This window comes from Melanotaenia boesemani, chromosome 4 (assembly GCF_017639745.1).
Source record: "Melanotaenia boesemani isolate fMelBoe1 chromosome 4, fMelBoe1.pri, whole genome shotgun sequence".
Lineage (NCBI taxonomy): Eukaryota > Metazoa > Chordata > Actinopteri > Atheriniformes > Melanotaeniidae > Melanotaenia > Melanotaenia boesemani.
Window position 1 is genome coordinate 18,021,218 of NC_055685.1, and position 119,455 is coordinate 18,140,672.

Here is a 119,455-nt window from a genome sequence, read left to right on the forward strand (position 1 = left end):
TCGTTAATCTCCAGTTTCAGCGTCAAATGAAGTTTCCTCATATTTTAAGCCACACAGCTGCTTATTGTGTATATTGAGATGGTTGGTATCCTTATATTACATGGCTGTATTTTTTGCCTTGTCGTTTTCTTTAAATACTATATCGTGTATGTAAATACACACCTACAGAAGGCATTGATTTCAAGATTACAGTAAAGAAACATCTCTCCATTACTTAAAAGAAAACTTACACACAAAACAACTTTGCCTATCAGCCAAGAATATGACACAGACTGCAACACAGTCACTTTCTGAGGACGTTATCAATAAATGACTTTGGTTTCACAGTAGATAATTTTTCCTTGTGTTTTCAGAAATTTGATTTCCGAAAGAAAGATAGATAGATAGGAGGAAAGAAAGAAAGAAAGAAAGAAAGAAAGAAAGAAAGAAAGAAAGAAAGAAAGAAAGAAAGAAAGAAAGAAAAAGAACAACTGCATATTTATTCTCGAAATAATTGATTTCCAAAAGACTTTGAAAGCATCTTTGTGAAGTCTCGCGATACACCTCGTTTGCCGGGTTGTGGTTCGGCGCGGGTGCGCGAGAAAAATCTTGCTAGCGCGAACGTGCTGCCTGTCTAACCGGTGTGGATACAGTATCCTTACTTAACTCGGTGAAGTCTGGAAAATTCCTAACCGCTTTAAAACGGGGTCAGTTTGGGTGTTTAATAAGATTTAACTGGATAGAAGAGGGGATTCGACGAAAATGTCTGAAAGCGCAAACTGCGAGGAACAGCGGGAAGAACCGACTGAACTTGAAGAAGCCGGAGGAGCGGAGGTAAGACCGTTTAAAATGGGCATTGTCTGTGTTCGTCCCCTAGGACGTGTTTCATCAACACCCCGCAAAAGACTACAACTTTGAACGTTCGTGTTCCTTGCCTCTGGATATCTGGAGTTTGGCTATGTGTAACTTTCACTGCATCAATGTCATTTTTAAAGCTAGTTAGCAGAAACGGCTAACTAGCTGCGGTAGTGCTATCAATAGCTAACAACAACAGCTCTGTCTCATTCACCAGGCACTGAAGCTAACGTTAAGCACAATAGCAGCGAGGCCAGCCCGTCTCATAAGCACCCACACACTACTAGCTTAGCGCCGCTAGCCACACATAGATCACTACGCTGAGTTTCCTTTTGCTTTGCATTTCCGCTCAGTCTGGTGTTTGTAATTTATATTGGCTATTAGAAATCCAGGTAGAAACAACCGAGGACCACCCCTCTCTCTCTCCCATCAGTCTCTTTGTTCCCAAAGGGTTAGCGCAGCCCTGGTTGTTGTGATCGAGGAACGATGCTGCTGTAGATTTACTGCAAGCTGACCACTGCTGGACTTTTTAAAATAAGAGTTTTGTTCAAAACCTTAAAAGGCGGATGGGGCATTTCTCCTTAGATGGGCTGCAAGATCATGAAACTTTATGATTATGCACCGAGAAAACAACCTACGTCACAGTTACATCTTGTATGCAAGCGATCGGCGAAGAAGTACATTATCTGTCTATTAGCAGTTTTAATGATACGTCTTCTATAATGTAAAGAAGTAAAATGTTAACTACTCGTTTGTTGTTGATTATAGTTAATTTGTAGTCCGCAGGTTGTTGCTCATCAGCAAAGACTGGAGACCTAAAAGCAGTTCAGCCATCAAGACTATATATCTATATATATATTTATATATATATATATATATATATATATATATATATATATATATATATATATATATATATATATGTATTTGTATATACACAATGTCACCTTGTAGTCACCAAAAGTAAATCATACTACAATATTTTCGCAATTACTACATATGAATGGATGCTTGAGCAACCAGAAATCTCAAACTTAATTTGTTAATCTTTTTTTTGTTTTATTCCTCATCCATTTCCAGCATTTGTTTCCCCTGTCTCTCTGCTGATTTGTAATAGCCAACCAATTGCATTTTGCTGTCTTTACATAGATCCTTACATGGTGGGTTTTGCAAAAAAGCCAAATACTTCACCATCTCCCAAGTACAGGTTGTTTTTAAGCTAAAGAAATTGCTCAGTCTCTTGTAGAAGGCAGGTTGTCAGCTTTCCAGCCAAAAGATGATGTAAGGCAGGAATACCTCATTCCTATGAATAACTGTAAATGAACAGGAAATAATTAATCCTGATGGTTTTGTATGTTTAATGAATTGTCAGCTAAAAATGAATGGAAGTCAAGTATTTTGTCATTATCATTCTTACCCCTCGAAGGTGTGTAATCTGCCAGTATCTGAGCTTGGTTGTCTTATAAATTTATGTGGTGTATTCCTGCTGCTGTAGGAAATTTAAAACTTACTGCTGCTGATATACTGATATGTTTTCACATTTCTCTTGGCACAGGAGAAGTCTGACTCTTCAGATGGTGGAAAAGAGTCCTCATCAGATGCTGGAGCTGATGGACAAGATGCATCATCATCTTCATCATCCCAAACTAAAGATTCTGCTCCAGGTTATGAAGAGAAAGTGGTAAGTAGATTTTTCTATAACTTACATGAGTTACCACTCTGCTCTTGGTTAGATAAGTTAACACCCTCGTCCCCCTGTATAACGCAGCAAACAGACCGGACCAACAGATTTGAATATCTGTTGAAGCAAACAGAGTTGTTTGCTCATTTCATTCAACCGGCTGCACAGAAGACCCCCACTTCTCCCCTGAAGATGAAACCAGGACGCCCTCGGATCAAGAAAGATGAGAAACAAAACCTGCTTTCTGCCGGAGAGTAAGTTAATTGTTCCCCGGAAAACTGCTTTGTTTTATTTGAGAAATTGTACTGCCATTTTGATCTTAAATCCTTTGCTATCTTCCTTTCTTCATTTGACAGCAACCGGCATAGACGTACAGAGCAAGAGGAAGATGAAGAACTTCTCAACGAGAGTACAAAAACCACAAATGTGTGCACTCGTTTTGACGAGTCTCCCTCTTGTAAGCAATTAACTGTTTTCTGTAAAATCAAAGGGCACATTAAGCTCAAGTATATAACAAATATACACAATGAACAGCCGTGTGGGCTAAATTTTTTTTTTCTTGTCTTTTATCCAGACGTGAAAACAGGAAAAATGAGGGACTATCAAGTCCGTGGTCTTAACTGGCTCATTTCTTTATATGAGAATGGAATCAACGGCATCCTCGCAGATGAGATGGTTGGTATTTTCTCACTATTCCCACCTTTACTTTTGGATTTGCAAACCAGAGTGAATTCCAGTGTTTTGTCTTTGTCTAATTCTTTACTTCACAACATGCACTTTGTCCACTTGTTAACAGGGGCTGGGAAAGACTCTCCAAACTATCGCCCTGCTGGGTTACATGAAGCACTACAGAAACATCCCTGGTCCCCACATGGTGCTGGTTCCCAAGTCCACTCTTTACAACTGGATGAACGAGTTCAAGCGATGGGTGCCCTCTCTTCGAGCAGTCTGTCTGATTGGAGACAGAGATGAGCGGGTAGGATTTATTACTTTAAAAATTAATTTTATTGTTTTTGTTTGTTTGTTTTGTGGATGGATTCTGTTGAGTATTACATTTTAAAAGATTTCTTTGTTAGTTTTTGCAAAGCCAAGTGCAAATGTAGATTCAAAGCTTAAGTATTGTGATGTTTTACTGTCCAGTCCCATTTGTCAGTTACATTACACTTGCTTGGTGGAAATGAACTTTAACTGGCATTAAATAAATCTTTATACAGGAACCTTAGTTTTGTGATGGTAGCATAGTAGAATAAAAATTTGTCTGATGACAGAAGCATTAATGAGGCTACTCTGATTTGGGTTTGATGTTGACCTAAATTAAATGACTAATCACAATACTTCTGTTCCAGGTTGTATTTTATTTTATTTTTTATCAATGTAAAGTGTTCATCAGTGAGTTTTAATAAGCTTGAGATTAACATGTAAGCAAAAGTCTGTGTTTGAAAGTTAATTTTGCAGGCTTTATTATATGTATGTAAACCGTATGTGTGTGAGGAATTTAAGCGAAATGTTTTTCTCGAACTGTAGACTGCTCTGATCCGAGACGTGCTGCTGCCAGGAGAATGGGATGTCTGTGTCACATCCTATGAAATGCTCATCATTGAAAAGGCCGTGTTCAAAAAGTTCAACTGGAGATATCTGGTCATTGACGAAGCTCACAGGATCAAGAATGAGAAGTCAAAGGTTACACATCTGCTGATATAGACTGGACAGTTACATTTACATATTTAATGCTGCAACTGAATCTGATAAAGAGAAAGTTGTCTTTCCTTTTCATAGCTTTCAGAAATTGTGCGTGAATTTAAAACCACCAATCGACTGCTTTTGACTGGTACACCCCTTCAAAACAACCTCCACGAGTTGTGGGCTCTGCTCAACTTCCTGCTGCCTGATGTCTTCAATTCAGCAGAGGTAAAACTCAAGAGTATCAAGAGAATGTTTATTTACTGTGTAGTTGGAGTTCAAATAATTACTTTCTTAATTATGCCCTCTTATTAAAACATGATCATTTACTCTGGAAGCTGTTTTCTGTTTGCTTTATAGGATTTCGATTCGTGGTTTGACACAAACAACTGCTTGGGTGATCAGAAGTTGGTTGAACGTCTTCACACGGTATGTGCTGAATGTTCTTTAAAATCAGGTTTAATACAAGCCCTTGACTTAAAGGCACATTATTAAGGTGAAACCCTTTTTGAAATGCCTTGTCATGTAGGTGCTGCGTCCTTTCCTGCTTCGTCGTATTAAAGCAGATGTAGAGAAGACTTTGCTGCCCAAAAAAGAGATCAAGATATACGTAGGCCTGAGTAAGATGCAGCGAGAGTGGTAAGCATTATTAGTTAAGTTTTCCTTGCTCCAAACATCTTGGAGCCACAACAGCTCGATATAACATGGATAAATTCTCTCATGTCACAACCCATCAGGTATACTAAGATTCTCATGAAGGACATTGATATTCTGAACTCGGCGGGTAAAATGGACAAGATGCGTCTGCTGAACGTTCTTATGCAGCTGAGAAAATGCTGTAACCACCCATACCTGTTCGACGGGGCAGAACCGGGCCCTCCTTACACGACCGACCTCCATCTGGTGGTGAACAGTGGCAAGATGGCGGTGCTGGACAAGTTGCTGCCCAAGATGAAGGAGCAAGGTACGTGGATTAATTAAGCCATAGTTTCTGTCAGTTGAAGATGAAATGTGTTTTAACTGATTGTGTTGTCTCTTTCTTGTAGGTTCACGTGTGCTCATCTTCAGTCAGATGACCAGGATGCTGGACATCTTGGAGGACTACTGCATGTGGAAGAACTATGAGTATTGTCGCTTGGATGGCCAGACACCACATGAGGAGAGACAGGTGAAATACTTGCATATCAACAGATGGGATTTCTCAAAGGGTAACCTGGAGAGAAGCTGATAATTAATTCTTATACTGTAATGAAATACACAATTTTATCCGTATCCTTGTGCATTCACAGATCTCCATCAATGCATACAATGAACCCAACAGCTCTAAATTCATCTTCATGCTGAGCACAAGGGCTGGTGGGCTGGGTATTAACCTGGCTACAGCTGATGTCGTCATCCTTTACGACTCTGACTGGAACCCTCAAGTTGACCTGCAGGCTATGGTGAGCGCTCTGGTGCCATACTCTGCCAGCTTTCCTTCACTTAACCAAAACTAAGACATCCTTCTGAGAATTCGTGCTGTGTAACTTTGATACACAAACATTGTTTCAAAGGCAAATCATTTCAAAGTTTGGCTTTTCATTTTAGGACCGAGCTCACAGGATTGGTCAGCAGAAGCAGGTACGCGTCTTCCGTTTTATCGTTGAAAACACGGTGGAGGAGAGGATCGTTGAGAGGGCTGAGATGAAACTGCGTTTAGACTCTATTGTCATTCAACAAGGTAATTCTTAACTACTCAACTTAAATATAAATCAGGAAAGCTGTAAAAGTGTTTTAACATCCTCCTGTTATGTTTGACCTTGTTGTAGATGGAAAAAGAAAAGTGAATAAAATTTGTAATAGTAATTAAGAATTGGGAGCCATGATGACACGGCAGCACAGAATGAAAACTGCTTATTGGTTAGAAATAATATCTGAAGTTTGGAACATAACGGCCATATTTTTCGGACGATTTGTTCAACAGGAAGACTGGTTGATCCAAGTGCAAGTAAGCTGGGCAAAGATGAAATGCTGTCCATCATCCGCCACGGTGCCACTCACGTGTTTGCCTCCAAAGAGAGCGAGATCACAGATGATGACATTGATGCAATCCTGGAGCGAGGTGAAAGGAAGGTGAGGATGGAAGCGAGATTTTAGTTTTTATTTTTTCACTTTCCTTTTCGAAACAGCTGATTGTATTGAGTGTTTGTTTGATATGAATTTGAAATATTCCATTTGCCGTGTGCTAGACTATGGAGATGAAGGAGAAGCTGTCTTCACTGGGTGAAAGTTCCCTGAGAAACTTCACCATGGACACGGAGAACAGCAGCGTGTACACATTTGAAGGAGAGGACTACAGAGAGAAGAAAAAGGTAAACTGGCCAACATCAGTGATCTGCCATACTCTGAGAACTTTGAGTCTTTACCTTGTTTTCATTGTCTGGTTTCACTCAGGTCATTACCAACTGGATTGAGCCACCTAAGAGAGAGCGGAAAGCCAATTATGCGGTGGATGCCTACTTCAGAGAAGCTCTGCGAGTCAGCGAGCCCAAAGCACCCAAGGTAGAGCTGGACCACTCCACAAATACTACAGTCTTAGAGCATTACTGCATCAAAAGATGCAATGACAGTATTCATATATTCATAAATGAGCTATATATTTTTTTTTCTTCCAGGCTCCTCGTCCTCCCAAGCAGCCAAATGTCCAGGACTTTCAGTTCTTCCCTCCACGTCTTTTTGAACTTTTAGAAAAGGAAATTCTGTTCTACAGAAAGACCATAGGTTACAAGGTACATAAAACAGCAGGTTTAGAGGGTATTCCCTGTTAGTCAGTGTCTTCTGAGTTTTCTCTAAGTTCATCTGTGGGTGTGTTTGTGTGTGTGTGTGTTCAGGTTCCTCGTAACCCGGACCTGCCCAGTTCCGCTCAGGTCCAGAAAGAGGAGCAGGCTAAGATTGATGAGGCTGAGGCTCTAACAGAGGAAGAACTGGAGGAGAAGGAGAACCTTCTGCAACAGGTACAGATGATTTTTACACAATACAGTCAACATATTGCTTAAGTTTTAGAAATTATTTCTGGCCTTTTATCCTAATTGTGAACACATTGATTAACTGTTTATTCACCACAGGGATTTACAATTTGGAACAAGCGTGACTTTAACCAGTTCATCAAAGCCAATGAGAAGTGGGGAAGAGACGATATTGAGAACATTGCCAGAGAAGTTGAGGGAAAAACTCCTGAAGAAGTCATGGAATATTCTGGTAATTTTCTTTGTACTGGCTACAGAAGGCAAACTCAGATTTTTGTAGAAATTTTGTAACTTTCTTCGTGTGTGTTCTTCCAGCTGTATTCTGGGAACGCTGCAATGAGTTGCAGGATATTGAAAAGATCATGGCCCAGATTGAGAGAGGAGAAGCCAGGATTCAGAGAAGGATCAGCATTAAGAAAGCGCTGGACTCCAAGGTAGAACACTTTTAATTTGACCGTTCTCTGATGTTTTAATCAAGCAGATTTGCTTCATCTCCTAAAGCTTTGCATTGACTTTAACTAATGATCATTCCATGTTTTACTTGTCCTCTTTAATAGATTGGTCGATACAAGGCTCCTTTCCATCAGCTCAGAATCTCCTATGGCACCAACAAAGGCAAGAACTACACAGAGGAGGAGGACCGTTTCCTCATTTGTATGCTTCACAAGCTGGGCTTCGACAAGGAGAGCGTGTACGACGAGCTTCGGCAGTGCATCCGAAACTCACCTCAGTTCCGCTTTGACTGGTTCCTCAAATCCAGGACTGCAATGGTGAATTCTCTCTTCTTTGCACCCTTTAACTTATTATTGTTAATCCACTATTTATATATTTTTTCACATGAAAATTTGTGATTTGGTTCTGTAGGAGCTCCAGAGGCGATGCAACACCCTGATCACACTAATTGAGAGAGAGAACATGGAGCTGGAGGAGAGAGAAAGGGCTGAGAAGAAGAAGCGGGGACCAAAGAGTGGCTCAGTGAGTTATAAATCCATCGCACATTAAAACAAACCAGTCTCTTTATTATTCATTAAAAGTTTTTTTTTTTTTTTTTTTTAAGGAAAAAAAAAACTTTTTTCTCAAAGTTGAACATTAACTGTCTACACCAGCAGACTTCTGGTAGACCTGAAGAGCCATCTGTGTGCACATTTCCACAAGTTCAGCTGGGCACAAATATATGAAGGCTTTTCTAACAACCTCCCCCTTGCTTTGTAGGCACAGAAACGAAAGGCAGAGGGAACTCCAGATGGTCGAGGACGCAGGAAAAAGCTGAAGTTGTGAAACTCCTCACAGCCTGCAGCATCAAAATTTGAAAGCGGCAGCCAGCTCCAGTATCATTAGTTCTAGTATCGGTATTTGTTTAGCAGGCTGTGATAATGTACTGTGTAAAATCCCTAACGGACTGATCTGGTTGTATTAGGTTTTAGGAGGTGCTCCTTTACGAGCCTGCCCTCTTCTTACTTACCTAAACACTGCAGCTGTGCTGATTTTTCTTTTTTTTTTTTAATGAGTAGTTAACTGAAATAAATCTATTTATGCCTGATGGTTGTACTGCATTCCATTGCTTGAAATATGTGCCCTTTGTATTCTTAAGAAAAACATCTGTTCTTTTATCTTCCTATGTGAAGTTGAAAATGTCCTTTTTTGAGCATAAAAAATAAAGTTACCTTTTTGTAAAAAAAAGAAAATGCTTCCTGCTTATTCAGAAAACGACACTTGTATTTGGCAATTTAAGAGTAGTGGGATCCAAACATTTGTCACAAAATTGAAAAGCCATAAGTCTACTCACCAAATATATTCACACCTACGGACAGGAAATTTCTCCTTTCAGGACTTAAAGAAGCAGAAAGACATGTATTTAATATTTTTCAAGTTTTAACCAGGGTATAGTGATACCTTTTTTTTTGTCATAGTCCTGCTTTGATATTTACACAGATACATTTGCATCAGTTTTCAGCCACATTTATCTGAAAAGCTTAGAAGAAAGTGAATCTGCATTCTCAAAAAGCCTAAAATAGCTATTACAACCCCTTTCAGTGGCACTACGGTGCTGTTAGTGGTGGGCATGTGTGCTGCAGGCTTTTGAAAGCACAACCGGACAAAACTGTCATTTACTCAGGTCAGTTTCACATAGCATTCAGTCCATTTTCTCTATTCTCCACAAAATAAAATAAGGAACACAATGAATTTATATAAAAAACTAAATAATTTTAAAGGATAAGCATAGAAAAATTTCTTCGACGAAACCTAAATAAAATTGACATTCACTTGTGAGCTAGTTGTATTTACTGCATGCACTTGCAAACGGGATGAATTGCAATAGTTTACAACTTGGCAACCAGTGAAAGAGGTGAATATCATTTTAGGGGTCTTCTACATACTACCACAACTCTGAATAGGCTGTAATAAGGAACCAACCCTTCAGTACATTCCTGTAAAAACTAACCATCTTCAGAAATCAGTAAGCCTCAAAACTGGCATATTCTCTCTTTGTAGGCCCCAAGCACTGACATTATTTTCTGTCCACAGGGCTCTTTTTAGTTTGGTTTCAAAGGCACAGTGGTGAAGAGACTATTGTAGTCTTAAATAGGGGACAGATGATCACATGAAACAGAGTCCACATTTAGACCTCAGAGCTGTCTGAGCTGCTCCACAAACCTGCAGGACCTTGACTGTAGCCAGTGTAGGCAGAAGAGGAGGAGGTGGTGTACAGAGGGTACTTAGTCTTCTTTTCCTTCCTCTTGCGCCGCACCAGCAAAATGACAATAATGGCGATGAGGCAGATGAAGAGGATCAGACCTGCGATGCCCACTAACACTGGTAGGTAGAAGGTGTCAGCTGACTCTCTGCTTGAACTCTCCAGCAGGGGGCGCTCCAGGAAGGGGTCACGGTTAGGGGTCCAGGGCTGCAGCTGGTTGACCACTATGCGGTCTGTTCGGTCCAGTGCAATGTGCTGGATGTTGGTGCCCCGGTTGTTTTCGATACCAATATCCTGGGCTAAAGCTGGACCTGAGAAAGCAGGGGCAGCTCGGCGGAGGCGAGAGGCCACATTGGAGGTGTGGGGTCGCTCAACAGAAGAGACGCTGTGATGGAGATATTCCACACTGCGCTTGCCAATGTTTCGGTTGGCATTTTCTCTGGAGCGGACAGTATAGATGGTGTGGATGAACCATTCCCGACCAGCAGCAACCTAAAAAAAAAAAAGGAGCCCAACATGTACTTAATCATCTTCCCTGTGGTGTTAATGCAATTCATGAACACACTTGTGTCTGAGAATTATACTGACTTGGAAGAGTGGGGAGGAAGATAGTGTGAAGCCATCTGTGCCTGGTTGTCTGACCAGAGGCATAGCTTCAGCTGTATCCTGAGCCAATGTGGCCTTAAAAGCAACATTACCAAATGCTGAAGCTTGAGTCTCTGGCTGGGCTTTATCCTACAGAAAAATACACACCAAAATCAGATATAATGATTTCTTTTTTTTATAACATCCCAAATTGTTGCGCTCTGGTCTCTTACCAGGATTTTGAATCTGTAAAGCAGAGAAGGAGCATCTGCCAGACAGCCATACTCCTTATTAGTGGGATTATATTTGGGGACATAGCCATCTGCTCCGGTGCACAGAAAAACTTTCTCAATGCTGCAAGAGAACGAGTCACCCAGGTTCTGGACAGGGTCAACCATCACGCGGCCATAAATCGTGGCACCTGAAGTGAAGGGCATAGGACGAGTGAAGTCATGTTGTAATCTTTCTTACAACCGCCAGGTGGCAGTGGTACACTACCTTCTGAAAAAGCAGCATCAGTCTCTTCTCCGAAACCCATGGAGCCATCAGACAACCACAGCTCTTTCTTAGAGAGCAGGAACATCTGAGTGTTCAGACTGAACTCAGCCGCCACTGGGTCGCTCACCTAGAGATAATAGTATATACAAGAGATGACGGTTCTGGGTGAAATTAAAGGTGAAAAATCAACATGAACCCAAATTGAAATGTATATCCGGATGTCAAGTCTAACCTGCTGGAAGCGAATGTCCATGTCAAAAGTAAGTGGTTCCCTGGGGTGGCAGACAGGAGGGATGCTGAACTCTCCATTAGGCGATGCAATGCAAGGAACCAACTTCACAGTGTAGGTCCCAGAGTAGTCCCGTACCTAGACATCAAACAAATGCATCAGTACTTTTTTAAAAAAAAAAAAAAAAAAGAAAGTTGTGCAGCTTTCCTGCCTAATGTTGTTTTCATAGCATAATAGCTCACTGCAAAATCTGAGACGAAATTCCACTGCTGCATGGGCTGGTTATACGTTGGCTCAGTCCTGACCAGGGTGAGAGTAAACGTCAGCCCAGGATGGTCAGCACATATCACCATGGATGACACACTGGTTCCTGAAGAAAAGCATACAGTCATAAACATTAACAGCTGCGTTTTGCCCAATCTAAGCTAGCAACCACGTCCATATTTATAGAGGTATCTCTCACATTGTTTTATGTCACTTGCTGCCAAACTGTGAATGCAGCAGGGTCATTTTGACATTTGCTTAAATGACCTCTAGCACTTTCACACAGGAAGACCCCTGAGGCGGAACTCCAGAAATAGATGAAGAGAGGATGTGGGCCACAGCGTAACCCAATATTTGGCTGCATGTATAGAATGACCCCACAGGATGGGTTTAGGGTATGTATATAAGCATGTCGGCGCCACCCTCATACCTGGATGAGACATAACAAACTGTCCCCTGAAGCGAGCCTCGGTCTTGAAGTTGACCACGAGCCGGCCCTCCCCATTTATACGCATGCTGGTGGGATACATGGCTCCTATGAGAGCAGAGGACAAAGTTTTATAAATTTTTACAATTAAGTATACATCTATTTACCTTTGTAAGAACAAGGAGGAAACAACTGAAACATACCCTGTAGTTCAGCTTCAGGTGGACTTCCAATGCCATCCTGCCACAGGATAGCTGTTTCATATACAAAGGTGAGTTTGAGCTCTGACTGCAGATCAAAGTGTTGCCAGCCTCCAACAGCCACGGGAGAGTGGAACACATAAGACACGAATAGAGGAACACGCAGGGTGACATAAGACTGGACCAAGTTCAGCACCTGAATAAGTAGGACAACAACAAGGATAAGGTTGAAAAGTGTGCAACGAATTTAATATATATTTGAAATATTTGGCTATGACAAGCTTTGTGATATAGCAGGAGTTTAGTTGAAAAAGGGCTATAGCTAAAGGCCTATATCTCTGATTTAAGGTTGGCGTCACAAAATCACCAAGGGTCACAGCTTAATGGTGAGGTTAGTGATTGGGTTAGAGGTTAAAGGGTTTAAGAGGAGAATGTAGTACCCTAAAAATATGGGTGTGCTCATAGAAAATGAATGCTACTGGCGAGCCATCTGTTAAGAGTCTAGTCAAGAAATACCTCTGCACAGAGTGATTTATTTTGTGACAGTACATAACTTTATTTCATATGAAGAAATTGGAGCGGGAAAGGCTTGCTGAGTTGGTAAACATGAAAAATAATATTTTCTGGTTAGGAGTTACTGTCCTCAGATTTTAGCAAGCTGGAAGCAAGAACACATTTAGCTAGTTTATTTAAAAGACTAATTTGATGGGCTGTTTTCGTGGTTTATCATGCCTATTTTGATTCAGAATTGGTTTCCTAGTAAGAGTGACATGTTAGATGTTTCTGAACCAATTTATTTTTGAAATGCCGCAAGTGTAAGATAAATAATTTTCTTTCAATTAAAAATGTAAGGACTGCATAGTCATAGTGGTAATTGCCTCTTTCATTTTCTTTTTTCAGAGAGAAGCAGCAAATTCGAGTGTAAATTAGACATCTGGTAATAACAAAAAATGAAGACAAAAAGAGTTTTAAAATATTAATTGTACTGGTAATAACTGAATAACACTCAAAGATTATTGAATGTGTAGTACAGGAGAGGATTTGTTTAAAACAGCAACATTTTAACAAAACACATATGTAAAAAATATGTCAATGTACTATGCAGCAAATAAAACTCAAGATACTTTGAGAATGGGAATCGTTTTCCTGCATTACCAATTTCTACCACTAGATGGTAGAATAGTCACTGTAGTGTCTAATCTCCCAAACAGCAAACAGAAAAAAGCAGAAATGAAACATTGTAAAAACAATAGAATCTCCTAACTAGCAAACACTATTTTTCCATCCAACCCCTCCCACAAGGAAAAGCAGCATAAAATAAGTCAAAACAAGAGTAAATACTGGTGTTACTTTTCTTCACTAGAGATACTGTAGCTTTGGGGTAGAAATGACTCAAATCTGACACAGAGCTTTAAATTTCCTCTAGACTGGTAAGTAGAAAGCTTGTAGGATGAACTTTTATTGTAATTGTTTAATATCTGCAATGTTTCTTATTTTGTGTAACCATAGAACATACAGCCTTTGTAAATCCACCCATCTATACTCTAACCTCTAATCCAGAGTCGAGTCATGCGCGCAGCAGCCTGAGCAGAGAGACCCAGACTTCCCTCTCCACGACCACTTCTTCAAGCTTCTCCTTGGGAATCCCAAGGTGTTTCCAGGCTAGCCGAGAGACATTTCCACTCCAACGTGACCTGGGTCTTCCCCGGGGCTTCCTTCTTGTGGAACATGTCTGGAAAACCTTTCCAGGGAGGTGTTCAGGAAGCATCCTGACCATTTGCCAAGCCACCTCATCTGGCTCCTCTTAATGCAGAGGAGCACCGGATTTACTCTGAGCCACTCCCGTGTGACTGAGCTTCTCACTCTATCTCTAAGGGTGAGCCCAGCCACTCTGCAGAGGAAACTCACTTTGGTTGCTTGCATTTTTATGATCTCATTCTTTCAGTCACTACCTACAGCTCATGACCATAGGCGAGGGTAGGAACACAGATTGATCCTTCTTCACCATGACAGATCTATGCTGCACCAAAGCATCTTTCCTTCTCCTTCTCCAGCTCCATCCTCCCCTCACTCTTAAAAAAGACCCCAAGAACTCCTCCACTTTCCCGACCCACAAAGGACACAGCACTGTTGTCCGGCTAAGGACTCTGGTCTCGGATTTGGAAATGCAGATCCTAATCCCAGCTGCTTTACACTCAGCAGCAAATCGCTCAGTTAGAGTTCAACCCTCACTGGAAACAGCCTTTGTTTAGTATGCGTGAATTACCAAAGAGAAACGGTGGCAAGTATAAATGGCCGTCATATTGAACCAAAAAGACAAAACCCATTTGAGAAAAGGGCTATAGTGCTAAATGATTGCTACCATGTTTGTACTAAAAACCGAGTGAACTGTATATGTAAACTGCATATGTGTAAGGGTATCGGTGTTGAGTAGCTGCACAGTAGTGGCTGTAATATCAAAGATAGGATATGATTGTCTTTTCGTTAGTTTTTTCTAATTAAAAGTTAAGGGGCCAGTAGTTGGTACATGTTATGAAATACACCTCTAAGAATATTTTATTCCCTGCAGTAATTACAATTCCACATGTTTTCTACCTGTCCATCAGTGCCAATGGAACCTCCACAGTCATTGAGCAGCTCTGACATGTCGTAGTAGCTGTTAAACTCCCAGAGACAGGCTTCTAAGTTGAGGTTTCTGTAGAAGCGAAGAGAATTGGTTGACCGCATGATGGTGCTGTACTGGTAGGGTGAAGTCTCTCCAATGATTTCAGGATTCTTTGTTGCATCCGTGATAAAGCCGTGACCAGTTTGGATCTCGTTGAAGTCCAGCAGGTTGGAACAGCGATGGTTGCCCACACGTGTGCCATCTGGACTGAGTGTAAGCTCAAAGTTGGACAAAGGTCTTGTGGAGATCACTGGCAACATTCCTGGTGAGGGAAAATTCATGTTCTTGTCACACAGAATAGGAACTATTAAAGTTACTAAGAGCTTATTTGAGAAGAATAAAAAATAATGGACATACACACATATGTCCATTATATATAATAACAGCAACAAAGATTGCTACCCACCATCCATGTGAGGCATGTTGATGTTCAATTTGATGAGGTTTGGGAAGTCTGGATCATCTGGACCTGTGTAGCGAATCTTTGCAGAGAAAGGTTCGGCTCCAACAGTGCCTGGGATGCGAGGCTGACACATACCTGTAAACATTTAAAGTCAGTTTAAACAAGTACTACTCCATTTAATCATACATTTGCACCAGTTCCTTAAGTCTCCTCTTCTTCCACTCACCTTCCTCTTTGCTGATCACAACAATGGGACTGGACAGTTCCAGACCAGCATCTCCATTGGCATTAAAGGCTCTTGCTGCACACTGAATCCTAGAACCAGCTTGGAAATAGATTGAATCCAAAATGATGGACTTAGTGTTTGTGAAGAAGGTGTTCGTGTCCACCTCCCTCATGGGGCTGGTCACTCCATCTGGTCCAGTAGGAGCGCTGATCAGCCAGCGGTACTGGGTGAGAGTGTCATTGATATTCTCCACAGAGCAGATGGAGCCTGTTTTATCAAAGTCATGGTACTTTGGGTTGCAGGCCTGGAAATAATGTAAACAAATTATTGAAGAATATTATTATCTTTGGAACTGTTTAATACATTTTAGTGATAGTCAGGTCATCTGGTTTGACTGATGAGCTTTAGAAAGTGAAGAAAGCAGGATGACACTCACCGTCACACACACAACAGGATATCCATTAGGTGGGTGGGGCCTGTCTTTGGTTTTAGCTGTATCATCATACATGAGCAGGGACACCACTTGGGGAACTGCAGGGAAGGTAACATCGGCTACACTATCCATCTCCTCAATGTACACAATGGCCTTGTTCATCTAGCAAGAAAAGGAAAGATATCATTAACTACCATTAGGTTCATAAACGTAAATATCCTTATCAAACCTTAAGGAGGGTGTAGAAGCAATCCAGTCAATGGATTGTATTCGGTCTTTATTAAATCATGGTATTAAGCATATTTCAAATAGGCAAATGGGAAAAAATCATTTTGACAGCATGCTTTACTATTTCATAAAATTTACCACCAATACATAGGATAAATATGAACAGATTATAAAACAATGGCTCCCTGAGCACAGAATTACCCAAATTTTGTGTCTCTTTGAGATCTATTTACATCTTGTTTTGGCTATTTTCTTTCTTAGTTTTGTCATTTTGTATATCTAATGGATCGTCTTGGCACGTCCTTTCAGTTCTTTAATCTCTCATGATGGTTATTTTGTTTGACATTTTCAAAACTGTCTATCTGTAAACGTGTACACTTCTTAATTTTGATATTCTCCCAAACATATTTATCTGTGATAGAGAAAGTTTTAATACATATATCCAAATAGGGGTTACAAACATTCACTGTAATTAGAAAAGCTGATGCAGAGCACAGAAGTCTCTTGGGGTTGCACAGTTTAATTACAGTATAATGAGGCACAAAACAACTTAGGAGAAGATAACCTATTTCAGTAACGTGAGTGGTATGTGGCTGATGTAGAGTGTATGGGTAGAATGTCGCAGTTCTGTTTATAGGTTTGTCTTCTCTTTGGCTCTGCAGGGACATTCCCCCCAGCATCACATTCCAGAGAGAAAAGCTTTTTATAAGACTGTGGTTCGGTTGTGCTGACAACATTGCCAGCTGCTGCCTGCCTATTTTAACACAGGCTGACATGATAGGACGCATGTTCACGTGTGCAGATCTGCAGCACTGTGCTGTGCACACGCTGAACTTGCTGCTGGTTTGTGTTTGTCTTTGTGTGAGCGTGTTTGCTGATATTTGCCATGTGGCCTTTAACTCACCTGTATTTCAGCCACCATGTTGTCGTCTGGCTTCATGTGCACAGTAAAGGCCTCTCTCATCTCTCTCTGACCGTCATACAGGATCTCAATCTCAACAAAGTGCTCTTTCTCCCCCTCCTTGAATTCCACATCTTAAAGACATACAGTGTAATAAGCTGTAATCACTTTTAAAGCCACCAAGAGAGGTTCAAAAGATGTTTTCTTACCTTCTGACAACGGGTTATAGTCTTCCCCAGAGGTTGCAGAGCCATCCTTTGTGTGCACTCTGACCACTGAGACTTTTGATGTGTCCCCAAAACGCAGAATAGGAATCTTCACTATTGCCACATCCCCTTTCACTTGGGGTTCACGAACACTGTACTTGATCTCAGAAAAACGGATGATGGGCTCTAAAACAAGAAGTAAACAGTACTTTCACTTTGAAATGCTATTTATCCTAAATTTTAAAGTCAGATTTAACAAATAAGTGAGACCAGCAGAAGACAGATCTGGGACTAGAAATGGAAATTTTTCAGTTTCATTTGTTCATTCTTTTTTGTTCTACAGTAACATAATTAATCTTTGTCAACTCCTTTGCATAGTGTTTTGTATTTGTTTTTTTTAAAAGATTTATCAGTTCACAATACATTTGATTTTAGCCAGCACATACTGTCTTTCTTATCCGTGATGGTGACCAATGCTTCCTTCTGTTCCCCGATTGAGGCTCCATAAGGAGACTTGCTTTTGGGACTTCCCAGCATCAAGCGGAACTCCTCGTCTTCCTCATGGATGAAGTCATCCATCAGACTCACCACACACGGCTTCTCAGACTCACCTGGAGAGTAAATATAGGGAGTACAGAGTATAACAAAAAAGATAACAAAAGAGCCGATAGGATATCGAGAATGAAAGAGGAGTTAAAGGAGGTCTGACCTGGTAGAAAAGTGATGATTGATGCGTCAGTATTTGGCCTCTCACTGTAGTCCATCATGACCTGAGCAGAACCCTGGCGGGTGTAACAGCGCACTGTGGATCTAAGGCTGATGTCTCCACTGCGGTACACCGTGACTCTCACCTCACCATCTGACTCATCCACTTTGTAGCTTCCTTCTTTAAATTGAACCTTTGGGACTAAAAAAAAGTTTACTTGTTACAAGAAAGACTTTTTAAAGTTTAAGATAGTGACTATAACGTTATTTGTTCTTTTTATCAGACAGATTTTTAGCTGCATACAGTAGATTATGATAACTTATTACAGACAGAACAATGTAATAGATTTAATTTCATTACATTTCTAATGATACATATTACTGACAGTTTATGTATAAACAGAAAACAAATGTGGTTAACGGAACAATTGAAATTTGTTGCATTAATTATGAACTTTTCTCAAAGAGGCATTTCACTTTAATACAGTTCACACTTACGATCAGTGACAGTATCATTGATGGTGATGGTTGTCTTGCTGGGTTCTCCTAACACAGCATTCATGGGCATCCTCAATACAAGGTCAAAGGTCTCAAGTCCCTCCAGCTCTGGCTGACCCAGGTCATCCAAGATGGTGACCCTAAATGTCTGCATTGTCACTCCAGGAGCAAAGTCCAGGTTGCGGCTAATGCCGACATAGTCAAGTCCAGCTGGTAAACAGAGAAGAAACCACTAACTGAACACAGTTTAATACAATGACTACATTTTAATGAGTCTAAGGAACTGCTGATTTTACCTTCTGCAGAAACAGGTTCACTTTTCCTGGAGCGGACGGTGACAGTAGCAGTCTTGGACAGGTCAGTACCAGTCCTCCAGACCTTTACCTCGACATAGCCCGAACTCTCATCAACAGTATACTCAGGCTCTCCAAAGTACAGTGAAGGCTCTGTAAATTATGGGGAAAAAAAGGAGCTACTGAGCAAAAAACACTTCTAACCAAGCCTGGACTTTAGGATATCTGTAGTTGCTGAGTGCATTTGGGCTGCACATTTGCAAAAGCTTTACAAAGGATAGACTGACATAGCTGAGAAAATGCCTAATTTTTGTTTCGGTACAGGAAGAGAGCTGTCATCCATCTCATCCTGCCCTCCTTCAACCTTCCTCCCTCACTTATCTACATCAGGATAGCTCTGTCTGAACTCAACGCCAGAGGGTTGAGGATACACCTGAAGAATGAGGTGTGTGCTTGAACGTGCGTGCAGAGTGATGCAAAAGTCAAGGGATGTTGCTGCTTTTTGATGATAGGGAGACTGATAAGAAGAAGCATGGTCAGGGAGCAGGGGGAGGGGTTGGTGGAGACAGAGAGGCAACTGGACCCTTTGCAAAATGCAGGGGAAGCACTCAGAGCCCTGGATCACAATGTCAGTTCATCTCTCGTCACTTTTGTATAAAGCTTGTTTTCACCACATTGTGTCCAGACTTTGCTCTTTGAGATCAGCTGACAGATATAGAGATTCAAGTACCTCTCATCAAAAATGGAGGGAAAAAACAGGATAAATAGAAGGAGATGTGGCTCATCTTTATGGTTCATAAAAAAGCAACATTTGGGTCATTGTGTTGTGAAAAATCCCTTTTTGATTTTATAATAATGTAGTCAGTAAAGTTGGTAAGATATTAAAACATTCTCATTGAATAAATGCTGTTTGCAGTAATTAGTTTAGTTAAATCCTCATACATTTTCCTGATGAATTCAAGAGATCAAAGATAAGGATTAGGAAACAGGGCTTTTCATGTCTTTACATTGAACCACTGTTCATATTTACGACCTCTAACGGATATGTTCATAAATGACTAAACACTGAAACAAAAAACAAAACAAGACAAAAAAAAAAAACCCTTTGCCACAGTGCCTCGCTTTGCATACACCTGTATCACCCCTGGCAAAGCTTCGTCCACTGCCACAGAAAACATCCCGACAATAAAATCTCCAGCTACTCTTGCACTTTGGAAGCAGCCTCTGTAGCACTTTCAGAAGATCCAGAAGCTCATCATCAACTTTACAAAAAAATAGTTTCAAGGGAGAACTGGAAGGATACATGGAGAACAAAAAGCTAAATTTTAGCCATAACTTTGTGCTTTTTATGTCATGCAATCAGATCAGAGAGCCCTTCGACACCTAACTTGACAACTAGCTTGAGGTGGCTAATGCTAGTAGCTACATACACTGATATGTGAGTTCTTTTGCTGATTGGATGACAAACATTTATGCTGTGAAGCATTTTACATTTAATATTTTAATATATATTACATATCCCTCCTCAGCATACAGTACTTATGGTACTCAAACGTTAATGCACAAATGTGACAAAAAATAAATTTGGTGCAAGGTTTGTAATTAAAATGTAATTTACTGACTGTCAAAGAAACCATTTATTATGAAACACACTGATTTCGCCACGGAGGTCTCTCCAGTATTGACACTTGAACAGAAATAGCAGATCTGGTCTCAAGTTAACTCAGAAGTTGATGTTTCACTAATGGTGGAGGATGGATTTCTGGCACACTTTCAGCACTTCTCAGCTTCTATTGTGCTGAAGAGAGGGGTGGGAAGGGGCAACGAGGGCCAACATGGCAACCTCAGGATCAGTGGGAGGAAGAGTCAGACAAATACAGTAACAATAGAGGCTCAGTGGTGGCATAAGTCCAAATCACAAGTTTACTCAAGCAGGCAGATGGCTTTACACACACACACACACACCCACCCACACACACACACACACACACACACACACACACACACACACACACACACACACACACACACACACACACACACACACACACACACACCTATAGTCTCTGCACCAAATTTATGGCATGGTGTTACTTCAAGACCCACCAAGAAGCAAAACCATAATAGAGGTTTAGACTGAGGTATCCAGTCTTGTCTTTTCAAATGTCTGGAAATGCAAACTGATTATTTATACAGGGAATTCAATCACATTTCAGGCTAATGTTGTAAATTAGCTTTGCTAAGAGTTGGGAGACACAGAAAAAAAAACAATCTGGAAATTCTAGTCACAGGAGTCTTATGCCTGGAAAGGAAACAGCAAACATATTCCTGAATACCACCGTCATGCACAAGGCCGTCACAACCATTAAGCAGAGGGGACAGAGGAAAAACATGCCAGTCATGTGGACAAAAGTCCCCCTTTCCCTACCACCTGCCTTTTGATCCCTGTAAACAAAAGGATGGCCTCTGTATCCCTTTTAGGCCCCTTTTACACGACAACGCTGAGACAGTAAACTGCAAAAGTTTTTTTTGAATCTCTCTTTTACAGAGTTTAGGATGGATAAAACCCCAAAAGGCGAATCCTGCCTGTGTAAATACGAACTGGAATCTTTTGGTGACGATGACGTCTGTCACGCACTCAGGCCCATAAACAACACAACAACAACAATACCAGACCTATGTGTTCTGTTTGTTCTGCTGGTAAAATATTTTAAAGTTATTTTGGTCTCTTAAAGCAAAAGCTGCTGGTAAAAGCTGCTTTGTGCAACACCAGTGAAAACACATTGATTACATGTGATAGATATCCAATACATTTCTATATTAGTGGTTGTTATGTCTTCAGGTTTGATAGGGATGTAGTGCACACATTGTGTATGCTATTGCAAAGTTTTACCACCCACTGCAGGCCTGGCATGCACACATCATTTCCAGTCTGTTTTGCATTTTCACTCTGCATGGAAGTAATTTTTTACTTTGCTGTTGTGTAAATCCAAATTTTTTAATACACAAAGAGAAAGATTTGTTTTTTTTTGTATGGTAACATTGTCACACAAACAGGACATTAGTTCCCCTGAGTGCCATTGACAGTCATTCTGAGCTCAGTGAGGGTCCAAAATAGAAACTTAGAGCATCGAAGGGATGCTAATGCAACAGGATCAACAACACCTGCAGTTATGAATCTATAGCACATGATGCCACTCTTCCTTAATTTGTACTTCTTTAAAGTCAAGGATCAGCTGTACATCTCATTTATGTTTGTGTTCAATGTGGATTATGCTCCAAGACAAGGAAAAGCATTTCCTTTTAAATGGCTGAAAACTTCACTGCAGCAATGAAATGGAAAATGTTCATTTTAGCAGCTTTCTCATCCTGTTTCATGAAATATGTACATGTAATTACTGTGACATGAAACTGATATTAGAAGGACAGAGGTAAGTTAAAGGATGTGCTTTGAAAAGACAAGAACCATTTGCATGTACTTCGTATGTTACCAATTCTTATAATTTCAATACCAATGTTGGCTCTATACCACTACAAAATTTTCCCTTAAATGAATTTGACTGTCAAGGCAGTGGTTTGTTAGCTTGCTTGCTACTCCATTTATCCAACTTATCATCAAACAGTGCGGTCTTGCTCTGAAATTCCCTACAGACCTTACATTTTTTCAAATGTATATAATTTAGCAGTAATCAAGATTCTCACTTGCAACCTATTTGGGAATTTCCAGAGGAATGAAATGGCCTCAGATTGATTTGAACACATGTACATATGACTAAATGGAGCATTGGACTGAGAGCTTCTTATCTACCTACATTAATATTCAAGGTTGCAGAAGCAAGTTAGCACAAGTATTACGTAGAAGTGCGGAAGATGAGAAAAAAAAAACATCCTTGTTCTTGAGTTAACAAGACAGTTAACTTATGTCAAAATATGTTCAACAATGGCCACTCTCAGCTTCTATACTCATCTATATGTACATCATTTGTACTGATTCCACTTAGAGGCTTGAAGTTTGCTGGAGAGAGAAAAGTGCTGCCACTTACCATCATCACTGTCTGCCAAAATAGTGACTTTGGCAGATGGGAAGTTGGCGCCAAGCTGGCCACCCATTGGCATACTGAGGCTGACGTTAAAGGTCTCCTCTTCCTCATACAGGGAGTCATCTATGATAATAATGCGGCAGACTTTTTCTCTCTCATCCTTATCGAAACGCAACACGCTGGTGTGGTCCTCAGGTCGGGTGATATAGTCAGAGTAGGACAAAACAGTGCTGGGTATTGTGCCAGTTGCTGTGCCTGGGAGTTATGGGAACAGAGAGAAGGCTTTAAATTGAGTCTTTTGGAAGGACTTTTGTCTGACATAATTTAGAAACAGATTAATCTCACCTTGCTGAGTATAACAAACTACCATAAGCTCCTGGCTGGCATCTCCCGAACGCCTCACTGGCACTAAGAGCTCTCCAATATCTTCCTCTATCTTGAATTCTGCTTGAGGAATGAAAACGGTCGATTCTGTTTTGGAAGAAGAACACAACAAAGTGACTGATTAAAGCATTCATTAAAAAAAAAAACAAAAACAAACAAACAAACAAACAAACAAAAAACAACGAAATTTCTTCAAATGACTCAAAAAAATTGATTACCATCTCCAGGGTCCACAATCTCTACAGTTGCAATGTCAGGAAACTCCAGAACTGCCATAACTGGGTCTGATAGCTGGATCTTAAAGTTCTCAGAGGTCTCAAACTCTTGGTCTGTGAAGATCTTCACCCTCCAGGTTGCTGTGGTCTGCCCAGGGTTGAACTGGACCTGCTTCTGGGCCTTACCACGGAAGTCCTTGTCTTTCTCGGCTGTGCCATCTTTAGTTGCAATACCTGCAAAAGAGAGATATGCATGGTTTAAGCTGTAAAGGGAGGTATAGCATCATAAAATAAAACTAAGCTAATTGTGTATGTGATGTAGGTTTTTTTCAGTAAATTCTGCATCACAGTATCTATCATCATACTTGCTCTTTTGTCTGCTTCTTGCGTCATACATTACCCTGAACCAAATACATTATCAGGCTGTAATTTCATTGTGTCATGGACTGAATATGGTTTTGTGTAGTTTTAATTGGACTAAAACTACATAAAGAGGAGAAACAAGGCAACTGTAAAAATAAGGAAAATAGGGACATATTAAGTTTATTTGATGTGCATGTTGGGGTAAGCTGAAAACATCCTGCGGTCTTAAATGGAATCTGGAAAAATCATTATTGAGGAAGTATGTTTACGTTGTCTTGTAAATGCAAAAGCTTGAGAGAGGCTCTAAATATGACAAGTATGTCAATAAATCTGAATACAATACATCACAATATTACATTGACTCAACACTTACTGACAAAAGAGGTTTCTCCAAGGTAGCCTCTACGTTTCAGTGTCACTTCCAAGAATTTGGCATCTTCATCCACCAAGTAGTATTCCCTTTCCAGAGAGATCCAGGCCCAGTTAAGCCTGAATGGCTGAGGTTTTAGTTTATTCCCACCTATAAAGAGAAAAAAAACAACCTCATTCAAAACTCCTGTCTACTGTGCTACAATCTGCTTTGTTCATATCAGGAGTCAGTGAAGCTTGTAGTCTGCAATTTGTGGTGGACCCATGAACGAACAAAAGAAACATTTTAGTTTTAGGAAGATGATAGCTTAATACCAGGCCTCTCTAAATGTAACTTCATTGTGCCTTAAGAAAAGTTTTAAAACTTTTCTTTCATACCTCTGATTCTTATCAACTTCTATATAATGTTTTATCTTATTCTTAACTCTCAATAAGGCTTGTAAATATAACCCCATCTAGAGGAAGCAGGATTGTTTCTCTTTGCATTAAACACTGACTTCATAGGGTTGCTTAAATACACATTATCACACCTCTTACCGCAGTGTTATCTGCATTATTCAAACTGCAAATGACAAGAAATATCTAAAGCTCGACTCATGTAGCTCTAATCCACAACTATAGATCCACTTCCTAATCCACAGTATCTCATGACTCATGTAATCCCTCTTGCTGTCAGCTCAGTTTACATCAACTCAACACTAACTACTTCAGAGATTGTTAAAATAATAGGTTCTCTTGCATAATCTGAATATTTTTTTAGTACCAGCTGCAAAACAGCCTGTTTTATCCCTTCAGTGAGATGAGGCTGGTGACCTGTGATGTGTGATGTGAAATGGGTCAGGCTCAGCGGATTCTCTTGAATCTGGATTACAGAGGTTACAGAGAGGTGTCTCTCTTTAGTTTTGAATGGTTGGACATGCCAACAGCAGCCTCGCTGACCTAACGTTACTGAAGTTAAACTGAGGAGTAATAGAACTTTGTAAGTCTTGGTAAGGAGTTCATTTTTAGGAAGAGGTGTCTTTCATGCAGCGTGATACAGGTGTCAGACTTTATAAATCACAAAATGAACTTTTGTCAAGGATGCATGAAAGATAAAAGCAATCATTGCCCGAAGAACAATAGAAAGGAGCCTGACAACAAACCAGCACTGAGCTTAGTTTTGCTTGAGTGATGAAGAAAGAGGCTGCGGTTTTTATGATGTGACAGGGAGGCTGAGTTTTGTGATGGAAAGGAGGACGCTTCCGTAAACCCACATATGGACACTGAAGCCAAACCAGTTACAACAGGGGCAACCTACACTCACTGAAAGGCAACAGCAAGCTTAGATGACAACAATCACTGGAGAAAATGATAATTTTGGATTATATACCCAAAGGAAATTTAATAACTTGAAAAAAAAATCTCATGTCTTTACACAGGAAAGTTCAAGGAATTGGACATCACTGTTCTAATTTTCTCTGCCATCTGCCACACAGCTGGACATGCTTTTGCTTTGGTAAAGCTAGCGACAGAGTGGCCTCAATCATGCTCCACTCTCAGGAAATAAAGGAAACGTGAATCATGTCCGTTTAGGCACAACCCATATTCTTCAGGTAGAGATGCAGGGCATGCACAAAGTGATAATAAAAATATATTCTTTGTTGTTTTCTATGATGATTCTGCCAAACAGGTTAACCTCTGGCTGAAAATAGTTGGAATCAGTTTGCATTGAAGAAATAATCAAACCCCTGTTCCACCAAAAAATGTTGTCATTCCAGCTTGATCTACTGTACCAACCAAAAGGGAAGGAAAGGGGGAAGAAACATTAAAGGCAGACGGAGAGTCTTAGACAAGCTTCAATTACCAGATTGTCTTAGTGCTTCAGAGAGGGGATTCCTGGCAACTGGCCCTATTTGGAGCTGATATGAGGAGAAGCTTAGTCAGTGGCTATCATCAAGGATTATCAAATGAACATGGCCAAGACAAAAAGCTGCTTCAGTTTTGGAATATTGCAGTCAGGTAGCTTTGGGTTTCTTTAATAAGAAAAAAAAGTAAAACAATGGAGTTTTTATGAATCCTACCAGAACTCAGTGATACCTCAGGGTTTCTAATCACTGCTAAATGCTGAATAAAACCTGTACAAGTTTACAAAAGCATTTTAATTGCATTCAAAAGTATTTGCCATCATATTAGTACATGTATATTTGTAAATCTTTTCAGGGTGAAAAATAACTAATACTGTAGAAACTTAAACTACATCCCTGTTCCATGACTTGAGAAATGTTTAACTTTGCAGCTACTGTTTGGAAATGTCTTAACTTTCACTGTCTGTCACAATGCGTCCACATGCCGTATGTATTTGTGAGCTCCAAGCACAGGTGTAACAGGAAGTGTGAGATGGCATGATGTGGATATGTCAACTTGTTCAAGGACTTTTTATTATAGCCTGTAACTTATTGGGAACTCCAGTCACATATTGTGGCATCAGCTAATAATTTGCTCTTCTTGTTTAAAAATTGTTAAAGCACCATTTGAAGGGTCAATAATGAACCTTCAGTCTACAGGAGGTTAACATTTCCCTTTTTGATCAGAGGCAATTAATTCTAAGAACTCAAGAAACTCAATACTGCTTCAAACAAAAGGACTAAGGAAAGGAACCAAATATAAGTTGCTGGAACACTTATAAAATTAGACTTAGACTAAGACTTAACTTTAGTGTCATTATACAAGTGCAGTACACAAGTACAACGAAATGTCTTCCAGTATAACCTGTCCAAGAGTAGACAGCAACAACATGTAAACACTAACAGGATCAGGCAGACTGAGGCAGCAGCAATTCTGGTTTGTTTTAGGGCACAAGAGGGCAGGGAGGATGTTTTTCTTTTATATACTTCTTCATCTGCATAATTTAACATTTTTGGGTTTAAAGAACAACTTAACAGTCCAGAGGTGGAGATACTAAGTACCAATAAGCAGCAAAGAAGTCTCCTTTTAACATGAGGTAAATGCTGCATTGTCAATGCTGACAAACTGATGAGCTTGGAGTCATTTGAAATATTTTACACTTTGTTCAGATCATTCTGTGACTGTAAAACATTTATTATTATATTACTGTTTAAAACTTATAGTTTCCTGCTATGGGGAGATGGGGGTCATTTTTCCATTACAGATTCTAATTAAAAAACAAATGGCTACAATCATTAGCAAAAACGTTTTCCATGTCCATGCTATAAGGTAACCTGGTGATTTTTGATTGTAGTGGTCTTGGATCAAAAACCCTACATGGCTGGAAAATAGTAAAATGCCACTCATCCACCAATCTTCTCAGTCATATTCACACACAAAGTCACATCATAGTATAATCACAGAATGATGAAACATCAAAGCAAAGGTCTCCTTCTGTCTCTGCCTCTCTGTCTGTCTCTCCCTGCTTTGCAAAACCTTCTTTCCCGCCATAGCAGCAGCTGTACCGCACAAACCTCCTCCCCCTCCATGTTGCCCTTCTTCCCTTTGTTCACTTGGGGGCCAAACAACTGAGTAGGACAGCAGGCCACAGTCTGGGTGGGCCAGATCTACCACCATGGCTTGCCTTCCTGCCTGCCTCCGCATTGTTCACAACAGCGTAGGAGTGGGGAATCTCCCTTCTCTTACTCCTTTTGTAAATCCTGTCAGACAGTGAGCTTCGAGCTGGCATGAGCCTTAACAAATCAAGAATTAATCAGGATGCCAGACTTCCCACGGTTACATGGACATAGCTCTTCAGAAAGAGAATAAATTGATTTTAATTAGCTATATACAGAAAATAAACATCCCATGGGAAACGTAGCAGCAAACATGGAAGTAAAAGCAGCACCTGTGATGTGATTTCAGATATGATGATGGTTTGATTTATTACAATCTTTATGACACTCATACTATATTAGACCGGCAATCAAATCCAATACTCACAGTAGCTTCTGCACTCAGCTCACATTTCCATTAGCTTTCAAACTGACAATCATCATAATTTCTGCTGGGATGAAAAGTTTTATTGGCTGCGTATGTTTCTAAATGTCACTGTTAGCAGCTATTCAATAAATTAGCTACAGTGTGATTCATCACTTGCGTAGAAAGCCAAAGCATTTGACTATTAGTTATAATGATAATATTTTTCTGAGCAATGCCAACTACAAACCTCCAGAACCAATCTAATTAAATTCAACTGAATTAATCAATTATTTTAGGGTGGTACAAAATTCAGGAAATTTCATCAGTATCAGAAAACACAAATTAGGTACAGCATGGTAAAGGGATTTAGCAAATCAGATAACCACAGAGCCAATAAAGCCCATCTAACCGAAGAGCCTCAGATTTGCCCTTTACAGGCATGTTCCACATGAGCTCATATTTACATGGCACTGCTAATGGTACCATACATAGATGCAGAAGGATTGTGGGTCAGGCCGGGAATAACACTGAAGAGGAAGCTCAATATGAGGCTTTGACGTCCACCAGTGTGATGCAAGAAAGAGCAACATACTAAGAATATCCTCATCAAATGACAAGCATTTCCTAATCGGTCCTACTGTACATATAAATACTGGGGAAGTTCCAGTCAGCTATGCTCAGTATTTAAGTGTCACAGGTTTTTTTTAAAGTGGTCTGTTTCACCAATGGAGATGTTAAATGTTGCAAACAGAAAGTTTTAACCTGTAAAAGGGAAAGATTAGCTTTCTCTCTGCTCCCCTGGGAATTTATAGCAGGAAGCATATCAAAATATCTGCATTGCTGCTTCTGTTTAGGACACTCAGATGGTTTATGTTGCAAACAATTCACTATGGCCTGACAGCCACATCGTCTGACCCCCGCTTGCTGCCGTAACACAGATGCTCACCATCTTTTTAGAAATCGAATAGCATAGCAGTTATGATACCGAGAATCCTTATCTTTAAACCAAAATATTATATGAGGATATAGATTTTAAATGAGGAAAAACTAGAAATAAACATGTTTATGCTAAATGTCAGTATGCAGTGCTTATAATGATTATGCTTGCAGTCTGAAATTTTACTGGTATAAGTAGTGTAATTCCACTACTTTGGTTTTGTGTGTCCCCTTGCAAACATTTACAAGTTTTTCTAAACACAAAAGGTAGCTAGGTGCAACTATTTGATCATAAACCAAAGAGTCAGGCCAGATGAAGGCACACATAGGACATAAATGTCAATCTTTGGGACAGTTTTGGGACCTTTTAGTTGAAACTACAAGTATCGGTTTCACAGTTATGTTAAGACATTTCACTCTGGAACAGAATGATAGATGCATGAAAAGACTGAGACCAAGAAACCAAGGTTTCCATGTCACTAGTGTGGCCCCAAAGGAAATCAGAAGAAACTCAGTGACAGCTTGACTAGGCACTGCAACAGCTTTGTCACATGAGAGCTGATAAGAATAACCGCTATAGCCATACATCATAACGCCCCACCCTTGTAGCCCTGCAAGCACCATAAATCAAGGCTGAAGGAAAAGGACAAAAAGAGACCCTAAAGAAGGAGGTGATTCTATAGTTTACTGAAAAAAAGGGGAATCCCCGACAGGATAGAAATGGAGAAATGGTAAAATGATGAACCAAAGAAATATAATGGTAATGCCCTTAAGGGTACTTAGAGGGTTGGATAGAGGGAAAGTGAGAACAGAGTGGGGTGTGGTGAAGGAGGACTGAGAGGACTCAGCTTCTCCAAGTCACGGGGGGCCCCGACTGTGGCACCATTAGCCAGTAAATCTCCTGTGACTGTTGACACAAGTGACATGTAAGATCCCCAAACACAGTTAGGAAGTTGGAGTATAACGCGGTCATGTTAGTCAGCATGTAGTCCTACAGCACAAGAGTGCACTTAGTGTACAAAGAAAACACTATGAAAGTCCACCTTTGAGCCTAATGTTTTTTGTATTTGTAGCTTCATCACTCCCTTCCTTTCTTGACTGGTATCATTCCACCACCTGGGGAGGTGCCCCTCCATGACATGCACCTCCACAGCGGCAGTCTAGGAGTTATCGGGGCTATCTGAAATTGGGTTGGATTTCTGAGGAGCTGGGAGTGGGGTGACCACAGACTTTGAAAGGGGATCCCTTGGAGTCTTTCTTCTCATGTATATGCCTGTCTGCTTAGGATACCACTTCACTTCAAGCTCATGCTCTGTCTGTGCCGCTGGAGTCTGGAGTCTCCGAGGAAGTGCATTCCTTTACTTGACTCTGAAAGATCACGTAACACTCGACCCACCAGGGTTTATGATCCCTCTGGAGTCTAGATTGTTACTACTGGAAAAAGTGAGACCAGTTCAACTTATCCATATGCAATTACTTTTTCTCTTGTTCCTGTCTGTTCATCAGACAAGATGGTAAGAAGTGGAAGCAACAGCACTCCTAAGACTGTACCAGCCCTTGACATGAAAAGTAAAAATATGATTAAACAAAATGCCTACAAACATCCAAACACTGTCAGTGATTTCTTATTTTCCTTGGGTAGACAGGGGTATATACAAACTGTATATCCACTTGTAAAAAACAAGTATTTATTGCTTCTGTATCCCCCTGCCTGAAAGGCTTCAGGGAGTATGTGACCTGGTCAACTGCACGCATGTTATTGCTTTTCTACTTCTCCCTGGCAGACAGAGGGACCAAGCTGCCGTGGACCACAGTTTGTGTATAAGACGTTTGCCATCATAACTGCGTATATAGGTTTGGTTTTCAATGTACTCTGTTATAATTAGTCAGTTATTTAACATATTAAAGAAAGACATATCTTACAACAATACTCGACTGCAAACATGACTGCTAAACTAACCAAAAAGGTGTCAAATTTCACAGTGACAGAAAACAAATCCTCCTTCTAAGCATCATTATCACTTCAAATCAAATCAAATCAAATTTTATTTATAAAGCGCTTTTCATGCAAAGGCAACACAAAGTGCTTTACATAGTAGAAATGAATGCATATTAAAATGAAAAAAAAGAAAATCACAGAACAAAAACAATAAGCCCTTTACACACCCAGTTATGTGACAGATTAAACTCCTCCCACCCCCCCGCCCCCCCCCTTCAACCATCCACACACACACACACACACACACACACACACACACACAAACTCTTAATATCTGTCTTTGGCTTGGCGCTGCTGTGAGGAAACGGCATTTTTGGGGACCCATTTACACCAGGAGCCAGTCAAGCCATGTTTGCAGAGGGCAGACCAAGCAGGCTTGACTCCCAGAGTTTAGGATCCCCATAAAGAAACACTGGAGTTAAAAATGTTAAAAATGTTAAAACAGTTAAAACAACGATAAAATAGGGAAACAGTTAAGAAGCTATAATAAAATATAATAAAATAAAATAGATAAATGAGACAGATAAGATAAGATAAGATGAGATAAATAACAGAAAATGAATAAAGTCAAATCAAAAGGCTAAACTAAAAAGGAAGGTCTTGAGCCTCTTCTTAAAAACATCAACAGTCTCTGCAGCCCTGAGGCTCTCTGGCAGGCTGTTCCACAGTTGAGGACCAAAATGATGAAACGAGGCCTCACCGTGTGTTTTAGATCTAACTTTGGGAATAGTTAAAAGGCCGGTACCAGAGGACCTCAGGGTCCGCGAGGGCTCATAATTTGAAAACAAGTCAGATAAATAAGAAGGCCCAAGACCATTACGACATTTATAAACAAGTAAGAGAACCTTAAAATCAATCCTGAAGCGCACGGGGAGCCAATGCAGCGATTTTAAAACCGGTGTAATGTGTTCCCGCCCCCCGGTCCTCGTCAGAACTCGTGCTGCCGAGTTTTGCAGTAACTGTAAACTAGAAATAGACTTTTTGGGAAGACCAGAGAGCAGGGCATTACAATAATCTAGCCTGCTGGAAATAAAAGCATGCATTAGCACCTCCGTGCTGGCAAGAGAGAGAAATGGGCGAACTCTGGCGATGTTTTTAAGATGATAAAAGCCTGTCTTTGTGACATTTCTGATGTGTGAAATAAAATTCAGCTCAGAGTCGAAAAGGACACCCAGATTTCTCACACACTGAGAGGGTTTGAAGTTTTTCAGTCTGCAGGAAATTATCTCTCTCTTGTCTTCAGGACCGATGACTAAAACCTCAGTTTTGTCCTGGTTGAGCTGCAAGAAATTCACTGCCATCCATGACTTTATGTCTAGAATACAGTTTAAAAGGGTGTTAACTGGCTCTAGGTCATCAGGAGACACGGCGATGTAAAGCTGTGTATCATCAGCATAGCTGTGAAAGTCAATGCCGTGTCTCCTGATGACGTCCCCAAGTGGCAACATGTAAAGATTAAAAAGTATTGGGCCTAAAATTGAGCCTTGGGGAACCCCTCGCTCACCTCTCGCTGCAGTTTTCTCACTAAAGCAGTTTGATTTCTGAGATAAGGGTCTTGCAGTTCCCCAGGAGCAACACGTGCAAACTCCTCATGAAACTGAATTGTTAAAGCAACCTGCCACATGATTTAACTATAAACCAGTTTCTGACAAAGTTTGGACACTATTTAAAAAAAAAAAAAAAAAAAAAAAAAAAAAAAAAATATATATATATATATATATATATATATATATATATATATATATATATATATATATATATATATATGAATGAATTATCTAAAAGTAATTTACTATTAGAAATAGTAACATATTTGCAAAATATTAGGAGGTAAAATGGTCATCCATCAGTTTGTAGGTTGCTTCATCAATCTTTCTCAATTCAAATGTTGAAATGTCCTTGGGCAAGATCCTGAACCCCATATTGCTTTCAGTGTGTTCCTCACTTGTAAGTAGCTTTGAATAAAAGTTTCTGATAATTTAAGCTGATTCCAGTAACATGTTGCAACATAAAAAAGCAATGAGGGTCCCATAACGCACTCAACCTAATATATAAGGACTCAGAAAATTCTAAAACAAGCTGAAAAACTGAAGCAGAAAACTGTGTTTTGGTCTCACTAATTAAAAATTGCTTTTGAGTAGAATATACTTTCATCCTGATCAGACCTTTTTCAGGAAAGGCCATGTTTGCTTCAGCAACACAACATGAAACCAGATCCTGCCGGTATTAAAACAGAATGACTCTGTGGTTTAAAAAAATCCAGATGATAAACCAGCAAACCTGCAGTCTAGACTTCTCCCCCAGTAAAACATTTGGTTCTTTATGAGATAAAAAAAATAATAATAAAAACATGGCAAAGGAGGCTGGGTCTGTTCTGCTGGTCCCTGAGCTGGTCTTTAAATTGGTAAATTCCCCCTCTTTGGCACAAATACTAGATTTTTATATTATTTGTGGCCTTGGGGGGATATTTTATTCTTACTAGTTAGAGGAAGAGAACAGCTTTGGAGCAGGATTGTAGGTTATCACATAATAATTGATTAAGTAAGCATTTGGAATTTTTTTTGTTATATATGTAGTGCACTTCTCTATGAGAAAATGTTAATACTTTGAGAACATTTTCCTGTCCTTCTTGTGAATGAGCATGGCTGCAGCACATGTAGAGACAGGTATCTTTTCAAAGCTGCTAAGACCCTTAAGCAGCCCCTCTCAACACTGCATCAGAGGGTTATTGTGGGTCAGAGGCCACACTCAAATTGAGTATATCATAGCAACTTATCAAGTTAAACTTCTCAGGAAATGATCCAAGGTATAAATGACTACTGATAACAACTACTGATACTCATAAAACTGCTTATTTTCCTGTAGCTCTTTGTCAGAATCTCTTCATGTTTCCATGAAATATCCTACAAAGAGAAACCAATCATCCACCACTTATAACAAGCCTGGATTTGAAAGATTTTCTATTTTATGTTCAGTTTGGACCTGACATTTTAAAATGAGCTCCTACAGTTAATAATAAGTAATGCCTCTCATTAATTGAATTAGTTATGTGAGAACTTTTCAGTGACAACGTTTGTTACCAAATACCAGATTGAGTAGATTATCTTGGGTGCAAATCTCTACTGACCTAAGGTTTTACCTTCAACATAAAAAGCTCACCTGCTTAGATTTATTAGCAGATAGCCTGACCATTAGCATGCTCTGCAGCTGCATGCTCCAGCTTGTCCAGGATAATGCCACCTTCTCCACTAGTCATCACTAAAACTCTTGCTGTTTTTAAAATCTGTCTGTAAGTAAGCAATGCTAATCAGTGTAGCAGCTCAGTACAGTTAATACATTTGTATTGCGTTAATAACATTAACTTTACATTTTGTCTCACTGTGTGAACCATGGTGTAGCAGAAACACAGTGTAAGTCCCATTTTCCAGTACTGCACCTGGTTCTGCTGTGATGGCTTGAACAAAGTGAGTAAGCAAACAAAAGGAGTGTTGAGCTAATTGAAGCTCTTGTGTTCCTTTCCTGTTGTTAAACCCACACTTAAAGACAGAAAACCCCTTCTTCAGCAGCTTATCAAGACACAAAGAAATATTACTGAAAATATTGATTTACAGTTTAGGTTTTGAAGTTGCACTGTTTCAGTAAATCTCAGAGCTAATGCTCTTCTTTAAAAACATAAATCTGAATTTAAACCAGTCACAGAGAAGGGAGAGATGTGTGGATCAGTCAAAACCAACCTGAGTCTACATTGCCATGTAATTTGGGAACACTCACATCATGTCATTTCTGTTCAGTCAGTGTGTTTGATATAATCACTAACATGAGCCTCAGTACTGCATAATTACACACAAGCTAACTGGTTGCCTTTCCAAATCTGGTTTTGTATTTTAATATAGCTAGGAGTCAATCTTTTGTTTTTTTGTTGCATTACATTGGTTATATTTGCCATATATTTATTGAAATCAATCAGTGGATAAGTTAGATGTGACAGACCACCAAACCCACACATTTCTCTTAGATTTATCATTACGTTTATAACACTCCAGATTAATATGTGATATTTGTTAAAAATGGTTTTTACAATTTTAGAGATGAGGCTCATATTGCAGGTAAATACTGTATGAGAGTCCATAAAAGCAGAGCTACTGAAAACCAAAGTCCATCAGACAAATCAGAGTGAGACAGGAAATAATTAACTGAAAATGTGGAGGCCAGGGCTGCATGTTGATAGCAGAAATCAAGATGTTTACTTTTACACACTTACAGCTAATTATGAATAGTTTAAAAAGACGTAAAGAAAACATGATTTTAAAAAAAATATAAATTTGATACCTTGTTATGCATAACTTGACTCATTCATTTCATTCAATCACTTCAAGCAGATGATAAAAAGTGACATTCGAAAGCTCTGAAGCACCCTGAGAGAAAAGATCCTTTTGTTCATTAACAATAAAGTTTCAAGCATGGGACACTCTTTCACTTTTACAAACTCACAGTCAGTGTTTGGCTTAAGTCTCCTTTGACCCCTGCCTTTTAAAGACCCTACCCTTTCCACTGGCGTGAACAGAGGCGGCACCTCTGTACTGGGTGACAGTCATGGCCAACTGCCCTAAGTCTTTGTGATGCAAACACTTGTGTGACTGACAGAGAGCAGGAGGTTTAGGTTTTTTGGCAGCCATTACAAGACAGATAAACTCTGAGGAAGACTTTGAAATGGTTCCACAGTAATGAGACCCAGTTTGGTTTTGTATCGTGGTGCATTAGTGTATTAATAATACAAGGCTCCTACCGTTGTCTTCGACTGTGAAATAGAAGATATCACTTGTGGCATTGCTCTTATCCAGCAGCACATAACAGATCTTCATGTCATTGATGTCAGCTGTTGGTGTGACAAATATAGAGAGATACAGCATCAGCTGATACATTACGATAGCTGTGACGACAAAGACACTTTTACAAGGTTTTAGTTACAGACTTTAGACAGCAGTTAATGTCATGTTAACTCAGAATGAATGTTATGGATGTTTACTTTTAATTTTGATAATCAAATAAATGTCTTTACTTTAGTATAATCTTAAGTACACTCTCAGATTGATATGCAAACATCATAAATCCTTACAGAAGTTTCACGCTTTTTAAGATTATTTCACACAATAAAGAGACACAAATAAGAGCTATATTGAAAGATATAATGTGATGCCCTCTTACCTTGTGTGAAGGTCTTGATGCTCTCATTGCCTAGTGCAGTGTTCATGATGAAGCCATGCAGTGGAGCCTCAGACACAATGTACTTCAGAATTTTCTGAGGACTGTCTCTGTCTTCTGATCGAAGGACCTTACTAGTGATCACGAAGCCCAGGTGTCCTGTTTGGAGGACTTTCAGCGAGGCAGCAGCTTTGTTAACCAAAATCTGGGGCACACCGTTGTCTACTGTATTAATGCGAATGGTCATCATCTGAGGTCTGCGTGTCTCATACACAGTATCAGGAAAGACATAAAAGTCTGCATGAGTGCCATCTGTGACAGTAAAAGAGAAGCTGTCTTCATTGGTTTCAGTGCCGTCGTGCTTATAGCTGATGAGATTCTCATTCAGGTCCTGCTTGGTAAAGGTTGCGATTGGTTGGGTGTTATTGAAAAGCAGTTGACCGTGCACCGGCACCTGTGTGACTACGAAGCGCAGCAGTCTGTCAGACGTGTCCCGATCCTCAGCTGTCAGCTCAAATGGTGTAATGAGCTTGGTTTCTCCCTCATCAACAACCAGTTTGTTCACAGTCAATACAGGTTTTTTATTATCTACATCAGTTATGGATACTCGGAAGGTTCGAAAGACAGGATTGTAGCCATCTGTCACCTCAAACTCAAAGCTGTCCATTTTCATCTCATCATCGGAGGTGTGGATGTAGTAGATCTTGTTGCCAGCAAGCTGCAGTTGAGTGAAAGTGGAAATGGGAACACCTGGGTGGTCAGTACACTCTAAGTGTCCTCTGCTTGGTGCTCTTGTGATGCTAAAGCTGAGGTACTCATCAGGACTGTTGATGTCAGTGGTACTGAGGAGATCTGTAGTGAGAGTCACTTTTCCTCCTTCTTTGAGAATTACGCCTTTATTGACAACGTCTGGGAAAACCATGTCAATGCTCCCAATGTTGATGTAAAAGTAACGGTCAATAAGTGGATTGATACCATCTGTGACATCAAATTTCAGCAGGTCACGGATGCCCTCTTGGCCTGTATGCACATACTGAATGAGTTTTTTGTCAATTTCATCCTGTGTGAAATTCATTCCCAGAGTTATGTTGCCTAAAACATCTCCAAATTTACCAATCCGCTGAAGGTAGCCTTGGGCAGGTCCGTATCGCACAACATATGTTAGTTTTTTGTCTTCCGAGTCGAGATCTGTTGCCTTTAAAACACTGTTACTGATTAGTTTTGTCTCTCCAATCTCAACATCAAGGCCATCATTGATAGCCATTCTCGGTGTCTCATCATCTACAGGAATAACCATGATGAGAACAGTTTTTTCTACTTTATGTTTGCCGTCAGACAGTCTGACCTCAAAGCTGTCTTCTTTAGTCTCAGAGTCATCATGTTCATAAACAATGTTGGATGCTTCTTTTATTTGTTCCAAGTTGAACCTCTCCACTGGGATTGTGCCAGTGCTGAGCTGCTGAACTATTGCACCATGCTTAGGATTTTTGATGATCTCAAAATGCAGTTCATCTCCGGGGATGTCAGCATCAGCTGCGTTCAGAATTGGTGTGTCGATAACAAGACTCATGCCTTCCATTACCACAAATTCACGCATGAAAATCTCAGGCTTCTCATCGTTTGCTGGAATTATGACAATTGGGAGGAAGTGACGTTCAGAGAAGTTAATACCATCAGAGCAGCGGAATGTGAAACGATCCTCCACAGGTTCAACCCCTTTGTGGATACTTTGGACATAGTAGATATGACCAAGGGTGACATCCTTAATGGTAAAGGCAGTGATTGCAGTTCCAGCTCTTGATTTCTCAGAACCTGCAGCTGGAGAGATATTCTCCACGTAGCCAGATGTTGGCTGGACAATGATGGTGCAAAGGATGTCATCATTGTTGGTGTCAACATCCTCAGCTTGAATGTGGTCTATAGTAATAACATTCTTCTCCCCTTCTACCACAACAAACTGCCCACCAACACTGACAACAGGTGGTATGCTGTCAACTGGAAGGATGGTTACTTGAACTGTCACGCCTTGGACCTTGTTGCCACCCACCACCCACTGATCAGACATATCAGACAAAGTTAAGTTGAAGGAGTCATGTTTTTTGACTGGACCAATCTCACCAGATGTGTGAGCATACACCACCATCCCGTTGATGATGTCCTCCTGGGTGAATCTTTCAGCCGGAGCCCCACTAACAAGGATTTCGCCCATCCTGGGAGGTTCTTCAACAATGAAAGTGAGCATTAGGTCATCTGTGTCTTCATCACGGCCCTGAATGACATTACTTGTTATCTCTGTTGCTCCATTCTCTAGTACATCAATGGAGGCTCCTAGCAGGCCCTCTGGGAGCATGATTGTTGGGGTCTCATCATCGACCGGCTCAATGGTGATCTTAACAATAATGGGTACCTCATGGAAGCCATCACTTACAGCAAGTTTGATGATATCGCTAAGGGATTCCTCTCCTCCATGAATGTAAGCTAGACGGTCATTTGCAATGTCGTCAAGCACAAATGTTTCACCATTTGACATGTCAATCCCTAAATACTGGAGCTGCCCGTTTCGAGGAATCTGGGTCACAGTGAAGATTATATTTTCATCATCTGTATCTGTGTCAGTGGCATGCAGCTCCTTCCGGGTAATAATGTAGGTATTTCTTTCCATAACAGTGAAACCTGTGTTGGTGATAATTGGGGGTTTGTTGTCAACTGGCTGTAGAAAAATGGTGAATAGTCCATCTGCTGTGTTACCAGCTGTGTCTTCCACAATGAATGAGAACTGAGCCACTTTTGGAGTAATACCCAGTTCCTGGTCTGGAGGCTTGTAAGCTACTTTGTGGTGATTAACCTGGGCTTGTGTGAACTCTTTGATTATGGTGTCAGGGCTCTCAGTAAGTACAATTTCACCTAAGGAGCCTGGATTGTTATCATCTGTGTCAGTTGGTGGTTTAGTGATGGTGTATTTCAGGTCTCTGTCATCTGAATCTAGATCCGTATAACACAAGAAGTTCTTTCTAAAGAATGTGAGCTCATATTCCTGGACTGTCATGTGAAGGGTTGTACCTGGGACAAGCTCAGGGGCAAGGTCATCAACAGGATGGATTTTAATTGTAAACATGTGCTCTCCTGATTGATTAGGAGGGTCATTGTCATCCTGGACACGGAACACAAACTGATCAATCACAGTGGTGGTGCTATGGGGTCCAATGTGATGATAGAACAGCTTTCCATCAAGAATATCCTGCTGAAACCATTCAGTTACCACCTGCTCAAACATCTCATCTGTCTCACTGAACTTCCACTGAGATGAGTCAGTGGGTGGCTCTACTTGCCTAAGCAGGAGCTCCCCTAAAGTGGAGTATGGCGCTTCCAAGATAAACTTTATGGTGGAGTCCTCTGAGTCAATATCTGTTGCACTCAGGATGAAGGGAGAAATCTGCATAACTTCGTTCTTGAACAGCACCAGGCCAGTGTTAGCATTAATAATAGGGGGCTCATCATCAGTGGGAGCAATAGTGATGGGGAACAAAAATTCCACTTCATTACTTCCATCAGTCATTCTAAAAATAATATTGTCACTGTAGGTGTCACTGCCATCATGCTGATACACTACAATGCTGGCGTCTAGATCAGCAGGGGTGAAGAATTTCCTGCGTGAGCCTAGCACAGTGAGGTCTCCATGCTTTAAACCATCAACAACTGTGATTCTCACATCTTCCAGGTTATCCTCATCACTAATCTCTAGATTCTGCAAGCTTGAGAGGGCTCGGGATTGCCCTTCAAACAATAGCTGTCCTGTATTTTTGGTTGCAACAGGAGCCAAGGTATTCATAGGCTTCACCACAATCATAAAAGCAAAAGGATCAGACACCGCACCGTCAGTATCTACAATTTCAAACTCAAGCTGGAAAATTCTCTCTTGTTCTGAGTCCTCTGAAGGTGGCTTGTAGGCTATTTTCAGATCTTTGATGTCCCTCTGATAGAAGGAGGTGATAGGGAGATTTTGATCATCTGTACTGATGATATAACCATGCTGAGGGCTCAGTGTTGAAGTAATGTTAAAGATCAGATCATCTGGGTCAGATTCGACATCTTCAGCAGCCAGCATGTCACTTGTAATAGCTGTCATCACAAACTGATCAATCTCCATCATCATCATGGCTACAAAACTGGGTTTGGGAGCCGTGTTCTCCGCACCTTCTTTGATTCTAACCATCATTTGGAAATGCTCTTGCATGATCGTGTTGCCATCATTATCCTGCAGCTCTACCATCATTGGAATATAGTCTCTGTTTGGTGAATTGGTTTTAGCAGTGTGTTTGTAGCGAATGCCCAATTTTATGAACTCATCACAATCAACCATTTGGCCATTTCCTGGGCTATTTAAAAGTGTGCCATACCTGGGAAGACCTCCAGCGCCAACCAGAGTGGTGATCTTACACTGAGTGACACCGTCCTCAAAGGAAAACTCCAGAGCCTTTTTATCAATGGGGTTGCTGTCCCCATTGAGCTTTTCAACATTGAGCGGCATATTCCTGGTGAGAATCTCAAGCTGTTGAAAAACCACCTCCATTTCCAACATGAATGGGATAATAACTGTGTCAGTGTGGGAGTCATATCGAAGCTGAAGCTTTACGCGATCCTTACTGGGGCTCCGAGATCCAAAATGAGTGTATTTCACTTCTTCTGCTCCAAAGGAACAAGGGAATTTTTTAGGGGTCAACATCCCAGGTTTCTGGGCCAGTGGGTCATTCTCTAGAACTGTGATGTGGCAGCGGTCACCAGGCTGCACTTCTGTTACCAGGTCATTCACAGGATCCACAAACACAGACCTCCCAAAAGGCACCCTGATCCCATTGTTAGCGATGATGATATTGTCTTCATTAGGTCTGGACCTGTGATAGTAGAGGTGAGCTGGATCAAACTGCTGTGAGGATACTGCAGCAAAACAGGAGCTTAGAGGAAAAATAAGCAGCAGGCATCTAAAAAATGCCCACTTTTTGCAAAGTGGGGAATTTTGCAGACAACCAGCCATGTCCACTGCTAGTTGCCTTGCAATTTCTATCACAAGTTAGCAGAAGCACGCAGATTCCTCTGCTAAGAAAAGAAAAAGCATATAAGAAGCGTCCCTCAGACGGTTTGGGCTTTTGAATCTGTCTCTGTGTCTCTGTGTTTCAGTGTGGCCACACAGAGACACAAGTGTGGGGAATGCTGCAGGGCTGTGCAGGTAATAATGAAACAGTAGACAGTGACAAGCACAGGCTCCTCCTTCTGTCAGCACAGGGTGGGAGCCTCCAACCCCCATTGCTAATTTAAGAAAAACCATTGGACAGGACTGAGAAAGTGCTGCTCCAGCCAACACTTACCCCTCTCTTACCCCTCTCCTCTTCTCTCACGGAAAAAAAGACTGCTAAAGGGGACCAAATCAATGTGAAAAGCAAGATAATCAAGTTGAGTGAAATCTCTGTTACCAAAAACTGGAACTGTGTCTATACATTTTAACCAAATTAACAACAAATCCACATGATTAAAAAAATTGTAAATAGGTATACCTGAAGTTGCACTCTTTATACTCCATGATCTGTAATTCTTAAAATAAATAATCTGAACATATTTGACATTTCAAGTCAAGTTTATTATTATAAATAGGTTTAAACATAATAATTTATTTTGATGGAAACTTATTATTGCAGTGTAAGACACCAGTGCCCTCTAATGGGTTAAAGCTGTGCATTCAAACTGTATGAATGAATGCAGTTATCGGTATAATCTTGTTTCTACTAAATATATTACCCAGTAAGAAACAGATTTGAATTAAATGATTTCACAAGCGGTTTCAAAGTTACTTAGAAATCAGCTCTAAGGTCTTTTGTATTATTACTGGCTTATGTGATTTGTAGAAACCTTCACCTTCTCAGAGGGATGAAGATTTCTTGTTATGACAGCACAGGTCAGGTCTGTTGTGTTGTCACTACTTTAACTCTCTTGACAAATTATACTGTTGTTAACATGTCATTAACCAACATCAACAAACTTTTAATTCAGCTACCAGTTAACTAAAAATCAAAGTTTACTGTCAACACAATCAGTGACTTGAGGATCTGTGGAGACATTTGCATTTTTTGATCTCAAGACAGAAAACTTCTGAGGGCATGACACCTGGGGATCGGAGTGATTGTTCCACCACCAGGAACAATAACTTGGCATCATCTGGCTGGACAGGTGTGGACGCACACTCTTTGGTCACACACACAATGAAAACACAGTGCAGCTTAAAGTGTTTTGAGCATTTTACTGGATTATATGAAAATCAACATCAGTAACAACAAGAATCAAACAGCTTTCCCATAAGTATATCCACATTCCCTCATGATTGTTGCTTGTATTTTTAGAATTTCAAATGGTCTTTTGTATCAGTTCATGTTGATTTTGACAGGATATTCAGTGTCTTTGGAAATTTTGGGTTTGCAGAAGTGTTTGCTAATAACACACCAGTGGACTGCTGCTTGTTAAGAAAAAGAAGAGGGGAAACCCCCTCATCCATTTTAACAGGATTAAGATATTTGATGCAGACAAGTCACAGTTTAAAATATTTTTTTATATGAGTAGGAGTTAAAGTTAAATTAATAAATAGACATAGATACATTTGACAAGCTACAAAAATACAGAGAAAACACAGTGGCGACAGTGATAATGTGCACTCAGTATCCTGCATAAGGTCACGTTGAGATAAAAATACTTAGTAACCTTTTATGGATCATCTTTTGAGTTGAGCCTTATACTTGATGAAGTGAACTGTGGGCATTGCTCAAACACTCCACACTAAGTCTTCAAAATGAATGAATCAACAGCTTAAAAATGATAAGTTTAATTAATACTTAATCTTGCTAGGTTAAAAAATTTGTTGTTAACAGTGCCTTCAGCAATTTGAATGAATTGCAATGTAACAGCATGTTATTTATTGGGGATGGAAATGCTGTTGGGTCAACACGCTGAAACTTTCCTCTATGTGTGAGCCAAATAGCAGAGATGCCATATGCATCCAAGCATTCTTTATCACACATTTCATTGCATCCTCTAAATAAATCTTGCCCTCCTCACTTGTCCATCCAAAAATAAAAGTGGGACAGAAATCAAATGGCGTGACTTTGGAAACAAACACAACAAGCTTTTTATACACTTCAGCTCCTGGATTTTACTCACACGAAAATTAAGTTAAAAAAAGAAGAAGACTAAATTCAAGAAGCTCCCTGTACTTTTTCTGAGCATGAAACAATGAAAATATCACGGTACAAATTAGTGTAGAGCAGCTACTAAATGTGTCAAGTTGCAGCACAATGTCCATTAAGTCATTAACTTGCTTTTCTCCAATTTAGACGTCCAAGGTAAACAGAGAGAGAAGCTGGGTCGAGGCCAGGCTCTGCTGCCCAGGATCAACTCTTCATCCAGTGGGAAGCTCATGATGACAGCAGGCACTAATGACCTCATGATAGATGGAACACAAAGCCCAAGTGGATCCTGTTCCCTTTATCCTTTACAGCTAAGCTGACTGAAGACGGGATTTACTTTCTTTCTTCTCAGTGTAGTTGTCAACGTTAAGCTGTGGACAGATGCTGATATCCCTCATTTCTGCTTAACAGAAAATGCTAAAGTTTCTTGCGAAACTCACATTTTCTTTTCTTTTTTAATCAAACATTTGTGGCAATTGTGTAAGCACATCATTACTGAAGTTGTATGTGTGTGTTTGTTTTTAGCACCCTTTGAAGTGATGTAGTTTGACATTAACACCATCTAAGTTTAATGATATTTGAAAAAAGATCTGGAGTCCCCGAGTGCAGCTTGAGATAATTATAATGATGTTGGCAACTTCATTTATTTATATACAAACAGACCAGTCCTGTACAAACACTGTATCTCTCTCTTTATTTATTGATATGACTCATAAATGATCATGCCAGGTGACAGCAGCTGTACCAGATGTTTTGTCTGTTTAAAGCTAAATATAAGATGATCATTCATAACATTATGAGGATGTGTGTAACAATTATCGCTCATAATCATCATCATAATCTCAGACATTTGATCACTCCTGCATTTTGGAAGTGTCTAATATTTGTGAATGCGTTACTATCTCTGTGTTTGTTTGTATTTTAAAACATGCCACAATTCCAGTGTGTCAGATCAGAAATATGTTATTCTTAAATCAGTAATTCAAAAATCAGGAAACTATTTTATGTTTTGGTTCGCTTTCATCTCTGAAGAGATATACAGTATTTAAAAATGAGAAAATGTGTCAACATGAGATGTATGCACACAGTATCTTGGCATAACAAATACAGTTTTGACATGAACACAAAAAACAACTTAAATATATCTAAAAGAGAAAACATCTGAAGGAATCTAAGATATTGTCAATCTTTATAAGTAAATTTTAAATGATTTTCCTGCACTGAGCCTCTCATGTTTTAAAACAACGAATTCAGCTTCACCTGCACCACATTTAACAAAGAAAACCCAATACTTAATCCCATTTAGATAGACTCACTAGACCTCCTTTTGTTTTCAGAACTATCTCAATTGTTCATGACATAGTTCAACAAGGTGTGGAAGACATTGCTCAGAGATGTTGGTTCATATTGACATGATAGCATCACACAGTTGCTGCGGATTTGTCGGCTGCACATCTATGATGAGAATCTCCCGTTCCATTATGTCCCAGAAGTGCTTCATTCGGTCGGGATCTGGTGACAGTGGAGGCCATTGGAGTACAGTGAACTGTGTCATGTTTAATAAACATTATTTGAGCTTTGTAAAATAGTGCATTATCCTACTGGACGTAGTTATTAGAAGATACACTGTGGCCATAAAGGGAGGGACATGGTCAGCAAACTGTGGTGTTTAAATAATGCTCAGCTAGTACTAAGGGGTCCAAAGTGTAGAAAATAAATAAATAAATAAATAAATAAATAAATAAACCATTACACCACCAGCAGTCTGAACCATTGATATGGATCCATGTTTTCAAGATGTTTATGCCAAATTCTGACTCTACCATCTGATTGTGGCAGCTCACCAGGTACTGTTTTCCCAATCTTCTATTGTCCAATTTCAGTAAATCTATGCAAATTGTAGCCTTTGTTTCCTGTTCTTAGCTGACTGGGGTGTAGTCTCTTTAAAGTGGGAAAGACATGCTAATCTAGCTTTGACTTTTGTCTAAAGGTTGTTGATGTGTGTGGAAAATGATAGATGTTAACCCAACCAGATACCTGATTTGTAAGTTTTACTATAATCCAGGACCAACTTATCAATGCAGCAGATATTGGGGGTGCTAATGATATCCTTGAACTTCAGAAAGCTGTGTTGACCATATCTACATGCCTGAATGCATTGAGTTACTGTTATGTCATTGTCTGATTAGTCATTTGTGTTAACAAACAATTGAAAGATGTATAAAGTATAATAAAGTGGCCAGAGAGTATATAATGATGCATAAAGTAATGATTGAACATTTAATTTCATGAAGATCTGAAGTCTAACTATAGAAAGGTGTCTATGTTTATCTTACAATGTTTTGTAACAAATCACTAAACCTAACCAAAGTTACCTAATTAAAAGTGGCAATGGAAAACAACAACAGAAAACCTGTAAAGGGTAAACTGCAGGGCATTATAAGAGCTTGGCAAAGAGTTTTTGAAAACAGGTTTTGAGCTCAGAGAAGAGGTTCACCCCTGAAAAACTCCTTGTCTTCTTAGAATAGCAAAAGAAATTACCCTTAACATTCTCTAGAATCCAAATCATTCAGCCTGTTGTAAATATACACAGTGTATAAATAGAGGATACTGAGACCTTTGGATCCAGTTCCGAGGAAGAAGAGGTTTGGGTTATGCTGGACTGAAGGGTTTGCTCCAGGGTGCCCATGACTGTGGTTGGGCTTGAGAGGCACACATACAAATTTTAGAAGCTCTCCTGCTATCACTGCTGTACCGCAGGCTCAGTGCAACGTTTCATCTGCTTCATGGTGGATTAAAGCATTCTGTGGACACACTGATATATGCTATCACTTGTCATTAAAGGCAAGCAGAGGCCCCTGGAAACAAGCTGGATATAGCAGCTGGACCAGTTCCAGACACCAGGGAACTAATCACTGCACAAGGAAAAATGCCTCATAAAATTGAACAGGATGTATATATATATATATACATATATATATATATATATATATATGGTGTGTTTAATGGATATATGATGGCAACATTATATATGTAGTGAAAGAACAGCTGTGTCCAAAAGGAGAGGCCCTGTTATCAATCAAATGTGTGCAGCACAGTGTTGGTAGATTTTGTCTTTTAACACTGCTACTTTGAAGTAAATGTGTTTGCACCTGGAGCTCAGGTTAACACTCATTTTCAAATGAAAGAATACATCAAAAATATCTGCCTTCAAATGGTCAACAGTGGCAAAAACATGTAGGACAAAGAGTTTTTTTATTTATTTATTGAAATGCATTCCTTGATACATCACAGCAATCTGTATAACAGAAACATGAAAAAAACTACTGAATAGAAAGAGCATTAAAAAGAGTATAAACAAACCAAAATGTACATAATTTACCTGTTGCAAGTTTAACATCAAGTCTAATAACTCTATATTGTCCTAATTATGAGTTACTTTTTCTATTTATGCTAATGTTGCTCATGATTAGAAATGCTTCCCAAACATATTTTGAAGCAAATACAGTCTTTGGGTAAGGAGCTGTTGAAAAGATTGTAATAATAAAAAAGACAGAATATACAAGTTATTACAAAACTATATCAGCATTAGTAAAAGGGACCCATTATGCTGTTTTGGTTATATTTTACAAAGTTAGAATTTCTTTTTAACCGTTTCAAATAATAAGTTAAATGTATGCTAAAGTAATCTCTCTGAGCCTAAAGCACAGGCCTAATATTACCAGAGATTCACTTCAGTTCACCACAGATTTCTTATCATCTGCTACAGACTGTATGAAAAAATATGGATGTAGGCATTGTGATGCTTCAGGTTTAGCATTCTGATTGTCTTTGTGATTAAGTTAAAAACTTATTTCTGAAATTTGAATTACACCAAACTGCAGTAAAAACAAAGATGTGAAAATGAGCATAAGATATCTCTTCTTACAGTGAGATTATAAATTCAGTAAATTATTGATGTATGTAATTGCAGATTTATTATTTGTTATGACTTTTAATTAAATCATAACAAAGGCTGCTATACCTTTTCATAAAAGAATAGAGTTAGAAAAACAATCCATAAAAAGCTGCATATGTCATATAGTTAATTTTCAAAAAGACGCTGTTTTACAAGCAGATTATCCAGAGTGTGAACAGAAGTGTCCTAATCCTCAGTGATCACTTAGGTTTCTTCTGCAGTCTGAAAGAGAAAGAGGAAAAAAAAAAAAAAAACTGTAAAAGTGCTGTATCCTGTCCCACAGTCATGTGACTTGCAATCACCTGCTTTTCCCTCTTGTAACTTCTGCTTTAGCACAGTTTATGTGGTCTTTGCCATGACCTCTGACCTCTACAGAGCAACATCTGTTTGAGGGAAAAGATAGCTGACATAATCCCACACCTTACCCATTGACGTGATTTACACTTAACCTTAATATGTATCCAAAAACAGGATAGTCCCTGGGGGTAAAGTGACTGTAGCACTAGGATTTATCCAGACATTTGCCTAAAACTGTTCATTTCTGATGATCTTGCAATCTGGACTTGAAGACAAATGTTTTCAATAGCATTTATTGATGTATTTAAGTTTCACAATCATTGAAAACCAATTGCATCTTTCAGAGAAGCATTTTGCTCTCAGTTAAAATCAGGTTGGCATCCAATGTTTTCAGTTTTAGACCAGAAACGTGACTATGAAGGCTCAGGTTCCAGATCAGACTGCACAATGATTTTATTTATAAAGCTGAGCTGAGCTGCCCCTAAAGGTAAGATAGGGATCTGTGCAGACCGGTTAGTCACTGTAGTGAAACCTGGCTGCTGAAAGACTTTGCATTCCATGCAGGATTTAGCTGTTCATAGGAAAATGCTCATCTGAACTGAATGCATGGATGATCATCTTAAATTAATTTTTTTTTCCTACAGCTATTTGACTTTTATTTGCAATGGAAAAACATTTAGGATCAATCATCCCCTTAAGGATATTTGCAGAGAATAACCCAGTATTAGAAATCATATTTGTATCATTACTTGCTTTAAGCTAGGACTGCAATTAACAGGTCATGACTATATGACATGTCACTTTACACAGCTTGTTTTGATGCTTTATTGGGGCTATTCACACGATAAAAGGTGCACAAAAGCAGAAGTTGGAACAGCTAGATTGATAAAATGCTTTTATCCTGATGGATTCATTACTCCAAGGTTAAGTTTCCTGAACCAAAATACTAAATGAAGTTGTTCAAGGTAAAATAAAATGAGGAATTATGGTTTTGCTGTAAATAATCTTTCTATATTTCACTCTGAGTTCAAAGAGCCCCAATGAAATATTCAGCAAGTAATAAATTAAACTCTAGATTAATCTATATTCATGTTTATCCTAGTTATTGTCCTTTAAGCTCATCTTAAATACATAAATTGAAGTTCTGTTAAGGCTGATGCATTTTCAAAGAAACAATGTAGAAGTTTGTGAACCTTAAAACTATGTGCCTCTGACTCATTTTGAATTACACCAACTTTTGTTTGCATATTCCTCTGAAACTATCCTGAACTGCTCGGAGTCGGAGATAACGCAGTTCATAGCTTTGATTTCCAGCCTGGCACGACACACTGGTCTGCTTTACAGAACCATGTCACACACTAACAACTAGATATCAAGACTTATGCCATAATCACCAAAGTCAAAAAAAGAAAGAGACAGTCACCATTACATATGGCGCTGTGGGGGATGGACACTGTTTTCACGTTACATCTCAAAACTGTGTAGAGCCAGAGAGCAATAAAAAGGCTAATTCTCTAGTGATGCTTTACCGTCTTAATTTCTCTGTTTACGGATATGGCATTAAATGTAAAGTATATTTAGCTCCCCATAGTTTATTAGTTTAACTTTTGGCACACAGCCCATGGACTCTTTTCATTACTGCAGTCTAATAGATGATTCTGCAGCATCCAGGCATGGACTACCAGACTTGAAAAACAGTTTTTATCCATCTGTAGTCTGTCTACTTAACAATTAAACACCATGCAACACCTCCATCTACTGTAATTTGCATTTGCGCTATCTTGCACATTTATATTTACTCATGCACATTTTTGTTGTACAGGTTTTATTGATGTGTATTTATTGTCTTGTATTTATTTATTTATTTTTTTTGCATATACACTATCCTGCACATTTATATCTAGTCATGCTCTTTTTCTTTTTATTATTATTAATTTTAATTATTATTATTATTATTATTAATAATACTAATAACATTTTATTTATTTTTGCTTGGAGCTTAGGTTTAGTTTTCTCCGAATGCCTGCATTGTCAAAAGATGTTTCATTGCTCAGTACAAACCCTGTTTTGCTGCTGTGCACATGACAATAAACATCTAATCTTCTTGAACAGATGGGAAGTCAGCCCAAAATCCTGTGAGTCCTTCCAGAGTAACAGGTTTCTCATAAAAGTTTTTTTATTTAGCTATAAAAGTCACATTTAAACTGACAGAACATGGTGTTTTGTGTCTGATGGTAGTCAGCATTTTTTACAGTTAAAAATGCTGACTACCAGACAGCAGAAGATTCAGCTACATTTGAAACTCCATTTTCCATATTCATTTGGCTAAGATGATGTAAGAAACTAACTTGGTCCAATGGCTAATAATTTTTTCCTGTATGAAAGTTTCAAAATCAAATACATCCAAACATTAATTCACATGAAAGGAAAAAAATGGTAAACAGTTTAAGATCCATCTTTGAGCCTTATACAAGACTCTTTCCAAGATCAGATTATATTGTGTATGTGAATGATCAGAGACAGAGATGTAACAAAGCAACGGTGTGAACCTAACAGTTTGACCCTGCCTGAGGAATGTGGAGCCGTTGCCGGAGCCGATACCAGCAGGTGTATGAATGTCCGTCTGTCAGCAGACCTCCTGATCACAGCAGCACTACCAACTGCTCAAAGCCAGACCAGGAATGCTTAAAACAGCCAGGAGAAGACAACAGGGGAGGAAGCTGTCCATACAACAACAAGACCCCATGTGGTTAATGTACTGGGAAGTCATAGGTTATGTAGTGTCAGCTGCATTGAGAATTGGGAATATGGTCATAAAAGTGATTTAATTTTTATTCTGTTCATTTTTTAGACTAATCTGAAACACTTCTTGGTTTTAAAGGGTGAAAAATATCCCTTAGTCCATTTCCTTTGCACTATGGTGTCAGGTTGCAAGTGTTGAAGTGGCAGTGGTTCAGGTGGTAGAGCGAGTCTTCCAATAATTCATCTGTCGGCATCGCAAGTGCATGGATGTTCGGTGGTGCTCGGTCCATAGGCGTGGATTGGCTGCCACATTTCCATTAGTCTGTCCCAGGGCAATATATGTAGCTCACCATCGCCAAGTATGAATGAAGAGTGAATGAATAATGGATACAATATAAAACCCTATGGGTGCCTTAAAAAGTGTGAAATCTAATCCATTATTATTAAGTGTTAGCTTGCTTACAAATGTCAATGAGATAAGGAACCCAGGAAACAACTTAGGCTATGTCCACACAGCTCCGAAGCCGGTTCAGGTGTGAAACTGGCAGCAAAAACCAGGAGAAAGGCTTCACTATCCCCACAAAATCACTGTAGTACATATTACAAGGCTGCAGGGGGCACTAAAGAGTAACACTCCAAAGCTAGAACAAGACGTAGCGCATGCGTAGATAAAGGCTCACTGTGTGTTGCTGGAAGTTCACTTGGAAGAAGAGAACAGAAGATGGCTGAGAATTCACTGCGAAGCGAAAAGAAACATTTGTTTGGACTGATGAAGAAGTCGAGCTTCTTCTACAAGTAATGCTGGACTACAAAGCAAAAAAAAAAAAAAATTGAGGAAGGCGTGGAATGGGAATCGGCATGTGTTTGTCACATTGACGTCATATCCTCCAGTTGTGCGGCTACGCTGTCCTCACGTAACACAGACGGTAGAGGTTTCAAACTTATCCAGCTTGGTACCTGGTTTCAGACATGATCGGTGTCATGGAGGCTAATCTCTGGTTTCGTGAACATGAAAGGATGGACTGACTGATGGACTTATGCTGTTTTACTGCAATTTGGCTCTGTAGGGACAAAGCCTCTTGCATTGCTTTAGTCTCTTATGTCCATATGCTGCAAGACTGTTGATAAAATGTTGTTTTTAATTATTTAGAATATTTTACATAAACTTGGTGACATTTATAGACATCTTGAGCAGTGCAGAATAATAACCCCCCCCAGTCTGGGGCATCAAATGACAGCTTTGTTTTTGCTTTATGTCACCGCATCACACACCAGCAACTGGATGTCAACACACTGGCCATGTTGAATGCATACCATGGCTGATTCAGATACACAAGAGGACATTATTGGAGAAAGAGAGAAAATAAATTAAGAAACTGACAGAGCAAAAGATAATTAATTACTAATTTAAGAAATTAATCCACCTTAAAAGCCAAAGACAGCTGATGGCTTCTTTTGGGCAGCAAAGTGAATTCCTTCAATCTGGCTGATGACAGAGATAATACAGACTGACCAATTCTTATTTAATATATGACTTGTAACCCCACGACTACAACATTTAAATCCTCTGGTTAAATTTGACTGATCTATGTAAAGAAATTTAATTTAAAGAATGCAACACAACAGTACTTATGTCACACTCTGGTTCAACTTTCCTCCTCATCAAGGTTGGGTAGCATAGCATAGCATAGTATCTAGGCAGAGTAGATTTGACATTGTGATAGGCTGCAAAATGTCACAGTGTGATTGCTCACCACGAACCCAATGTGGCTCCACAAAAAGTGGAGTAACTATTTCTGCGTTTACTGCAAATTGTTTTCACTATGTTAGTCCCACCTTTTGTTGTTGAGAGCCAGGCAGTGTGGTGTAAAGTAGTGAAACATGCTATTCTAAATTAGGCCTATAAATGTTTTGCAGGTCACCTGCCAAAGCATAAAGAAAGACTCTAGAAAATGTGACTATGAAATGTCTCCTATGCAAATAGCCATGGCCTAGCCGAGCCCTTCATAACTCTTAAAATAAATAGATGTATGTTGTGTCAAAAAGAAAAGGAAAAGTTCAATCATTCTGTTAGTCTTTTCTTAGTAAAACCAGTTTGGATATAGGATTAAAATATTTTAATACCAATGGGTAATAATTGGATGTATGTTCACTTTTAATTTATCTGTTATGCTTCCTACAGATTTTGTCTTGTTCTCAGGTTCTGTCTTGTGCAGAGTTCTGTGTTGAAATATATCCTGGTTTGGACAATACATCACAGCAGCCGCTGCACATCCAGTTCTGCAGAGACTTGCTCAGCAACAGACAAAGAATGTGGGCCAGATGACTCTGACATTGAAGCCACATTATTCTCCTGCTGTCACAGTGTACCCTTTAATTAGGACCGTCTGACCTGTGACCTTTGGAAATGACCATCCTATAACCTCTACAGGTCAAGGAGCTAAGCCAGGAGGCAGACAAATGCTATGCTTTTGTTAAAGAGCTACAAGACAGGAAGTTAATAAGTGATATCAGACAGTATGATGGATGCTGTTGATGTGTAACAACATTACATTGATTTATATGACCATTTAGACCTAAAACCAAGGCCAACACAGTCAAGATGAGCTCTTTATTTTATTTTATTTTATTTTTTTATTTAACCTTTATTTAACCAGGAGATCTTGTCATTATCAGAGACTTTCTTTGACATAAGCACTTTATAACCTCATAATAGGCTCAACTTTATAACTAAAATCAGACTGTCCACTCACACTTGTTTGGTGCATACTTTTCTAGTACTGCATGAAAAGGTGTTTAAAGTCAACATTTAAACAGCAATGACAATAATTATTCTTAATCTTAGGGAAAAGGTCCTGTAAGGTCACTTGTATGCCTGGAATTACTTGCAAATAAATTTATTTGACTAATTTAACTTTTAACAAGGGAAAGCAAACTCTGTTAAAATTGACCTTTGCATCAGAAGGTGCAAGCTGAACTACACACGGTTTTATTAACTCCACCATTACGGAGGTTTTGTTTCCAGCAGCATACATCTGTTTGTCTGTTTGTTTGTTTGTCTGTTTGTCTGTCTGTCTGTCTGTCTGTCTGTTAGCAACATAACTCAAAAAGTAATAAATGGATTTTGATAAAATTTTCAGGAAATCTCTGAAATCGAACAAGGAACAACTGATTAGATTTTGGGGGTGATCTTGATCACTGTCTGGATTCATCAATGTTTTTTTTAGGGATTATTTACTTTTAGGAGATAGAAACTCTGATGGCAAAATTATTCCTAATTCAACAGAAAATGCCCAGAACCATAAAAAAACTCTGTTTGAGATGCAGTTGCTGCCAGGTGTGTGTCAGTCACAGATGTATGACCGGCACCTGATCGGTACCTAATTTGCAATTCTGGAGCCAGTGGCAATCCCATACCTCCAGAATCTGGGAACACAGAGCCAAGACTGTCACAGAATACCTCCAAAACTTGGGATTGGAGAGTGTTGCGGCCACTGCCGATTGCTGGCAGCTGCAGCTCATTCTGACGCTGATTGGTGATCTTAGAGCGCTGCCTGGATTGGCTGGAGCCGGCATACCTCCGTTTCCTCTCCTCTGATTGGCCATGTCTGGACCTATCAGGCTGCAGTTTGTTAAGAGCTGAGGCTAAAAAGGCTGCAGCCGAGGCCAGTTTGGAGGGGAAGCTAGAATGGTGCAGGCTGCTTCCCCTCACCTTGTGCGTTGTGTTTGTGTTGTAGGAGTGAGGCTGATTAGGACAGGTGGCCTCGTCTCCGAGTGTGGCAGATAATTGGTGGCATGGTTTACTGGGTGTCCGCTGTGCTATGTGGTAGTCTGTTTGGTGTTGGTCTGTTCGAGTATGCAGCAGGACATGTCCTGGCTGTTTGTGTGTTCCCAGTGGGGGACGGTAGAACAGACTGTTTAGTTTAGACTTACCTTTTGTTTTACACCTAGTTTCAGTTTTAGCTATGCCGCTTCCTAGCGTGTACTCTGCCTTCGTTATTGTTTGTTTTAAGTTGTGTTGGGCTAGGTTAGGGTTTTGTTTGTGACAGACATCACATTAGTTTATGGAACTGCTGCTCTTTTGTTTGGTTTGGTTTTCACACCGAGTTTTGTATTTTCCTTTGGTTTCACTCGGTGGGTTTTTATATAGGGTTTTATTAATTCCTTTGTGTATTTATTTCAGCAGTTTCACTAACCCCAACACATGTTTTTCCTTTGTTCCAGGTTTTATTCTATGTTCCATGTTTGTGTAAATAAAATGTGCTGTATTCACCTTTTACATCTTCGTCCCGACATAACTTTGTTGCACCCAGTCACACCCCAGATTTGGGTCGTAACAGAGAGTATGGTATGGCCTACCATTAGACCGCAACCTAGTTGAACAGTTGTGGGATCAGCTTGAGTGTATTGTTCATGTTAGTGACCAACACAACCACGCTGGTTGGCCTTCAACAACTCCTGGTAATGGGAGTAATGGGATGCCATCCCACAGCAAATATGACCAGGCTGGTGACCAGTATGAGGAAGAGGCGCCAGTCCGTTGTGATTCTGTATGGATCTTCTACATGTTAGTGAGGTTCCTGACAGTGCAAAATGACAAAAGTTTAAAAATGGCCATTATATGTTGGTTTGTTCTTTTTTACTGCGGGAGAGAGTAATCATCCAATCTAAACAAGAGAGAACATGAACAGAAGAATTTTTCAAGGGATTCTGACAAATTTTTGGGGGCACAACTCACATGTTTAGCTGTGTTGCTCATTCCACAGTATGGTTTTTTATAAGTTATGCCTTGTTGTAAAGGTGACTAATCAGGTTTTCCAACATATAATACAACACCAACTGATGTTATTGAACGAGAGAAATAATAAAAACTCAATTAAAATTCTACCTCCCACTTGACTGGCTTTGTGCAATATGTGAACTGTCCAACAAGAAGAGAGAAGACACTTGACCTGCTGTATGCAAATACAAGAGGCCTACAGTGCTTCAGCTGTACCACCACTTGGCAGATCTGACCTGTGATGCTGATTAGTGGACACACCTTGGATTAACATGTCCCTTTGGTCACATTATTTTCAGTCTTTTCTAGGGGTACCATCATTTTTGTCCAGGCCTGTTTCATGAGTTTATTTTTTTTAAATAATTCTGTTGAAACATGGTTGAAAAGCAATGTCTGACTTTCATTGGTTAAATTTCATAGCTTTTTTATTTATTATTACTTTTGTCAGATTCAAGTTATTTCTGTGACCATTGTGAGTTTTTCTTTCATTAACCGAAGGGTACCAACAATTTTGTCAATGTCTGTAGTTTTTCTTCAACCCTCCTATAAATCCTGGGTGATGAGACAGCCTGTAAATATCTGTTCAGAAAGTGGACACCAGAGGCCAGTAAGTCCCTAAGGGGCTGCTTTGACTGTACGGACTGGGATGTGCTGTTGGAGTCAACCTAGACAGTGCCGTTAACAGAAGGGTGGACTGTATGACAGAATACATACATTTCTGTACAGACATTGTTGCACCAGTAAAAACTGTATGTTGTTATCCGAACAACAAACCCAGAGGTGGGGATATTGAAGTGGTGCAGACCAAAAAATACCTGGGTGTGCATTTGGACAACAAACTGGAATGGTTCCCACACATGGAGGTGGCCTATCAGAAGGGGCAGAGCTAAAAGAAGTAAAGAAAGAAGTACGGCTCTTCTCTCTTCAGAAGCTCAGGTTGTTTGATGTATGCAGTGAAATAATGCATATGTTTCATCAGTCAGTAGTGGCAAGAGCTATTTTCTTTTCTGCTGTGGAGGCAGCATTAAAGACAAGGACAAAAAGAGACTGGATCAGCTCATTAGAAAGGCTGGATCCCTTCTGAGCACCAAAACCTTGGACACCTTGGAGCAGGTGGTGGAGAGGTGCACAGGTTCTATCATAATAAAAATTATGCTAATTTTAATGTTCTCTTTATGACTTTATAAACTGCAATAGCTAGACCAAAACATCATGGTATTTGGTGGGATCTGAGGAAAAGATAGGGGAAAGCCAGCCTCCACCAGCTGTTTTTTCTCCTTGCAGCACAAAGGGAGTATCGGTTTGTGTTTCCTGACAGTCCCTCCCTTCTGTAAAGCCGCCCAGGTGTAATCTCTAACATGCCAGTTTGAACCACATCAAACATTTCAAGCAGGAAGCTTCCCCTCACTGTTATTACTGAGACAAAGATCCTGCTTTCAGCACATTTCCCATTACCATTTTGCCTCCCATAAATCTGTTTTTACATGGAAATAGTGATTTTTAAAACATTTTACTTTCCTGTACCACTCACTTCAGAAACAACAAAAGCTCAAGAGAGACAAACCAGTCCTGGACGTTTGACTCTCCTCATCTTCATGACCTATCTCTGAACCAGCAGCTGCCAATAAAACAAGCTGCTTTTAGCACACCAACACTACTTGTCTTACACAGTAAATTCTTAGTCTGGCACTTCCTCACCTCTGCCTCTTCCTAACTGGGAAATATTCATCCCACACAAGACAGTTTCCTTTAGCTTTAACCATCAAACATAAAAGCTGTGCTCTAACTAGAAAATAACACAGTAAAGTCCCCCAGTCTAATTATGCTGGTTTGGTTTATGACCTGTCAGCTCATATACATTATCTTCTGCTGCAGCCTTTCAGCTTCAGCCTGCTCATCACTTCCTAAACCAGGTGTTCACTTTTTCTTTTTACTGAGTGTTTTTCAGTCTCTTTCACTGTTTAAACCCACATGATGTACATTGAGCCAGGAAATGTGGGCTTATTATGATGGCAGTCCAAAACTTGTTTCAACTTTCAAGTCTCTTGAACATCATTAAAACATCTGGTGATAATCTTTAAAGGAGCAACTCATTTGCAGTCTGAAACTCTCAAGCTTTTTGCAGGAAAACAAAAAAAAAAAAACTGATTTGGGCTCCTAATTGGAAATAAATAAGCAATGTTGGTGTCATTTTTAACTCATTTGACAGCAGCAGAAACATTTCTTTCCCATTTAATCAAACTGAATATGCCGAACATAGTGCAGTACAATATCATGCAAAAACAATCTTAGACCATATTCACTCTCTGGAGCATATTACTGAACCCAGACATACAGCTGGAGTTAAAAAAAAATGGCAGCAGTCTGCATTTACCCTTTAGAGTCCTGATAAAAGCCACACTGGGACATCACATTAAGACACTGAAGCAGCTGCAGTACTTTAAATAATCAAAACTTGGGCAATTCCTACAGGTGTTTAGAGCATCTTACTTGTTCAGCATGTTGAAAAACTGTGTTCAAGTTGTTCCTGGAGGAAGATAAAATGCGGTTTTGACAGAATGCATTTCAAGAAGTCAAAGCAGGATAAGTCCAGCCATGAAATATATGACCTTTTCTTTAGATCAACTTTATTAATGTGTGCGTGCTGAAAATCAAAGCTTGGACTACACTATACGGTAAATACACAGAGGAGCAGAAACAGAGATGCTTTGGATTTCTGAAGCTGGTGTTTTTGTAAGAACAGAGATGAGCCGTGACTGCTAACACAGAACTCCTGAGCGCTTTGCTTTTCAGATGTGAGCTTATCATCGGCTGTTAAGAGTGGTGTGAATTCCTCAGCCCCAGGCTGCAGCCATGGGTGTTTCTGAGCTGATAAGAAGAGAAAGGGACCACAGGTGCCGTACATCCTGAAGCATGTGATGATTAGACTGAGGGGCTCCATGTCACTACTCGTGTGAGAAGAATCTCTACCATCAGTGACAGACGCAGCCTGATGGATCTAAAGAACAAGTGATCGAAGTCAAGTGTGATTTACAGTTTGGTAAATTAGACTTTCTTTTAAATGGAAAAGAGGTTGCATTTTCTATCAAGATTTATGGTACAGAAGCGTAAAGATGATCAAAGCAAGATTTTTCAAACTGTGGGACCTTTCTCTGTGGAGTTTGCATATTTTCCCTGCGCACACAAGTTCTCTCAGATTACTCTAAATTCCTCCCACAGTCCAAAAAATATGCATGTTAGGTGGAGTTTCTAAATTTCCTGAGGAGTGAGTGTGGGCGAAAGAGTTGTTTGTTGTCCTGGGTGTACCCTGCTTCCTGCCTAGTAGCTGCTGGGATTAGGTCCAGCCCCCCTTTTACCTTACATTGGAATAAGCAGGTATGGACAATGGACAGGATACAATATGATCTCAAGGTCTATGTTTTTGCTTGGTATTCATTGGTAGAGCTTGATCACTTAGTTAAAATACACTGAACAAAAGCTCCTGAAATTCAGTGAAATGCATATGAAATAACACTTTATCTAACACTGATCCTCCGTTTAGGATACAGTTTCCACAATGTGTATTTATAAACCAAAAGATGACAGGCTATTAAGATGATTTATAATTTTGGGATAAGCACATCTTGTAAATTTAGAGTTAACAGTTCTGACTAATCTATTTTTAATTTATTAATTCAGGACAGGAAGCTGTAACATAGTACTCCCTGTGGTCGAATGTGGAAGGGGTTGTCCCTTTTATTAACACCTGAGACGGCTGAGCAGCTGTAGCAAAGCATTCGTCAGGTGTAGTCTTACCTAGTTTCCAAGGAATAACACAGTTACAAGGTGACAGCAGTTTCTCATACTGGACAATCATGAGTACGTTCCCAGGCTGTAATGCTCGTCTTCATGTCTGGAGACAAACAGGCAACGGGTTAGCGGTGAGTTGCATGTGGATGCAACTTAACATTGATCACATTTTCAAATTATTTGACAACAATTTTTGTCAAAAAGAACACAATAGCTCTGACTAAGTTTGCCAGTTAGCAAGAGGAAGTGTTTACACATCTGCTTATTGCAGGAGAAAAAGGGAATTAGCAGAAAAGCTACCTACAGTAAACCAAGCACATCAGCAATAAACAGTTGGAGGGTATGGAGACATATGCAGGAGTTACTCTGTTTTTACTTGACATGCATTAACATTAACAGTTTTTTTTTTTTTAATGTGCAGTGATCCAAAACAAGATATAATGCTCCCTGGAGCTGGTGTGTTGGGTCTTGGAAACAAACAAATTCTAATTCCCAAAAAGTCACATGAAAGTGGGCTCTCCACTAACTCAGCTGAAACTTTAATCCTTCATGTTGCATGACATGTCATCCAAACTAGCTAGAATCACATGTATAAGATGTGCCAACATCTAGTGGGGAAATTGCAGATTGCAGCTGAGTGAATACACCACCCTGCTCACCCTGCCTATCCAGTGTGCAGGAGAAAGTGGAGTAACAATCATTAACAAACACCAACCTCTCCTCTGACCAATGTCTACATTGTTGCTGTTGTTCCCGTTTGTCTCCTTCAGTGACTCCACAGAAGTCTTGTTGGAGACAACACCTTCATCATCAGTTTTCTCTTCTGCACTGGGGTCAGCTGGTGCAGGAGGACTCTGCGGCTCAACAGTTGCTGGTAGACTCTGTGGTTCTGCCGCTGCAGGAGGACTCTGCTCTGTGACATCCACTTTGGGTTTGTCCTCTGAGCTGTCTGGAGCTGGAGCTGCAGGCTCAGTGCTGATATCAGCAGCAGGTTTATCAGTCTCAGCTGTTAATGACAAAAAAAAGCTAATTGTATTTTATATTTTCATGCATTTATATACTGTGCTTCTTTTAAGATAACTTATTAATGTAAAACTTTAACATGTGGACTGTCATCATTTCATAAAAGAGAACACTCAATTTATTAACTGCAACATCTAAAGTTCCTTTTAAAAAAACTAAACAAACTTAAGTAATACTTTTAAGACATTTCAACATCATTTCAAAGTTCAATGATGCTGTAGATTTGCTTTTTGGATAAGTGTGTTCTGTATTTAGCTGCCACATAATAACATCCTTTTGACTTGTACAGCCTGAAGTAGTTTGTTCTTATGTGGGAATTATCTTGAACAACAGCATTTCGGGGGGCCACCATGTTGGTAATGAGGCGAGTGATTACTAACCAGTTTCTAATGAGCCACAGTCATGCAGCTGTTGGAGGCTGTGGGAAAGTAGGGTGGCCCCATCATTATCTGGCCCAGTTTTAGGTGGAGGGAAAGCAGAGATGAGGGGGAGAGGGAGATCACTGGCTGAGGCATAATTCTACCACAACTAAGATGGCTCAGGTGTACAGTAAGTCCAGCCTTCAGAATAATATCACAGCTGTCTGGTTCATACCAGATGACAGGACTTCTACACAACTTCTACAGGGCTTCTCATTTTGTACACTGGCAATGGAAATGTGATCCATAGTTGGAACCTGTGATTTCAGAAGCCACTGTTTCAAATATAAAGTTAAAAAAAAAAAAAAAAAAAAAAAAGACTAGCGAATAGTTATATTCAGTCTCACTGAAGCAATTACGATCACATGGAATTCCATAATTTTTTGTGAGGATATGCATGGTGCAAAAAGGATTATTTCCAATAATTTTGGTAAATGGTTGAATATTAATTTGCAGTTGCCTCACTGGATCAAATTTTATTTTTAAGTAAACAGCTTTCCCTTCAGGCTCAGATACAGTTTGAATAAATTTTTTAAACAAGAATTAGCCAAGTGACGGTATGAGAAGAAGCTGGGTTAGAATTCACATATGTTATTATATAAATTATTTTTGTTTTATACTCTGAAAGTTCTATACTGAATCTACTCAGACCACACAGCAACAGCACATATGGTCGGACACCTAATTTCATGTAATCAAGATGGTTTCCTCCCATCTTTCCTTGACTCAGACATTTCCATTGAGTCCAGGGTGAGGCGTTAAAGGCATAAAAGGTCCTTTTTATTTGGCAATTTGATCATGTTTTCCAGTTGCATCTAATAAAGACCAGTAATGACTTGTGGCAGCAGTGGGGATCCAACATAGTTACTGTGGCTGTGTGAGAAAATGCAAAGAAACAATTTAAGTATAAAACATGCTTCCAGTCATAAGACAAGAAGGTTAGGGTTAGCTTCTGTTTCTTCAGACAGGTAGGACTGACATCTATTACAGGTTCCTGAAACAGTCTGTCTAAAAGGATTTATTTGTTTGCTCACTGAGCAGCTATCAACTGCAGAACAGTTATAAAGATTTTTGTCTCGTACAAGATTAGATGACAAGTTGGTCAAACTGGATTACTACGAGCAGTTAGGATAATTGTAGTTCTGTTCTGCTTCCGCTCAGGCCTTATGCAGCTGTTCCACCTACACAGGTGATTTTACTTTTGCTGATTAGACCTCTGCTTACAGATGTGGGAGCCGATGCAGACAATGAGCTGAAGTCAGCTGGAACAGCAGTGTTGCAACTCTGCTTCTCCTTCACCTAAATGTGCTTTAAAGCCAGATTTTCAAAATTACATCCATCTCACCTTCCAAAAATATTTACAACTAGCCTTGTAAGATTTTACAGCCAGTGAGTTTCTTGGCCCACAATGTCAGTGCATTAATATACTTACATTATCTTTCTAACTAACTATCTTTTCTAACTAAAATTTCCTTAGAAATAAGTATTGGACAATAATATTACATAAGTGTAGAGGTGGAAAATCACACTGCTGATAGTACATTTCCATCTGCAAAAGAAAAAAAGTGCAACTTATAAATGTCCCTGTACAAAAATTCTCAGTTCATGTCAGCTATGTGTATGTGATGTATGTGATGATGAGTTTCCAGTTTTGCTTTGATGGTTATCTCAATCTGTGGTTTTAGATGAGGAAGGAAATGAGTAACACGTTAATGTGGCCAGTTCCGAGAAAGAAACACTTCTCTGACCCCAAACTAACAGACAAAAAAAAATATATATATATATATATATATATTTATATATATATATATAATTTAATTAATTGTCCCCTCCCCCTCCGTGGGCGGTCTCTCATCCATCCAAGCTCCGGTCCTCTACCCGAGGCCTGGGAGCTTGAGGGTTCTGCGCAGCATCTTTGCTGTTCCTAGGACTGAACTCTTCTGGACCGGATCTGTTGTAGTCACTCTTCCAGTTTGGGGGTAACTGCCCCAAGTGTTCTGATGACCACGGGCACCACTGTTGCCTTCACTTTTCAGGCCTTCTCAAGTTCTTCTTTCAGGCCTTGGTATTTCTCCAGTTTCTCATGTTCCTATTTCCTGATGTTGCAATCGCTTGGTATAACGATGTCAACCACAACTGCTTTCCTCTGCTGTTTGTCCATCACCACAATGTCCGGCTGGTTTGCCATTACCATTTTGTCGGTTTAGATCTGGGAGTCCCACAGGATCTTAGCTCGGTTATTCTCTACCAACTTCGGAAGTGTTTCCCCATCTTGACCCAGGGGCTTCTAGTCAGATGTTCCTGTACACTATACCAGCCACTTGGTTATGACGCTCCTTGTAAGCTTTCCCTGCCAGCATCTTACACCCTGCAGTTGTGTGCTGGATTGTCTCAGAGGCCTCTTTGCACAGTCTGCACCTGGTGTCTTGTCTTGTATGGTAGATCTGGGCCTCTATTGCTCTGGTGCTCAAGGCCTGCTCCTGTGCAGCTGTCTTTCAGTCCCGCCCTTTCTAGCCGTTGGTAGGATTTCTCAATATCAGCCACTTCAGTGATCTGTCGGTGGTACATCCCATGGAGGGGCTTTTCCTCTCATGATGGTTCCTCCCATATATATATATATATATATATATATGTATATATATATATTAAATCTGCTAATACAACTGCATCTAAATGAACTGTATAACCCTTTGACAGTATGTTTTGGGTTTAGTTTTTTGAATCATTTATTCTTAATTTGGTGTCATGGACAAAGAACAATCAGTAACAGGATGGCCAGATTTTAAATCACAAAAACAACAAAACTAACTGAAATAAAATGGTGCAAATAATCCACAATTAGCAAAAAGCACAGTAGAGTAATGAGAAACACTGAAGAAAACATTGTTTTGGCTGTCTTTCATTGTGTCTTTCCCCTCAGAGAAAGAAAACAATGTTACACGTAGCTGCTTTTCAAAGCTACCATCAACACTGTCCACTACAACACTGTGTAGACACTTCCAGGCATGCTTTTACCTTTTAACATAGGAAAACCTTAAAATAAAACAGGAAAACGTCAGGAAAATGAGCAGAATAAGAATGAGCCACTGTGGGCTTTATTTTCTTTCTCACAGCATAATCCATTTAATTTATAGAGGACCACCATCTCTTGGATTAAACATTTCGATTGTTTTTTTCAATTTCTACATCGAAAAAAACCTTCCAACTTACCTCCTGACTTGCTAAGTATTAAGGCACAAAGACTTTTTTTTAATTTCACTATAATCTGAATCATAAAGAATAGTTTTTGCTTATATCTTTTGGCAAAATCATGTGTTCAACAACCCCTGTTTCAGAGATATTAGGCATCAACTGCAATGATTGCACTCAAAAAGGGTTTCCATTTCCATCAAGTGGTAGATTTCAGTACTGCAGGCCGTGCTTTTAGATTTTTCTCTTCATCAGTTGTGTGCACAATTTTCATCTGAACATTTAAAAGATAAAACAAAACAAAACACTTGGCAAAGGTTAAACGATGGTGAGGCTTTATATTGTGAGGAAATCAATCCCACAGAGCAAACCTTCTCAACACTAGCAAAACAAAGTACCTGACAACTGGATTTATAGGACAAAAAGAAGAGAAAATAGGTGTAATGCTGACATTTGTGGGAGTCAGTTACACATAAAAAATGGCTCAGTCATCACAGAAACCACTATACTTCCTGAGGAAGTTACTATTGTAACTTCTTGTTTGCTTTTAAAAAGGTGCAACAGAAAAGACCTCAACAGGAAACGTTGCAAACTAACTTGGAATTTGCACAGTTAATTAAGTAGAAATGAGCAGAGTGTCATAGCTGCTCCTCTACCAAATATTAGTAATATTAGTGAGAACCAAGCCCACTGCCCAATAAGAAACCCAGACAACCACCACTAGTTCACTGTGTCAATAACACCATATTTTTTAACAATAACTTATAATAAAATGCTTTTTGTATCAGTAATAGGGGAAGCTGCCAACGTATTTAATTTTAAAGCCTCTTGGTGAATAATGATGCTAAAATTAGATCTTAAATCTCAAATCTGGAAAATTTGACTACTTTTGAAGCCATATGTGTTTCAAACTAATACAGGCAGAATCTATTTCAATGTTGTAAATGAATCAAAGCATGTACTGTGATCAGCTTGTCGTATTCTTATTAAATTTAGCATGCAGAGAGCTGCCTCAAACTGTGCTTCCTTTAACTCTCTTACAGAAGAGGAAGGAAAACTACACAATTAGCTCACAACTCGCACTAACTATTTAGCAAAGTCCTGCTTGTCAAGCCTTCACAGAAAATTCAAAAATAAAAATAAGACAGGAGTTTCAATTTTACCTTTCTGCACTTCTTGTTCTTCTTGTGTTTCAGGTTTGGGTTCCTCTTCTGATTCTTGTTGCTCTTTTGCAGTATTTTCTGGGCTTTCAAAGGTTTGCAGACCTGTAAAATATCCAAGAATGAAGAAATATAATATTTGTGAAAATAAACTAACAAAGATGCTTGTTTGAAGTGGTATAATATGTTTTTTGGTATAGAATTAGCTGTTGATGTGGAGGTGCTGGACTCACCGTTTTGAGGTGCAGCATCAATAGGTTGTTCAGGGTCTATAGTACTGAGCGGGATGGTGGCTTCATCTGGTCTGGAAGTGAGATCAATGGAGCGCTATGGAAAGAAAAAATACAAAGTACACACAAAGTAGTACCTTTATTTTATTTCTTATGTGCAACATATATCGCAGGATTACTGAAAGTCTAGTACCACTGACCTGAGCCAGAGTAGCTGTGCCTTACATTTCCAGTCTTTATACTGGCTGCAGCTTTATATTTAGTACTCAGCAGATAATAAGCCAATAAATATATTTGTTACATCTTGGAGTCAAAAGACTACTCTACTTACCCTTCCTCTCTTTCGTGCAACACAACAAGCAACTAGAAATACAACAGCTGCAATGATGATCAAGATCAGGATGACGATGCCTGAAGACAGAAAATAGCCAACATTATAGTTAGAAATCCATACGGGTTGTAGCTGATTATCATTGTAGAGCAGAACATGTCAACTCACCTGTGCTGTCACCTCCCTTTGATGGAGAATTGGTACCTAGAAAATATACAAAATACCAATTTTCAAGAACAGAAATAATTCACAAAAACTGCAAACCATGAGGCTAAAAACATTTTCAAATGATTTATACAATTTGCACATTTATTAGTCATAACTGAGTTTCTAAAGTTAAATATTTTCTTTTAATTTGGTTATAAAACAGCAATAACATGTCTCTAGTAACTTGGGGGTATTCAGACAACACAACAGTGTCATCACTGAGCTGTGCTAACATGTTCTAGCAAACACAAACAGATGTAGGGCTGTTCATATATACTTATTTCTATTATATTTGTTAAAAAGGTAATGTTTGTCATCCACTTTTATGGTAAGGTTGCAACGTCATTAGAGTATCGAGCAATAAAGTTACGCACCCAAAATCCTGCAATGCACCCAATGCAATTTAGATTTTTCTAAATCTTTTATTCTCGCTAAATCCTCTCGCTTTTTCATAATAGTCTTTTCTTCAACACTTTTAGTCTTTATCAGTCTCTTGAACTGCATGATAATAAGTCTAGAAATCTGCAAAGCTCACTGGAAACAAATGCATGATTACTGTATTACCAACTTATAGTACACTTCTGAATTGATTAAAACAAACAAACAAACAAACAAAAAAACTTTATTTTTTAAAAAATAGGGTTTCACAAATTTGTCTATTTGAAGAATTTGTTCTTTACAACCAATCAAAACAGTCAAACTCAGTGTAAAGACTTATTACTGTAATTTTAAGAAATGAAATAAAGTAAAGTTTGAAATAACTTTACAAATTTCAGCAAATCATTTGGTCCTCATATATTAAAAATGTCTAACTGCCTTTATTTCTTTCTACTGACTACATTGTTTTTATTGTAGTCTTCACCAACATTAAAACAGTTGGTCTTTAGATCAAACGGAGCAGAAATTCAAATGAAGAGGTGGGATTAAGTTAGCTTAGACTTCTTCCCACTCATTCTTCAACACATCTGTATTTAATTAGATACTGTTTGTTTTGTACTATCCATACTGTTCAAATAAATAAGTAAATTAGCAAAAAAAAGAGCAAAAATCCCAATAGGAAACATGATCTTAGCAACTCATTGTTTTCAGGGCTTGTAAATAAAATGGTGGTTTGGACTAAATACCATCTGAACATCTTCTCTCTCTTTTTTAACCCCTTTTGTTTAATCTAATCCCACATATATTATGTTTTCATGGTGTCTCAGTATTTGATGATGTAAAACAAAAATCCCAGCTCACTCTTGGGGATGTTTGTTGTAGTGATAGGTTTTGTTGTTTCAGGAGGAGGTGTGCGGGAGGGCACAGTGGACAACGCAACCTTAGAAACATCTGAAACAAAAGAAGAAGTAATGACACAACATGTTTTCACTGTGTATCAATGTTTGCTAATATAAAACAGAAATTCAAGCTTACTCTGGGTGATGTTGTTTGCTATGGTGGTAGACATAGTTGGTTTAGAGGAGAGAGGTGTGAGGGAGTGCACTGTAGCTGCATGGTTTTCTGAGAAGGATAATAAAATCACATTGCGAAAAACACAAACAATAACTGAAACAAATAAGAAATTATCATGAATGGATGGACTACAGGGGTCAAATCCATCACAGCCCAGATTTAAGGACTCTAAATGGCTCTCACCGTTGCTCAGAGTTGTTGCATATGTGATGGTGATGTTGCTGCTACCAGTAGTATTTACGATATTGGAGATGTTCGTGGTGCCGGGTGCATCATAGGTGTTATTGTTTTGTGAATTGTTTAAAGCCTGGTCTGCTGTTGTCTTGCCTGCTAAAAGAGATGCCACAACCAAACCTACAAAATATATTTTAAAGAATCCATTAGTTGATTACTGATATCAACAAATAATAAACATGAAACCATACCAATGAGAATTTGTTTCTTACAACCGTATTAAAGTTCAGATTCAACAAACCCTCCCCTGAGCTGAGCACAACGGAAACTATGATGAAGCTATGATGCATAAATTGTATCAGCTGTGAGAGTGGATAATGGAAAAAACTACTTGGAAGCCAAAGAAACAGAATTTTCTTTAACACCTTTAAATGATTAGTAACAGATATTGAAAATATTACTGCAGAACTGTTTGAGGTTCAAATAAATTTGCACTTATAATGCACCCAAACAGCAGAAAATACAAAAAAACACAATTACAAGAGGTTTAATCAGACATAAGGTCTATTTCTTTTGTTCCAACAATTTAACAGTTAGTATTGTTTTCTATATGTATTTATAATAACAGGTCAGTTTAATTAAATGCAGATATATACAAATACATAAATAGTCTTACCGAGGAGAAATGAGGAAATTGACGGCATGGTAAGTTCGATGGTGAAAGCAGATGGAAAATTTTAATTTATATATATACAAATATAATTTTTATAAATATATGTATATATCAAAGCTCTGTGCTCAAAAGGGAAGCTGTCATATACTGGCTTCTTTCCTTAATGCTTCAGATCATTGCATGTCACTGAGGTAAGAAAAAGAGGATCAACGCCTCTGACCACAGCAGTACGCTATTGTAATTACTGTTGCACAAACTGAGTAGTACTGGTACATTGCTTCAGATGCTCCTCTTACTGCCAACAACATAAGACAGGAAATGCTTTACTGCTGCTTTAGAGCTCAATAAATCTAGATCCATTTGCATTTGAGAGCAAATACTTAATATTCTCCTTCTATAGCTAAGAAGGTTGAGGGTGCTGAATTGATCTCCAATTTTCCACTGTTTCCTACTTAGTGGATTAAACAAACAAAGTAGTTAAAAAAATAGGAAAAAGAAAAGAAAATAGATTTACTTTTCCAGACAACAAAAAGAATTTAGTCTTTCAGTCTTAAGAAACGGAGTGTTGCAAAATAGGTGAGTTATTACTTGTAGGTGATGGTTGTCAGTTCAGTTTTATGCTCACTAGATGTCGCTGTGACTAAGGGGAAAGTAACTGAAACACTTGCTTCCAGAAATTAAAAGAAATAAATGTCTAATATGTGTTAATCATATATTCGAGTTTTCATGTACTTTCTTAATATAATAAATATCAGTAGTGATATTGTTGAGGTTACAGAACATTGGTATATGTTGGCATTTGGTTTAGTAAAGATGCTATAAAGTTAGAAGGTATTTTCAGATGCAATGATTAGCTAATTAATTGAATAATTGGTTTGAGAGTCTTGTTTGAGTAAAACATTTGGGTACATCTTAATTTTCATTTTCTTCATTTTCTGGCAGTTTCTAGGCCAAACAAAATTAACATTAAATGAGAAAGTAAACAGTAACCTATATTTGCCTTAATGCTGCATTTTTATTATTAAGTCTTGTTTATATAAATATTAATGTGCACCATGGTGCAACTGTGTCAGCATGACTAGTCTTATGTGGGTAGAGGGTGTATGGGTGCTGAGCTTTATAGGCTTATTTATTACTGTTTATTTCCCCATGCCAATGGTAATCAGCAGCAGGATTAGTGTTAACTGCCACCCAGTCACTGGCAGGCTCCACGTGGGCCACTGAAGGCCCTTCCTGCCGTCTGGCCTGACTCGGCCTGTTTTAGACCCATTTGCAGTGTTGAGGGACTGGGAGTCCGCTAATCCTGAAGAAAAAGCGACGTCTGGCTTCCTCTCTGGGCCACCTATTTCCACATCACTGAACCCAGGCATCAGCATTAGCTGGAGAGGAGAGGAGAGGAGAGGAGAGGAGAGGAGAGGCGAGGATAAGAGAGGAGAGGAGAGGAGAGGAGAGGAGAGGAGAGGAGAGGAGAGGAGAGGAGAGGAGAGGAGAGGAGAGGAGAGGGTGTGTTTCTGTGTGTATGTGTAAAGAGACTGAGAGAGGAGGGAGAGCTGGACCACCCACCCGGAGGATTCAGAGGCACAGGATTCACAGCCCATTCTGTTGACCTGCCACACTGCCCCAGCTATGGGCATGGCCCTCCCCAATTGTTCCGCCTGCTAACATGAGGAGGGGGGTTAAACAAGGAGGGATTGGGGGGGTGGGATGAGCAGTAAACAGTGGGCTGAGCTTCTCTCCTTCAGTGCACAAAGGGGCTGAATTGTGTCGGACTGGAGCACTTTTTAGAGTGGTCCTGCCTTGGGGTCTGAAAGAAACATCTGTGGAGGCTGAGCCCGGGGGAGAAAATGCTATTTTGCTGTTCAACTACACTGACAACCTGTTTTTTTCTCTCTCTCTTTTTATTTTTTTACCTCCTTCTTCCTGTACACCAGCACTAGGTTCCTTCGCTGTTATTTCTACTTTGGCCTTGTAAAAATATTCATACTGTAATTTCACATTTGTCAAAGAAGTAAGAAAGAAGTAAATGCAAATAGGACGAACAGAAAAGAATTTCAACTTTTTTTTTCTGTAATAAGCTGATAAACCAGTGTATGACTTTTCAGTTCAATTACATTATTTATCTATTTGAGGATAAATTCAATTGCATATATCAGTACTGATTTCCAGAGAACCATCATCACTTAAAACAAACAAAAAAAACTTAAAAAGGATGATGAACCCACTGCTAAAATGTTCTGTGTATACACACTGATGGCTGGTATGGGAGGTCATGATAAAGCAAGGAATTAGATGAAAAGCTGCCAGATATTTACAATTACAGCTGTCACTTAGCTACTTTCCTATTCTGTTTTAAAGCTATATAGTTTGAGTGTTTGTATTGTTTCATTAAACTTTAGAGGAGCAATATGACCAGATATTAAGACTATAGAAATTCCTTGACCAATAGTGATGTCACACAATAACCAACATTCTGAGAAAATTGCCATCCCGTTAAAACTTTTTAAAAGTGTGAAAGTAACCTGTAGAATGAACCCTCTTGTCAACATGCAAAATGAGTTGTGGGTCTTCAAAAGCCGAGCATATCAGCTTGTTATTGTTTCCGAATTCACACAATAACTCAAACAGGCAATGCACCATAAAACCAACAACAATGCATACACTTTTTTGAAAATGACCAGTTATTTGATGGCTGTCTTAGGTAGGGAAGGGAATCGAAAACCGGTTCCACTTGAGAACTGGTTCTAAATTTTCCGAAGCACTAGAACTGTAGGTCTTTAAACTTAATGATTCCTCCATTGATGCCGGCTCCTGTAGGCCACCTGCATGTCACTCCCATATGTCTTGTGTTGTAAATCAGACAGGCAGACGAAGAAGTGGGCCAAAGCATGGCTACATTTCACAATGAGGAATGATAACAATGTTAGCTCTAATGCCTGTAAAATGATTATTACCCGTAAGGGTGGAAACACAAGCAACATGCTAAAACATCTCGTTGCTCAGCACGAGATTAATTTTAAAGAATACCGTGCATTTGATGCTCTGGCATATGTGCACTGCTACTGCTACTGCTACTGCTACTGCTATTGCTTCCTAACTGAGCAGCTCGTCTGTAACCAATGGCAATAAGGGAAATGATTATTAATCATATTGATATGCAGAAACGATAATGGAACAAAACAAAATCTTATCAATTGCCATCCCTACTTGTAGGTCTCATGTTGTGTTAGCTTTCCGGAGTTATTTTGTTATGATTGGCAGCTATGAATCTGAGTGAGTGGGTATGACTTCTTGAATCCCCTAGGGATCAGTTCTTGTTCTCTTCTATTCAGCTTGCATATTCTCCCTTTGGGTCAAATATTGCTTTAATAATAATTATCACAGTTATGCAGATGATATACAACTTTATGTGTCTGTCACCAGACGACTGTAGCCCAAAATTCTTCTGCTAGTTTACAAACAGAAAACAATTTAGGTGCAGGATACATCTGTGATATGTTTAGAGAATATAAACCTAGCAGAGCTCTTAGGTCCAAGGACTGAGATCAACAAGTCTGAAATCTGCACACAATTTTTTTAAACTTATCTAGACTGCTGTTTGCTTTTAAAATTTTTCATTTAATTATTTTATATGTTATAAACATTTTAGTTGTAAACATTTTATAATGTTTGGACTATGAAAGAAATAAGCAATGGTGACGCAAAATTGGTAAAATGATCCAGGTGCTACAAATTAGGATACCAATGACTGACAGCCTCCTAGGATTAATACAGAAAAGATAGTAGGGTTTCAAGGGGTATCATGAATCTCTCATCCAGAGAGACTGTTAGGAGTCCATCTATCAACATCACCTCTGTAACCCCACAGCCCCTCCACCAGTCAAAGCGCCCCCCATACTTTGCTCACACTTCAGCTCCACCACAAGCAGCTCAAAGAGAACGACCACTGAGACATTTCAGCGTAATTGAAAGGGAAACAAAGATCCCAGCTTACTTCCTGGTTACTCATTTTTTAAAATCAATTTCCTCCCTTTGGTCTCATATCATCTGTAATTACTTTCCTTTTCCCACCCCTTGTGGGTTCCTCCTGGAATGAGCCCCCCCCCCCCCCCCCCCAACACACACATACACACACACACACACACACACAAGAACACACACAAACACATACCCACACACACTTATTGCTAACCCCCTGCTGTAAGCAGGCAATACCTTCAGCATCAATACTCATTGCCCCCTTTTGCTCCTCCAGCCTGAACAATGAAGAAGGCCCACTGGCTCCAGAACCCCACCAAGCAACCCCTGACCCTGCCCACCTCCTCTACTAAATCCTTACACACACACACACACACACAGAGAGAGAGAGAGAGAAAGAGAGAGAGAGAGAGAGAGAGAGAGAGAGAGAGATTCATGTAGAATGTACTGTTATGCCAAACTTGTAGGCATTGTCACATTTGCACACACAACTCACACGAGCCTGCAGTGAACGGGGGGAGGGAGCAGAGGAGGGGAGGTCAGGGGGGGAGTAGGTCCACTTTAAATACCAGCCCAGCTTGTAATCACTGGGGTTTGAACTTAGAAGACTTCTTGTGCTAAGAGGTCAAAAAGCCAGAACACTCATTCGCTCTTTTCTGTCTTTCCCGCTGCCCTCTGTCAGTCATTTCTCTCAAAAGATCTCTCTGATCCATTAGCTGCTTACGTACAGTGACACCAGCACCGAAGAAATCTTTCAAAGTGTTTCTAACAGGAATACATGAGCAAGACAAATCCTTTTTGGCACAAGCTTCACTAGACTCTATGCTTAGGCAATACAAAGCAAATCTTTTGCCAAATATTCTGGAAGAACTGACCTCTACTTGACAACAGTTTAAAAGGGAATTCAATAAGTTTCAAACTTACTTGATAAAGAAATTATGGAGACAATGCTTGTAAAATATCCACAAAGTTTTGCAAAAAACTGCTTACCTCAGAACATTGTTTACATGTGGTACTGACTGAATGAACATGCCCTCCACATTATACACCTTTAACTGGACTTCACAGTTTCCAAATATGACCACCCAGAGAACACAGCCTATACCACCCACACACTGCTGGGTGGATTTATCACTCAGCTGATGCTGGTGTGTTTGATGAATGAAAGCAGCTTACAGTATTGGCATTGTTACCTTGTTTGATGGGGAAGTGAAACGTCAGAAACTCCAATATAAATAGGTTTTAGGCATGTGTAAAGAGAGAAAAGGTGTTGCTGCCGGCTATAATCACAAAAACTGCCAGGAAAAGAGCATTATTGTAAAAACATAAAAAGCTGAGGGGGAAATGTTGGTGTGTGGTACAGACAGGTTTAACAAAACTTTCCAGTTGTCAGCAGCATCATGGGATTATACAGATGGAAGGTAAGCAGTGCCAGCCAGAGTATACCTATGGTGCCATAGCTAATTTAGCCTGGCTGAAAAAATACCTTCTTTAATTTATTTTGTTTTTGCTGAGGTCAGCAGTGCTGATTGTCATCACAAAAGTTCTCGTCATCATGTTATCAGGTCCGTTTCTGCAAGTTGACACAAAATTATTAGCTATATTGTAGTTGGGAAAATAATTAGTCATAATCTAATTTTTGGACCTTTCTTGTGATTCTGCACTGTGTTGTGGTTTGGATCAATATAGACATTGATATTTTCTAGTTAGTTAGTTTTCAGATTTATTTTCTAGTAAACAATGACCATGTTTTTGTTTTTCTTAATGGGAAACTGTCATTTTCAAAAATAAACTCAACACAAAGTCAACATAATCAGGTTCAGCATTATCCAGGGTTGCCCATTTTTATTTAAATATGAGGAGATTGTGGTTGTGAGACACATTCGTGCTACCAGAAATACTCTGGAGTAGCCCTTTAGTAGAGGAAACAGGTGGGACAAAACAAAATGTTCCCAGGAGAAATTGTAGTGTTTTCTTTACAGCACACTGAGGATGGATGAGAGGGCTCGTAGCTCATATGTAATGATGGCTGCTCCTGCAGTCATGTTTATAGTTACATGTTCATTGTATTAACAGAACGAGTAGAAAGCAATATACAGGCAAACTCAAAAAAATACACAACAGTAATATTTTATTTTTTAATATCAGCGAGTACTGCTGCCTCTTTCCTACAGTTTATTGTTCATGTGGTCAGTCATGTGATAGCCCTTCTATTGGCAGGGTGGCTTTGTGCTCGTGCTCACCCACAAACCTAATTTTCAACAGGCTAGTACATTCAGGCAGGACAAAAAAAGTTGGTCTGGCACCTGAAAGTCAGTTTTCGACTGGAACAAAAAAAATAGTGTTTTTTTATTAACTGTGACATCATCAGTGGGAAAAGGCTGGGTTTACCTGAACGCCAGACCAATATGTTGGCTGGCAGTCAATGTTCACACAATTTCTGTATTAGTACTAAAATAACCCCCTCAAAAATGCAAACGCTAGACCAAATAATCAATACACTTAAAAAAGTGAAGAAGGAATCCCACAAAAGGGATATATAGACCATAGACTGACGACATACCACCAATTAAAAATGCAGTTCAGATAAGCTAACCTAAGCCAATTAAACTTTGATTCTGTGTAAATCATGAATGTTGCTGTGTTATGTTGCCTGGTAACCAATTTAAATTTCCATGTGTTAGATTTATGTAAGCCTCTTGTGAAATTTGTTTGGTCACCGGAACGGGAGCTGGAGCCAGAACAGGAGCCAGAACTGGAACCAGAACTGGAACCAGAACAATGTCTGTCTGAAATCACCATTAGTGAAATGTTTGTTTAGTCAGAACTTATTTATCAAAACTATTTCCATTCACTTTTATGCACATTTATTATTCTTCCAAAAAGGCAACTAAAGCTAATTCAATAAGAGGAAGTTAATCAAAATTGAATGATGTGCATGAGTTTAATCTGATGCATATTTGCTGGTAATTACACTCTGAAACATCATGTCTATGGAGTGGTGAAATGAATGAAGGAAGGGAATATGACAGGACCTGGAATCTCGATACTGGTGGTGGATGAGCAGAGATTGGAGGTAGCAGATATTGTGGGTGAGATTCCTTTGAGATCATAAAGTGGTGGAGACAGGGAACATGTAATGTGAGGGGTTAATGAACAGAGGAGAGTTTTAAAGAATGGAGGAATAGACTGATTAAAAAGTAGCAGGCAAGAAAATGACTGGACAAGAGTTCTGATGATGAAATAAATGTATTTGACATTGAATGAAAATGAAAGTTACAAAATTGAAACATGGATTTAAACTGGACACATTATTCTAAGTGGAGGAATTTTACAATAATAATAGAAAGTTTCCATACCCATCATTTTTATTTATTCTATCCCTTGTTGACGTTTGCACCCCAGCTGAACTGGTGCTAATGCTGCGTCGGCTGACAATCTGGAACTGCTGGTAGGATATCACCTTACCTTCTTGTAAATTGAGCTGGGAATTTTTCATAATTTTCTGATATCTTATAGACTAAACAAAGACTTGTGAGATTGCAAAAATAGACAATAATAAAAATAACTGCAAGCTATATACTAAGAATGTGCTGTATACTGTGAGGCAGGATTAATGAATAAAAGAGTGTAGCTAAACTTTCAGTTCATACACACAAACACACATATACACACATGTTTGACGGACCACTGATGTAGGCCTTCTTGTGTGGGATTAAAGAAAGAAGACAGAAGGAAGGTGAAGACAGGGACAAGACAGGTTTTGGCTGCAGAGTTTCTGGAGTATTTACAGGAGTATAATGTGCAAATGATAATGCTTTATCCAAACCATGTGTGTGGTCAGATGGTGACATACACATAACCATATAAACACGCATACATACCCATGCCCACACACATACTGTAGTCACATGCAGACTGACTTAGTGATTGGAAGCCTTTGGTCTTCATCAGGTCAATCAGTGGAACTGTGAGACCTGGAGGCAGTGAGGCTGGATGTCCTTCTGTTTCCAGATTTCAGTGTGGCCCCTTCCAGTAAATCCAAAGAAAATACAGACCATCAGTGGGAATGTGTGTATGTGTGTGTGTGTATGTGTATGTGTGTGTGTGTGTGCGTGCGTTTGAGACATACTCGTATACAAAGGAACTGGGAATAAGCTCTGTGTGAGGCACAAAATTAAAATAAGGGGATATTATCTAATTGTCATTTACTGTAACAAGCATTACACATTATCCATTCAGATCATTAGTGCAACTATCAGCTCATGCCCAAGGCACTAGCAATGGTCATGGTGTGGTCGTATATTGGGTACAGGATGTATGGTGCATGTGACCAGTAGCTGTAAATATGGAGTTTGTTCTTTCAGTACCAAAAGAGATGTTTGCTATTGCTATTACACTGATTAACTGTTAGCTAGCATGATTGTATTGTGTGTTTGCTTGCTTTATGTGAACGCATACTTAGCTGAAGCCCACCGAAAGCAGAGCCCACCACAGAAGGTGTACAGATGTGGCTACAAGCAGAAGTAGGTCTTTCAAACTGAAGTGATAGTTCTCATATGGTATGTGGTAATAACAGCAAAATCTTACATTGTTCCCATTTGGGAATACACAACCAGAGAAGCAAGAGGGACTGTAACACTTTTTTAGTGCAAAACAATGGTCATGACCTTTATCTTGAATGGGGAAAACATGGTGTGGAATGGATACTGATAAGAATGGCATGTAATTACACAGTTCAAGTCAATGGTGGTTTGTAAGACAGCCAGTAACTGATTAAGTTTGTGTTGAGATTTTCTGAAATAAAATAGATTTAACCTCAACTCAGCACCCCATCGGTGGGGAACCATCAGGTCCAGTCACTGCTTCAAGATAGCACATTTTCTCAACAAACATGTCCAACAAATGTCATGTTTGTACAATATCCATATGAAATGCAAATTAAAAAAAAATCATAATTAATGTTGTATGCATATCCTGCACAATTTTCAAATACTAATGATCATGTTTTCATATTATTGAATACCACATTCTGATTTGCTGCTGGGTGTCAGTAAATTAATGGTAATATATAAATTTACTACAAAGCATAGTCCTTCATTACCTAATTGAATACCTCAGAACGGTGACTATAAAACACAGAACTACAAGATGTATGCTCTCCTTGTATCTCAAAGAGAGAATGTGAAAATGTGTCCAGCTGTATTGCATGCTGGGATGGGCGTGCCATCTCATAAGAAATTCTCTGCCATTACCTCCATGTACAACCATTGTAAGTTGTATGATTTTGCTTTGTTTGTACAAAAAAAATGCAAAGAAAAAGAAAATAGGAAAAAATATGGACCTAATTGAATCACACTGCTGCATACATTCACTAATTAGGAAGCTGAATTGTGTCAAAATCTGAGGCCTGATTTCCTGCCTAATAATTGGTAAAGTAAAATAATTATGATATTTTTGAATACATTTAGCAATGTATGTATGGAATCTGTGGATTTTATTAGACAGTAGTCTGATGATAAAGATGTGTTTTAATATTTTCTTACTTGCAGTTTGCAGATATGTTTAACATTTGGTGATGAGGATTACAAATAGACCACAGAAGTGCAACCCTGAAGTTCTATTTCAGGGTTTTTACATTCACAAGACAGTCTCAGAGCATGATATTATCTTTCCATTCTCTGTATAGACTGCAGTAAGTGGTATATGGGATTTGTACAATTTAAGCAGAAGTACAGTTTAATTGATGATCACAATATCTGAGAATAAATTATATTGTTTAGCTAAGTGTGGCTAAGATGCAGTGCTACTACTACAGACCACATTCGGCAGACATAGCCACACCACTCACTGGTTAGCTTATTTGCATTTATGTAGCAGATTGATTTATTCACAACTACCTACAAGTGGGGATATTGCATGATAAAGGTTATAACACTCATGAAGCCTTTGATGAACCAGTGATTTTTCCAATTAGTAAGTGATTACTGCACATAAGCCACAGCCTTCCTGGCTCCTGAAAGGGGAAAATAACAGTACAGGCAAATCAGTTTACACGATCATCGGTTCTTAAATCTATAACTTCATCTGCTATGTAAAACCTTCTGACCCATTAGCAATGTGCTTCATCTTTGGTTTATCCTAGAGTTTGACCCCAAAGTCTGCTTTGACGTTCTTCCGTTGGGTTCAGTACACTGAAGCTCTTAAATTATGCACATATTGCAAGTGGACTCATTTCCTAAAAATAGTGCCCTTCTAACCAACTTGTAAGCCTTGTTTAGCTCATTTTAAGTTTTTCCATTTTCTGGTTTTCATTTTCCCTAATCTGGTTTCATATCAAATGCCACTCCAAGGTCAAAGTGGTAGTATTACTGTTAATCACAGACCCTATGTCCATGGTATCAAGACACAGTACGCAACTAGTAATGACCGTGGGGAGAGTCATGGTGGAAATTGGGGGTGAAGTAGGATCAGAGCCGGGGTGTCCAGCAATGCATCACCGATCTCTTGTGTGCTTTCATCTTCTCTGATAAGTGCCATACCTAATCAGGTTAAAGCAGTACATGCCACAGAAGGAGAGGAAATTCCTGCAAAAACCGTAACGTATCTGTTCCGCTCTCATGCATTGCATTCCTCCAGCTAATTAAGAGTAACTATCTGACCCTGGAGAGAAAATGTCCACATTAGTCCAACTAGTCAGCCGGTGTGGTCCATCTGCACTCTCTCTTTCACTCACCTCATCCTCCCCACTTTCATCTCCCCTCCCACTCTAATTTGGCACACAGATGACAAAAAACATAGACTAGTAGAACTTTTTCCCCTATGGCTCCCCTGCTTTTGCTTTTCCAGCACTAGAGCCCATAATTACTGAAAGGCTATCAGTTGTGCTCATACCAGATTAACTTCTGCTAAAGACCTCCAGGTCATGGAGCTGTGCTCTCTGTCACTTTCACTCTTTGATTTGTCTTTGTCTGGCCACAGATACACTTCACTGAGCTTAAAAGCTTTGCTGACTCAAAATCCAAAACGTTATTGATCATAGCAGCAACTTGAGTTTTGGTAACTTTGGTATAAAGTTTAGATGTGTACTTCTTATTTATATTTTTTAAGTGACCTTGTGAGAAGTAATTTCATACTTTCAGTAAACAACTTTCAGCATGCTCCCAGTCTGATGAGTCAAGGAAGATTTGTGGCAGATGAAACAAGCTATCAGCTGCTCAAACTGGAACCACTGCATTAAGAATATTTCATGATCTAAATCTCAAACACTTCATACCAGTTTAAGCAAAAGCTATATTGTGGACTATATCGTGCAAAAAAAAAAAGGCAAAGGTTTCCACTGAGGAGTATTTTTCTTGGCATGAGTTTGTGTTCTTTCTTAGAAAAGGGGCCACTGCTTAAATAAGAAATTAATCTAAGAAGTCACCTTTGTCTGCTGGAAGCAGTTTCTCTGTGCACCAATAATATCATAAGCATGGCAGGAGAGGTCTGCAACTGGGTTGTTCTATTTAAAAAGGACAACATGCACAGACAATCTGAAAAACATTAGGAGAAGACCATAAAAGTACTTGTGTTTTAATTTTCTAAACCTTAAGGCCTTAAATCTTTTACATTTGGCAAGGTGATGATTTGATGGACTCACTGGAAGTTTAAGTTAGGATTGTTATAGTTTACTTAGTTTGTTTGTTGCATATCTGAAATCAGATATATGTCCCACCACAAAAGTATCTATGATCTTTATTATTGAGCTCATCTATTAGAAACACAAACTAAAAGTCATCCTACTTGGTGAATTTTCTTGGCTAATGTGTTGTGCTTCACAAAATAGGCCAAAATCAGCTGTGGATAATTGGCTTTCATGCTTTAGATGTAAAGAGGAAACTATCAAGGAAGAAAATCAATGAAGCCTGAAGTCTGTTTGTATCTAGAAAACACAAGCTTTTCATGTCTGAACTCTTGTGCTCTTTTGATATCATCAATCTGCCTGGAAAACATGTTGCAGCACACATTTGATGCTGGCATCCATGTTCAAAGAAACAACTACATATTCAAAGATGATTTTCATGTCATTGTCAGTTTCCTGTCACAATCAATTACTGTGAAATTTTCCACCCCACACTCTGACAGTTGAATCAAAACAGTCCTTGGTAATTCGACTGCTTCCATTCACAGTTCATGTATTTATAACTGCGCAAACAGACTCACTTTAAGTCTCATCAGCTGACGTACACAGCATGCCACACACATAGCAGCAGGAAGCAGCGCAGTGTGATACACTTGAAGTTGTTTACATTTTGTCGCGGAGAGAGGAAGGTACACGAGAGGCACATCATGATCCTGACCCATGATCCTGACCTGTGTGCAAGTGGATGTCAAGCCGCACTCCACATGTTCCAAACTGGACTGTGGTCAAAAGCAACATTAACAAGAGTTTGGCAGGAAAGATCAAAATTGTGACTATCTACAGCAAGGAAAGAGGACTTTAGTCTGTAAGACCAAGTTTTTACTAAACTTGTCAACATTATACATCACTTTATTTGCATGTTACAAATCCTGTAGTTAAGCTCTTTAAAAAAGATGTTCAAGTCATCTGTAGCATAAGTATGTACAAGTGACAAACATTTCTAAGGCCACTGATAGTTGCTTCACTGTAGATACAGAGTAAAGCACCAAAAAAGGCTGTATAGGTGTAACAGTGCCAAACAAGGCATTTGTCAACATGAGGAGGAGGCCAGGAGGGTGATGATATTGCTGGGTTATGTAGTTGCAGCAGCATTATGAACGCTACAGTGTAGTGACCCACAAACAGGGCTTGCACATATTACTTAAGATTAAAAAGCATCTAAAGACCACATCTATGTGCAACAGCGAACATGTACACCAGGGTGGTTCGCAATGTTTTTTTTATTATTCTTTTTTGCTCATATTTTTTCTAAAAAAGGTAATTAGTCAGCTGATCACAAACCATATTTATTCCCCTTTGGTCAACCACACCACACTTTCCACTCGGAAGTGTTTGCTGGGCTAAAACAACATCTAAATGCTTCCAGGTATTAAGACAAGAACTGCTGTTGGGACTTTCTTGTTCTTTTAAATGGGCAAAAATTATGGCTGAAATTAAGTAATTAGTTTGCATACAGTAGTATATATGGACTACAGTGTAGTCAGATATCAGGTATTTTAACACTATTAATTTTTCTATACCCTTTTTTTAATTACAGCAAATTTCCATCTGATAGTTACATATTTATGTACATGTTAAATTATTTAATTTATAGATATAAGAACCGTTTACTGCGATAAATTTGTTCTTTCTGTAAGCCCTTTTCTCTGTCTTGAGTCCCTGAACATTATTTACTTATAAATGATGTTGGCTATTCTAACTTTTAATATTGTTATTATTGCATTTCAAATGTAATGGGTGGATTTTGATTGAATTTTCAGGATATCCACTCAATGGAATAAGGAACAACTGATTAGATTTTGAGAATCATCCAAATCACTGCCTAAAATTTTTTTCTAATCCCTCAATCAAACATTTTAATACAACCAAGAACAGCCACGGGGGGTCATTTTGACACCATGGCAAAGCAGCATAAATATGACAAAGGTACCATTTATAGAGGCCTATTTTTTCCATTTGAATCCTGTTTTATTATTTGAAAGCAGACACTACTTCAATAAATAAATAAATAAATAATTGGCTTGTGGGATTACTTTGGGCTTATGCTTCAAATAGAAAATGTTGAATACTTGTTAGTGTGCAAAATCACTTATCGGCTAACATATGACAACATTAAATAGTTAATATTTTTCATAAGTTATTTGAGTGGGGGACTGCACAGTGGTGTGGTGGGTAGCACCGTGGCATCACAACAAGAAGGTTGCTGGTTTGAGCCTCTGCTGGAGGAGGGTTTGAACAGTGGCCATTCTGTGTGGAGTTTGAATGTTCTACCCGTGTATGCATGGGTACTCCATCTTCCTCCCACCATCCAAAGACATGCATGTTAACTGATCAATCTAAATTCTCCCTAGAAGTGAGAGTGAACGTGAATGGTTGTTTGTCCCTATCTGTGTTGGCCCTGCGATGGACTGGTGACCTGTCCAGGGTGTACCCTGCCTCTCACCTGATAAAATGCTGGGTTAGGCTCCAGCTTCCCTGTGACCCTTCATTAGACAAAGCAGTATAGATAATGGATGGAGATTATTTGAGGGGGAGCAACTAGAAAAAAAAATTGTATTATGCTAAAGTAATGAAACAGAGCGCTGAATGTCAGCTGATATTTATTTATTTTATCACACGATAACAGCTCAATAATGAACGCACGCAATGAACGTTCATTTTGGCATCGATGCAGCTCTGATAGAAGAATCATGCATTCAGAGCAGCGATGTCCAAAACGTAATAAAACACCCCAATGAGACATCTTCTAGTTGCAGCTAGAGATGAATACTGCCTCAGCATCTTGTCAAGAATGTCTTTTCCTAACTTGGTCCTATTGGTGTAAGAGGAGCTGATCATTTCTCCCCCATCTCTGTCTTACACTAAAGAACTCACATCCCACATATGTGGTGGTAATTCTATGAACGTCAGAGCTGAAAAGAAGAGTTTCATACCATTTGTAATGGTTTACAATGTCTACCTCCTGGTGGCACATTTGGGAGGAACTCCATCCAAACAACTTTAGATTTTATTCCCAACAACAGCATGCTAAATTCTGATGAATATCTGTCATTCTGACACTAAATTCATTCATTTCCATCAAGCTTAATGTAGTGCAATGTGTAGTGTTTGTTATGCTAGTTAATGTTAATGGGCACAGGGCAGCGCTGTTGCTGAGAATAAATGACTAATTTGCTAGATATTGTGAAAAATAACATTATTTGCTCCTATTAGAAAATAAAAATCGTAACACGTACAGTGCTGTTCTGCAACCGGAACAATAGATAACAAAACTGTCAAATATTTGACAAAATAGAAAACTGACAGTCTTTGCAAAAGTTTGAAACTATTTCTTTACCAACTTGGTAAATTATTATAACCAGATTAGTGTTTTATATTCTAGTGTGGATAGTCAGTTATTAAAATCAGTGTCTGTTAGATGAAGCAAAGCTAATGGACTGATTTATGACTAATATGAAAAACAGAATTACTTTGAGATCACCAGATAAGATCCTCGTCTGTAACTGTAGACCACTGTCTAATGTTGTCAGTCCAGCTATCCATGCTGCTGGTTATGTTGACTGCAGCAGAAACAGGGTAACAACACAACAGAAAACGTCCGGGTCACACTGCTGCCTCAAATCCAAAATCAGATCCGAGAGCTTGTTATTCGTTTTTCCCATTTTTGCTTTGTGTAAAAAAGACGGATAACGGTTCATTACCTGTTTTTTTTTTTTTTTTTGGATAAGGAAGCAAAAAACAAACAAATGTTTTTTTTTTTTTTTTTTTTGTTTATTTATTTTTTTGTTTGTTTGTTTTTAATTTTCTGTTTTAAAATGGAAAAACAAACTCAGAAGCAGTTGACCCAACCACAGATAGGCCGCTCAGAATGGATGGATAACCATTTTTGCATTTTAGTCCTGTAAAAACATTCCAAAATAGCTGTCAGTAAAGTTTTACAGACCAAGTTTTGTCTCACCAAAGTCAGTAAAACTACTTTGTTATGCTGTTATTCCTTCTCACAACTCCTTGCCTTTTTAAAAATCCATTGCTAGTCAGAAATTTTGTAAGTGGTGCCTATTATTAAATTATCTGAGTGTACAAGATATAATATGGAACTATATTGGCTTCGTATTGTTTTTAGTGAAAACAAAAATCATAGAAATTTCTATACATCCTAACTTTCTGATTTGAGGTTGCACATGTAACACAAGCGATGCTCAACACACACATGAACACGCACACACTCAGATGAGTGATCTGTGGTTACAGTCTTGTTGTAGTCAGACAGCATGATGAAGTGTACAGAGGCCAAAAGAAAAAGGAAAGTGCTTCCTGAGCAGTGATGTGTGACAGGAGATATCAGAGAACTGGCAACGGGTCAAGCGCTGCTGACAGTCACCACACCTCTTGACATCCATCCAAGACACTGGGAGTTGTGTTCAGCAGATATGGGTCAGAGGAGGCTTGAGATGTGGGGGTTCATGATATCAGCTTGTGTGTGACCATCATTTAGTTTCTGTGTGTGTGTGTGTCTTATTACTTGTGTCCACACTATAAGATTTCTGGAGGAACAGCGCAGGCCACCCAGGTGGTCCTGAGTTGTGGGGAGAAGATTCAGTGCATTTAGGCAACGAACAGGTAACCTAAACCTTCACACTCTAGCTTGCAGCTGCTTGGTCTCCTCCCCGAGGATACTGGGCTTCTTTTACATACTCTGTGCTTTGTTCTTCACCCTGCAAAACATTAGCACTACAATGACCTCCACAGAGAAACTTGAGTCCATAAAAACCTAATGGAGTGGGATGAAGGGGGAAGGAGGAAATGGCTACTGAACAAAGAAAGAAGAAGAATGCAAAATTTTATCTAGTTTATTTTTGGCAAAATTCTTGAAAAATGACTCTTCCTAATGCTCGGATATGCTTTGCAAGAAGTCTCCTTTCAAGCAGCTACTGTGGCTTGATTGTTTTTCAACAGTATCACTCTATTAGAAGTGAGGCAGTGGGAGAGAGGAGGGAATGGCCACGGCATGTAATAATGGCCTGTCATTTTTTATCAGCATTCCTGACAATGCATGACCCAGACACAAGACATGAGGTGCTAGGAGTTTTAGGGAGAGAACTCCTATGTAATCTGTTTTTGCAAGTTCTTTCTTTCTTCCTCAAACAATCAACATGTATTTACTGAGAAAAAGTCAAGCACACAAGTTCTTGTGTCAAAGGCCATGTGATTGCTCACACTATGACTGCGCCATACAGGCCCCTACATCCCAAACTCACTCTTAGCCCCCTTCTCAAATTAGATCCCAGGTCTAATCAGAGACAGCTTGGTATTGTGGGTGGAAACTAGCCACAAACCTCATCTTCAAATGACTGTTGGTTGCTGTGAGAGGCCCCCTGTTCTGTTGACTGGGCAGGATGGAGTGGTATACGAAGCACTCTCAATTCTCTTGACCACACAATGGAAAATGGGAGGGAGACCACACAACAATGAATGATTTCCAACACAGCAGTTGACCTAAAGCCAAACTCGAAGAGAAAAACATAGGAAAGAACAATGTTCAATGTTATATCGTGCAACATCTTTCTTTCTCTTTAATGGCAGCAAAGATGTCAAACATCAGCAATTTCATTTAGTTTTCACAGAGAAGAAAGCAGTTTAAAATAAATTTGCACATTTGCATGTGTGCAGCTGTCATTGTTAGTAATCAGTAAAGTCCATTTCAGTTTGAAATCTGATCATTTCATCCCAGTGGAGGATATTTTAATTACAATGAGGTTGTATAGATGGGAATGTTCATGCAACATCATCACAACAAAGGGTCCAGGACCGCAAACTGAAGGGGATGAACTTAAGCGTAAACAGCCAATATCCGGGAGAGATCCTGGATTGGAGAAGAATCCTCTTTCCCATGAGGAGAAAATCAAACATCAAAGGGGCTCGTGCTGTCATTGTGGCCGATAAATGATCTATTAGGACAACTCTACCATGACTTGAACATCACTCCATGGCTCTCCTGACTTGTTGGTATGTGCTTTAATCTTCCCATATTCTTACTATATCATGTCAATGCATAAAATTGCCATAAAAAATCATTTAGTTAACAGTAAATTCACTGCCTGTATCTACTACACTGACCTCAACATGGATGTGTTTTTTTTAAATTATTGTTTCCTTTGGCATTGTCACTCTTTTTCACCCTGTTCAACATCTATTCCTACCTGCAGCCCCCTCCACATGTGGATGGAAGTGCGCTCTGGCTGAAAATTTGTTCTGGATGAATTGTGCATGAACTGCGAAATCACTACGGAAAGCGTGAAGGCCCTTTTTTCTATGGTATTTCAATTATTTCTATTTTAAAGAGTGCTCAAAAGGACTTTCTTTTATTCATTCATATTTCGGACAACTTTTGTCTTTGACGATAAACTGTAAAGTAAAACAGGTAAAATGGTTGAAGGGTTTTTACTTTAACAACCCACTATCTTAAAATATGTGCTCATTAAAATAAATTGTCATAGCCTTGCAACTTATCACATGCTGCTTTATCTTTTGCTATCTTCAGATAGTAGAATCACGGGCCCGAATTAACTGACACCACACAGGGTGGACAATCCTGCTTGAACGCACTGCACACTGTTCACTTTAACCATAATATGTTTGTACGGCAAACCACTGCAAATCAATAACACCGCAGATTAATTTACTCTAAAAGACCGGGTGCAACTACAACTGAATGCGACCAGGAGGATACAAAAAACTACAAACAATCTCAAAAATGCGCAGAAACTAAGACATTGAATTCCCATGCCCAATCACTCATTTATTTATGTGGCCTAATGCCTCTCTTTATACCATATTTTTATTTTCTTTAAGAATCTTCTATTGGAGAATTTACTGTAAGCAGTTTTCTTTTTTGTTTTTGGGTTCATTTTAAATGACGTTAAACATGTTAAGCAGTTTTATGTGTTCCATTTGTATTACCTTAGTGTAGTAAAAGTAACCGAACCATAGCCTTAAAACCAAGGACTGTACTGTCCTTGTACCGTTACAGCCCTCATATATATATATATATATATATATATATATATATATATATATATGTATATATATATGTATGTCTGTATAGATAGATAGATAGATAGATAGATAGATAGATAGACAGACAGACAGACAGACAGACAGACAGACAGAGACAGACAGACAGACAGACAGACAGATAGATAGATAGATAGATAGATAGATAGATAGATAGATAGATAGATAGATAGATAGATAGATAGACAGCTTCTGTTACAGCACAATCTGATAAGTGCTTCATTTGTGTTTTCTATCAAAGTCACTTTCACAGGAGTTGAGTGCTGTCACACTCATACTTTCAGTATAATTAGCCAATGTCCTAGGTCTTCTTCTAGGTGTGGTAAAGAGCCATGGATGTTGAAAAGTAATGTGTTTAACAACGTCAGGTTAATGTAGCGCTACCATTCATTTGCTGAGGGTCGACACGTCAGCTGTTTCCCACAAAGCTCTGTCAAGTTGGGTTTCTTGCATATTACTGGCTTACATATGATCTCATTGACTTCAGTGATAAACTAACTCTCCTTTTAAAAAGAAATGAGCCGATGAATTCTTTCAGATTTTGATTTTAATCACCTATTAAATTATTCTGTTCATTTCAACAGTAAGATAGCCTGTATGACTGACTATCAAAAGATAGACAGCACAGAATCTGACGTCCTCTGTCCCAGATATTTGATTGGAATATTTAAAGCAGGCTAAATAATAAGTTAATCAGATCCTCTTCTGAGTTTTCAAGCCTCTCTTGTGGGAAGCTTAAGGCCAACCAAATGCGTAATATCAGTGTTCTTTATCTCTGGTCCTCATGCCTAAAGCATTGCTCTGCATGTTTTAGACATTTCCCTTCAACTCATCCAGCTCAAATTAATGGATCATTAACAAGCTTGTGCAGAACTTGAAGACATCACCATATGTTTTTGCCTTGGTGTATTCTGGGTGTACCTCTGGGCTTGGAGGTGTTTTGATCAGATGCCTGAAATACCTCTATTCAGCTCTACTCAGTGCACCCTCTGGATGTTAGAGCTCCTTACCTCATCAACTAGAGTACCACCCTAATTTCAACCACTTTGCAACCACAATCATATTCCTTTCATTAAAACCCATAAATATAGTAGCAGATACCCGACCTTGGGGGACTTTGCAGTTGTCGACGTAAGCTCTAAATTAGACAGCAATCACCCAACAATAAACCCTTCTAAGTCCCTGGAATAAAACACAGAAAAGGAAAGAAACAGTGGACTTCTGGCAACCTCTCCTTTGGCAAGTGTTCATGATTATCACTTTGTGTGGAGGCATTCATTTTGTTCCTAATTGTAAGACTGAAAAAAATAGTCAGTCCCCTTATTACACTGGTAATGATAGATTGCTCTGGCTGAAAGCAGACGTCCGGCTGGTTGCTTTGCTACCTACACCACTGGCAAATGGGTCCCTATTTAAATCTTGTCAAGGGTAAAATTGGGGCCGTAGCTACTCATTAAAACAGTGGCACATGGTCTAATTTGGGTCATGCTGTGGTGACTTAAAAGCAGTGTGAATAGAGTTCTTACTGTTTCCTATGTGTCTCTGTAAAAATTAAACACATGTGCTTATTTCTAGCAGTGACAGATGAACATCTGTGGTGGCTAGCATAGCATCCCTAAGGATGTTTTTTCTCTTCTTTAACCAATAAGCACTAGGAAACAAAGCACTCCCACTAGTCACATTGCTTCTGGTAGATGTGGAAATTTTCATGAGGTTGAATGACTCTTTGAGTGCAGCCTGATGTAGATGTGACACAAAGTAGATTACCCCAAAAGGTTACATCTGCTCTTGAAGTCAGAGGTCCCTACACCACAAAGAGTGAGATGTATCCACTGAATATTACCATCTCAGTCTTTTTTTTTCCATGAATAAAGACTATAGCTGATCTCTCTTTCTCCAGAATCCGATCAGTAATGTTGAGTGCTCATTACAGCTGTTTAAACACTGAATTGTCAAATGACCCATGCTATGTGAAAACACAGCAATACAGTTTGGCAGCATGTGCTAGAATAATGTGTAAAGGAGCAAAGTAATGTTTGTCATAACTCACAGGACATGAAGGACCTGTTGAGGGAGACTGCAAAACCCAAACACTGTGTATGAATATTTGTGTGTCTGACACAAACCAAAACAGGCAGCTGTTCACACCAGACAAGTGAACGGCATAGTGGGTCCAGTGATTCAGGACCTCCTTGAAGTGCTTGTTTCATCTGTTAAGGAGGTCCAGAGATCAGAGGGACAGAGAAGGGTGGGCATGGATAGAAAAGTCTCTTATGGGGACGATGTCAGGGTCCAAAAATAGCAGAGAACGCCTCTTTCGTTGTCTGTTTTCCCTATGTGACTCATGTTGAGTGTGGTAATTAGGAAGAGATGGTTCACCACCATCGTAGCTGGAATCACGCAGTGCATAGTGGTGACAGGACCCAAAACAAACGCCCCCTTAAAGAGGGACCGGGTTCGAGGGGTTAGAGTGAGTGGGGGAAAAAAAGCATGAGTGGGAGGATATGTCACACTTGGAACCAACTGGTATTACCAAATCCTTTCAAGAAGCAGGAAGAAGCCAGGAAGGAGGAGGAAACCAGAATGAAAAGAGGTGACGTGACAAGACGATACAAAAAAAAACTGTCTCCATGCCTGGATGTGCACTTATGTTATATTTTCCCCTGAGTTTTCCATTTATAATCAACTTTGAAGTCTATCTGTGTTCATTTCTTACCACCTTTGCTGAATTTTTTATCTGTACAACAGTTAACTCAAGACCATGCCACAAAAACTCCCACTGAACTATATTGGGCTCACGAGGCCCCTAGACATTGAATTCCACCCTCTGCACTTGAATTTATTCACCTCCATTTTCACCACAAACAAAATGGCTCATTCACATATCAGAGTAGACCCCACTGAGCAAATAAATGCTTTCATCACTGCTGCATGTTTTGGGTAAGTGTTTTCTTTGCATTGAGCCATATTTATTGATTTATGTGCGGGCCTGCTATTGTGAATGCGTGTTGGGGGGTAGATACAGGTACACAGAGAAGAAAGAGGAAGACATGCAGACAGACAGAAATTGAATGTCTATGTGTGCAGCTGTGTCTTTACCATGGAGCTATGCGACACTATAAGCCTTTAAATCTTACATAGTTTGCCATATAATGTCTTTTGTGTGAGGGATTGTTCGGGATCAAAGGCAGAGAAGCAGATATGAGTTTCTGTTCCTGGCCAGTCGAGGAGGGGGGTTGTCATACCAGACGTGGTGAGCACATACATTTCCTTGGGCTCTGGGCGTGTGCTTAGGTTCTGATGGGTGGACTCATTACTCACTGTGAGCCCTGAGCCCAGGGTTGACTGAGAAGCTTGTGTCACACCCACTGTGTGCTGACCGTTGTGTAATCCCTCCTGGGGTTGTGGAATGAGCTTGTAATGATGACTGGTTTGATACGGTTTCACTCTGACACACATGCAGAGACACTCAGGAGACATTCATGCAGACACAGACAAAAACCTGCTGTGATGTAAGTGATACTACCACACAAGAGCTCCTGTCCAAACCAGGGTGCACTTAGTAGAAAGAAATCTTTGAACTTTTAAAACTTAAAAATAAGTGTAGGGGTGAAGTAAAGTTTGTTTGCTTGCTTCTAAATAAAGTATGTGAATTTATTGTGCAGTTCGACCAAGGCTTGATGACCCTTAAAACTTTACAACGCAGTCAACTGAATGTATGAAAAGTTAAAAAGGTCATCTTTAAGATGAGAGTTTCAGTTGTACTGTTTACATTTTAGAAAGCATGTTTTGATAACCCAACAACCTCTGGTGTCACTCTGTGTTGGATGTACTGCTGTTTTGTAAGGAGTCTTGGCTTCAGTTCATCCGATTATCTGGGAGCAACATTGTATTTTTGTGTCATTATCCATTTTACTGAATTAACATAATGTAGTAGTATACTTTAAACATGCTAAATTTGATAATTGTTCCTTAACCTAGAGTCATCTTAGTGGCTGAACCTAACCCAGAAATTTTGTAGCCTAAACTTCACCAAAGATCAAGGTAATGAGTAAAGCCTTTTACATACTCCGGTAGAAGCAAGAACTTTTTTCTTGTTCTTGAGGACACGAGAACAAAATGACGTATTTTCTTCTTGTGGACATGTCTGGGGACATCTTGTGCCTTGTTCTCGATGCATCAGCCAAGCAGAACTTCCTTCTCATGGTGATCCTAGAAGTATTGTATGATTGGTTGGACGTTTGAGGTGAGCGTGGTTAAGCCTGGAAAAGCATGAAGTGGAAAGTTGTCACCTCCGCATTTACGCTGATTGGTTGAACAGATAGTTTTTAATAACAGCTGATTGAAGTGGTGAGAAAGTACAAAAATGAATATAAAACCTGGTACAAACAGACACAGACACCCCTGCGTGCATAGTCCTGCCTTGCCATGAACAGGGACATGTTTTTCATCATTTGTTTGCAGTAAAATAAAATCATTTGATTTAATTTTTTTTTCACAACTACATTTATACATACACAAATATACATGAGGAGTCAGGTGTCTATCTCCACCCTGAATTAGAGATTTTACAATAGCAGACCACCAATGCAAAATTGGTAGGAGGGTCTCCAAGGAAACAGCACCCTGGTCTACTCCCTTGACGTCCTGCTACCATAAAGCATATTCAAATAATTCACAAGCACATATTACCAGGGAACAGAAAAAAATAAATAAAATATTCTTATTATCACTACCATTATTGATGACATTACAATGAGAACAACATTGTTAATAAAAATGATTGGTAACACCATATAGCAGAATTAAATAAATAAATAAATTAATTAATTAAATTAAGTAAAATAAAGGTAAAGAAACAAGAACTCCATGGTTTACGTATCTATATATTTCAGTGAAGGGTTCTAAGTTTCTTCCCATTTGTGCATATTTCCAGAGTTTAGAAATCAGATTTTTTTTTTCAAAGTTATTAAATTCACCAGTTCATTAAGTCAGTTTCTGAAACCTGGAGTAGATGATGTTTTCCATCCTTTGAGTATGAGTTTTTTGGCCAAAACTGTCCCAAGAAGCAAAGTAGTCATAAGAGTTTGTAGAAGGTTCCGTGTTTCTATGTTTCTCTGATAGACCCCTGAGAAGAAAAAAAATGCTTGACCAAAATTGTGACAATGTTTTATCTTAAGTATGAAATTACCAGCAGAGTAGAGTTTTTAGAGGGAGCAACATCATATTTGAAAATAAGAAATCTTGCCTACAAATAGAACAATTACACTCTTAATAAAAGATATGGAAATACCCTGATAAACATCGCTCCGCAGTAATCCCTGCCTCATCACGGACGAGGCTTTTATGTAGTGACCAGAACAAAACAAACGTTTTCCTTGTTCTTGCAGCCTCAAGAACAACAATAAAGTTCTCACTTCTCGCAGAGTATGTAACTCGCCTAAGAGACTGATATCAGCTCTCAAGGCTCAAACCTGCCTAGCCCTGGGCTAGCAGATGAATACTTTTTCCAGATTCAAAAACTAGAGTACAGTTGTGCAGATATCCATGAGAAAGCATAACCCATTGTAAACCTTCAGACAAATTCATTATCTAAATAAAGATTTTTAAAACTACTCAGTGGTCTCAGCTATGGATGGCTCAATATCACATTTTCTCAAACTCAGTACAAGCACTTACATTTGAATACCCCCCCAAAAAATACCGATTTGAGTACTAAGAAATATTTCAATTCACTGGTAAGGAGTGTGGACCAGAATGCCAGATGCAACGACTAAGTAGTTAATTGTGTGATATATCAAATGGGTAATCCTGTGGCCCCTAAATGTAAGGTTTAAAACTGTCACAGTCCTCATAAATAAGGAGGATAAAGTGGTTTTTGGTGGATTATTTTCACAGCTGTGACATTAATCTCTTTGCATCAACATATTCATTTTGACAGTCCTATTTTTTTTCACATTAGTATAGGTTGTGTAATATTGGAACACTTATGAATATCGAGTACTAGCACACGTACATAGTACTGGACCAATACTGGTATCGGTGCGTCCCTATTTTCAACCCTAGTGAGAAGTTTGGTTATCTGGTAGGAACTGCTGCTAGGGTTGAGAAGAACGCCCCCTGGACGCATCCTTGATAAAGTATTCTGGGTATGTCTCACTAGGTGAAGGACCTGGGGAAGACCCACGACACACGGGCCTATGTCTCTAGGCTGACCAGGGGATGCTTTGGGATTTCTCTAGATGAGCTGGAAGAACTGGACAGAGAGAGGAAAGGCTGGGCTTCCCTGCTTAAGTAGCTGCCTCTATGACCCAACCTTGGATAAGTGGTAAAAGATGGAAGGAGCTATATTTTCAGTATCTTTGAACAGCAAAAAGTGCAGTCTAGACTTTAACTAGCAGGAGATGCACATGTAAAATCATTTAAGAAACAGTGATGGATTTCCATTATGTGTCCTAGTAAGCCAAAGCAGTGAACCAACAGGCTAACAGATCAGCTAATATACTAAACTTATCTTTTGTGTCAGTGTTTCTCAGTGTTGGTCCTCAGGACCTGCTGCCTTACACGTTTTAGAGGAAACCCTACTGTTACACACCTGAATGAAATGGATGGCTTGTTAACAGTCTTAGAAAGAAACTTGATGAAGTTCAATAATCTTAATCAGGAGGAGGTGTATCCCAATCACACCACCATACTTAAAAAGGGTAAACACATGCCCAGGAGTGCAGGTAATTTATTAGCATTAAAAAAATAAATTAAAAAATAAATTAAAAAACTAATTCCAGAGTTTTCAGTGCCACACAAACAAAATCCCACTTTGGAGCTTGTCAAACTGGGTTTAAAACAACTAGCACTCACCTCCAAGAAAAAGGGCAAGGAAAAGTCTGTATAAACAAGCACAAGTGTAGTTGTGTGTCTGGTTTTCAGTTCCTCAAAGCTCTGTTGGCACTCAGTATGGAACATCCTTAACATATTTATCACCGCCCAACCCCGCCCTGCCACAAACAAAGTTTCTCATTAAATATAAAATAACCTGGTCAGTTGTTCATTGCACATAAAAACACAGACAGTAATCCCCACCCCATAGCAGGATCCCAGCCACACCACCATACATCACACCCACACAGTAGGATAAGACCCACACCCAGTATTTCAGGTATAATGAAGGCATGACTACCTCTCCAGCTTTGTAGAAGACCTGCTCGCATAGGAAAAGATGTGGCTGGCATGAGCAAATACTGAATGGGTTGGGGTACATAGTTCTGCGTGTCCTCTAGTATTTGACTGGGTCTTGTCCTCTGGAGAAGCAGGATTCGGCTAAATACTGCTGCACCTCCGCTATGGCATCTGCTGTCGCAGTTTGAGTGCTCTGGGTTGCACCTAAACAAATAATTAGGTGACTACAAGCCTATTTCAGGAGAAAATAATGCAGATGGTAGTTAGAGGCTAATACAAACCAACTCGGCTATCCAGAAGGTCCCACAAGTTTTCCTGGTCCTCTTGCTGCAGATCTAGATGCTGGTTCTGTTAGTGACTGAAAGTAGAAACAGTATAAGTACAGTATTATGTATGCTTGTTACATAGCTAAGAAAACAAGGAAATTTAGCGTACCTGTGATGTTGATGGTGCCACCCTTTCCATTCTCATGCTTTCAGCACATTCAGCGGTTACCCTGGAAACAGCGTCTTGTGCAGATGTTGTATTCCCAAACGCAATTGTTTTGAGTTGGGGATCCAGTATAGTTGCCGTTACCAGGACACAAATATTTTCAATATGGCACCTTGTGTGTAAAAATTATTGGGTCAGTTCAATTGCTGTTGGATTTTATGGTACACTTGATTTTGTAGAAAACTTATGCTGCACCATTAGGATAATTGGAATGACTTTTGATGCTGACACTATCTTCTCTGAGGAAATTCTGTTGTTGCCAAGTTGAATGGTCAGAGAACCTCTTGGCATGCAATGGTTTCATATTCATCACATGAGGGGAGGGACACCAGCGGCCAAAAATATGACCACAGCTCCAGCTGGTTCACACTGTTTGTTAAGAAGCAGCAGCATCAAAAAGCTGGAGTTCCACTGGGTGGCGACCTCTTGAATGAGTTTGTGTTGGCCTCTGGAGTTATTGCTGGATTTCAACCAGCCGCTCTTTGGCCTTGACGCTGGTCCTGGTGTCTGTTAAAACCTTTGTTTGTTCCAGTGCCTTTTTGACAACCAGATTTAGGCTATGTACAAAGCACGGCACATTCCTCAGTCCCATGAGTCTTGCCATTGACAGCATGCTTGATGCATTGTCCATGATGAGACAGTGGACTTTATGCCTCAATTCCTATGCAGTCAACTGTGAGTCCATATCGCTTAAATTCTCAGCTGTGTGAAACTGCTTGAAGTGGCCAACACTCAGCAGAACACTTGCTAGCTCCATGTCTTCACTGATGTAGTGTTAGGTGACCCCAAGGTAGCCATCCGTGGCAATGGATGACCACATGTCAGCAGTTAGGCTGACCTCTTCTGCCTTCTTCACAGCTTTGATGGCATCTTCTTTACTCTCTTCATAATTCTTCTCGACTGATGCCGTCAAGCCTGGTGAGTCGGCTCAGCCTGTAACACAGGGTGATGTGACTGTTATACATATAAATTCATACACTGTAACTTACAGCCTGTTTCCACCTTAGGCAGCAAACTGTGGTGTCATCTGGATGACAAAGTAATAGAAGAACGAAGACAAAACGTTACCACTGATGCAACCATTGAAGTACAGTGGTATATGGTGGAGTACAATGTTAGCAGATGACCCCATGGAGTACTGGAAAAAACAAAAATATGTGTACCCCACCCTGCACAAGCTGGTAATGGCCCTTTTGAGCACTCCTGCATCCTTGGTGACATGTGAGAGTGTTTTCAAAAGCAGGAGAAATACTCTTAAAAAAAAAAATCGCCTGATTCCTAAAAGTGTTGAAAAATGATTATTTCTAATAAATAGATTTTTCCCAAGTCACAAAAGCACATTTACTGCCCCACAACTCAATGGAGCATTCCCCCTGTTACTCATGAACTTTATTTCCACTTTCCCTTGTAACTATTGTACATTAAGAAGTACAAATAACATAATACAGACATCAAAAACAAATGCATACTTTTCTTAAACAGATGCCAATAACATGGAGGAAATTTGATTTTATTCTGTAAATTACTGATGTTGTTGTGATAGCTTGAACTGTGAAATTATTTGTCCACTAGATGTCTTCATGGAGCAAATGAAACATAATGAAGCTTCGCCCTTGAATGAGCCCATTTGGTGAAAAGCTTTAATGCTTTGGGAAGCTTCACCTGCCCATCACTAATATGCAGTATAATAAACTAAACAGAGTAGTGGCTTCACAGTCAATGGTATGCCCACACAATTTCTGAGTAGTCAGTGATGCTGAATTGATGGATCATTTGCAGATTTCTGTGTTATGCATGCGCATTAATCAAACACATGTTGTTGCTCCTAATTATTGCGAACACATCCTTGCTGTTGCTTCCATGGAAAAATATGAACATAATATGGAAAATATTGTGTTGGATTTATGCATGGTTTGCAATAATTTTATTTTGTTACTTGAATTAATGGATACTGAATGGAATTAAAAGTATGAGGTAGACACGAAAAATCAAATGAAAGCACCCTGAATCGTAATCAAATTGAATTGTGACGTACCTTAGATGGCACATCCCTACTTATCACTACTAGTAACTCGTGGCAAAATACCATTAACCCTAGAACACTAACATTATGTGAGTAGCCATTTAAAACCAATGCAGCATGGGTGACTTTCACCCAACCTTAATGTTCTAGGGTTAAGATAGATGTACCAGCAGTAAACCACAGGTCTCCTTGGAAAGACCTATTCCAAAATAAGGTACAAAAAGAGCAACAGCCACAATAAACACTTGCACCACAGGCATTAAGAAAGAACAGAGCTGCAAGAGTAGCAGCAGACCATACCTGCAGCAGTGTCATGGGACAGGCAACCAAGAATTAGACGGAAACCCAGGGTTGAAACTGAGTTTGCAGGAGCATTCTGCTTATATAGGCTGGCAATGATTGGCTGGCATCTCATGTAATTAAAGGGGCACTGTTCAAAAAAGACAGCTCAAAAAAGAACAAAACAATTGCAAAGTCAGCAGCTGAATTTGATTCCTGTGGCAAAGTGAATTTGAAACAAACTTTTAAAATGTCACTTCATGGAAATGACTTATTCAGTTTCTTTCATGGTCAGGTACTGAAATAAACAGAAAAGTAACTAACTGGAAACATAACTCTGAAGGAGACCAAGACAAAACCAATCATCTTGGGCTATATATTCTGGAAAAATGGAGAGGGGTTGTCAGAATTATTTTCTATTCTCTATATTGTTTCTTTTTTTCTTTCTTTCTTTCTGTATGTTTATTTGTTTTTCCATGAGTTTTAGCTAAAATGAGAATCTGAAACAACTGATGGTACATTTGATCATTTGAGACTGTTGTCTTACCAAATATCATCCCATGGGTTGCTTGATCAAATCAAATCAAATCAAATCAAATCAAATCAAATCAAATCAAATCAAATCAAATCAAATCAAATCAAATCAAACTTTATTTATAAAGCACTTTTCATGCATAAGGACAGGACAAAGTGCTTTACATGACAAGAACAATTGTTTAAATAATAAAAACACAAGCACACCCAAAGTTTAACAAAAAACAAATCAAAGCACACGCACTTAATCATATTCTCCCACACACAAGCTGAACGGACATGAAGCAGCTAAACTAAATTAAACCACCAACTCATACTAAATTAGAAGGAGGAGTAGTATAGCTATATAGCTTATTTACACTCAGACAACATCATTGGGCTTGCTCCTGTGATTTTGTCTCTTTATCAAGAATGTTCCCAAATCCCTGTGAATGACATCATCTTGTTCTGGTGAATTATAGCCAAACAGACAGAGAGCATCCAGATCCAAGCCCTCAGCAGTCACTTTCTTGAGCCAGCAGACCTGGACAACAGCACAGAAAAATATGCCAAAAAACCCCCACCCCACACACACACACACACACAAACACACACACACAAACACACGCACACACACAACCACACGCACACACACACACACACCATTATTTTTGCCCCTCTCTCTGTTCTTGAAAGCTTGGTTACATCATCCTCAGCGTCCACATTCTAATAATGCCTCTCAATGGCAAAAAGACACAGGTGCGGGGGGCTTGGATGGATAAAGAAAAATATCCAGAAGGCGCGATAAAGAATAACAACACACAAACAGAGGAATCACTGAGGATTTGTTGAAAGACAGACATTTCAAACATTTGCAACATGCCAAATGGATCTAACTTTCTATCTATCTATCTGCTTCGGTACTTGCAATCCCTGTATCTAGATGTGTAGCAGAAAGCATTTGTATTGACTTAGGCTGGTCAGACGAAGCTTTCTTTTCAACTTTCAACCCCCCCCCCATCCATCTAATTGAGGGTGGAGGGTGTGTGTGTGTATGTGTGTGTGTTGGAGGTGGGGGGGTGTTCTGGGCTCCACGCAGGCCCAGCCATAGCAGACATTTTTGTGGTGAAATCATTAAACCCACGTGCAGCTCTCTCTCCGTGGTCACTGGGGGTCGTGCTCCTCTGCCTTTAGCTGAATAAATCATAAAGTTTGCCGGGGGACCACACAAGAAGCCAACCCAGTGCATCCAGAGCATCCAGCCTAAGCAGCCAGCGCAGAACACATGCACATGCACAACCCCAGACCTTGTTATTTTTCAGAAAAACACCAGCAGTGAGACAGAAGAAGTGAGACAGAAAGAGGCACACCAGCAGAGGCACACAAAAGAAGAGACGGAACGCTGAATCAGAAATAATGTTAAATTAATTATATCATTTAAAAAAGAACAGAAAGAAGAGATTTTATAAAACAGACAAAAAAGATAAAAAAAAACTACAAAACGGTCATGAGGACTAAAGAGGATAGACTGAGTATTGTGAAGGAAAACTGAAACAGTAAAAAAAAGATATTTTTTTTTTCCAGCTCTGGGCTCAAAACATCATAAAGGAGAGATATTCTCTCTCCCTCTCTCTGTCTGGATGACCTCGCCAGACTGATCCTTCAGACAAGACTGCCCTACAAGAGGAGGAAACACTGTCCTGTCTGAGGATCACATACTGTCTGGGTACATATTTGCAGGATGCACCAATAAATACCATACATTGCTTGAACAGGTCACCACTAAAACAGGAAGGAACAGAAGAGCCTGTTTATAGACACTTACACTTATGGTCACATTTCCATGTTAACACTAGAAGTCCCAGAGAGGGGTCAATTGACCTTTCTACCTTTACAACCCAGAGATGGGTCGATTGACCAGTAGGATTTTAGCTAAAATCCTGTCTTAAGCTGTGAACAGCTTCTTTTGTTTGTAGACGAGTCAATTACTGGCACACCCCAGGAGGGCGCATACTTAGGGGAGACACTGTAGACTCTTGAAACTGGACTGTCAACTTTTGCCCAAAGCTTGGCTTGAGACACTGCTTGGTCCCCTGAGTATGAGATTGGAGTAGACCTCAAACAGATTCAGAAAGGTTTTCCTGCATTCTAGTATATTTCAAATAATTAAAAATATATTTGATATGATATATGATATATACCTCCTCGACACATTTGTGTGCTTTTAGAAGAAAAAAAAAAAGATAATCATTGTGGGCCTTCAATAAAAAAGCAAACAATTTAGAATGATATGACAAAATGATGAATTCATATTTTTTTAAAAAATCACTTTAAAAGGTCCAGCTCTCCTCTTTTCATACAAATGAAAAAATACAAATTTTTCAGAATTTTTTACCAATTTTTCAAACTTTCTAACCCAATGTTCATGTACCTTATGTCCAAAAAGCCCAAGCAATGAACAATTTTGAATATTTAAAATGAACATTTTTTGATTGTGGTGGTACAGGCAGGGTCTGTGAGTAAAATATCCAGAAGCATTAGTGTCTAAGTCAAGAGGGCATAAATGTCAACATGACAAAGATATAAAAGAACAACTGTGAATTTTTTCCAATGCTTTTTATTTTTGTCATAAAAAAAACAACAAAACAGTTAAAATAATGCAAGTAATGAAACAATTTCACAAATATTTACACAAGGCTACAGTGGCATGCCCTTGTGTGAATGGCTTTTCTGCTCTTTCAGCAGTCCGTCTGTGCTAAGTCCAAACATGCTTGGCACTTCCATGGTATCTCCATCCTGCATTTGCCACATGTGTATTTGTAGCAGTCAACACATCTTACAGTTGCGCAATTGTTCTTGCATCGATGGTTGACCTGACATTTTGCCCTTTTCCCAGGGCTAGGTGTGGGAGGTTGCTGCTGAAGCAGTTGCTCCTTATGTGCCTTCTTCTGACTCACATGAGAGTTGGCCAACTCTTTCGCGAGCTCAACCAGGAAGTCCACTCTTCTCTCCTGCACTCCGGTGCATTCCTTATGAAGAACATGAGCGTTCAGTGCCGCCATGTCGATCATGTTGTAGAACACGGCGACTGGCCATCTCCGTGTTCCTGCACGCACGCTGTACTCCCGCACCATCTGGTCCATCACACCCACACCACACTTTGTGGTGTTGTATTGTGTGACAGTGTTTGGCTTCCTTTTGGTGGTATTCTCAGTCTCAACCACATTGTGCATGCTGCTGAGAAGATAGACAGTCTTTTTCCGTTTCGGCGCATATACTGTGAGTGTTGCACCAGTGGTGGAAAACACTCGAGTGGTGAATTTAGTGTGGTCCTTCTGTCTAGTTGACTGAGGAATTTCCCGGCGAATCTTGTTGACTGTGCCAAGGATGGTGGTTTTCCGGCTAAGCAGTCGTTGCGCAAGGGACAGCGATGTAAAAAAATTGTCTGTTGTTACAGTTCTGCCCTTATCCATGAACGGCTCCATCAGCCTCATCACTACACTCTCAGAGAGTCTCTCTCCACTGGGACGACTGGGGTCCTTGCCAAGATATGGCAGGATATTGCAAATGTACTTTGATTTCAAGTCACAAGCCAGCCAAAACTTAATGCCAAATTTGTCCGGTTTTGTTGCAATGTACTGCAGAAAACTGCAGCGAGTCTTTGTCGGGAAAAGCTGTTCATCAATAGTGATGTGTCGACCAGGGTTATAAGATCTGATGCAGTTATTGACAAAAGATTCCCACAGATTAGAAATTGCAGCAAACTTATTTGTCTCCACTCGCTCACTGCGTGTGAACATGTTATCAAAGCGTAGGTGTTGCATGATGTTTTGGAAGCGCTTTCGGGCCATAGTAGCAATGATTCGTGGGTTTCCCAGCTCTGCTGACCAATTGTCACGTAGTGATGGAACTTTCTTCACCCCCCGCAAGATAATAATTGCAATAAATGCCATTAGTTCTGGGAGGTTCATGAACCAATCTGCCTGCTCCTTTTGCCGTGCATGCTGAATGGTCCATTCTTGAATGCTACGAAGCATTTCAAGTGTTATAAAACAGAAGAAGCTTTGAAGACGAGTCCGGATACTTCTTCTGGCCTTAGCAGTTGGCTCTCCATCTGTGCCGTATGGTTCTATTGGGGTGAAATTGAGACATGTCCCCAGCTGTTCTTCATGCCACACTGTGCCATCTTTAGCCATCTCTGTCCTCTCACTTCCCAACCGAGCCCTCTTTTCTGGCAGTGGAGCAGTCTCATCATCTGCAAGGTAAACAATTTCACAATTTCAGAGGACGAAAATAGGATGTTTTGGAAATAAGATTAAAAAAATCCTTTATTTGTACCAAAATGGAGAAATTCCAGTGTTGCAACTCACAGTACAGGACAAAGCAGAAAGAAAGAAATTTGTCATACCAAAAAGTTCAATAATAATTTCAAATCTTACCTGAAGACTGCTCAGAGTCAGAGTCCGAATCCAGCTGAATTTGTATCTCTTCTCCATCTGAGTCACAAGGGTTTGTATCGCTGAGGATCAGGTCCAATGCCTGCTGAGTTGTAAGCCGCCTCTGCATTTTGCTTCCTTCTATTTGTTCGAGGTGAAGCTAGCTACTATTTATCCCCCTCAGCCCACCATCCCCCACTGCCACAGAATTTACCAGACGTTTCAAGGTAACAAGGAGGGGCTGGATGCAATGGGTGCATTCCTCAGGTAATGGCTGCATTTACAAATGAAGAGATGCTAATTTTTGCCAGCAGAGTCGTCAGTTTGGACTAAAGGTCTTTCGACCCTTCTCTGGGACTTTAGGGAGACATCAAAATTCCTGGGACTTCTAGTGTTAAATCATACAGAAAAGAAATAGGAGTGGATGTCTTCTTTTTAAACATCTCTTATATCTTATTAGTTGCACTAATACTAGCCTACATTGTACTTTTTATTAACGTACATTAATACTATTTTATTTATTTTTTTATTTTTTACTTTATGGGTGACAGTAATGAGGTATGGCTTAAGGCTCCATATGTGCTTTGAATGGCTGTTTGTAAACTATCTTTTTGCTGGTTTATTGATGGTGTTTATAAGATTTATGCATCCAGATAATAACATTTATGCAGTTCTAAACATGTAATTTCCAAATCTAAAGTTTAGTTGATGACTGCGTTGCCATTTCTGTAGTTAGTAGAAAACTTAATAACTCCCTTCTAGAGTACTCTGAGAATATTAAAATAGCAGCACAAAGATAAAGATTTCCAGGTTAGGTTATATGCATACAGCAGTGGTGATGCAGTTCTTGTAAACTAGGTCACTCCCCCTCTACTGATAGGTGTTAGTGCAGCATCATCACAGAGGAGTGTGAGCAACCAGGGAGCAGAAATCAATATTCAGCCCAGTTTATTTGGCAGATCTAAATTCCTGAGCAGATATGACAAGGAAGTAAGCTGTGTCAACCAGCAAAAAAGATGCATGGAAATTGTTTAATATTCCATGGGGATCACAGCATTTTCCAAGATCAGAAGACATTTGTCGATCCAGGCAAGCAAAGTTCCAAAGACAGCAAAGTCTCACATTTCGATATGCAAAACTCTCACCTCTTTTTAATAAAATTTTTCTGTTATCTCTTGCAGCTACACAGAAGACGTAAATATATGCACAGAAATATATGCACCTAAAGATTTGCATGCATGCAGATTTGCATTTGACACTTCTATATTAGGTCTTGATAGTCATTTGGAAATGTTGAATCATTAATTGTAAAGTTGGGATCTGGTCATTTTTCAGCCTATTTTGACAATGAATTTATTGACACAATTGTTTGGTCCAAGCTAACAACATGATCAGTTTCAGCTACTATCCCAGACTAAACTAAACGTTGCTTGTGTTTCACAGCATGTTTACAAAAGGTCGCATTTCTGTTAAATGTTGCAGGTTGTGAAAATTGCCTTGTCATATAAGTAGTGTGCTTAAGAGGGTTTTTAAAGGCTAGTACACTTGCGAAAAGAAGTCAAACAAACCCTTTCTCACTTTGTGCATTGATGGGTTTGTTGTTGGTGCCACGAGGAGGCAACAATCCACTGGTCCAGTATACCTCTACCTCCCAGAGAAAGTGCCACTTTAATACAGTGAAGGGATGACATTACGCTGAATCCTACACGCTGTGTTAGGCCACACAGTTTCTGATAATCAGCGCTCTCAAGAATAATCAAACTGGACTGCAGACTGGCGATACATTTGCCACACACAACATGGAACCTCTGGTTGCCTTCACAACAGCTTTAAAAAATAAGTTCAATCTAGTTTTGTCCACTATTTGTTGCTGCCAATTTCAGAGCCTCCATATTAGATAGTAGTGTTATAGTTCTGACCTTACATCCTCAGTGAAAATGGCTGCGATTTATTCACATTGTTGATTAAGAATATTGTAATATAATAGTGACAACACACGAGAAAGGCTTCAGGTTGTATGTTTTGAGCAACATTCACAGTTAAGAAGGCGTGCACTTTGTGATATGCCAGATATTAGCTTGTAAGCTGTTATTAGTGCAACAACACGTGTCACAGTTGTTTTCAAATCTCTGTCAGTCTTAGTTTTAATCAATATTTAACCACAAGGAAAATACAAGGATAAATACTATAGTTCAATGAAAAAAAGGCCAAAAACATCACTTACTTGAGTGTAAGGCCTCTTATACACTAAGCCAAAAACTGGCTGTCGGCCATGTCTTGTGCTTCAGTAAATGTCTGTCTCTGGTATTTTTGGTCTGTGTATCATGTTGCTATTGTCAATCCCTATTGGTCTGTTGTTTTTTTTTTCCCCAAATTTGGTGCCCTTGCTGGTTGGTTGTTCATTATGGTTGTTCATAGCAAATAAATGTAAAAGAAGGAAAGTGCTGATGACAATAGACGACAATGAAAAACACATGATAGAGACATCATGATAAGTTATTGAAGGAGACTCAAAACATGGGAGAGTAGGCATTCCAGGCTACGGAGTCTATGTACGGTATGTAGGTCACAGTGATGACACTGCTGCACAGCATTCTTTTCAGCATTTTTGTCAATTAACTTTCTCCAAAAGATCAAACACACCATCTGATGCATGCTCCGTACTCCACTTTCATTTATTCGGATTTTTAAAACCCCTTTTCCCTGCTTTGTTGTCTGTTCTTTCTTCCCCCCAACTCAAGCCTCTGCCACCTGATTAAAAAGGTGGGGGTGGACACGTGTGTCATGGTGAAAAATATAAGTGGCAGATCAGCCAAAGAAAAAGGTGAGGGTGAGGGTTAAGGTTGAAACTCTACCCTCACCGTTAACGGAGGCTGTAGCACCTCTCCACCCCTGGCCACACATTCCTGAGTGAACTTTGGCCCTGTGACCACATCAGAGGAGCTGGGTAACTCTTCGAGTGTAACACACACATACGTACACGCAAACAGTATATCATCAGACAGTCTGGCTTGCAGTCAGGCAGCCATTACCTGGAGATTGTATCAGTGTCAGTTTGTGGGGGATTCTTGCTCCCTGGGGTAAAGCACAGAGGGCAGGCGCCTGATCTTCTGTGAAATGTTAACGTGGAACAAAACAGCCTGAACTCAGAGTGTAGCAATACGTGGAGCCAGGCTCGTTGGTTAAGAAACTCTATCCCCTCTAGCATCAGTTGGCATGTGACCAAGCAACAAACATATCAGCCAGCTTTGAGTGCTTTGCTTTTTAAGCTCACATTGATGGTTCCATCACTTGGATCAGTAAAGCATTCTTTACTGTAAATCTACAGTGCTCTAGCCTCATTAAACTGAGACAAAAATCTCTCATTCAAGCCACAGTAAGAGTGTCCATTAGCACTGGTATTTCAATTTTGAAGACAGTAAATTGGCCAGGGAATGCAGCTTGTTGCCTTATCAAAGTCTTGAAACCAGGGATCTAGAAATGCCTTGCTTTGTTGAGCATTTGGTTTATCTGTCTCTTAATTGCACATAGTAAAACTGTCTCACTGGGCTTCTTGCTCTCCCCAGTGGCCAATGTAACCATCTGGCCCTTGCAAAGATCTGGGCAGGAAGTTATGTGAGACGTCAGAGGATAGGAACTCTGATAGCCTCACATGAAGTTGGCTGATTCTTCAACATTCCAGTCATTGTCTTAAATACCTGTAACTGAAAGTATGGCATCATCGTCAAATCTGTTGGCCTTCGAGTAACCTTTTTTGCACTAAGATATACAACAAAGTAAAGTAAAAATAAAAACAAAAACTTTTTTTTGTATATTAGCATAATGAACTGTACATTGGTGTATGAGGGGGTACTTCTATGTCACTTGATTTTGCATAAAGGTCAATTGAATGCAGGAAGAGGTAGATTAATCATGGAGCTTTTTGTTTTGTGCATGCATTTTTACAATTGGGAGCAACTGTTGTATTTCTGCATAAGTATGTTTTTTTATATGAACTATGAAATGTGTCAGCTGCACTGTAAGATATCTTGTCATCCAAAGATTATGAACTTATTAAGACATGTGCTCTTTGTCTGTCTTCGTAAATGTGACCCAGACCATTAACAATAAGACACTCTGTTAACACATATAAGCAGGTGGCTGGCAGCAACAAAATCTCATAGTGTAGTTGTACAACATAAGCATGACTACATCTTGCATCACTACTCACCCAGTGAGTTTAACTGTTTCAGAAAGCTGGAGACAGACACAGTGATAGCAAGACAAGGAAGACTGAAAAGAGTCAACCTTTACAGGGGACTTGCTCTGCACAGATCCCGCTTTATGCTAATGTTTATTTTGGTCCCAAGTAATCCATATCTTGTGCACTACACCAGAGCTGAGAGATGTCAGCATCTTGCTAGTGGTTTGCAGGGTTCCAAACAACAGATAGGGTGCACTGAACTTACCATGTAAACTTTATGAAACACATTTAGCAGAACTATAATTATTTACAGAACCAGGGCATGGGAATATCCTTAGTATAGTTGGGTGGGATTATATTTGTTTATTTATTTATCAATTTATGCATATATACAACTATATATGGCTCACAGTATAGCTCTTCAGATTGGCTGCAAGACCAGGTACTCTATATGAATGATTAATGTATTCAGCTCTCTCTCAGCTTAGTCAACACACAAGTTTCAGTTTACCAATATTAGTGTTTTATTGATATTATGAACATTTCTGGAATATGTAGAGTACCTTTCTGTAGTGTCTGCTTGGAAAAAAAGTGGTAAAAGGGCTTGTTGGTAAAGAGTGAGGGGGGTTATTTTTGTGAACACCCCTACAATGCTCCACCTGTGCCTTAGCCATACGCCAGAGGACCACCCACTTAGGCAGAGAGAGGGCAGTGGAGAATCCCTATAACCTCTTTGGGTGGGCAATAAGGCCCTGCGCTGAAGTAGAGTGTTTCAGGCTACTGAAAGACTCAGGAGGAATGACTCCCAGCAAACACTATCACATCACCAGCAAAGAATGGCAAGTGCTGGTGTGAATTAAAGATATTCTACTTGTGTAATGCTGTTTGACTTAATACAAAAAGAAGACTTTTTTTATTGATCTATAAAATTGTACCACAGATTTAAATACTCATACTGATACCCAGAGACATTCTTTTTGTCTATGATAATGTCAACATGAAGTAGCAGGTCTTAACAAAAGACACAGTAAGGTCTTAAATGTGACACAAACACAGAATTAACCAGCACAGACAGAAAGACAAACTTCATTTTAAGATACAATTAATGACAAGTAATCTATTAGGGGCAAAATATGGCACTGGCAGGAGTAAATGCTACATAAACACATGCCAAATTAAAAAAAAACAGACTAGATATTTTAGAAGACAAAAAAAAAAAAAAAAAATTAACAAAATAAAACCAAAATAAATGAAAAAAAATAAATAAATAAAAATCACATTTCATGACAATAGATGGTATTTTTTTAAGCTTTTTTCTCCATAGATTCTTTTAAGTAAACTCTGGCCTTTGGGGTTAAGGCTATCAGTTTTTAGAGGCTCTGTAAGAACTCGTCAAGAACTGCTCAAAATAATGAGCAGAACATAAAAAAAATACACACAGAGCATTTAAAAATAAAACATGGTGCATCTTTCAGTGTTTATGAACCATAGATGTGGTATGAATGATATACTGCACAGTGTAACATACAATCCACCAACCTAAAAATAACATGAGTAAATTAAAGTGGCAAGGTGTGAGGATGAGCTTCTGGTTGTGTTTGCTTGTATCATCCATATGTCTATGTGAGTGATTGATGGCTGAGGAAAAAGGTGAAGGCTTCCTCCCCGGTGGTCTGCCTGGGCTCTTAGCCACTGTGCATTGACCGCTGCTGCTGCTATCCCTGACCCACATCACCACATCATTGACACTAAACCGACCGCCAATCTTCCGCTGGCCCATTGCCTTTGGCACAGACGGTGCTGGAGCTGTTTGGATTGTAACCTGGCTTCATAATGAAGACTGAACAATAATGAAGGGGAACACTATGTCCACAAACTACAAGATGAAGTTTGTTTGTCTGTCATTATTTTCAACCCGACTTATGTATTTTTCTAAAAAAAAAAAAAAAAAAAAATGTCGAGCAGACCGCCGCACAGGCCAACACTGCGGTGCACGTGTTAAGTGGCAAACATGGGGAGGATAAAACAGCTCAGGAACACTATCCCGTGTTCAAATAAACAGATGTGTGTGGGGTCTGAAGAACAAACACACATTCATTAGGTGTCTCTGTGCCTCTAGACTTGTGCTGTTTGAGCAGCCATGTGCACACACACATATTCAAGCACACTAATATATATATTTAAATATATATATATATATATATATATATATATATATATAATTGTATGCACACTCTCTATTACGCTCTCTTTTTATCGCTCACTCTCCCACATATACACACACAGAAAGTCCAGCCAACCCCCAATTAGACAATCAAACAGCTCTACTGACCCTTAGCTTCTCTGGGATTTGGAGTTTACACCCGGACATGGGCTGCCCACTCCTGTTTACTCAAGAAACCTGACTGATGGATTGTATTGTTTGGCCTTTCACAGCTATAATTGGCTCTGTTGTATAGGTTAAAGCTTGGGATATATTCTGCAGACCCCAAACATGCCACACATGGCCTCTGGGTCAATAACACTCATATCAGTCCAGGGACCCCTAAATGGTAAAAGGGTCACAAGTGAACGTCAGTGGCTTGCTAACAACATTAGTGGATGACTTCACCATCTTAGTTCTCCTTCATCTCTTCGCTCCTGAACCAGAGATGCACACACAGCCAAGTATGCCTTCTAACCCCCTCCTGGCACCCAGTAAATATTTAGTCAGGACTCTAGACTGTGACACACATCCAGTCCAAACAACCAGCTAAACAATTATCACTGGCATCATCTGTATACTACACTGCCTCCTTCATGTATGCATGTGCCAACATGGTATTCAGTTTTATAATACTGTGTGATACTTTGTTAGCTCAAAATGTCAAACTGTGCTGACTGTGTACGGACTGTGTACGGACTATCACAGGATAAAAAAACATACATTTTATGCCATAAAGCTAATGCTATAAATAACGGCCAACGGCTGAGCTTAGTGTTTTTCTGCTTTCACAAGTTTATGGTAAATGGTCTGTATTTATATAGCGCTTTACTGTACCTGGAATGATACCCAAAGCGCTTTACATTGTACATCACATTCACCCATTTATACACACATTCACGAACTGATGGTGGAAGCTGCCATGCAAGGAGCTCACCACGACCTATGAGGAGCAATTTGGGGCAGACAAACTGCAGCAGGCAAATTGTGTAAATGAAAAAGACAATTAAAAACTGAATATCATGAAAAGTGTTGGAGATGTGGGTCAAAGGCAAACAACTAATCCATTTAATATTGTAATACTAAAAACATATTAAGGATAACTCATATCTCAGTCTCATTTATGACTGTTTTAATAAAAGTGAAATAAACATTGGCGTTGGCAGTGGATGTATTCTCTAAATGCCCCACTACTCAGGCTGTAACCTTCATTCAGACATTTGGCTCAACAAGTGTAGTAAATGTCTCAGCCACAGGTTGCTAAGCATTCAACAAAGACAGGTACAAACACATGACACATCTCTGTTTGGCCACTGGTGAAGTTGTCACACTTGGGTATACAAACATTTGCTAAAATATGGCTTCCTTTCCTCTGCTGCTCACTAATGAGGCTGCAGGAAAAGTGATTTAATAATGTCCATAATTTTAGAGTTGATCTTGGAGTTCTTGCTGCTTTAATAAAGGTAATTGCTTTCCTTAGATTTTTTATGTGTGCACATTTGTGTGACTCTCTCAACTTATTTTTCAGTCTACACTGGAGGTCTGTGAAATGTGGATACAGTAAATTTAATCTGAATGGGAAAATAGTTGGGGGTTACTATCTGTGGATAACCATGCTGCTAGAAATTAATTTTATTACCACATGAATCCATGCTGGTAGAGACAGATATGCATAATATATGAGCATAAGGTTTGGAATAACACAAAATAAAATGTTGCAATTTGTTATTGACCCTGACAAGAAACAAAGAATTAAAAGTACAGTGATGACACAGCAGAGGTAAAGTTGTGTGGTGGTCATGCAAAATGAAAATTACTTTTAGTAAAATGTGAGGATGGATGTCACAATGCAATGCAATCAATCAATCCATGCCACCATTTAGGTCTCAGACTACATCCACCAAGAAAAATTCCAACCACTGAAACCTTATGTGGGTAGTTACAAATAAATCAAATACAAAATACTGAAGGATAAGTTTAGTTGAGAGGGGGCATGAGAAATTGGCCCCTGTACTTTGAATTCCCATTTGCATTGCTAACCAAATCAAAACAAGTAGATTTTATTGACATTTCAATCATATACACAGTCATAATGATACGAAATGTTTGTCAAGGACCTTTATGATGTGGAACAGAAGAAATACACAGGAATCACCAATACAGACAAGACAACACAGAGTGCATTCAAAAAAAAGTGCAAAAGTTTTTTCTGTCAAGACCAGAATCAATTTCTTCTATTTCTTCTGCTTTTTTTTGGCGAATCAATTCAAACTTTATTTATAAAACACTTTTCATGCTGAAGGCAACACAAAGTGCTTTATATGAAAAAAGCACGGCTGTCCTGTTCATGTTAACAAAATCTGGCTGAAAATGGAAAGACAGGCAGCGTTTGACTTTAGCTGCAAACACCCTAAAGCCTGGTGATATATATATATATATATATATATATATATGTCTCTCTTGTTTTGACCAGTAAATCATGAAACCAGAGATGCTGTTTGGATCTCTGGTTACATAAACTTCAGATGCTCTTTACTAACTAAGTTAGTGCATGTCATATCTGATTACTTTGCATTTGTCACTCCGATCCAGCTATGGACACTTACAAAACACAAACAAAAAAACAAAACAATATAAAAAAAAAAACAAAAAAAAAAACATGATGGTGTAGGTCAAAAGTCAAGCATTCAAAATAGTGATCCACACATCAACAGGTGATGTCATTCTGTAGCCCCTCACTGTAACCACAACCATCACAACTAAAGTCTTAATCCTAATCTTAATCATATTCTAAATCTTCATCTTAATCTTAATCGGCTCTCAAATCATATTCGAGCTGCCTCCATTGCTATTTTTTTATTTACAGCAGTTTTGAATATGCCTTATGAATTGATTTAACTAATTTTAATTAAAATAAATAATTACATGAAAATCAAGTTTTAAGCATCAATAAAAGATTTAAACCTATGGACTCCGCCATTTGGGCCTCCACAAAATTGTCCCATTTTGCAAGTACAATGGCCTCCCACTTCTTGGATTCCATCAATACAGAAACACAAGACCACACACACACACACACACACACACACACACACACACACCTATACCCACATATGTACAACATGTACAAACAGACTCAAAATGTCCCTGACTGTGAGATGAAACTGAAATAAGTCTGTTAGATTAGACACATTTTGGTGCATTTCTTGAGAAATGTAAACAAGATTTAGTTTGATTGTCAAAGTTAATTTCCAGCCTTTACGCAACATACAAACAGCAGTGCTGCTGACAGTCACATCTGTTAAGGTTTTTCTTTCTACCTGCAGGCCACTTCTGCCTCTCTGAATAATCCCGATCTGTTAGTAACATCAGACAAAATCAACATTTTTCAGCAGGAAAAAATATGATTTAAGCAGAGATCCAAAACAATGATAATGGTTCAATAATAGTACACTAATTCATTGTATAAGTTACAGACAGTAAGTGGTATGTATTTTATAAACTTATCAGAATATCAGCTTGAGATAAATTTAGAGAATAATTGTTAAGGATTTTTATTAAGCACCTCATCATTTCATTTTTGCTCCAAATTTTCAAGCAGCACAATTAGAACAGCAGACAACGGAAACAATCAGATAGAAAGACATTTTCTTTGCATAACTGCCTTAATTCATTTACTGAACAGCATAAAGCAGGTTCCAAGAGTCTTTGAGGGTTATTAATGTACTCCACTGCACAGTGCTATCCAGATGACCACACAAATATTTGGAGTACGCAATGTTACTTTGGCAGTCTCCTCTTTGAAACAGCATGTAAGCCACAGGTTGTGAAAGACTGGTTGGAAAAAAATTGCATTCCCAAGGAAAGACAAGTGTTGAAATTCATCTGACTGTTGCACTGTGGTGCACAAATGATTTATGATCAACCCATTCTCTAATTTGCTAGCTGGTTTATCTCACCAGCACTGTTGAGCCTGGTCCGCGGCAATTAGAATTCGCAGAGCTCTTTTGGTGGGCCGAGTACATCACAAGAACATAAAGGCTTAGTTAATTTAGCATCATAATATAAAACATGCCATATGGATTATATGACTTGGCCTATAAAATCATAACAACCTTACTAATCAAAGACATTGTGTCAAATGAATACAGATTCCAGTTGTGGTCTGATGTTGGCAGACCCCCCATTTACTTTTTTATATTCCTCTGCCAAAAGGGTGAATAAAAAGACAGCAATTTATAGCATATTACCACAAATGCGTTGGGCCTGTGAGCACCAACGTTAAACACCTGCTTGTCCTGGCCACAGTTCGTGTAACAATACTGCTGTTCACAATTATGTAGCACTTGCCAATTTCAGATCCTTGAATTAATGGCTCACCAAAATTACAACAAAAAGAAGAAAAAAAATGTTATTGCTTATGCTGGTTAAATTTGGTGTGCAGATAGTTTTGGTCTCTGTGTCCTTTTGTGAGAACTCATAATCTATAATAATGTGCTATAAGTTAATAAAAAAGTCCTTGTATTCAATCAGCAGGGGCTGATGAAAAGAAATTAGAGTTGTCATGTTCCCTTAAACTATAAATATGTATGACCTCAATGATGTGCTTTTTAAGAAACATGTAGGACAAACCATGTTCTTTTTTATAGCCAGGTACATCAAACCAAACAGCACTAAAGCATAAAATCACAAAAAGAAATTGTTTCAGACTGGACTCAAGACTTTCAATTAATTATGCTCAAGGAAAAGGGATATGAACAGGGCTCAAATCTGACCATCCTCCTCTTCAACCTTTAAATGTGGGCTTTTTTTGTAGTTCATGAAGCATACTGTCATGCACGACAGTGGTGCAGTTGCTCTCTGCATCCTGGTCCCAACGCCAAAGGAAACCTTATGCATTTGACAGAGATTCAGAAATATTCTGTAATTTCTAGAAATCCAACCAGAAAAAAAAGTGTAAATATAGTCAAACACAGCCATTCAAAGCATTCAAATGAAGGTCATATGAGAGATGCTATTGAGACAGCACTGCCTATCTGACAAGGAGAGAATGGAAATACAGCAGAAGGAAATGTTTTTATCAGAGTCTTTGTACATTTCAACTTGTGTAAGTATACTTCAAATCCTTGGTGGTCCAACACTGCTATCAGCATCTGGAATGTAACACAGTGGAGACTGCACCCAGAAAGTTCTGCTCTGTATCTTTGCAATTAGCTGAAGATAAACTTGGTTTTACACTGTCCTGATCCACCCTTTGTTTCTTAAATTATTTACTGATCTTTCCCACAAGAAAGTACAAACATCTAGACTGTGTTTATGGTCACTGACTTTTGTTAATTTCTTGTCTGCTTTTAATGGCTGTGAGGACAAAAAGGCATGATAATGAAGCAGTGTTTATGTTTTGGAGTGCTTAGTGGTAATAGGTCTGCAACTGTTTGCGGATTTAGTTTTCTTGTACAGACTGGTCTGTGCACATGTATGGAAGACATCTGTGAGTTTCAGGCCATATGAAACAGCCTGCCTGTCTATGTGTCAATGTGACGGAGGATTTGAAGAATGGAAGGGGGCATACAGTGGCAGACAGGGCAATGACCCCATTAGTCTGAGATCAATCCTGCTGAGAGATGTCTGAGGATGGGACACAAGTGCTCAATCACACTGTGTTTACGTGCACATTCATTACATTCATTACATCACATTTATGCAAAAAGATTTTTTTTCAAAGTCATGCAAATAAAATCCCTTAGTCCCGCTATCTCTTGGTTTGTGTATACACGTGTTTGTGTTTATAATCAGGTTTTTACATGTGCTAATGTGAAACAGCAAAAGTAAAAAAAAAAAGCTGTTTTCATTTGCTAGTGATCCTTGGATCCCAAACAATTAAATTCAAGCATCAATTAAAACTGCAATTTAACCAAAACAGATAAAGTCTGAATATACCAGGCCAAACATTTGACATATGAGGCATCTGTAAAACTGAAACAGAGTATAACATTGCAGTTTCACATATAAAGAAACAAGACGTTATTGAAGTCTCATTGCTATCTGATGTTTCTTGAAGCAAATAAACTGTGGCAATGAAGACAAATGTTTCCTTAACCAGCTGTCTATGGTAGATTAAGGCTGTGAAAAAGCATATTCCTCACAAAGTACCACTATGTGAAGACAGGAAAGTTTTTCACATAGCAGGTTGGCTTTGTTTATGCATATCTGGGGTTGAGAGATTTTATGATTAACATATATATTTAATTAACCAGATTATTGCTGCAAATTAATGTTGAACTAGATCTTTCCCAGAAATCTGTTTTCTTGTTTGTAAGAACTAACTCAAGCCTGCTGTGATTGAGGACAACATGGAGACCACCTTCTGACATAAAGCTCATGCTGCTGCTAATGAAAACCTTAAGGCCATGAAGAGGCAAAACATATCTGACTAACATGCGGTTGTGCATGACCAAGTTCAGAGACTTTGTAGCTATTAAAGCATTGGGTGATACATAAAGTAAAGTAGCAGGGGCAAGGTAAAAATGCACCTGGACATAAATAATAAAACATATTAATGTCACGCTGAGTTTAAAGTGACTCACAAAAGAGGCAGCAAATCTGGCTCTTTACAGTTTTTTTAGACAGTGCTGCAAAGTTACCATTAGATTCATTACATGGCTGATATGAACCAAAATCACTAAGAAGAGGCCAGTTTGACTTACATGTAGGGAACTATGAAAATGTATACTGTAATAACGGGGAAGTTTTTTTTCTAGAAGACATACTTTGGGCTAAATCAAAGAAAGTAGAACAAAAACATTGTGACAGGAGAGAGTATAAGAATGACTCATGCTTGGTAATCAGATGTCAGACAAAGTGAAAATTTTCACATCAGATTTTTTTATATAAAAGAACAACGACCAGTCAAGCACACAGTATTCTGAAAAAGGGCCTCAAAACAATTCCCTAGGACAATAAAACTCAGTAAGTCCTCAAATAGTGACCTTTGTATAGGGGATGAAAGGGAAGAAACATCTCAGACTAGCTATGTACATAAATTCCTACACAGGAATGACTATCCTAGTATCATTTTCATCTCATGTTGTAAAACCATCCCAGTTGAATTTCCATTTTACTATAAGTCCTAAACCAAAATAATGTCCACTTTTTAGGAATGTTTTTACTGTGGGAAATCAGACTGATTAATGCTATGCTGAGGATGACCTAACCCTTTGGTGCATAGTGTCCACTACAGTGGACACATATTTAAAGGCTGTTTTTAAATGTATGCATAAATTAGTGACATGTGAGTCACCAATACTCTGCTACATATAAAGAATAACTACATTTTATATAGTATATATACATTGTAATTACCAAGTTTGCCTCAGGGCAAGAAAATGATCCAGGTGTTTTTATAGAAAATTTATATTATATTAATATAAAAAGCTATTATTTTATAAATATTTATATTTATTATGTGAAGTATTTATTATATTTATTTATATTATATTTATTAGATAAAGTAGAAAAATCAATACACTTAGTAAAAGTTAAAATAAGATTAAAAAACAGAAAAACATCAATGTGCATGTCTGTAGAAGTAAAATATTTTGTTTTAAAAATTATGGTACTGTTTTGTAATAATTCATGCACCAGAGAGTTAAGCACCAATTTTCTTAAAAAAAAAAAACAAAAAAAAAAAAACTAAATTATGTTGAGCTAATTAAACTGGCTGGTGGGTCTTCTTTCACTTGAATGACTCCTCAGAAATGTTTACATTTAACAAGAAGCAATGTCTTTCATATATTCACCAAGCAAGCAAGAATTTGAGACATAAACCTACAGATGGTAGTTTTGATAATAAATTAAAAATTGAGATCAAATTAGGTCTCCATGAGAAAATCTGCAGCAGACAAAAGATAACTCCACTGATGTCACATGATCATCTTACCTGAAAGAATAGGGTGCAGAACACTATGCTGAACATTTTCTCTTGAATTGACCTGCAATTTGATTGCTGTCTAATAACATTGATGACCCTCTTATTCATCAAAAATGGGAAAATATCTGACAGTACGTTACAAAAAATAAAAAGAAATAAATGAGTAAAAAATTGCAGGCGCACAAGTGCAAACATGCACACTCCCCTGCCAGGCTTATTCAGATGCCATGAGTTGAAGAAGCCCTCAGGAGTTCAGGCCTACCTGATGGAGAGCTTGAGAGGCCAAGCAGGAACAGATGGATTGAGGACCGCAGGGTACTGGGAACAAGGGAATAAAAGGGAAGGAAAGAAGGCAGAGAGTATCGACAGTCGTGGACCACCATCACTGCTGCCCACACCAGACTACATTTACCACCAGCCCCCCAGCCCCCATCCCATCTCACTAAAATAATTTTCAGGGCAGTTACTGCAGTGCAGCACTGCCAAACATGGTACTATTTCAGGATCTATTTAACCCTGATGGAACCATTTACAAACTGACCACAAAAGTCCTCCATCTGCATGCTAACCTGTTAAATGAAACGCAATGTACTGTATGCAGATGTTCCTGCGAAGTAGAAAAATTGAAGCAAAATACATTTTATGGAAATTACTCTTGTCAAGCAGAAACATCTTAGTTCTTTTTGTCAAGGATTAATTGTTCTACATTGGTTTTATTGTTGTACACACAGGAATGTGGGATGTGAGCAACACACATCTCCTGCCTGCATGCAGTGGTGCGTGTGTGTCTGGGTGTGTGTGTTTTGCTGTTGGTTAACATGTACCAGTAGCTTCTCATATGGCCTTGCTGTCTTCTGAAAACTAAAATTGAAACTATAAAGGCTATATGCACCGCTGGGACTGGGAGAATTAAGCTGTCGACACAAAGACATAGTTCTGTCAGCTTTAAGGGTGCAACGTCAACAATATCACAGTGTCTTTGGGCAACAATGCTACGCTTCAGTACTATTTTCTATAACAGGGTCCAAAGTGGACCAAATGAACTAAAATAGGGAGGAAATGGAAATATTTGCTTTAAAAAGGCAATTAGTGCAGTATTAACAGGATGGAGGTATGGTTACTTCAATCATTTTGTTAAAAAAAAAAAAAATACAAAGTGAAGCAAAACATTTGCAATCTGTGGGAGGTACAGTGGGCTGCACAGTGGTGTGTGGTGGTTATTACTGTTGCCTCACAGCAAGGAGGTCCCTGGCCTTAATCTCTGCTGGTTCTTTTCTCTCTCGGTACTCCAGCCCCAGTCCAAAAACATATGCATGTTGGGTCAACTGGTGATTCTAACTTAACCATAGGGGTGCATGTGACTGTATCGTTGTTTGTCTTTGGGTTGGCACTGTGATGGACTGGCATCCTGACTGGGATGTACCCCTTTTATCCAGTGGCAGCTGGGATAGCGTGGGTATAACGTGAGTATAGAAAATGGATGAATAGATGGGAGGTAAAGTGGCCCCTTCTATGTTCCCCAAACACTCTTTATAATGAAACTCAACATGTAGTGCCAATTTGTATGTGCCTCATGCCACCACTCTGAGGAGCCCTGGGTGGTTTAACTTACTCATGCCATGTGTATACCTAAGCCAAACAAGTCCTAAGGACACTCCAGGGTGGTACAGAGAAAGGAGGGGCAAGGAAGCTAAAGGCGAGGTAGTGTGGTCTGATGGCTTAAGCCTGTGATTTAGAGACTGTTGATATCGGGCAGACAGCCCAGGCTCAGTCACTGACTCACTGCGGATGACGCTGCATAAGTCACTATACTTAAAATGTCCTCATGTTTAGATCTGTTCAAGTGGAAATCAGCTGCACTCACACAGCTGGAAATGGCTACTGGATCTGATTTTCTTGTTTCTCTCTTGCGTTTCCCTGAAGCCTTGACAAACAGATGGCAGAGGCTCATTAAGCTGTTGTCAGGACTATTAATGACATTGTGAACACTTTCAGAGGTCTGTATGGCATACGACTGCCAAAGCCTGGCCATTAAAGAAGGTGTGAGAGTAATACAATGCTGCTGTGTGCTGCAAGATGAGGGATGGCTGTCATGAAAGAAAAGTACACACATGGTTGAAGGACTGTTAGCAGTGGGTTGACATTAATGATTTAATGTTACTGGTGATGTGAAATAAAATTGATCAGCCCGATGGTGTGCTTTTACCATACAGCAAATGTATGACTTTCATCATCCAGTACAGTCACATAAGAATTTGTCCATTTACCTTTGTGTGTACTTTTTGTATATTTTCTGTACAGGTTTTCAAAAGGTTTGCACTCCTTGAGAACCATTAAGTTTGAAGGAATCAGAGTACTATGCCAGAATACTATTCTGTTTCCTTCACTTTTTTCTGACATCAGATTGGAAGTCTGTGTCAAACAATGCAAATACATATTTATGCCATGATAGTTGGTCAGTTTTTTAGAAATAACAAAGAAGCAGAAACTTCTCTTTCCAGATCTGTCTTGATAAATGATATGGAGAGCGAAACTGCTGTTGAGGTTTGCTTTCTGAATGCTGTGAAAGTCTGTGCTACCTTTCAGAGCAATTTGTCCAGATATTGCTGAGACATTTCAGATCCATCTATGTCTAAAAACTATGCAGTATCAGCAACACTGGTTGAATTTCAGTATTTAAAGCTCTTTGGAAAAGGCAGCGTGCTCTGTTTGTTTACACATCATTACTCTCTTAATTAATGGGAGTCATTAAGTTCTGCAGACAAGCCCTGCCAAACCCAAAGTTAAGTGCTGACTACCTCTAAGAACAACCGTAGACAGCTTTAGGTTTACTTATGAACTGTGAGGTGTGAAGTAATGGTTTTGCCTATTTGCAGTGGAAACATTTAAGTTAACAGAAAAAGTTCTGTAATTACGCCCGTTGAATGTGCTCGTGATTATTGTGCTGCGTTTTGAAACCAATAATGCAGTAACAAACTGGACAGAAAAGAGAGTAGACTTTAAACATGTCCTATGCCTGGGAATTAGCAGAGGCGGCAACCATAGCTTGTGGAGTCATATTGTTGATGCTTTTGTGGTCACATGCAAACCAAACCATCAAACCTTAGGATATCCTTTTCAAAGGGTCAGATGCTTAGTGAATAAAAAAGTCCCCACTGACCCTGCAGAAATAAAAGACCAAAACAAGAGGTATCCAGTCAGGAAAGTATCATAGTATTTGCTTACTAATATTTTACTTATTCATAAATTTCTAATTTGCAAAAATGAGTCAAATCAGTGCAAAACTTATTTATTGTTACATCTGGCATGTAAAGACTTAGTTTGAAGGGCCATAAGCTTTTTTTTAGATGTATGATTATTTCTTAATGTGCATGCATGTGCATGTACTGGTATGAGTGCAGGGTTTTTCGTAGGTGCCTCGCTACGTCAGCTTAGAACAGCAGTCTGTTGACCAGGATTCTCTTAGTCTATCTCTGCCAGCAGATGTACTCCTATCTGGTTCACAGCTGCATTCCATATGTTTGCACGCTTTTCGACAATGCAGTTGCATTCGTTTCTGTACTTGAAACTCAAGCGTTTGTGTGATTGCGGTGTTGATGGTGGAATCCTTCTGCTCTGTTCCTTCCCTCCTTTCACATACAAAACACAGCAGTAGCACTTTGGCTATACTTGGTCCTGAAATGTCTCCAGTTGGGTAACATAAAGAATGTGAAAGGTGGGGGGTCAGATCTGGCAGGGTCTGCCACAGCTTTATAGCACACACGGTC

The 119,455-nt window shown here is 39.2% G+C and overlaps 3 protein-coding genes and 1 long non-coding RNA gene across 6 annotated transcripts; 1 reads left to right on the forward strand and 3 right to left on the reverse strand.

The window, feature by feature from the left end:
* The first annotated feature begins 561 nt into the window (after positions 1-561).
* Positions 562-8,880, forward strand: smarca5 (SWI/SNF related, matrix associated, actin dependent regulator of chromatin, subfamily a, member 5). Its single transcript, XM_041983413.1, has 24 exons — positions 562-813; positions 2,390-2,515; positions 2,603-2,769; positions 2,872-2,972; positions 3,090-3,190; positions 3,312-3,491; positions 4,040-4,195; positions 4,292-4,423; positions 4,556-4,624; positions 4,725-4,834; positions 4,933-5,159; positions 5,242-5,363; positions 5,485-5,637; positions 5,783-5,915; positions 6,159-6,307; positions 6,424-6,546; positions 6,629-6,736; positions 6,850-6,963; positions 7,066-7,188; positions 7,300-7,432; positions 7,516-7,634; positions 7,758-7,970; positions 8,065-8,175; positions 8,413-8,880. The coding sequence occupies exons 1-24, from the start codon at positions 742-744 to the stop codon at positions 8,476-8,478; spliced, it is 3,108 nt and encodes a 1,035-aa protein (XP_041839347.1). The 5' UTR covers positions 562-741; the 3' UTR covers positions 8,479-8,880.
* Positions 8,206-41,102, reverse strand: frem3 (Fras1 related extracellular matrix 3). Its single transcript, XM_041983412.1, has 24 exons — positions 36,074-41,102; positions 35,655-35,744; positions 24,032-24,178; positions 23,299-23,529; positions 23,042-23,167; positions 22,700-22,951; positions 18,660-18,809; positions 18,364-18,573; positions 17,870-18,067; positions 17,607-17,771; positions 17,164-17,346; positions 16,958-17,088; positions 15,829-15,987; positions 15,393-15,696; positions 15,170-15,301; positions 14,694-15,025; positions 12,102-12,294; positions 11,902-12,006; positions 11,450-11,577; positions 11,211-11,345; positions 10,979-11,105; positions 10,714-10,901; positions 10,484-10,630; positions 8,206-10,387 (listed from the first exon to the last, which is right to left on the reverse strand). Exons 1-24 carry the CDS (start codon positions 41,100-41,102, stop codon positions 9,821-9,823), a joined length of 9,429 nt encoding a protein of 3,142 aa, XP_041839346.1. The 3' UTR covers positions 8,206-9,820.
* Positions 41,103-45,394: 4,292 nt separating this feature from the next.
* On the reverse strand, positions 45,395-67,867 carry si:dkey-27h10.2 (hyphal wall protein 1). Of its 3 annotated transcripts, XR_006010040.1 has the most exons (14): positions 67,724-67,867; positions 67,057-67,227; positions 66,835-66,921; positions 66,661-66,750; positions 65,383-65,418; positions 65,215-65,294; positions 64,887-64,980; positions 64,657-64,758; positions 59,578-59,868; positions 58,869-58,965; positions 47,408-47,476; positions 46,421-46,422; positions 46,052-46,057; positions 45,395-45,406 (listed from the first exon to the last, which is right to left on the reverse strand). XR_006010040.1 is itself a non-coding variant. In XM_041983377.1 (11 exons), the coding sequence occupies exons 1-10, from the start codon at positions 67,749-67,751 to the stop codon at positions 58,913-58,915; spliced, it is 1,020 nt and encodes a 339-aa protein (XP_041839311.1). In that variant the 5' UTR covers positions 67,752-67,867; the 3' UTR covers positions 46,557-47,476; positions 58,869-58,912. The 3 variants fall into 3 exon arrangements, 2 of the variants coding, with proteins under 2 accessions (XP_041839311.1, XP_041839310.1); XM_041983377.1 differs by lacking the exons at positions 45,395-45,406; positions 46,052-46,057; positions 46,421-46,422 and having other exon boundaries at positions 46,557-47,476; positions 66,835-66,909; XM_041983376.1 differs by lacking the exons at positions 45,395-45,406; positions 46,052-46,057; positions 46,421-46,422 and having other exon boundaries at positions 46,557-47,476.
* Positions 67,868-93,191: 25,324 nt separating this feature from the next.
* On the reverse strand, positions 93,192-94,910 carry LOC121638760. The gene is made up of 3 exons (XR_006010066.1): positions 94,065-94,910; positions 93,911-93,987; positions 93,192-93,833 (listed from the first exon to the last, which is right to left on the reverse strand). It is a non-coding gene; the product is annotated as an uncharacterized LOC121638760 (long non-coding RNA).
* Between the last annotated feature and the right edge of the window lie 24,545 nt (positions 94,911-119,455).

Coding starts and splice junctions, on each gene's coding strand:
- smarca5 (XM_041983413.1), top strand. CDS start 742: ATGTCTGAAAGCGCAAACTGCGAGGAACAGCGGGAAGAACCGACTGAA. Junction 4,835..4,932: donor AGTAAGATGCAGCGAGAGTG/GTAAGCATTATT, acceptor ACAACCCATCAG/GTATACTAAGATTCTCATGA. Junction 7,971..8,064: donor TCAAATCCAGGACTGCAATG/GTGAATTCTCTC, acceptor TTGGTTCTGTAG/GAGCTCCAGAGGCGATGCAA.
- frem3 (XM_041983412.1), bottom strand. CDS start 41,102: ATGGCTGGTTGTCTGCAAAATTCCCCACTTTGCAAAAAGTGGGCATTT. Junction 22,952..23,041: donor AGTTTGTTATACTCAGCAAG/GTGAGATTAATC, acceptor CATAACTCCCAG/GCACAGCAACTGGCACAATA. Junction 18,068..18,363: donor CAATGATACTGTCACTGATC/GTAAGTGTGAAC, acceptor ACTTTTTTTTAG/TCCCAAAGGTTCAATTTAAA.
- si:dkey-27h10.2 (XM_041983376.1), bottom strand. CDS start 67,751: ATGCCGTCAATTTCCTCATTTCTCCTCG. Junction 67,228..67,723: donor AATTTCCTCATTTCTCCTCG/GTAAGACTATTT, acceptor TATATTTTGTAG/GTTTGGTTGTGGCATCTCTT. Junction 64,759..64,886: donor TGATGCTGCACCTCAAAACG/GTGAGTCCAGCA, acceptor GATATTTTACAG/GTCTGCAAACCTTTGAAAGC.